Genomic DNA, 130,977 nt, shown 5'->3' with positions numbered 1-130,977 from the left:
AAAAAATTTAAAAATATATATATAAAAAACAAAAAACAGTGCTAGTGACCCTAATGAAATTAAATGGATTATAAAGAAATAATTATAAACAACTTCATACCAACAAATTAGACAACTTAGATAAAGTGAACAAATTCCTAGAAAGACACAAATTTACCAAAACTGACTTAAGAAATAGAAAATCTGAATAGACCTATAAGAAATTAAATTATTAATTAAAAATATTCCCACAAAGAAAAGCCCAGTCAGTCCTGGAAGGCATCACTGGTGAGTTCTCTATCGAGTATTTAAAGAAATACCAATCTTTCACTAACTCCGAAAACATTAGAGAAACATTGTCCAATTTATTCTATGAGCTAGTATTATCTTGATACCAAAGCCAAACAAAAACATCGTAAGAAAACTAGAGACCAATATCCCTCATGAAGAGAGACACAAAAATCCTTAGTGAATATTAGTGAACCAAACTAGCAACATATAAAAATATTAGACACCATAGCTAGGTGACATTTATTCCAGGAGTGCAAAGTTAAACATCCAAGTCAATTAATGTAATACACCATATTAATAGAATAAGGGACAAAAACCACATGATCATCTCAGAAAAGCACTTGATAAAAAATTCAGCATCCATTCCAGATAAAAGCACTCAGCAAACTGATGAGAAAGGAATATCCTCAACTTGATAAAGGGCATCTATGACAAACCTCACTGACATCATACTTAATGGTGCAAGAGTAAATGCTTTTTCTCCTAATATCAGGAATAAGGCAAGAATGTTGACTCTTTCCACTTCTACTCAACATCATATTGGAGGTTCTAGCCAGTGCAACAGACTAAAAAAATAAATAAAAAATAGCCTGGCCAGCATGGCTCAGTGGTTGAGCATCGACCTATGAATCAGGAGTTTCTGGTTCGATTCCCAGTCAGGGCACATGCCCAGGTTGCAGGCTCAATTCCCAGTAGGGGGCATGCAGGGGGCAGGCGATCAATGATTCTCTCTCATCATTGATGTTTCTATCTCTCTCTCCCTCTCCCTTCCTCTCTGAAATCAATAAAAATATATTTAAAAAATTGTAAGTGTAGATTGGAAAGAAAGGTTAAAAACTGTCTTTAGTCATAGATGACATGATTCTGTGTGAGGGTACAATATCAATGTACAAAAAAATCAATTGTATTTTTTATAATAGCAAGGAGCAATCCAAAAATGAAATTAAGAAAGCATTTCACTGACAGTAGCATCAAGAAAACAACAAAAATACTTATAAATTGAACAAAAGAAGTGCAAGATTTGAACACTGAAAATTACAAAACACTGCTGAGAGAAATTGAATATAAATAAGTGAAGATATGTTCCATGCTCATGGATTGGAAGACTCAATGTTGTCAAGATGCTGTTCTCCCTACACTGATGTATAGATTCAATGTAAGCCTTATCAAAACCCAAGCAGGCATTTTTATAGAAATTAAATTTATCCTAAAATTTATATGGAAATGCAAAGACCCAGAATAAGCAAAACAATTCTGATAAAAATTTAGAGGGCTTAGACTATCCAATTTCAAAACTTTAACTAGTGTAAAAATAGGCAAAATGAATGGAACAAAATTAAGAGTCTAGAAATAAATTTTCATTTATGGTCAACTGATTTTCAACAAAGAAGTCAAGGCAATCCAATGCAGGGAAATAGTCTTTTCAATAAAAGGTACTGGAACAATTGACATACATATGCAAAATTATGTTTTTACACCCTTGCACCATATCCAAAAATTAACTCAAAATGGATTATAGACCTAAATATAAGCATTAAAGTTATAAAACTTCTGGAGGAAAACACAGGACAAAAATCTTTGTGACCTTGAGTTGGGCAAAGATTTCTTAGATCTGACACCAAAAAACACAATCCATAAAAGGAAACAAATTGATAAATGAGACCAGCGAAATTAAAAACATTTGTGATTCAAAAGATAGCATAAGAGAATGAAAAGACAAGCCACAGAATGGGAGAAAATCACATATCTGATAAAGGATTTGTATTTAGAATATACAAATAAATCTTACAGCATAATAAGACAAGCAACTCAATTAAAAATGAGCAAAAGACTTGAATAAACATTTTGCCAAATAAGGTAAATTTATGAATAAACACATACAAAGCTGTTCTACACCATTAGTCATTGGGGAAACAGAATTGAAAGCCACAATGATAGCCCACTGTGTCCTAGAATGGCTATAATCATAAGATAGGCGACAACAAGTAGTATTAACAGGGATGTGGAGCAACTGGAACCTCAGCGATTGCTGGTGGGCATGCACAGTGGTGCAGCCACTTGGAAAACAGTTGGACAGTTTCTTAAAAACTTAAACTTACCATATAACCCAGCAATCCCACGGCTAGAGAAATAAAAACATGTTCCACAAAGCCTTGGGATTAACAATAATCCAAATGTTCATCAATAGGCGAACAAAATGTGGTGTGGCCATACAACGGATACTAGTCAGCAATAAAAAGAAATAAACTACCGACATTCCATGACATGGATGAACCTCATGCTAAGGGAAGGAAGCCAGACACAAAGACTACATATTCTACGATCCTTTTTATAGGAAACATTCAGAAAAGACCAATCGACAGCTACGGAACCCAAACATACGACTGCCTGGCGCAGGCATGGAACCGAGGATGGACTGCAAACCAGCACAGTTACTTTGGATGGAAATGCTCTAAAAGTGATGAATGCGTTGATGGTAGCACAACTCTACAAATTTACTGAAAATCACTGAATTGTACACTCACAATGGATGAACTTTATAGATGTAAATTACACCTCCATATCAAGGCTGTAAAAACTATATAACCAGTAAGGGGGAGGGGTGCACTAACCTGACCCCCAACACCCACAGCCTGCCCTCCTGCCTTGGCACCTGTTTCCACAAACTCGTTCTCCCCCACCACCACCCCCGCTCTCCCCCAGAGACTTCCAGACTCCCTGTAGTGGCTTATTTTTAGCTCATGGCATTGCTTGGGCAAGGACTGTCTTCCTGTCTGCCCACCCTCGGGATCCAGAGCCTCAGATCCGCAGCTGTATCCACTAGGTCTTCTCCTTGGTTCCTCCAGAAATGCTTGTTTGGAGAGAAGCAAGACCACCCGTGTCTGCAGCCTTCCGTGGGCCCTGGTGAGCTCTCATATAGGAACAACAAAGTTAAACTTCATTCATCAGTTAAGTGCAGAAATGGACCCTGGCACCTTCCTAAGTTAATTGACTTACAAAGTGATCCTTTCAGGATCAAAGCTGATTCTATTACCCATTTTATTATTAATGATCCTCAAAATGTACTCTGGTCTGCCATCCTCTGATCTGGCTCAACCAAGCCCTACCCTGTGTCTGAGAAAGCCGAGGATGTAGGAGCGGCTGGCAGGATGGCGCTGAGGGTCAGGGGCTCCAGTCACCTGCAACAACCCTGCGGAACAGGACGTGGTACTCCACACCAACTTCACAATAGCCGAGGCAGAGAGCTCCTGCTTTGGAGTCCCATCCTGTTTGTGGCCTCAAGTCCCAGCAGAGCCCTATCAGCTGCTCTTTCCTACAAGCCAAAGCCTTGCTCCAGGCCCAGAAAGGATCGATTTGCTCAGCACCCAACAGGCGGGTAAACTATATTAGACACAGATCCTCCCTCTGGTCCAGACCCTGGTGGAGTGGTGGGGAGATGGGGAAGCCCTGAAGAGGGAAGTTCCAACTCGGCCATCAGGAGCTCACCTGGAGTCACCACCAGCAGGAGGGAACCTCACATCTCACCCTCCTCACAACCGCCCAGGTTCAACCAGGCAGCAGCAGGGCCTACCTGGGGCAAGGACTGTGCCAACACCACCGGATGGGACCCTGCACTCGGTCTACCAAGGGGGAGGTGTCTTCCTTGCCAGGCACCAGGCTCGGCCCAGTAGCTCAAATGCCTTCCCAGTATTTGCTGCAGGCACCCCATCCACTACTTTATGCACCACAGGCTCGCCTCGTTTTATTGTGCTTCACAGGTGTTGCGTTTTTTTATGAACCAAGAAGACAAGACCCTCCACCAGCGAAAAGATTTTGACTCATTTTATTGCAACACTCACTTCATTGTGGTAGTCTGGAACCAAACCCGCAGTCCCTCCGAGGAGTGCCTGTTCTTAAAAGTCAAACTCCCAAACCACCTGGAGGCACGCAGAGAATTGCAATCTCGGAGGCGGGAGCTGCTGGACTCCAGCAATGCATCTACAGCTGTGCCCTAACATATCTGCATATTAAACTACCAAGGACAGTTAAGCTTTCAAAGGGAGAAGATCAAAGTGCTGTCATCTTTTAATTTAATCCTTTTGTTGCATCCGTGGTCTTAAGAGGGATGAGAGAGATCAAAATAAAAATGGAAACAAACTATATCTTTGTGGCTGTTGTGTTTTAGCCTTTTTTCCCCTTCAATTTGGGCCACAAAATAGGTCAGCTCCATTACTGATCAGCCTTCCCACAAATATTTAAAACAAATTGAATTGCACACCCAATACCCATCACAATTACACCAGGCACAATAACTAAATTAGCAATTCAACAAAATAATTGGAAATGCGATTCTCTCTATTCCACCAGTCTCCCTCGAGGGTTCAGCCGATCTATGGGGGAAAACTCAGCTTTCCTAATTCTGCAGCTAATTAGAGACACACTTGTAAATGAAGTTGTTTGTCTTAAAGTTGAAATTCTCTTCTGGGGGTGGGGAGAAGGAAGGAGAGGCGAGAAAACCCTTCCACTCTGGAGCGACTGTATGAACAGGTACAGAGCGCACACGCCTGCGTTCTAATTGGCAACCATATCTGCAATTAATAACGCATCACTATTTTACCATCACTTATCTGGTAATGAGCGACTTCAGAAGAGCCTGGCTGACGTCCTGGTAGAGAGGCGGGCCTTCTAGCTCCCCTTGAGACCCGTCGTCGGGGCTGCGCGGTGCTGTTTGCGGGGCTGAGGGGCGGGCGGGACGACAGGAGGGCAGTGACCAGCCCAGGAGGTGTCGGCCGGCCAGCTCTCGCGTGGGCCTCCCTGTCTGGGCGGGAGAAGCAAAGGCTTATTTGAAAAGAAAACCGAGGGGCGGCGCCCATGCCTAACAGACTCCCCGCCCCTCCACCCCTCGGTGGACGGCAGCCTGTGCGGGGCCAGGACCCCTTCCCCAGCCAGAGGTGGCTCTCGGCCCCAGCCCCCTGCTCGGGCCACTCGGGGGGTAAGCAATCTTGAGGTTTCAATTAGTCTGTCCTTGGCCTCTTTTTGTTCCTCTAGGAAGGGAAATCTCGGCTTAATTATATAACTGAGAACTAGGGCTCACGTCCGTCCCCTCTTACCCTCCTTCGCCGAGATCAGGATGTGACCTTAAAACACAAACTCTCTGCAGGGCTCCCGCGGAAGGCGAGAGTGAGGCGCCCGTCGGTGGGGGGCCCCCCTGCCGCCCGCACACACCTGGGCGCACTCCCACCGGGAACAAAGGCCTGGCCTTACTGGCGAGGTGAGCGGATGAAATGGAGGCCCCAGGGCGTGGGGCAGCCTCCTTTCCCAAGATCCCCCAGGACATCACAGCGCCCAGGTGAGGGTGATTGGCCCAGGAGCCTGCGGAAAGGCTGATAAGTAAATTCAAAAGCACCTGCTCCTTCCTGCTTATCTCCTCTAACAATATGAACCCGGAGTTATCACGCTTCAAGTGTTCCGTATTAGCCTTACATTTAGCTCTTAAAATCCAGCGCAGTGTGCTACAACTTTAAAGGACACAGGAGTCAAACTGGAAAATCATTTTATGGCACCAGGGAGTCAGTTCCCAGCCTGGTCCCTCAGGAGAGACCCAGGCAGGAAACTGGATCCTCACACCCTCCTGCTCCCAAGGTCCCACTCCCAGCCACCTCTCCGGCCTAGGGCGGGGCTCCCCTGGGGCCTGCACATACCTGGAGTGTGAAGACTCCGTGCCCTCAGCCCTGGGCCAAGCTGGGGCCCTCCCCGTCCCTTCCGTTCATCATTGTCCTCATTTTTATTTTGGCGTTTAGTGTAACTTGCAAAAGGTTTGGAAATAGGCCTGAGCTATCAATACAGAGGCCACCGGCCACGTTGCAAAGCTCCAAAGATGCAAGGTATGATGGGGTGATGGCACAGTGATAGGATCTAGCCCCAGCACCCCAGGAAGCTCTAGCGTTGGAGGCTTCGCCTGGCTCCCAGGGACCCACAGGAGAGCGGAGGCAGCGGGCCTCCAGGATGAAGGAGTCCCTCAGGTTCAGAGCTGCCCTCTTGCGGGGAGGCAGACACCAGAGCAGCAGGCTGACTGCTTCCCACTGCGTGTCAGCCACACCTGCACATGGATGCACCTGGCAGTCCCGGAGGCTGGGCACGCAGAGGCCAACTTCAGAGCCCAGGAAGAAGCGCCCAGGAGCCCCTGGCCAAGCTGACCTCTCACCTTGGAGAACCAAACCTTGGGAACTTGATCCCAAGCCCAGAAAGGGTTCAGAGCCTGGGCTTCCAGGAAGACCAGCAGGATTAATAGAGGCACCTCTAGTGGGTGCAATGGGTTCAATCAGACCCAAACTAGAGAATGCAGAACTCTACAGAAGAGAGCAGAGGCACCCCCCTCCCCCGTCTGTGTGACCTGCCAAGATAGTCCTTTGCTAAGCCTCCACCAGGGCTTGGCACATAGTAGATCAATCAATATTTGAATAAATGGATGTGAAAAAACATGCTGGCCCCTGTGCTAAACCCAAATCTACCATGCTGCCTTTACTTAGAAGCAGCAGCTTTAGATTAGGAAGGTCCTTAGAAGCCAACTTAGTAGGCCCTCATACTACAGTGAGGACCCTGAGGCCAAAGGTCAAAAGACTTCCTCAAGGACACACCCTAGCAATTTTTATTTCTAGTCCAGATTTCTCCCCAGTGTATCTTTCATTCATATCTGTCATGGGTTCAAAACATCACATATGCCCATTCCAAAACCAGCTATGTGCCCCCAAGTTTCTATAGGAATTGGGTAACATGGCCCCTAAATATATACAGCCCCCACTTACCCTGGGGAGGGCAGACTAGAGAGGAGGAAGCAGCCAGCCCCATGTGACTTGATGGGCAGCCTGCCGGCCCAAAGCAGACTGAGCTTATTTCCAATTGAGTCATAAAAGGGAAGATGGGGTGGGAGGAGGGCCGGCAGGAATCTTTATGTGTTACTGTCATTGTCTATTGGGGACCTTATATTCTTTTCTACCCTATCAGTGATGTGGGATTGCTTTTTTTTGTTGTTGTTTTTAATGTTCTTTTAAAGTTTTTTTTTTCTGAGAATTCAGTGTCCTTGACCTCAACAAATGAACTGAGAACCCTCATCCAGGGGAAATAAACCAAACAAACCTCTCAGGAATATAAATGCTGCCAGGGCAATGACCCTATTGGCAGACCCCAACCATGGGCAAGAAAGGCAGGGTAAAGGAAATCTATAGATAAACAAGAAAAACAAAAGTTAGATCAGGCAGACTCACTGCAGCTTCGCCATCCCTCTCCTCTGCAGACGAGGGCAGGCGATGACTCATCAGGAGTGGTGGGAGGAATGGATGCATGCACAGCAGCTGGGCGGTATGGATCCCCTGGACTTAAGAGAGAATTAGTTAATGAACTTACCAAATTACTGGCAATTACCTTTGAAGTGTCATGAAGACAGAGAAAGTAAAAAAAGATGGAAAGAAAATAAGGTAGATAATATTTTAAAAAAGAATGACTAAGGCAAGCTTAATTTATTCAGCACAGTTGCCCCCAATACACAGACACATACATACATTTAAAAAGTAAAAACAAATTCAAGTGCAGAAAATAAGGTTCATTCGCTTTAGACAAGGCTCGCTGCTTTACAGTGGGGCCTTAACTTACGAGTGTCACGACTAACAAGTTTTTTGAGATACTTAGCTGTCTCTCCACTGATTTTTTGCATTGAGTTGACAGAGTAATTTGAGTTAACGAGCTCCTTAACGAGCTCGGTCTCAGAACGAATTAAACTGGTAAGTCAAGGACCCCCTGTACTTGTCTTTGTTAAATGCAAGTGCACAGGGTGGGACTGTCAGGGTGTCAGCAGCAGGGCAGCCTCGGGCTCCTCCAGGACACACTGCCTCTGCCGTCTGTAGTTTTGCTGAGACATGTGGCTGCCTTGTTTGCGAATCTAGCCCAGGCAGACAAGGATCTTGGCATCAACACACTCCACATAGGGAGTGACTGCTATGTCCTGGTCCCAAGGCTTATGACGAACGCCACATTTGGATTCATTCCGAGCCCTCGGACTCAGCTCCTTTGGGATGAGGCGGTGAAAAGGCAGTCATCTCGGAGAGGTCTTAGCAATGCACGTGGAGACCAGGAAACTCAACGTCCATGAAGAACCTACTTTTCTCAACTGGAGACGGATGCAGAGTCTGTTGCTGGATGGGCTGGCGGTGGCCTGCCCTGGTGCCCTGCTGGCTTCCAGGGTTTCCCTACGATGCGCAAAAGCGGTCTTGGATGTGACTCTGGAGAGAATGGCTACACACCCAAAACAGTACAGAGCAGCTGCAGGAAGGCACACCCACACAAGGCAAGGACACCCTCCTGAAAGATCCCCAGGAGCACGAAAGCCAGAGAAGAAAGTGGATCTAGCAGCTGGGAAAAAAAGACTGGGGGGGGGGGGGCGGGGGGGGTGGGGATGCGGAGGTGCGGAGATATGGTGTCGCTTTCTATTTATCCACCATCTTTCATGGGAGCATCCAAAGCACATTACAGGCAGTAGCTCTTTAATCCTCCCAGAGGATGCTGCTGGTTTGAAGGGTTCCCTGGGGAGCAAGAAATAAACCCCAGGATCAGACTCCGGGGCCAATCTCCACTCTGCCTCTGAGCCCCGCCTAAAGCAAGTGAGACGTGAACAAACCCCCGTGATGTGTTCCAAGAGCCTTCAAAATACTCAGATTCTTTCACTTGTTTCCCTTTACTTCTAAAAATATATGCCAAGAAAAATAATTTTAAAAGACAATAAATAAGCTTTTTGCTCAAATATTTAACTGTCACATTATTCATAATAGCAAATAATGAACAGTTTACATGCTCAACAACAGGGGATTTGGTTAAGCACTGAAGATACATGCCCCAAATGAAATTACTAGTTAGCAATGAAAATACTTGTGATATCTGCAAAAACATGAAAGTAATCTTTTACTGTACTCTTAATATTAAAATGCAGAATATACTGTGTACCACTGGTTCTCAATTGGTGCTGTGTGTGTATTAGGTGGAGGGGGAGATGGTGCATGACTGTGTGGGTGTTTTGTTTTTATTGTTTTTAAAGGGTAAGTACAACATTTTGAACTGTCCAAAAGTAAAAACCAAGTCCCCCACCCCCTCTGCTTGGGGAGACGGGTTCCCTGGTGCAATGGCACCTGCACAGGGAAGTGGCTGTGAAGCACTAAATGTCAGTAACGAGAAGTGGGTGTGTCTGGGTGGCGGATTATAGCCCAGTCTTATTTCTACTTGTTCCTTCTACTTCTCTATAATTATTTTTTAAAAAATATTTTTATTGATTTCAGAGGAGAGGGAGAGAAAGATCAATGATGAGAGAGAATCATTGATCGGCTGCCAACTGCACGGCTCACACTGGGGATTGAGCCCACAACCCAGGTATGTGCCCTGACTGGGTGGGAATTGAACCAGAACCTCCTGGTTCATAGGTGCACAGTCAACCACTGAGCCACACTGGTCAGGCTTCTGTAACTAATTTTTAACATAAAATAAATGAGGACAAGCAACCAGCCTTCTCTTCTCTATCCTGAAGGGAGGCCGGTCTCGAGTGCGAACCTAGGCTGGGTAGGCACTGCCTATGTCCACTGTGGCCAGCTCGCTGGCTTGCCACCTCCCTGTATTGGGAGGACTTCAAGGTCTGTGGTTTCTGAGTGTCATGCATGAAGTAGTCAGCTGGGCAAAAAGAAAATAAGCAAACTCCACACAAAAGGGAGGAATGCTTCAGTCAACTCTGAGAAAGGGCTCTGGATTGAAACTCCTGATAACAATTTTCAACTCATTTAAAAATCAGCATTAGCTACCAAAATGTAAAGTATTAGTTTTATTAAAATGCAAATCGATCAACTAATCTGTCTTTCTAGTAACAGCTGAATTGCAGTATCCGTGTCAATTAAAATAGTTTCCAATTTATTCTTGGCTGGAAGGAGGGTGGTCTTCTGAATTTTAAACGCAAGCCTCTCTTTACTGAAAATGCTGTCCGTTCTTTCTCATTTCTCCTGATTTTAATTCATTTTAATTAAACAGGTTGGACTCCAAATATTTTGAAGTATCTGTTTAAATCTTTTTCTTCACCAAATAGAGCGATGATGACGAAGGTTCTATCTTTTTAGGAAATGTGGGTTATAGCATGAAGCTCACTGAAGTCCAATATGAGGAGCCACTTCCTGGCTGTTCCCACGTGAATCCTCAGGCTAAACAGACAAGCTTGCATGTCCTATATTTTTTAAAGTGATCATTTTGAAGAGAGTAGTTGTTGGGAAACTCTCCTATTTCTGCTGATTGATCTCCTGGGTAACTGGAGACACATTGAAAATTAAACATTTCCCTGATAGTCAAGCCCAAGAGGTAACTACTGAGACAAGAAAAACAAATCACCACATTCCAGGGTCCAATTAATGTGAGATGGAAAAACCCTCCTCCCGCCACGTGCCCCATCCTGAGCTCAGCAGACACTGATGCTCACACGAAATGGAAGTGAATTACACTCAGGACCAACTGCACTGGGGCCAGCCTTTGGGCACGCAGTCCCCAGACGCTAAGCCCATGATACGTGGGATTCAGGGACACAGAAATCTGTCACTTGGTTTTGACATTTTAAAACCACATGAAAATCCAACTTTAAAAACAATGACTAGTTATTGACAACTGCACTCAGTTGCCTGGATGCAACATTTCTCCTCTAACTCCGTAGCTTTAAATAAAGATTTGGGCAAGGCACGGAGATGGTCAGTGTCGTCCGCTGGTCAGCACACATTACTTATGCAAGATAATCTTCATTGCATATTGACCACAGCAGGCCAATAAATCCCCCTTATGGGGATTTAATTTCCAGCTTGTGACCTCTGGATGAAAAACAAGTGAATCATTTCCTCTTGCTAGATTTACACCAGAGCAGATCTCAATAAAGTGATTTAGGAATGGTGAGAATAGAAAAGGACGCTGGAAGAATCTTTATGGGTGGGAAAAAAAGAACAAGTCAGAGATTTGTATTCAGCAACAAATCGGCAAATACTCCCAAGTGACAAAGTCTCCAGGGCATAACAGAGGTTCCCTGCTCCTCAGAGCCACAATCAACTGCTAAACATTGTCCACCCAGAAAGCAGCATCCCCCCAAATGATTCCTCCTGTGAAGCTCTATGTGGTAAGAGGCACATGATTTGCTAGAGCTCTAAATCAGACCTCACTTCGTGCTGCTCAAGAAACCACATGGCCAATAACAACGCTCTTTATTTGTGGCGGCTCAAGGACACGGGGGAAGGGTGCTTTGCACATGGAAGTGCCATAGACAGAGACAGGTGATTCCAGGCGTCCTGGGACTTGGTTAGGCGTATATTCTGAACAGCGCACCTTCGCAGGAAGTCCCTTACTCACTCCACCCCAGAGGCCAGTGGGTTCCTCCACTTGGGGCTGGATGAGCAGCCGACCTGGCCAAGGCGCTGCCAGGCTGGAGGCCACCCTCAAGGCCTTGCAGAAAGAGAGATGGGTGCTGTCAATCCCCGTGGCCTTCTTCTGGAGGGTTGAGTTGGCCAAAAAGAGATCGATATAACTCTGTCCTAGAAGATAAACAAAACAAATTGGTTAACACATTGGTTAACTTTCCAAGGTTAAAAAAAGAACTAAGGAGCTGGGAAATACCCCAATCCGTTTGTTGAACTGAAACCACAGCCAGGTTATTAAAAATGCATCCCACAGCTCTTATTCACAAATACAAAGAGAGGGAGAAACTAGAAGCCAATCGAATAGTGAGATATGTAAACGGTCCAGTGTGGCTGCATCCCCCATCTCCAGGGAATGAGTTTTCTGTAAGTTTGCCCTTTACAGACAGGCTCTTCAAGTAAGAAAACAAGATTGAATATTTTAATAGGATGTATGAGACTGCCACACGATGAGGAAGATTCAATCAGACATGGGATGTAGGGATATAATTTAGTTTTCATACATTTTCTTGGACTTGGCAGTACTTGAAAAACAATGAAAATGACCCAGGAACTAGATTCCAATTACTGTCACATGTGCAGCCATTCAGTAGGACCAAGGTGCTTCCCGCTCCCCTGCCCCCTTTCCCTATTCTCAATCTAATAAATAATTCGATTGCCTAATTTATTATTTCTAAAATTGGGATTTGACGTTATGAGAGCCACAACATGCCAAGGTCTTGAGTCTTTGGAAATAAAGTAAATGATGTCTAACCTCTGTTTAAAATACAACATACACACAACTATTCGGCCAGTCATGTGTCAAGGCCTGGAAAGTCTCAAAAAGACGAGGACCTCTCCTATCTTTATGGCAGAAACTCCAGAACAATTTCCCCTGTGGGCAGAGAGAGAGGAACCACGAAGGTCCACACAGGTCAAATCCACTACGGAGGTGGCCTGTGGAGGACATGGCCAATGGAGGCAGGGGATACATGGCCACTAACTCTCAGGGAAGGGGGATGAGTTGGCACAGGCTAAGGCTCCCGGCCAGGGAGTAAACAGCCCCAGAAGAAAGCTGTGCCTGCTCTGTTCTATACTTTCAAGATCTAACCCCAAATGTAGCTTGTTCTTCTTGTTAAGAAAACAGGCTTTTAAAAGTGCTTTTATTATCTGAGAGTCATCGTCATCAGCAAATCTGACCTTCAAAATAAAGCAAACAACCCCCCCTCCCCAAAACCACCCCCCTTCAAACAGCTTTCTTGGTTCAGCAAGATTTTAACATAAAAATGTATTTGTCCGTTTTTTAAGTTATCCCACTATAGTTGTGGTAGGAATAGAGGTCTATAATTAGGAAATCCAGGAATAAAAATAGCATATTAAAGCTTTTTAAAAAGAAAAAAATCTTTAAAAAGAAACCACAGAAGCCGAGAATGTCAACTAACCTTATGGTTCTGAGCACTACAAGGGCAGACCTGGAAAGTCGGGCCAGAGAACAGTTGCTCTCCAATCCCGGTGCAGGAAATCGGGGCAAGAACTTGCTGCTACCCTCACCCTGAACCCTGGACCAGCCCAGGCCTCCAGACAAAGGAGGCAGGTTCATTCTGAGCTCCATCATCTCTTTTGTTTCTGCCTCCCCTGCCTAGGAAGTGGAAGGCAGCTTCATGCTAAATGCAAATTTGAGGCAGCAGCCTCACTTCCAGTTGCTTCCAAATCATCAGCTCCATCGCAGAAGCGACAGCAAGACCCTGATCAGGCTGCCCTCATCACACGATGGCCTGCCTGTCTGCCAGTAAAGTAAGTACATGTCTCTCCTGCCATTTCACAAAAAATCAAGTGGCACGGAGGGGAGAGCCTCCATGACAAATAGGAAAGTGTGAGTTTAAGGTTGCAGCATCGGACAAGAGGGAAATGCAGAGGCACATGCTATTCAGCCTTCGCAATAGTACCCTCCCCACCTCCCCGAGCCTGCCACATCCGACCCATCATTACCACCAGCAAATGCTTCCACTCAGCGCCACGGCAACAGAGAAGCACCTGGGCTGGGGCAGCAGTTACCATCCCAGCAGGGTTCGAGAGGCAGGCAGAGAATGCAATGCTGAAACCCATGTTTTGATCGAACATCAGTTCACACTCAGGTGGGCAAAGCTGACAAACAGACGAGGCTGTTCATGGCAAAGCAACTTGGAAAGTGGAGTGCTCTGGTTTCTTAAAATCTTTTTACAGAGAGAGGGAGAATATGAGCAAGGGGTTATTCCAATCTAAAACTCCCCAAGGAATTACAACTCCATGTCTCCCTCACCCACCAATCAGGGACCATTTGTGCCTTCAAAGCACCTCAAGCTCCCTGCTCCTCAAGGCCTTACCATCTCTGACCAGGAATATGTGACAGCTCCTACCGGACCTCTCTGCTCCCTCCTCCTGGTCTCCTCCGCATTTCCCTCCCCAGCCTTGGCTCCCTCCCCAGGTCCAGGAGCACCACCAGGATGAAGATCCAGCTCCTCCTTTCCCCTGGACCTTGCACAGGCTACACGTGGCTGGGCCTCCCTCCCACCTTCGGACCCCGACCAATACCGGTGGGGCCTCAGGCCCTGGTCCAACAGCTTTTCTACACCCCAACAGAATTTGACAAAACCCTCATACATTTTCAAGTTTACATATGAATGTTTCTATAAATTTAATAATCACAAAGGATACAATTATCAGAATATTATGAACACTAATTTTTAAAATAAAAATCACATCCCTTTTGTAATATACCCAATGGAATCTATATGTCACATTGATTTGCTACCCATCACCACTCATTTAAATAACACATAAACAAACTCTTTAATTTGGAAATGTTACAGCATTTTTCTTTTTAAATGTGTATTTCCATTTGACTTTTCCCTAGAGATTTTGGTCCTAATTGTTTTATGCTTGAAAGTCTTTTATTGCCGAAACCGGTTTGGCTCAGTGGATAGAGAGTTGGCCTGCGGACTGAAAGGTCCCAGGTTCGATTCCGGTCAAGGGCATGTACCTGGGTTGCGGGCACATCCCCAGTAGGAGATGTGCAGGAGGCGGCTGATCGATGTTTCTTTCTCATCGATGTTTCTAACTCTATCTCTCTCCCTTCCTCTCTGTAAAAAATCAATAAAATATATTTTTAAAAAAAAGAAGAAAAAAAAAAGAAAGTCTTTTATTGATCATCCTATCATATTTCTTGGCCACAAAAATAAATATGTAAATTGAAATATTTTTTGAAATTTAAAAAGTTGAAATAAAAATATTTTAATTTCTTGTGACTGTAAGGGTCTAATTAATTTTAAAAAAATTATTTTTGGATTGTGTTATCATTACTATTAGGACACATTCATGTATACAATAACAATATAACAAAGTGTATTATACTTTTGGTAGAAACTTAATGTACATAAATAAGTAAAACATTACTGGAAATGCATCTCTTGATGACACAGAAGAGGCTTCCCCTCCATTCATGTCTCCATGACTGAGATTTATCTATTGCTGGAAGGAGAGGGTTCAGCATCGACCCTGTTCCTGTTTGTAGTTTTGTAGCTGTAAGTACTGAGAGACCCTGTCACATTAACAAGTAGGCGGGAATGGGAGAATTTTGTTAGAGCAACATCACTCATTTCTTTTAATTCTTTCTGAATTATATGCCCCCCCCCCCAATCATATAGTGATCTGCCACCAAAAGTCTGTTTTAATGGTCTACCAGCTGACAACTCAATCAACTTCTCCTGCAGTTTTGTTAAAAATAAAGGCCCTGCAGGGACTTGTTACCTAGCCCTCAGTCACTGCCATTCTCAATCCCTGCACCTATAGTCTGAGCTGTCCCTTTTGTGTGGTGCCCACTGCAGGGCAACCTCCCAGGTCAGACCAAGGAGGGACTCGAGGTGGGCTGGTGCCAGGTGGGCAGAGGACAGCTGGGCCAGGCCCGCGCAAAGGCGCACTCACAGACAGATGTGCTCAGGGACGAGTGCACACCTGGATCGCTGGACACTGTGTGTGTACTTTCCCTGGGGAAGTCTCTGCACACCCCAGGATGAAGACTGACATGTGGGTGCACTGAGCTTTGCCCCAAACCCAGACAGGTGCTAGTCTGGTGCCACTGCATAGGGAAAGGTAGAAGCATCTGAAAAGAAACAGGATGTGTCCACACCCCCTGCCCCATCCCTAGGAAAACAAAGCTAAAAATAAAAGTAGGTACCAAAAAGCCACCATGGGACAGAGGGCCAGGCTGCCTTCTGCTGCAAGGACATGTGCCTGCAGCATCCCCACTGACCAGGATTTAGCCACAAGCTCAGCTATCAATCCTCAGGTTAACCTCGTCTTAACCTGATTCTCTGGGCAGCTGTACTTTAATACTGGAGGTTCTCTTAAGGCTATGCATGATGAACTTGTTTTGTTTTTGTTGTTTTTTTAATACATAATTCCTGCTCTCTCCCACATTAAGAATCAAGAGTTGAATCACTGAGCTGAAATGCCTTCCCCCTTTGTAACCCCTTCCCCCACACTCTTGGCCTCAATGGCCAGTGGGAATGTCCACTGTAGAAAATGTATTAATGTTGGTCTCATGCAGGAGAATAACCTGCAGAGTAATTAACAGGACTTGGACCTGAGGTAGAAGGTCGATAGCAGGGGCTCTTCCTTGAATTAAAATTTAACTTACCCTTTATTGCAACCTACAAAAGCAAGTAATGAGCACTAACATTTTTATTTCTTTTAAACTGTCATTTAGGCTGTAGAGGGGATAATTACCTATCTCTAGTGTAGTAAGGTTTTATAACCCTTAGTAAGGCATTTTCTAATTTAATATTTTTACTATATTATCATAAAACCTGTTTCTGGGGGGAAAAATGATCATGGATTAGCAGCCATTTTCCATAAAGACAGTGTGTGTGTGTGTGTGTGTGTGTGCATGTTAGGATTCCGCTTATTTATATGTGATTCTCCTGAAGAGACTTAAAGTATGCATAGTCTATTTGGCTGTGAAATGTGACCGCTTTAGTGCAGGTGAGGTTGAAACTGTCCTGGATGACGGTGGTGTCCGTGTGTAATAATGCAGCCCCATACGTGCGCACCCGATGTTTCCTTCAGCTCCACAGTCCCTCCTCACCGACTGCAACACAGACCAGCATCTTCCACGCTGTTACCTGGGCAAACACTGTAGAGGATACTGAACCTGCAGAGGATCTGTGTGGGGCTTGGATTTGCTAGGTCAGTAGCTTGCAGCATCTGGGATTCTGAGGAAAACAGACCGCTGTCCCCCAGAATGCTACACTCCCCCGACTCTGGCCAGAAACCCCCGCACCTCCAAGATATGCCCGAGCTGTACTCATCTGTCCCTGTGACCAAAGGCAGGCGGCCGGTGGAGGGAAAGCAGCAATGCCACTGCTCCCTAAAGAAACGTGTACAACTTCCCAAAGTGCCTCCTATTCTCTGAGCAAGTATTATACGCAGGAGTTCTGAACAGTCTTCCCAATGTGCCAGAGGAGAGACGATGTCACCGCTTTCCTGCTTAAAATTATACACATAATGTGCCCTTATTATTTTGAAATTGTTCATTTGTTACTTCAATGGGGTGAGAAGGTAGTCTCCCTATATGTACAAGACACATCCCAGAATGCATCCTGGTGCCCCACTCCTTCCTAATCCTCCCCACTCTGCACACTCAGGACCCTGTGCTGCACACAAAAGTGGTGCAGCGTTTGTTCCTGCTTACCATAATCCCTTGGACATACATTCTAGAATCAAAGGATGAGGAAACACACAAAGGGAGAGGGAGAGGAAGGGCTCCAATCCCAGCACTGCTCACATCTAGAGGAATCCCGACCCAATCCGGATTCTACTGAGGCAGTAGGAACACAAACCCATGACCGGCGTGATTGCTGATGGCAAATGTGCTCTTAAAAATTACTGAAGTTACAATGTGTGCCTTTTTATACATGTTGTGCTTTGAAAACGGTTGACTTATTAATGCTGTGGAAGCTTATAAATGTGCACGGTCTCTGACCTCAGAGATTAACACAAAGATATAATAAATTCATAAATCACATCTGGATGCCTGTTTGACTTTGTAAGACTTCTGGAGGGTTGCAGAGGTGTGATGAGTGCCCGTTTCTCTGATCCAGGGCTGTGGATGGCAGTGCTGAGTTGGGAAGGTGACTGTAGCCAGTGAGTCTGTCTAGGACAAACCGTACCATGCAGAGAGACACATAAGCATTCTACCTCACGCTGACCCCGATTCAGCCGTTTGGTGACCAGGCCCTGTCCCTCCAGAGCCAGGAGAGGAACAAGGCTGACTGTTCTTCCTTGTGGCAGTGTTTCAACTTTTGATGTCTTCTCCTAACTAAATCTGTTCTTTTCTAGGTAAAAAGAAAGAGTTCACTCCATTTCTGCTATGACAAAGTTGGAGTTCTCTTGCCATCCTAACCAAACTCCTCTCAGCCCTCCAGTTTGCCAAAGAGCGGGCAGTAAGGCCCCTGTACCCTCTGAGTCAGTCCCGACACGCCTAGGGCAGCCTAGTTATTAGCGCAGAGCAGGGCTCTGCGGCCTCCTTTGTTCTCAGCACACCCTCCTCCTGCCTTCACGGAGCTTCCTCTCTCTTCTGATCTGCCTACCAATATTCCCAGCATTGCAAACATCAACAGAAAAGATACTGGCCAATTACCATGGGCATGTGCTAATGCCACCAAATGAAGGGATCCTCCCAACCCTGACCCCAACCACCTGACAAAATCTTTCACTTAATCTTTCCTTCCTCTGCTTCTTCTGACCGGACCCATGCTCCTCTGTGTCAGTGACTTTACAGGTGAGAGGGAGGTGTTTGAGAAATGTTTCTATGACCTGAAGAAGGAAATACATAGACCCAAATGGCAAGCAACTGCCCAGTGCTCCTTGCGGGTGCATGGCAGAGGGTAAAGCTATGCAGTCGCAGGAATGGGAGCAGGACACACTGGAATCCATCTCTCACGAAGACTGGACTATTAGGAAGATGGTCCAAGAGAAGAGAAGACAAGACAGAGCTCTTACAGGGAAGGTAGTGTCATCTGGTCAGAAGGACATGCACACACTATGAGCGTAGACAACTTAGAGTCCTGAGTGCAGCGGAAAGGTCCGCTCTTAGCTCTCCTTCTCTCCTCCCAACCTACCCCAGCAACAAAAGGTGGAGCACAGGCTTCTTTCTTTGAAATCTCATAATAATTTCATACCAAAAAACAAAACACACAAAGAAACAAAGAAATGAGGGGAATAGAAAAGAAAGCAACCTTTTCTTACCTGGAGCTTATTTCTTAACAGGATCAAGCTAGCAAAGTAGCAGTGACTTAGAGAACGCCCATCTGTCACTAATTACTTAAATACGGATACAGGGCAAATCTCCAGACGCTGGCTGAAGCTCCAAAACAGCCAAACCGCGACTTCCCCAATCTGCCACAAGGTGGCAGCACACAACGCACTTCTGATCGGACCAGGCAACCAGTGAGGCTCCCAGCAAACTGAGCCCATAAATTACCTAGTGTGTCTGCTGTCATCACCATCCTCCCAGCGCTTGACAGAGACTCTAGGTCTGTTCCAATTCTCTCTTTTGGTTGGGTCAGAACTAGGTCCTTCAAACCTCTGCAAATGCTTTTAGCCCCAAAGCTTTAAATTACCAATGGTGACGTGTGGCCTCTGGCCTGTCTCCTAAAGATCAGACAGACGGAAGATTTATAAATGTTCAAAGAAGCAGGTTCAGGCCCCAAACAAAGGAACTGAAAGGCTGGGGAAAGGAAGGGGAAGGAAAGGGTGTAGAAGGTGAGGAGAGAAGGAGCGGTAAATTGGTAAGGTTTTCTCCTCACTTACGCTCCCTCCCGATTCCCAAGTCAGTTTACAAATTCACTCCAGTGAACAAAGGAAGAGAAATACTTGAAACTTCCATCATCCTTACCAATAGCTTCAAGACTCTCAAATTCTTTTAAAGAAAAATAGTTTGCCTTGGTATCGGATTTGCAAAAACCTGAGGGTGGGGTGGGGGGGAGGAGTGCTCTTTAGACAAAGGGGACATCCCTCCTTCCCTATACATTAATATTCCACATTCCTGAGATGATTTCCACTTTCACAGTTTGACTGTTTTATAACAGATCTGATGCGAGAGAAGACAAATGGCCTCGCAAAGGAAAGACGACAAATCATCTCACTGCTTTTAGCAGGGTTTTCTCTTTACTTTATTTATTTTTATTCTGTGGCTGAGCTGCAGCTCTCTGCCTTGCTGGAGATGTTTAATATTAACGTCAAGCCGCTGCGATCCTGGCAATAGAGTTGGCCGGTGTTGTGTTTACGGTTTTGTGACTGCTGGCTTCAGGAAGATGAAGCTCCTTGTTCAAACAGCAGCCCCTCTAACAGCTCCTGCTAAAAGCGATGGGGGGGAGGGGGGAGCAGGAAATGCTTCACTGCTTAGACGTGAATCACTTCCTCCACCTCACGGAGGTGACGCTGACACTGGAGTTACATTTGTATCCCTATCAAGGCTGCTGCCAGGCAGGGGCCTGGGGTGGGGGGTGGGGCGTGGGGGGTAGGAGGCAGCAGATGCCACATCTCTCAGCTCAGTGTAACTTCTACTTTTAGGGGGTCAAAATACATGGAAATTAGTGAGGGTATTTACTGTCAACCTGCAGGGTTCCAGCAAGGACTTCTATTACTTCTGGTGATAAGTTAGAGTTATTTTACTAAAAAAACCAGCACCGATTCAAACATAAAAGGAGCAAGTACCCAGCAAACGCACACAGGCAGTGACTGCAATGCCGTGACCCTTTGCAGTGAGCACTTCTAACTGCTGACCAGCCGATGTTCCACCTTCTCCTCCCTAAGGTGCAGGGGATCTTGGGTTCTCCTGGTCTCCTCCCTCTTTGTCTTTTTTACCTTCTCCTAAATTCTCTTTTCTCCTGACACTCTCTCTTGGAGTCTCACCTACACTCTCAGCTCTAACATCTGTGTGTGGAGGAGGAGGCCCAGAGCCAGAGCTCTGCCTCCTCACCTAGGCACTGAATCCTGCCCCCTGGCCCTGCAAGGCTAGCCTGTCACCTAAACTATCGTTTCTGTTCATAATGGCAGCAAATTCTTTGTTATTCACATCTTACAATTAAATGTTTAATAACAGGAAGCTATAAACAGAGTTACAGGTATCAATACCATATTTTTTTTATTAAAAAATAAAATCTACCCAGAGATAGGCTCTTGTTTAGACAATTTAAATTGATGCCCTTCTTCTGTTCATCTTTGTGGTTTTAATAGTACTTTTCAAAGAACTTCCCCCTCTCCTCTGTAAATCAGAGAACAATTTGGGAAAGGGAAGATTTGTCCCAGACACCTCCTCGGTAAACTTTCCCAGGATTTGGCCATCCCGACCTCCTCTCCCCCAACTTCACCAACTCATCACTGAAGTCAGCAATTGGATGACCTCGGCGATTATGTGACTGGCTTTAAAAGCCTGACTGCTCAGTGCAAAATGAACAGTTTGCATTTCTGCCCCTGAAAGCTGGCGAGTCTATGTTGCTGCAGAGCTGTGCCTCCCCTGCAGGAGGAGAGGTGGGCGAGGAGGCGGAATGCTGCCAAGTGCATGTAGGAGAAAATGTGTATCGATTCCTTCTTTCTTATAAAGGAGCACAAAGCACCGAAGAACAATTGCTCTTCTTTGCAGCGTTTCACATTCCACACGAGACAAAAGGCCCAACCCCCACCAGCCTCTGCAAAGCTGAAAGGGGAGCCAGGCGAGCTGCACCACAGAGCTGGGTCTCCTGAGTGTCAGTGGCCACCACGTTGACCAGCTCCACTGCTGGGACTCCAAACACCTGGGCCAGACACCGCCCCTGCCTCTGACCAAGTAACTCCCTCTCTGGGCTGGTGTTTCCTCATCTACATGGAGAAGAAAGTGCCTTCAGTCTTATTTACTTTTAAGTGGAGATGCCCAGAGGGTAAAAGAGTTAATGTTTATAAAGTGTTCTGCTCCCCAGAGGGAGACAATGGGTAGAACACAAGGTGTGGTTATGGCTCATTCAAGACCTCATTTCCAGGTTAGTTATAATAGCTTCTGTTACAAATGCTGGCTTCCCAGCACCTTGAACTCAAGGTACAATGAAGCAATGTCCTTTATCTAAATATCCTTTTTTTTGGTTTGACACTTAATACCAACACTAAAAATAACAAAAGGTAACCAGGGACTATTAAGCCTTGTTAATGCACAGAGAGAATCCATTCCAGAGCTGTTTTCTTCTTAAACTAAACACATCCTGAAAGCAGTCCAAAAAACAGACCTAAGGCTTTAATTGTTCATCGCAGCCGGTCTGGGTTCACCATGTTTCCATGGTAACCAACAGTTCGGAGGAGGACAACCAGAAACCAAACCCAGTACAGATATCAGAGCCAAGACAGACAGGAGAAACCCAATGGTATAATATAAAGTTTATAGTGTACACTCTTAGTGAGGGAAATACAAGGGTGTTCATGAAAGATCTTTTCCCAGGGTTCATGCTAAGTAAACATGACCTCAAAAACTTTCTGGGTAAAGGGTTGGGAATGTGGAGTCCTAAATCTGGACTCTTGTTTCCTAGGGGGCCATGAGTGAAGACATGGAGCTGGCCCTCAAGCAGTGCAATATTCCAGCATGAAGACAGCCCACAGGTGATTAAGGCGCGCCCTGGTGGTGAACACTATATACTTACATGTGGTCATGCACAAAGTGCTGAGGGAGGGAGCAGAGGGGAGTGTACCATAGGAGCTAGGTGATTTGCAGAAATATCAATAAATGGCAAGAAGCCGGTGTTCATCCATCTTATAGGACTATTTGCAAAAATAATCTTACCAACACATTGTAAATAGCCTTATAAGCTGAAAACCTTAAAAGACTTTTCAGATAGCCCTAACCGGTTTGGCTCAGTGATAGAGCGTCAGCCTGCGGACTGAAGGGTCCCAGGTTCGATTCCGAACAAGGGCATGTACCTCGGTTGCGGGCACATCCCAGTGAGGAGTGTGCAGGAGGCAGCTGATCAATGTTTCTCTCTCATTGATGTTTCTAACTCTCTATCCCTCTCCCTTCCTCTCTGTATGTATTTTTAAAAAGACTTTTCAGATAGGAGACCAGTAGCCAACTTTTTAAAGGTTTGTACAAAAATGGATAGATCTGTGTTGCAAGCGAAGGGACATGATGTAATAGAGACATACATCATGATGTGAAAACTTTTTTAATTTAAATAACTATCCATACGGATTAATTTAAAAGTCCTTCTTACAAACAAAAAGTTAAAAAGAACATTTCATTCTCAAAAATCTAATGAGCAAAAAGAACTATTTTCACTTTAAAAAGAAGGAAACTAAGGCACATGAGGACTTTAAGGTCACACAGCACGTGAGGGCCAAGGCTGAAGAATCCTGAATCAGTTCTCTAGATTAGGGAAGGCTGACAGCAACTGGGAAAAGGCGTTAAAAAAACTGTTTTGCAAGTAATACCTGTGCTACCAACTGCTATATAATAAGGCAAGATACAATGAATCATAATACAGGCATACCTCATTTTACTGCACTTCACAGATGTTGCGCTTTCTACAAATTGAAGGTCAGACTATCCACCAGCAAAATGATTACGACTCACTTTATTGTGATACTTGTTTTATTAAGGTGGTCTGGAACCAACCCTGCAGTACCTTGGGGTATGCCTGTACATTAATCCAAATATATGAGCATAAACCCGTGCTGGTACCAAATAAAAGACTGCAGTAAACATGCATACTACTTTGACTTATAAGTTAAGCATTCTTAGCAAGAAAAAATATTAATAGGTGCTTTTGTGAACTGTCAAAAATGCTGTTAGGAGCAAATATAATAGGAGTTCAGCCTGGCCAGTGAGGCTCAGTGGTTGAGCTTCAACCTATGAACCAGGAAATCACGGTTCAATTCCTGGTCAGGGAACAGGCCCAGGTTGTGCACTTGATCTCCAGTGTCGGGGCCTGCAGGAGACAGCTGATCAATGATTCTCTCTCATTACTGATGTCTCTTTCTCTCTCTCATTACTGATGTCTCTTTCTCTCTCTCCCTTTCCCTTCCTCTCTGAAATCAATAAAAATACATACTTTTTAAAAATAGGGGTTCAAGGAAGAAAGAGCTCCCCCACTCAGTGGGGGGTAGGGAATCCTAAAAGCCTCCCTGGAAAGGCTGGTGTTGGCCAAGCACTTGAACATGGCAACAGGAGAGACTGAGGTGGAATGGGGTCAGGGGGTGCTCCAGCTTAAGTGAGCAGAATTAAGAGACACAAGTAGGAGGAGTATGGAGTGTCCTGGCGTTGCACAAAGGGCATGGAACCAAAACAGGTGATGAAGAGAGGAAGCTAGCAAGGAGACATTTCACTGCAGGCCTTGAGTGGCAGGTTCAAGACTATATCCTTTATTCTACAGACAATGAAGACTATTAACTTGCTTTAAGTGATGTTTAGGAAAGTTTAATGTGGCAACGATACACAGAATTGGTTACATCAGGCTGGTGGTCAAGAAGCTGTTAGTGCAATAGTCTATGTGGGACGTAAAAAAAATCCATAAGCATATATTGTGTTTATTGTAGGGAGGAAATATATTGTTTCTAATGAAAATTGGTAACAGGTGCCTAAGTATGGCAGAGGTAGAACTGTAAGAGCAAACTAACTGAATATACTGGATCAGGTGTCAAGGCTAATTTCAAGAGTTAGGGTCTTTGTAATCAGAAGAATGGTATGATGGTAAGAGCAGGTCTGGAAATTCAGGGATTCACACTAAAATGTGAATGACTTCATAGGCAAAACCTTCCTATATAGAAAGCATCTCTATTAGAAAGGAAAAAGAAAAATCATTTTAATCCAAACAAGTTCTTTGTTGTTTCTATTTCCCAAACAAGTTTTTAGTTGTGAGAGGTTCTGTGTATGTGTACCGGGGGTGGGAAGAAGCAGTGTGCCCTTGGCACATCATTTCCAAATATTTCTATAAGCTTGCTGATTTTCTGGACACAGCAGCAGGGGTTTGGGGCCACACTCCTAGGTGCATAAATGATACCAGCTCCACTACTTACTTGCTGTTTAACTTAGGAAAGTTACTTATTTGCTCTATGCCTCAGTATTTTTATCATAAAATGCAGATAATGTCAAACACTTTAGTGGTTTCTTACAGGTATTTAATCAAATTGTATGTGAATGGCCTAGTGCAGTGTCTGGCATACAGTAAATGCTCAATAAGTGGAATATGATATTATTCAAAGTCATGTCATTGCCCATCAGAAATAGGTGGCAGACTTAGGGTGGATAAATCAGAGCAAAGGATGAAGGCACTTAAAAACAAATGGTCTACATATCTTAGCAATCTAATGCTGGCTCAGTGATCATTGTGGAAAATGTATTAAGCTGTATAAATGCCCAATGTAAATTAATAGAAAAGACATCTGGCTCCTGCCTACCCACAATATAATATCTATACGATATTATATTTTAAGTAGAATAAAATAATAATAAAATACAAAAACTTAAAAACAGTAAGTCCTTAGGAGAAACATTTACACTCACTCTAAAGAATGTAAAATACTCTTTGGGGAATAAAAAGGATTCATAATCCTCTGAAGAAGTGATGGGCATGTGACTGCAGGAATGAAAACTGTCAAGAATCCCCGTTTTGAGGAAAGATTGATCTGTTCAGCATTTACAATTTCTTTCTAGAAGATGTACTTTTTATCATTCTACATCCTGTTTGGAACCAAGGCTTCAATCTGAGAATGCAAATTCTCTAGAATTGTGTAAGACTGAACAAGCAGCAATCAGGAAAAATAGAGGAAACAATAGTGGTGTTTTCTTTTCAACTAAGGTTTAGAACTCTGGCCCAAGCGATGAGCTTGAACTTGAGAATATTTCCTTTGTCCTTTCTGATGTTATGAGGAGGAAGGTCTGTGCCTCCTATCTCTGTGCTGGACGCCCTCTTTAATGATGATGTATGGGGTCCCTTCCCCTCAGCACTGCTGGGGGCTCAAACATGTGCCACCGCCATCCAGAGCATCAACACGGGAATTATAAACTGTGTCAATCCGAGTTAATGCAAAGCTGTAATCCTCTTTATGAGCATAAAGATCAAATCACTGCCATGAGTTATGTTCATTCTGTAATCTGATAAGGAAGAGAGGGAACCTCTAATAAAAGAGTGATGGGAGCCTTTAATGATGCTGTGGAAGGCAGCAACAGAGAAAATATTGCTCTCGTTCACACCGATAAGATCAATGTTGCATATTCGCCTGGACTTGTTTCACCTGTCAGAACAACCTGTGTCTTTCTAGGAGATAAAAAGCTTCAGAGAAAACATCTGTATCTTAACTGTTCTTGCTTGCAAGTTTTTAACCAACGAAAAGTACTCTGTGGAGGGTATTTCTGGGGTTATTAGCTGTTGTGTTTTCAAATGCTGGGCAAACTGCCCCATGATTCAGTGCCTATTTCTATTACATAAAGGGATAAAGTTAGCAACAGGGGAATCACAAATGGTTTAAGTAACCTCTGGGTTACCAAGTAGGGGGAAAAGAACCTATTCAGTAGTGGTAGAATGTCCCCAACAATTAGGGTACAGACCCACACACAAAAGTGGCAAACCAAAGATAAATCGCCTATACAATCCCTCACGAACAGTGATAGTGACAAAGCACTTTACAAGGCTGGATCACATTTGTGCATTTCTTTTCTATAAAACTCCAGATGTAGAATGATAATGTATTTGGTGCTTAGTAGTTGTCATTAAAGCATCCTCTCTGGGTTCCTTTTTTAAATGACAGTACCTTTATGAAAGGAGTTGAAAAAGTGTTTTTTTATTTTGGGGGGAGAATTTAAGGGGCATGGAAATACTTACTATTCCTACTGACAATTTCTTTAAGGAATGAAGTACCTACAAAATGTTAATATTGCTATCGTTTCTGTAATAAGAAAAAAAGCTTCTTAGAGCTCTAAGGGTCCATACCAGAATCAGGACCCTCTTGAAGTAGCAGCTACGCAAGGCAAACACTTATTTTCCTTGGCATATATCAAGCTGACTGTTCCACGCTGACAGCAAAACTCACCATGCCAACAGAGCAAGCAGTTTGCACGGTTCCCTTTCCCCGAGGCTGTGGCCACTTTTGACCTATTTCTGAGGTCTTACTCAAAATGTGCTTCTCCTACTTGCCACACTAACATTTTACTATCTGATTTCTATCAACACAACAAATTAGGAAGAATTACAAGTCTGCCTCAGAGAGGCTTTCAAAAACAGGTGATTTTTTCCCACAACCTCCAAATTCTTCATTTCGTTAGAACTATAAGAAGAGATCATCTGAATTTTACTTCATACTCCCTCTGGTTTGATAGCACCAGGGTGTTCACGCCATGTAAAGTAAGCTGCTTCTGAAATGTCCTTGATAAGCTTCGGGCCCCTCAATAGTCACAGAAGTGAACAGCACTCGTGTACATCCTGCAAGTGACATTCTGACCTGTTCTTGGTGGTAACAATGTGCTTAGGGGAATTCTCTACCAACGAGATGGCAAGCCTCTTCTCCTCCTTAGCCCACTGATAACTGTCTCTACAACATCCCGTGATATTTTGGCATCTTAGTAAAATGAGTCTGAAGGACAAACAGTAGCTGCTGTGGGAGCTGAGCTGTCCCTTGCCAAGGGTACCCAAGAGTTTAGCAAAGCCAGTGACCATTTTTAGGCTCACGGTAATATCTTTCCTCATATGCAAACACGTAGTACATGGCAAAGTGGGATTTCTTTTTTCTCTCAATACTGAGAATGCTTATCAGACCTGCAAGAGAAGCCAGCTGCCTACCTCCTAATGGAATAAAAATCTACTGGCCCAGGAATTATATGAGATTAACTAACAAAGGAGACCTGAAGGCACATAAAGGCACTTAAAGCAGTATCCATAGTTTATCTAGAAAGAAAAGCCCCAAAGGGAAATTTGGTAACACAGGGAGGGGTGCAAAATATACTCACTTAATGCTGTTTTAAAAAATGAATAAGGAAAAACAAAAACAGCCATACATAGGCATTCACTTGCAAAGCACAAGAGAAAATAAGAGGTCACAAAATTCTGAGTATAAACATATTCAGAACTACCCACAAGCTGTTTACACTCAAAGCATTGAACAAAGCAAACAAAAAATTAATAATCACAGTGCTCACCTAAACTTGCAATTCTACTACTTTACAGGCAAGGGGGAGGAGGGGAACCTGATAGGATTTAGTAGTAAACTAAATATATGCAGATAAAAGGGTTAAATGTACTTTGAGGTATAAAGCTGGCAAAACCCACATGTGCCACATTATAAACAATCAGTTCATTTGGTAAAGATTTATGTTTAAAAATGTCAACCACAGCATTATTTACAACAATTATAATTAAAAATAATTTACATGCCCAATAATTAGTGAATGGCTAAATAAATAATATTTAAAAGTGTATATAGTCATTACAAATTTTTGAATGGTTTTAATGGTATAATGTTCACAGCATACAAAGTATTTAAAGAAAAAATTCATAGTAATGGAATATAATTTTAATTATGTAAGAAAGAAAAACAAGAACATACAAAAAGCAAATTAACTCAAAAGACTAAAAGAAAATATTCCGAAATGTTAAAAGTGGTTATCTCCTGTGCACGTATACACACACTTCCTAGTTCTGAATGTTCAAAGAGCCTAGTGACAATGAGCACCGCTGGCACCCAGATTTTGGTTTCTAAATACCACAATCAACTGAAAAGAATCAGGGCTCCTTGGAGAAAGACTGATTCCAGAGCTAGGACAGGGAAAGTATAAGATAAGCCTAGAATAACTTTTTTGTGCCAGATGGTAAGGAAGTGCTCAAAGAATAACTAGGAACATCTCAAAAGGGCACAAGCCAGCTTAAAGGGGCTTCCATTAATATGGGACAATTTAAAATCAAAATAAACAATGATACTAATAGATTATAATTCACTACATAAAACAGGAAAGTATGAGTCCATACTGATATAAATGAATGGTAGAGAAATAAACAATCTTACAAAAGTATCCTATCTAATAAAAGAGAAACATGGTAATTAACCGCAACTTCACTACCCTTCCCATTGGCTAATCAGGGCGATATGCAAATTAACTGCCAACTAAGATGGCGGTTAACCAACAACAAAGATGGCGGCTAATTTACATACGCCCAATGATGGGAGGCGAAAGGGGAAGGACTGAAGAATGGTGATCGGCAACCCAGGCGGCAGGCAAGAGCTGGGGGGTGGGCAAAGGCCGCCTTTCCCCACGCCCCAGCTGGTGATTGCCATCCGGGGGCAACCCCCACCCCAGGGGCCGGGGTTGCGGGCTGGCCTGCGCCCAGCAATCGCCATGGCGATCGGAGGGTGGGAGGGCCAGGGCGCAGGTCAGGCAGCAACCCTGGTCCCCCCCGGGGGCCGGTTGCCGGCTGGCCTGCGCCCAGCGATCGCCATGGCGATCGGAGGGTGGGAGGGCCAGGGCGCAGGTCAGGCAGCAACCCTGGTCCCCCCCGGGGGCCGGTTGCCGGCTGGCCTGCGCCCAGCGATCGCCATGGCGATCGGAGGGTGGGAGGGCCAGGGCGCAGGTCAGGCAGCAACCCTGGTCCCCCCCGGGGGCCGGTTGCCGGCTGGCCTGCGCCCAGCGATCACCATGGCGATCAGAGGGCGGGAGGGCCCGGGAGTAGGCCAGGTGGCAACCCCAGACCCCCCAGAAGCCGCCTGCCCACCGCCCATGACCCTATTGGGTCCAGGCCGCAGACAGGCGCCCGTGTACAGCCACAGAAGCCGCCTGCCCGCTGCCCATGACCCCATCCGATCCCGGGTTGCAGGCCCGCGCCCATGTGTAGCCGCAGAAGCCGCCTGCCCACGCCCGTGTGCAGTCGCAGAAGCCGCCTGCAGCCACAGAAGCCGCCTGCCCATGCCCGTGTGCGGCAGCAGAAGCCGACAGCCCGCGCCCATGTGCGGCCGCAGAAGCCGCCTGCCCACAGCGTGTGCAGCCGTAGAAACCTCTGGCCGGCGCCTGTGTGCAGTCGCAGAAGCCGCCTGCCTGCAGCATCCCACTATGATCCACTGAGTTATGAGGCCAGAGAGCAAGGAGAACTTCCGCCCCTGAGTCAAAGTGGGGTGCGGAGGACACGGCCTCCCCTCCTAAAGTCGCCAAAGGACAGGACCTAACCTAAGCCACATCCTCTGAGACAGCCCGGCAGGCACCACTGACCCTCTCTGCAGGCCGGGCACCCCTCCCCCTTCCCCTGTCCCTGCACAGCTCCCATAGCTCCCCTCTGGCTGAGTCAGGCACAACAGGTTTGCAGCCACAGGGGCGATTTAACAGCTAATGAAAAATGCGAGAACGAACAAATGAAGCAGCTACTGCAGTGGGGAAAAGACGTTCATCAGATTCGTTGTCTCTGAGAAACTGAGGCAGCCAGCACAGGCCCCTGCACAGGATGAGGCTTCTGCTTCTAAAGAAACGTCCTGGGGTTAGAGGTGAGGGGGTGCTGCCTTTCCCATCTCGGAGCTCTAGGAGGAGTCTGTGCTCCCCCTCCTGGTATTCTTAACACCCAGAGACCCCTCCCCAGTCCAGGCAGGAATGCTCCACGCTGACCGCCTCCAGAAAGCAGAGAACAAAGAGGCACTTCTTGACTTCAAGCCTCTAAACCAGTGGTTCTCAATCTTGGCTGCACATTAGAATCACCTGGGAATCTTTTTAAAATCCTGATTCCTGGGCCTCATCCTCCAGAAATTCTGTTTCTTTGTTATGGGGTGGGGCCACAACATTAGTAACAAAGAAACAGAATTTCCGGAGGATGAGGCCCAGAAATCAGGATTTTAAAAAGATTCCCAGGTGATTCTAATGTGCAGCCAAGGTTGAGAACCACTGCTCTAAACAGACCTGACCACTGTGGGCAAAGACCTACAGCTGAGAGGGGGCAGGTTCTGGGTGTTGAGGTCCAGAGCATGGAAGACCTCCTGGGGGAGCAGTGGATCTGGAAGCCTGTGTGCTGGGTCAGAGACACGCCTGCCTCCCACCCTCCCCTGCCCTGCACATAGACGTGCCTGGACTGGGGTGAGGAGGAGAAGGAGAACTAGAGGGAAGGAACACTGAGTGTTTGTTGGCGGCCATGTAAAAAGGACTGTGACCCTCCCCTCCCACTGAGTCATTCCCTAAGGCAGCAGGAGACGGAGGGTCTGAGAGCAGCCACACAGCTTTGTGGCTGTGACCAAGGCACCAAGATGGTGTCCATGCAACGGGGCTGAGGAAGTGTCAGAGGACCTCACCCCAGAAAACCCAATAGCTCTTTGTGTGAGAGAGAGAAGGTGGCAGGAAGGGAGGGAGAGAGCAAATTGGACTCAAGAAGCCTCAAGGCCCAGATGAGGAGAATATACAAGGGATCAGCATGGACTTGAGCTCTGAGGTGAGGGTCAAGGGCAGCTGGGTGGGGGCCAGCCCAGACAGAAGACTGAGGTCCAGATGTTCTTGACCCTGCTTGGTTCTTCGGCACCTCTGCCTGAGATATAAACTGTCTGACATGGAAGTACAACTCCAGAGAAGGGGGTGGGGAACCTAAGTTAAATAATATTTTGTTTTTGTTTTTTCACTTGGCAGAATGGGGGCTGAAGTTGAAGTTAGGTTTGGTTACTAAACAATAAAGAAAGCAACATTTCTCACATACCCGACTGTGTGGTCTGAGTTTGCTGCTGCCTATAAACCAAGAAAAAGTTGTAAAATGAAGTACTAATCTCTAGGGTTTAGGTCAGACCGAGGAGTAGTGCCACTCAGCCAGAAGCTGGCTCATGGCTGGCCAGTGCGGAGGTGGTGGCAGGAGCCTCTTCCACCTCCGTGGCAGCACTAAGAATGTCTAACTAACAGTTTAGGCCTGATCCCTTGGGGGCCTAAGCCTTTAGTCGGACATCCCCCAAGGGCTCTCTGGCTGCCAGAAGGATGTCTGACTGCAAGCTTAAGCCTGATCCCTGGGGAGTGGGCCTAAGTCAACAGGTGGACATCCCCCAAGGGGTCCTGGGCTGCAAATGGGCTCAGGCCAGGCTGAGGGACGCACCCCCCCCCCCGAGTGCACAAATTTTGTGCACCAGGCCTCTAGTTACATTATAATAGACTAGAGGCCTAGTTCATGAAATTCGTGCATTGGGAGGGGGTCCCCTCAGCTCAGCCTGTGCCCTCTTGCAGTCTGGGACCCCTCGGGGGATGTCTGCCTGCTGGCTTAGGGAGATCGGGCCTAAGCCATCAAGCGGACATCCCTCTCAAAATCCAGGATCTCTCGCTCCTTAATGCCTGCCTGCTCGCTCCTTACCACTCAGCTCACTGCTCTTTAGTGCTGCTGTGAGCCTGGCTTCTAGCTGAGCAACCAGGGGGAAGCTCCTGCATTGAATGTCTGCCCCCTGATGATCAGTGCGCATCATAGCGACGGGTCATTTTGATAGTTCCGCCATAATGGTTGGTCGCTTAGGCGTTTATTATATAGACTAGAGGCCTGGTGCATGAAATTTGTGCACCGGGGAGGGAAGGGGTGGTCCCTCAACTGGCCTGCGCCCTCTCGCAGTCCAGGAGCCCGCAGGCCTAAGCTGTCAGTCGGACATCCTTAGTGCTGCTGCAGAGGCAGGAGAGGCTCCCAACACCACCACCATTGTGCTTGCCAGCCAGGAGCCTGGCTTCTGGCTTCTGGCTGAGCTGCACTCCCCATGTGGGAGCTCACTGACCACCAGGGGGGCAGCTCCTGTGTTTAGTGCCTGCCCCCCTGGTGGTCAGTGCATGTCATAGCAACTGGTTGTTCCACTATTTGGTCAATTTGCATATTAGCCTTTTATTATATAGGACTGCCAGCTAATAAATATAGAAGGAATTATTTTTAAAATGGTTATCTCTGAACTCTAATATTATAAGTATACATTTCTATTTTTTTCAGCTTTATAAAGTGAGCATGTACTTCTTTGATAAAAATACTTAAAAAAACACACACAACAATCCTCAACAGCAGCTTGAACACACACACAACATAATGCACATCTCTACTGCCATTTTTTTTTAAAAATACATTTTATTGATTTTTTACAGAGAGGAAGGGAGAGGGATAGAGAGTCAGAAACATCGATGAGAGAGAAACATCAATCAGCTGCCTCCTGCACACTGCATACTGGGGATGTGCCCGCAACCCAGGTACATGACCCTGATACATGCCCCTGACGGGAATCGAACCTGGGACCCTTGAGTCCACAGGCCGATGCTCTATCCGCTGAGCCAAACCGGTTAGGGCTCTACTGCCATTTTTAAAAGGACAGGATATGCACAAAACCCCTGAACATAAATCAAGTGCATGTGCTGTCCTGACCTGTCTGTCCTAGACAAGAGCTCAGGTGCACCGGGCAGGTGGCTAAAGTTAAAAACAAAACAAAACAGCAAAATCAAACAAAAATCCACCAGAGGCAACATTGAGATGTATGGAAATTTTGTTTTGGTTTTACAGTAATTATGCGAGTGAAGAGATGTGACAAGTACCCTTGCTATGATGCCAATGACAAATGGTTAACTGATAAGAAGAAATGGAGAGGGTGACGGGCTGTAGAACAGGTCAATATAAGGCTGTCATGAAGCCATTTGAGACACATAATTAATCTATTACTCACCTGGCGTCATCATTCATTGTGGTATGGTCAATAGGTGCCATGAAACTCAGTAGCTTGCTAAGGACATGAAACCTAAATAAAGCAGGAAACAGGCAGCAACATTAGTAACTATTAAACTAGAAAAGGAAGCACATTCTATGAGCTAACAAACTCGGAACATTTGGCTCCAGAGCTGAGTAGGGGACAAAGATAGGCATGTAACACTCACAGCTACAGAACCCTTTTTCCTCCCCAGGAGAAAAGTCTGGTAACAGCACCTTGTAAATGACAGCAGTTCACACGGATCCATTTATATCTCAGCCCCCAAACGGAGATACACTGTGCCCTTAGCAATGTACTAAATGTTACTCCCTTAAACATTACTCCAGATAGTTATACAAATTATTCGATGTTTGTTCACATATTTCTGTGGGGTAGCAGTGTGAAACTGCTGATGAAGTGAAAGCCATACATATTTAAAATTAAAAACTGAGTCAAAATGCCCTCCCAAAGGTTATGTCAATATGTAAGAGTAGCCCTAGCTGGTTTGGCTCAGTGGATAGAGCGTCAGCCTGCAGACTGAACGATCCCAGGTTCGATTCCAGCCAAGGGCACATGCTTGGGTTGCGGGCTTGATCCCCAGTAGGGGACATGCAGGAGGCAGCCAATCAATGATTCTCGCTCATCATTGATGTTTCTATCTCTCTTTCCCTCTCCCTTCCTCTCTGAAATCAATAAAGATATGTTAAAACATATATATGTAAGAGTATAACTTTAGGGTGTTCAAAAAAAATGTATACACACACTCTGAATAATTACAAAAGCAGTGTTTATTAAAATACATTTCATTTTCAAAATTGGGCTATCAGCTGTTAAAGAGTGTACATATTTTCTGGGGGATACCTGTATTTACCTAACCTTTTTATATAAGTATAAAACATAAATACTGTTAATAGATATATTTTAATACCTTAGGTTTCACCAAACTTTGGTGTCCATCTAAAAATGAATACTATTCTTGGCTGTGTCCAAAGACAATAATCCACTTTCTGGACAAAGACTATGAACTATACTCCCTAGTTGTATTGTCTAGTCCAGTAGCCACTGGCCACCTATGGCTACTGAGCACTTAAAGTGTGGTTTATCTGAACTGAGATGTGCTGTAAATCTAAGATACACTGTTTCTTTTTAGTTTTTCAATGTGGCTGCTAGAACATTTAAAATTACATATGTAACACATAATGTGTGTGTGTGTGTGTGTGTGTGTGTGTGTGTGTGTGTGTGTGTGTGTTTTTCTTTTAATTTTTAATCTTCACCTGAGGATATTTTTCCATTGATTTCTAGAGAGAGTGGGAGAGAGAGGGAAAGACAGAGGAATATCGATGTGAGAGAAACACATCGATTGGTTGCCTCCTGCACACCTTCCTCCCTCCCCACTAGCATGGTGCAGGCCAGTGAGGAATTTGCAACCGAGGTACGTGCCCTTGATTGGAATCGAACCAGAGCCCTTTGGTCCATAGGCTGACCTCTATTCACTGAGCCAAACTGGCTAGGGCTATAATACATATTTTTATTGGATGGCACTGCTCTGTGGAATACCTTTACACTGTAATAAAATATATTCAATAACTATTAACTGCATGATGAAAGACAAGCTTTAAGAAGTAATCAGATTAAAGACATTTAGTAATGTGTACTTAAAGCAATGCATTTCATCTACTCTCAGTACTGCTGAGGATGAATGCATGTTTTAGTATTAAAACGCCTTTTACCAATCATACTAAGAAAAGATAAATGTAATTCTGTGCAGAAGAATAGAGACAAACACAGTAGACATCTCATTATTAAAGACCTGAAAATCTAATTCATTTACATTACAGATTCTGATTAAATCACAGTCAAATCCACTTATATATGCTGCTGTGTAAAATACTGATAATCAATAGTTATGTTATAATTATTTCTAAAAATCAAAATATATACATTTTTTAATCCTCATCCAAGGAGATGCTTAGAGAGAGGAAGGGGGGGGGGAGGGAGGAGAGAGACACATTAATGTGAGAGAAACACCGTGAGCCTTCCATATGCTCCTCAACCAGGAATCAAACCCTCAACCCAGGTATGTGCCCTGACTGGGAATCAAATATGCAACCTTTTGGTGCACAGGACAATGCTCAACCAACTGAGCCACTGCGGCCAGACCAAAATATTCTTCTTTTTTGTAAATTATTTTCCAGTATCCAACCAGCAAGGTGCCATGCTCAGTCTGACCAGGCTGATGCCACTGACCTGCTATATTTCAACTAATATTTCCACAGAGTAATGTTCATTGTTGTTATAACATTTCTGGAAGTCTTATCTTTGCAACCCTATCACAAACAAAGCGCAAAACTTGCTCAATGGTAGAACCTAGTATCAATGATGATAGCTAGTTGAGGTCTAATTTAAGGAAGTATTCATAATATTCTCATCTAGCTTGGGCCACTTGGTTTAATCTTTCAGGGCAGAATGCTAATGTAGCCCAGCTGTCATTCTGGCGCCTGCTGTGGCCACTTGGTCCTGCCAAAGAAACAATTCAACATCCAGAGGTTATATGCATGGGCTCTGGAATCAGACCAATTAGCTCAAATCCCTGTTTGCTACAAACTAGCTCTGTAATGCTGGGTAAGTTGTTTTCTTTGACCACTTTACATGAATTAGCTAATTTAACCTGCACAACAACCTATGAGATGTGACTTTTCATTCCTCATAGATGAGGAAATTGCAGCTCAGAGATATAAAGTTACATGCCCCAGGTCGCAAGGCCAGTCAGTGGAAGAGTCAGATTTCAAACCTAGACAGTTTAGCATCACAGCCTGTGCTTTTTCTATCTCTGCAGGGCCCAACTGTGAGAGTTTCATAAATGTTAGTTATCACTAATACTATTAGTAAAGATCATTCTCTGATTCTGCCCACATCCCTCACGTTTATGGTCGAGAGCCAGGTGAACACAGATGACAAAACTGAAAAACCAAAACACAGGACCACATTCATTACTTTTCTTTTTGCAATAATTTTAGACTTATAGAAAAGCTGCAAACATATAGTAGAGATTCATGTTTAACTTCACCCAACTTCCTCTAATGTTAATAATTTACCTAAACATAGTGTAATTGTCAAAATCAGGAAATTAACACTGGTATAATACTATCAACTAAATTACATATCTTACTCAAATTTCACCCATGTTTACTCCAATGTCCTTTCTCTTTTCTAGGATCCAATCTAGGGACCCCACATTGCACCTGGATTTCTCAAGGTTGTGTTAAATTCAGCATCTTAAAAAACTGAATCTACTCCCTCCCTCAAAGACAAAAAATCGATTTCTTCTTCCAGCTTCCCTCTGAAAACTCTTGAGAGTCAACTCTAACCTTCTCACTTTCCTCATCTCCTTTCATCTTTCTAAAATGCAACTGAAATGTGATAACATCCCTCTGCCCAAAGTCCTAAATGATGCACTATAGTCTACAGAATCAAGTCCAAGTTTCTTCAACTGGCTATGATCAAGCACTCACTACGCATTTCTTATTCACTTTAGGTCTCTCCCAAAACAAAGTAATTGCAGTTCCCCACATGGCCATGCATACTCTCAAGACACATTTTTGCAAACGTTATTCTTTTTGGCTTTTCACTGGCTAACTGTTCCTAGACAGCTCAGTGTGAAGTGTGGATGCTGAACCTTACAGGAAGTCTCTCTGAGCAGTCTGCGTTCCCCCAGAGTGAGTCAGGTAACCCCTGTACCAGGATGATCTCTACCATAGCACTTCCCACACAGCATCACTTACTGGCTAATTGTCTGCCATGTCTCCGGACTACATGCCCCTCGAGGGCAGAATGGGTCTTATCCAGCTCCTAATATGGCTCCTAGAACTTCAGAAGAAACCTTCCTTATCTTTTAAAAAATCACTTCTTATCTTTTTATGTTTAGTCCTGTTTGAGCAGAATGTCTATCTCCTGCTTGCCTGTTGTCAGAATAAGATGTCAAATGCCTCTGGATTTATGGAGATTTATAATCTCAATCACTATCAAAATGCTACAAACACAGAAATATATTAGTAACACATACCTCTGATGAACAGTTTAATGAGGTTTAATAAATATAAGAAAAGCAGTTGCTATTAAAACAAAACCCTTTTTTTTCTAAAATTTTTAACCTAATAAATAACAACTCTGATAAATTCATTTTTTAAAATATATTTCTTTTTTTAAATTGATTTCAGAGATGAAGGGAGAGGGAGAGACAGAAATATCAATGATGAGAGGGAATCATTGATTGGCTGCCTCCTGCACGGCCCCCACTTGGGACCGAGCCCGCAACCCGGGCATATGCCCTTGGCTGGAATCAAACCCAGAACCCTTCAGTCCTCAGGCCAACACTCTATCCATTGAGCCAAACCAGCTAGGGCGATAAATTCATTTTGATTTGGAAAACAACAGACCCATAGCTCTCCTGAGGTGTTTGCCATGCTCACTTCTCCAACACTCATCCAGGTTTCTTAATCTGTGTTATGTTTAGACTTCCTACCATTTCTCATTACCTGATGAGCATGTTCATTTTACTGTCATAATCATCCAAAAACATTTTCTGGCTGACTAATGTCTATAAGGCACTATAGCAGATAATAAGGTTGGAATTGTCTTAAAGGATAAAGCAGCATAATTCTTGCTCTCAAGAGGCACACAACTATAGCTACTTGTCCCAATAGTTTAAAATTTATAACAGTAAAATATGTAGAAAAGGCATTATTTTCCTCTCTCAATTCTTTTGAAGAGCATATATTTGCAACAGTAATGCCAATAGATACACACAAGAGAAACAACAACAAAAAACTAACACTTTCGAATGCTTACTATGTACCAGACATTTATACATTATTTTAATCCTCAAACCAAATCTTGTTGTTTTTTGTTTTAGTTTAAATAGGTTTCCTTTATTTGCAACCTAAAAACTTTTAACTAATATGGACATGGCCTTTATATTTAAGCTCATGGTGCAATGGGGAAAACAGATCCGCCCACAAACTAGGCATTTAATACACTATAAGATATTATGAGACAACAGAGAGGAGAATAACCTGATGGAGTTGGGGAAGGCTTACAACCAAAGTAATGTCAAACCAAATCTTTAAAGTAGAGATTATTATCTCCACTTAATAAGTGAGAAAGTGAGGCACAGAGAAGAAAGAACAAGCAAAATTATATAGCCAGACAGAGCCAGGATTTGAACCCAAGTCTTCTAATTTGAAATCTTGGGCTTGTCTCTCTAGAGAACATGTATTGTCTCATATAGCTATAATTTTTAAAGCACAATACTGGAGGAAAATCTGATCTCAAAATTAAAGAATAAGCTTGGCCAATTATACAGTACTATTAGTAACTTTCTTTTTCAAGTCCGTACATGGGTGGCGTGTATAGAAGAGACATGTACAAAAGGTGCATGCATGTGAACCAGCAAGTACATGAACACTAGGGCAGGAGACAGACCCGGTCTTGGAGTAATAATAGCAATAATAATAATGGTAATAATGGCAACAAATATTTATACTATGTACCTGACACTGTTCTAAGAGTAGCAAATAAACTTACTCTCTTAATCCTCATAGCAATCCTACAATCCAGTACTAGTATCACCCCCATTTTACAGATGAAGGCACCAGCACAGAGAGTTTAAGGTTTTGCCCAAAGTAACTACTAGTCAATGTCAAAGCTGGAATTTAAATTCTGGCAGTTTGGCTCTCGAGTACATGCTCTTAACCACTACTCTAAAAACGAACCTGGGGAACTATGAAGATTTGGAAATTTCAACACGTGAAAAAAGGTAATTTCTGCAAATCTATCGAAAAATAAGCATTTCCTGAGAAGTTCTGTTAAACACTCAAACAGGTTCATTAAAGTAGTTGTGAAATCTGCTTCCCTGAAGGTATTTAAAAATAAGAGAGATCCATATTTGTCCAAAGGGAATTTAATGACAGGCAGGCTCTAATAAGGATGTGGGATTAGCCACCTGCCTAAAACTATCCTAACACAATGAGTTTAAGAATTTTTTTCAATGTGCACCTGAATTACAAGTAGTTTCTTTGTGTGAATGATACAATGTAATACATATAGTTACAAGGAATCTAAATCTAAAAGCATAGATTTAAAACACTCCTATTCTCATTCCTTTTTTTCTCTGCATATTTATAAGACACCTTAAAGAAATCAGAGGGTTGAGAGTTTTCCTATAGTCAGAAATTTCTTGGTTTTCTCATAAAAGTTATACTTCTCATCTCATTTAAGCACATTGTTAACATTCTCTGGAATCTTTAATTATAACTTTTTAGCATAGTGTGTACATGTATAGCATCATGAAATGAACCAATATAATCCTATTCTAAATAAAACTCCAAAACAAAAATTTTATAGCATTCTACAGAAATCACTTTTTTAAACTAAGACATTTCAACTATCTTGCCTTGTTTTCTTATTTCTCCTTCAGAGAAATGCAGATATTACATAACCTACCCATTTACAAGAGTAGAACAAAAAAAATCCTAAGACCATTATTTCCATTTTAGAGTAAGGAAAACTGGGTCAGAAAAAGTCTCAAATATTGTTTGTTATTTTTCTGATCCTTAAAAACAGAATCACCAGAAGAAATAGTAAAATGACATAATAGGCAAAATGCAAGAGAAGAGAGGTATTAACAAATATGTTCAAATTTTTTCTGAAAAGTAACTCACCGAAGTTTCCGTCCTTTGCTGGCTTTCCTATCTACTTTCTTGTGGATTTTGCTTCGTAACTTCTGGATTGCAAGCCACTGCCTGGGAAATTCACAAGCAATGTTATGCATCATCACTAACAGAAATAGTTATACGTATTGACAAATTGGAATTTTTCCCACTAACAACCCTGCAGAAAGAAATCATCAACCTACATGAAGTTCCTCAAGATAGTCTGGGGCCAAAGTGACTAATCAATTGAAGAAGATTTGTGCAATGGTAAAAAAACAAATGGCAGCTGGGAAATTCTACAGCAAATTTGGTTAACAATGCTCCTTAGTATTTGGAGCTGCTGTGACAAGCACTAAATAAATCTATCAGTCTGTAGAAAAACCCATCAAATTGAGTACAGCTGCTTGGGTTTGCTTTTAATGTTTTAGCTGTGCAGCAAGTTCTATTACTAATATTGCAAATCCTGTGTAGTTTAAACACATGGATTCTTTAAATCTAATTTTGCCTTTGTTAATACCCAACTGCTTTTTCTTGTGCTTTCCATTTTTTGCTAATTTTTAAAATAATTATCCACTACTGATACCAGCTTTACAGTAACTTTACTATTTTTTATTTAATCTGTGATATTTCAGAATGTGCTGCTAAAAGGTAAGGGCTCTCCTCCCCTCTCCCCAGTATAATCTCAATACCACTGTCACACCTAAAAACAGTTAACAATAATTCCTTACTATCAAATATTCAGTCAGTCTTCAAATGTTCCAGATTGTCTCAATTTTACAGTTAGTTTGTTTGAGTCAGGATCCAAACAAGATTTACGTTTTCTACAATCATTTTAGATGAAAAGGAATTAATTTTTCAAATAAAAGATACCGGGCTAAAAAAATCTTCATAAATTGCTCATATGAACAAATGGGGAAAAATGAAGAAGGAGAAACAGTAGAAGCTCGTCATCTTACCTGATTTATACAATGAAAATTCAACATGGGGGGGGGGGAATAGGGAAATCCAATTACTGTAATCTTAATATAATCTTAATTACCATAATCTATTTTATTGTAAAGTGAGATAAATGTACAATATAATCACCACTTAAATACAATTTATGCTATCACATTAAATTTATAGTGAACAGCTCTCTGTAACATTCCAGGGAGACACAAAATACCAACAACATTCTATCCTAAAATTCAAATAATGTTTTACTCAAAATTATTTCGTCAACACAAATTTTTCTTTGCATTCTTCAAATGTTTCTCTGCAAAGAATCTACTCTGGCACTTGCAGCTTTTGTTTCCTTTCAGGCTTTTGCAAATTATGGCTCATGGCTATTTAAATGTACACTATTCATTAGGTAGCACTCTAAATGCCCTTTTTATTTTCCAACCACAGGATGAAGCACACACACAAGAGCCTTCCTTCACTACTTTGCATTCTCCCCTGACATCTGGGTAATGCTGCCACGTTCCATTTCTAATTGTGCTGAAGCTTTTACTGAGGGGTGGAGGTCTAAATTAGGGCAGACTCTAACAAAGCAAATTCAACTACGAGCAAGGAACCTGTTGTAGGCAGTGCCACATCTGACAGCTGAGAGCACACATTTGGGGTTTCTTTTTATCCACTGGTCAGAGATTGATACAGATACAGTCACAATCCAAACCAGAGAGCACAGAGCATAAGAAGGATTTTGAAAAACCCTAGAACAAACATGTATTTATATTCTCTTATTCCAACTGCACCTAAGGGAATGTAGGGTAAACAATTAGGGTTTCCATCACTTTGTCTTTCTAGCTCTTATAGTCTTACTCAACTTCTATAATCATAGGGCCAATCATTACCTTGGAGGCAGAATTAAAGGAAATCAAAGGAAGAAACTATTATGTAGGCTGCTTGCATAAATAGAAAGCCATATCTAAATTACCTTCCCATGGCCACCTGATCATTAGGATCCAATGAGCTGGTCTTCCGTTCTATGAGTTCTCGAAGGAGCTAGGGGAAAAAATAAAGCAACTGGTTTATTTATTTCTCCCAGCACCAACTAACTTTAAAAGGACACTGTAGGAGTTTTGAATGGCATAACAACATCTCTAAAACTACAATAAATAAGGGACAACCCAATGGCAAGAGCATGACTGAATTCCCATTAACCCTTTCATATTTATATATCCTTAAAAAGGTGGCTAGAGCAGTAGCTGAGAACAGAAGTCCATTTGGAAGACTTATTGTACTGCAGTTCATTTCAAATGGATCAATGAATCTGCAACATCCCCTTCATTGTTTTTATGATTAGTTTTGTCCACCTCATCGATATCAATGGAGAATCTTTAAAAGGTCAGGTGGGAAGGGCTATGTGGCAAAAAGGAAGATGCATCAGCTTCTCACGAACAGGTTCATGGTACATAGTTAACTTCTGACCTATAATCTCCAGCAGTCAGGAAGGTCTTCCTCAGGCAAAAGCCTTTATTATATACTAGAGGCCCGGTGCATGAATTCATGCACAGGTGCGATCTGGCCGGCCGGCCGGCCCCGGGGCTGATCGGGCTGGGCCAGCCAGAGGGAGAGGACGGGGAAAGTTGGCAGGCCTGCCCCACCCCCGATCGGGGTGGAGGGGCTGTGGGTGATTGGTGGGCCAGCCCCACCCCCAATCAGGGTGGGGGGACTATCAGGGCGGGGCCGCACCCCCTGGTCAAACTCCTGGTTGAGGGGACAATTTGCATATTAGCCTTTTATTATATAGGATAATTAAAGGTGTGGACTTCATTCTCTTGCTTTCCATAGCTAGTACTCTACCCTGCTAACTATTAAGTGAATTAACCATATATGACACCAACACATTCACAACCACAATAATTTTAAGAGAGAACCTAAAAAAAGACATGTGCGCATTACAAATACAACACAGAAAACCAGTCTCTCATCCTATACAATTAACTCCATAGGAACTCTAGCCTACTCTTCTACTCTCCTCTTAATCCTGGGTAGTCCACTGCATGCAATCAGAGTATAAATCTGTATCTTTCACACAGATCTAACCATTTGCACTGGGTCTTAAAAGTCCTAGGTAAAGAGAAGCAATGGATTTAAAAGGTAAACATTAAAAGAGGAGAATTTTAAATTACAATAATAAAACTGCATATCATCTCTCCTATATAAGTGCTGTAAGTATGCAGGGGAATGGGAACAGAGATTAAAATTCCAAAAATCTTCCAAGAGAAATCTAAGGGGAGACACCAAAATAAACTAGCTCTTGCTAATCATCTGTCAATAATACTAGTTTGACTATAAAACTTGTTTCTTCACAATAATAAGTAATTGCTTAATAGGTAAGGCATGGCAGCAATACAGATATTTCACCAAGTTAAATAACTGAAGATGGTGGGAGGATAGAGAAGGAGGAATAAACTCCTATGAAAGTAGTTCATGCTCTCATTTTCATTTGTGTAAGTAGGCACTGGAAGAAATAAAACAAATTTATAAAAATATTAATTTCCATATAAGATGAATCTTTATTGTAAAAGGGAAAAGGATATCTCAATTGCAATTAAAGAACTGCCTGTGATGTTTTCTCATTTGCTTATTTTAGACACTATTACTATAGCAATTATGTTTAAAATGCGGGGACCAGAGGCCACTGGTTTATTATCACTAGAAAACAGCAAGCTATTTCTCTACCCTGTTTATCTGATTGATTCCCAACACCTTTCTGGCAGCCAATCTATCAGTTTATCTCTCCTACTTCATCACAGTCACTTCTGGCAGCTAAATACAAGATCCAAATCCAGTGTTACACAGACATACGACACAGTAAACCTCTGTAACACTGCTACTCTGTAAACAGCTGCCCTTAAGGCTAAGCAAAAATGGGCTTCTGGTCCCTAGTCAATATGCTGTCAAAAGCAAGGTTGGGAGGGAAAAGAGGGAGAGGTTAGTAATAAAAAAAATTTTTTTTTTTAGATAAAGAAGAAGAGAGAGAGAGAAATAAAGCAGAGATGGAATGACTGCATTTCACTGCCCTTACCTTGTTCCAGCCACATAAGAAATTACAACCGTTCCTGGTTTTCCTAATCAGCTCTGATCCCTTGAGACTGGGGCTGTCATGGCCACTGGGAGTAAGTGCTCATGGAAGGCTGCCCCAGCACAAAAGGGGTGATCCTCTAGAAGAAAGCCCCATATGTCCTTCCCGGAGGCTGAAAATAGGAGCCGCACAACTGCAGTGGATCCATTACACTTGCAGTGGCCTCTGCAATCCAAACACCAGGTTGGTGCAGTGTTTACTTTCCAGCACTCTGGGTACTTTACATATGCTGGTTTGCATTTACACCACCCAAGTGCTTTGCATGGCTATTCTCAGTCATTCGTGATTAGGAAGATGGTTTTCTTGGTCTATCTGGCTGTCTAGTTTATTCAATCCAATATTTCAAAAGATCCTGTTGTCTGTATAGTAGTAATAAAAAGGTAGCAAGAAAATACAAGTAAACTATTCCCATGGCTATTACTATTTCCCACAGCTATCACTATCACTGGGTTTAAATTTAATTAGAAAAACTGCTTTCAGAAAAGTTGCAGAAAAAAAATGAAGCTTTAGGGATATTGCTGAAGAATTCAATTTTGCTTCTCAGTTCAATTATTATAAGCTGAACTTTATGAACAAACTTTTCCATTAAAATTCAGGTTTTGGTTACAGTTATTGGAGCTTTTAATTTTGACGATGACACAATATTTGTAATTTTCTATGTGACTTGGGAAATGGAGCGATGTGTGAAATATTTTTGTTCTAGCCTGTTATAATTCCTCCAGAGAGTCAACTCAGAAAAGCTGGATTGTTTCTAGAGTTCTAGGGGAAAATCATAGATAGCGTTAGGTTTCCAGGTCAGCCCACAGAAGCCTATTTAACCCATAACAACATACATGAGGAATAGCATTGCTAGTACTATGCAGCATCTAATCAGCATTTATAATACTCTCCCTAGAAAAATGTATGCCAGAATCAGTTAAAAATGGCAGATTGAACACATTAGTTTATTTCTTCTCCCTTCTCAAGCCTCTAAAAGACAGTAGAGGAATAAAATAAATGTATTAACCCACAAGAAAGAAGAGAAAGGAAGAGCTAATGAGAGCAGATTTTCATAAATTTTTCAAAGACAGTCAGGAGATGGAGGAGTAAAAGGAAGTTATCACTCAAGTGCCCAGAGGGAATAAGGTGGGGGTGGAGCTAATTAGACCCACAGAAGCCTTGGGAAGATGAGCTCTTGGAGTGGCAGTTACCATGAAAGGTGGAGAAGGGGAGGGGGCAGAACTACTGGGTCCTGTCCATTACCCCCTCACCACTTCCTCTCACTGGAGAGGGTGCGGGGTTAAGGGGGGGTAAGGAAGTTTGATTCTCTGGAAAAATTGAGCCACAGAAGCGCCAGACAGAGAAACAGGAGGCACTGAAGGCTGGGATGAGGCACAAGGGAAAGACACTGTGCTTCTCTCTGGGCCCTTCAGCTTCCTTCCCTAGGCACAGAATGCTAGCACCCACACATTAAACCATCTAGGCAGCAGAGCAGAGGAGGAGTCTTTTCTGGAGAGACTGCAGGGCTGATCCATGTTCTCCCTCCCCAGAAAATAAAATGTCCTAGTTCTGACATTTGAGAATATTCCAGTCAAACGAGGTGAGTTCACAGCACAATTATAAAGAAGCCAAAAAAGCTATGGTCAGTTTTCAAGATACTTTTGAATGCCTTCCTCTTAAATATGAAGAGACAGGTAAGGATCATCAGCATCTGAAGAAAGCCTCAGACATAGACCAAAACAAACAGAAAAAAAAGGGACTCAAGAAAGCAATGGGGGGGGGGGGGGGGAATACACTTCTATAAGAACAGGATGCTGAGAAAAAATGTAAAACAAGAAATTAAACACAAACAGAAAAAAATTCAATTTCAATAGAATGACTGGAAGGTAAATATACAAAGATCTTTCAGATACAAAACCAAGAGGTGAAAAAATAATATCCCCCTTGCTTATTTGTGAGAAAAAAAAAATCTGGAAGACAATCCAGAATGTCAAACATCTGACTAACAAAGGCTGGGAGAACATTATTTAAGAAACAATGAAAATTTCCCAAAATCGAAGGACAGGAATGAACCTACAAAGATCTAGTACAATGAATGAAAAAAGATTTTCCCAAGACATATCATCATGAAATGTGGAACACAAGAAGCAAAGAGAAGATCCTAAATGACTAGAGAAAAACAGGTCACATATTAAAGAAGGTGACTGCATGTCCCAGTTTACCCCGGAGAGTCCCGGTTATGCTGCTATCCTAATATTCTTTCAAGGCAAGCACCTTAAGTGTCCTAGTTTTGACAATAAATTATATAGTCATTTAAGGAATGAAAATCTAAATAGGATTAGACATCTCAATAGCAATAGCAGATACCAGAGGACAGCTGAGCAATGCCTTAAAAATTCTAAGGAAAATGACTTTCAACTTCAAATTCCATACACAGCCAAAGTGTTAACCAAGTATGAGAGTTACATAAGACATTTTCACACATGCAGGGCCTCAACAATTTACTTTCCACAGACTCCTTTCACAGGAAGTTGTGCTTCAGTAAAATGAGAGCATACAGCAAGAAAGAAAAAGAGTAAGATGTTCAGAAATAGGTCTAACTCAGGAAAGAAGCTAAGGCAAGACCACAAATGACAGTGGCCCCGGGAGCAGCCATTCCAGAAAGAACAAAGTCCAGGGACCTCTGGAGGAAGGTCTCTGATGAAAAGACAGAAGGAGGGGGAAAGTAATAGGATATTTTATACTAGAGGCCTGGTGCATGTCGCACCTGCTGCCAGTGATGGCCCCGCTCGCACCCACAGCCGGCATCGGAGCTGCCCCTCGTACCCACTGCCGGCACCTGACACCGGTCCTGATCACTTGGCACCGTCAGTGGGTGCAAGTGGCAGCAGCTGGCCCTGATCGCCCAAGGGCTTCTCCACCTCCCCCTGCTCCTGAGGGGCGATCAGGACAGCAGCCACCGCTCACACCCACTGCTGGCGCTGGTCCCACTCGCTCCGCGTCATCAGCAGGTGCAAGCGGGGCTGGCACTGTCAGCACGTGGGAGCAGTAGTGGAGGGAGTTGGGCTGCTGGCTGACAGGGGACCAGGGACCACGGTGGGAGGGGCCGTGCAGGGGCACAGAGAATGGGTGGAGACCTGCCCCTGTGCCCACCGCAGCCTCACAGCCCACAGTACCTTTCAAGGTGCAAGAATTCATGCACTGGGCCCCTAATTTCATATAAATGGGATCATACAATATATGGCCTTTTATGACTGGCTTCTTTCACTTAACATGTTTTAAAGGTTCATCCATATTGTAGCATGTGTCAGTACGTCATTCCTTTTTATGGCTGAATAATATTCCATTGTATGGATACACCATATTTTGTTTAACCATTCATCCATTGAAGGACATTTTAGTTGTTTCCGTTTTATGACTATTATGAATAACTAGAGGCCTGGTCCACGAAATTCATGCATGAGTAGGGTCCCTAGGCCTGGTCAGCAATCAGGGCCAATTGGGGCCTTCTGGCTGCCTGCTGGGGCCTTTCTTCATTCCATGCCACCCCCTGGTGGTCAGCGCTCGTCATAGTGAGAGATCAAACTCCCTGTCTCCCAGTTGAACTGCCAAAGGGACAATTTGCATATTAGGCATATATATATATATAACTGCTATAAACAGTCATTACAAATTTTTGTGCAAATATATGCTTTCATTTCTCTATACTTAGGATGAAATTGCTAGGTCATACAGTTACTCTATGTTTAAAATTTTGAGGAACTGCCTAACTGTTTTTGCAAAGGAGCTGCATGACTTAATGTTCCCAGCAATGTTTGAGAGGTCCAATTTTTCTATATCCTTGCCAGCGCTTGTTATTATCTTTTTGATGATAGCCATCCAAGTGAGTGTAAAGTATTATCTCATCTTTCCATGGTTTTGATTTGCATTTCCCTGATGGCTAATGAGGTTGAGTATCTTCCTGTGTTTACTGGCCATTTGTATATCTTCTTTGAAGAAATGTCTATTCAGATGCTTTTAAAATTAATTCTTTAATTAATTTTAGGTTGTCTTTTTATTCTTGAGTTGTAAGAGTACTTTATATATTCTAGATATCAGTCTCTTATCAACTCCCATTCTGTGGATTGTCTTTCACCTTTCTTGATGGCATCATCTCCAGTAATTTCAATTTTGATGTAGTCCAATTTTTTTCATTTGTCATTTGGACTTCTGGTGTTCTATCTAAGACACCACTGCCTAACCAAGGTTATAAAGATTTATGCCTATGTTTTCTTCTAAGCATTTTATAGGTTTAGCTCTTATATATAGATCTATAATCCATTTTGAGTTAACTTCTGTGCATGGTGTGAGGTAGGGGTCCAATCTCATTCTTTTGCATGTGGATATCCAATTGTACCATTTGCTGAAAGACTATTCTTTGAATTGTTTTGGCACTCTTGTCTAAAACCCAAGTAATTTTTAAAGCACTTGTTTATATGGCTACATATTCCCTGCCTCTCTGAATTTGTGACCCATAATTATTGATTCCTACCTCTCAGGCTTCCCTGGCTCACAGATGCATGATATGGAAAAAAGCTTGAGGCAACCCTCTATTTAACTTACTTAGCCTTGCTGAGTCAGGATTTCTCAAACTCTCTCCCCAACACATAGAGAGCATATGAAAAAAGTGAAGTCAAAGCCTCTTACATGTGTTTCTGTCCCTCTGTCATTGAGAGATAACAAAAAGCAGACTCATAAGGCCTGGATCTACTCTTCCCTCAGCTTCCTCTCTAGTTCCCTTAAGAATTCTTAGTGAAAATGTATCTATTTCTGCTCTGCCTTCTACTTTATCATCAATTTTGTTGTTGTTGTTCTCAGCTCTCCAGTCTTTCAAATTATCCCCAAAAGGAGTCACATGCAATTTCTATATACTATATTTGAAGTGTACAAAAAATAAATCCACATATACTATAATTTCAAATATCTGGGAAGGAATTACTGTACATGACTATAGTATAAAATTGTCACAAAATGATTCCACTCCTCTTGGGTAACTTTTTTCTGTTTCCTTTCTACATTGCCTATTCATTCCTCAACCAACTCTATACTGTTAGGATATTCTACCTCTATAATTCTACTAAAACAACGTATGCCAAGAATTCCAGATATCCATATCTAAAGGACATCTGTCATTACTCATCTTACCAGATTTCTTGAAGCAGCAAGTGACACTAGACATTCTCACCTTCCTAAAACACTTTTCTTAGAATCTTTGAGGCACCTCCTTTGCTTTACTCCACATTCAAACATTAAATGCTAACATTCCTTAAGAGTCAGTTCCAAGCTTTTTTTCTTTTCACTCCATATGCTTTCCCCGAGTTTCATTTTATTCTCAAGGCTTCAATGACCTAAGAGTTATCCCTGGAATTCCTTTTCCTTACGCTTGATACCTAATCTATCTCCAAGTCTTATATACATGATCCACTAATTCAGGAATTTGTCCATTTTTCTCTATCTCCAATGCCTATACCCTAATAGAGGCTATTATTTTCTTTTTAAAAATATATATTTTTATTGATTTCAGAGAGGGAAGGGAGAGGGAGAGAGAGAGAAATATCAATGATGACAGAGAATCATTGATTGGCTGCCTCCTGCACACCCCACACTGGGGATCAAGCCCGCAACCTGGGTATGTGCCCTGATTGAGAATCAAACCATGATCTCCTGATTCATAGGTCGACACTCAAACCACTGAACCACACCAGCCGGGCAGGCTATTATTTTCTTCATTTATTCCATAAATACTTATTAAGCACACTAGGAAAATAATGAAGAATAAAACAGACATGATTTCACCTGTGTTAGTATAATTTCCTTAGCAAAATGTACTCTTTCCCCTCTTCCATTTTGCTCTCCTCATTATATCAGAGTAATATTTTAAAAATGTAAATATCCCAGAAGATAAAATTCTTATTACAGCGTAAAGGCCCAACATAGTCTGGCCCTTTATCTACCTCTCCAGCCTAGCCTTCCACCTCCACACTCCAGTCCCACCAGTGTTTGCTCTATACCTGAAATGCTCCCAGGCTCACTCCCACCACAGAGCCCTCTGTGTATATGCACTGCCTGGAACATGCATCCCTAACCATTTACCTGCTTATATCCTACTCTTTCTCTACTCATTCGTTAAATTTCAGCTTAATCATCTCTTCCTCAGGGAAACCTTTCTTACATGCATCTCTCCACACACATACACACTGTGTTTTTGTTGTACTTAATTTACATTTTATTAGTGAATTAGTTGATTAACGTCTACTTCCTCCACTAGCTGACTGTATGCTTCACAGAGAGCAGAGAGTGTATCTGACTGTGCTCATCATTCTATCCCCTGCATTGGCCCATTGAAGGAGCTCAGTTAATATATACATAGAGGGCCCCAGCTGGGGTGGCTCAGTAGTTGAGCACTGACCTATGGACCAGGTCATGATTTGATTCCTGGTAGAGGCATATGTGAGCTCAATCCCCAGTGTGAGGTGTGCAGGAGGAAACCAATAGATGATTCTCTCTCATCACTGATGTTTCTGTCTGTCTCTCACTCTCTCTCTAAAATCAATAAAAATGTAATAAAATACACACACACACACAGGGGGAAAATTATTTCTGGGGGAAAAAGATAAAATATTTATTACACACAGACACACACACACACACACACACTCCTTGTCACTGTTTTTAAACAAAAGGATTATATTATATAATACCCTGATTCTAATCCAGAGTACAACTATCCACCTAAACAACTGAGGAACCTACTTGTTTTTATCATTACTATTATCAGCAATTCTTCCTCCCAAACAATATTCTCCTTCTAAAGGATCTTGCGTAAGACCTAGAGAACTAGGTGGTTTGTTTTAAATGGGTGAGAATTACCTTTTTTAATTTAACCATCTCAAGAGTACCTGAATTTAAAAAACAAAAATAGCCCTGGCCAGGTGGCTCAGTGGGAGCGTAGTCCATACACTAAAAGGTTGCGGGTTTGATCTCCATTCGGGGTGCGCACCGGAGGAAACCAATCAATGTTTCTCTCTCTCTCTTCCCATTCTCCCTCGCTCCAAAATCAATAAAACCATATTCTTAGGTGAGGATTAAAAAACAAAAAACTGCCCAGCCTGCGTGGCTCAGTGGATAGAGCATCAGCCTGTGGAATGAAGGGTCCCAAATTCGATTCTAGTCATGGGCACATGCCTGGGTTGCAGGCTCAATCCCCAGTGTGGGGCGTGCAGGAGGCAGACAATCAATGATTCTCTCTTCATTGATGTTTCTATCTCTCTCTCCCTTCCCCTTCCTATCTGAAATCAATAAAAATATATTTTAAAAAAACCTATTTAATGCAACTGAATGAAAAGATATTAAAACATTTCTCATTCTTTTACTGTTAAAATAATGTAGATCTATCCTCCCTCTTGGGTCTCATTTCCCAAAGGAAAAAGTTCATTCGGTTTTGCTTCCTCTAACCACCCCTCATACCCTGGCCCTTTCTGTGGTATCTCTTGAGTTGGTCCTTTTACTACAAGAAAGGTGTCATGACATTTTTGTAATATAAAGATCTGCATCAATTTCAATATAGTGTTTTCTATTTAAATATATTTTATCTATGAAATAGGTCTGTCAAATCACAGTCACAGGTTTCCATCTCCCATTTCCTAAGATCTAATGCTTCTAGATAAGAGCTTTCAATTGCATGCGCATGTGTGCTGCACAGTTCAATATAACTGTAAATATCTGCCAACGAGTCAGAATAATGCCGTGGTTTTGGAGTCTGACATATCTGGGTTTTGAATTCCAGCTATGCCCCCTACTAGCTGTGTGATTTGGGACAAGTTATTGCACTTCTGGGACTCAGTTTCCTCATCTATAAAGTAGCAGTAATTGTACCTCATCAAGTTGATTTGGGATTTTAAACAATGATAAAAGTAAAGCATTTAACAAAATGTAAGTATTTGATAAATAGAAATATTTTCAGCACCAGATAATAATACTTGTAATTCCAAAATCCCATTTAGGACAAACAAAAACCAAAAAAACTCAACACCTTCCTTAGCTAAATCACTACAGCTGCTAACAATGAACAAGCACAATAATTCTATTTTTCCTTTCTACTGATTTTTAATAGTAGATAAAAAATAAAATGTGAAATGAAGGAAAAGCAGAATGAAAAGAAGAAAATACAAAAATAGTAAGTCAATACTTAAAAAATATGCTATTATTTGCAGGACTTTTCCAAACTAGACCATGATAAATTGGAACAAAAGTGATCATCTCCATTATCACTTCTATTTGAACAACTAATAGCTATTCCCTTTCCATGACCTCCTTCATACTCTGATCACAAGTTCCCTCCACCCAGAGGCCCTCCCTCTCAATCTCATCCTATCTAAAATGCTATCTATCCTTCTTTGAAGACCTAGATCAAATACCATCTCCTCCTCCCTGCAACATTCTCTAATTCTGCCAAACTGTTATTAATTTCTCCTTCTTCTGAATTCTTCAAAATCCCCTCACCAAGCCTTCTGGTTGTTTATGTTTATGTCATCTCTTTTGCTTGGCTGTAAACTTCTTGAGGGCAGGGTATAGTCTGACTCAAATTCTTACCTCCCATAGTACTCTGCATACTACCTTTCACATAGTGATTACTCAACAATATTTCTAAAATGAAAGGGATAGCGAGCAGTCTTCTAGATCTTGTGATCAAGGATGAAAAGCATCCAACTCCTGCAATGGCAAATACAATAATTACAAGAAAAATGATATAGGGAAAAATGGAGGGAAATCGAGATGTGAGAGTAAAATCCAAATGTATCTTAATACTGAAGTTACAAATAACCCACCTTTGGTTACTAAAATAAGAAAATGTATAGCTAGAGGCTACCATTGAAAAAGTCAGCCTAACTGCCTCACTGCCCTTGGTCTTTAAGGATTTGATTAGTTTTTCCAGTGTCTGATTCAGCCCCTCCCCATCCCCCCGACCCCAAAGCTAGAGCTAAGGCATGTGGTTTGGAAAGGATGATAAATAAATTCATTCACTGAATAAAGTAACACTGTTTTCTCAGCACAAGTCCTAAAATATTTCAAAGGCTATAATATTTCACTAGGCTTGGCCATTTGGGTTAAAATTTATTAGTCAAAACAGAAAACTTTCTCATCAGATCCCATATATTCCATCAGGCATGACAGAATGCTCCCAAGGTCTAATTATTAACTAGAACTGTAGGTAAATCACTATCAGTATTAGGATCTGATGTTTAAAGATAGGATAAGAAAAAAAAAAGAGTAAGAATTGGGCAACGCAAATGCTAAGGAATTTCTATTTGCCAATTTGCTTCTTGTTTCTTTTTCCTACAACTAAAATGAATTTTACAAAGACTAAGTGATTGCATTAAGCCATTCTTTCCAATCCATACCAAAAGTAAGAATATACAGAAAGTGCTACTTTTTAGAATTTCCAATAGCTCCATTTCCAGTATTCTGTCCCCTCGTCAGCAGACAGATGTCCTGGTGTGTATCTTTTTTCTTCTTCTGTCTAAAACAAAAGTGGGCAGAAGGGTTACATATTCTTTGGGACACCAGCTCGTACAAAGACTTTCTGGGCATTCTTTGGCAATGTTTCTTTTAATGGCACCATACAATACATCATTTGTATTAAAAGAATAAAGAAGAAGTCACTCAGAACTAGAGACAATTTAACTAAAAAGGATTCACAAGAAAGAAACCGAAAGGGTAGTACTAACTTATATTCTGTAATTATGTCCCTTTTGAGGACTAAAAATCCAGCTGAAACAAACCTCAACCTGTCTTTCTAGCATTCTCCCTCTAGCATTCAGACTCCAATAATTCTTCAGTCCAACCAGGATCAATAACGCATTGATCCTGCTACCTTTTCAGCAACACTGCTCCTCTCCTCATGTGCTCATTTCCCTCCTGAGGTGGATGCAAACTCAGTTCATCAGGATAATCACTCCTGGTATACATCCTTAACTCCCTTGCAGGCAGTCCTTTTGTCATACAGATCCACAATCCCTTAGGGATCCATGTGTCTTGGAATTCAGAATTTTTAGGATACACCATAAATGCCCCAGCAGGGCCTGGGGCAGTGTCCCAAAGTGAAACATATTAATATTTCTATAGCAGAATACTTGACTATTCCAACTAAGTGGGATAAATAAAGCCTTACAGGTTTATATAGCTTCATGACCACTCAGATCAGATATTGCCACAATGGTTTGCCAAACTAAAACAAACAAAAAACAGAGTTTTTAGAACTTTTTAAATTTTAGAATTGCACAAAGGATTATGTACCTGTACTTCCTTGGCAAAACCCTAACCATCTTAAATCTCAGAACGTGCATCCACACAACTGAACTGGCTAAAGAAAAGGCCAAGATCATGTGAACTGGTCTCACTTTAAATTCGTTAGCACTACCTTTTGTGGTAAGTGCTACCTGACAATTTCACTACAGTTCCTTATCCACTCATTCTCCCATCCTCTCAAGTGACTTTGCCACACCCTCTCTTCTCTCAAATTTTGCCACTTCTCACTCTTAGCCTCTTAAATTCATAAAATAAAATTAAAATAAAGTAAAATAAAATAAAAGCACTCAGATTCAGATGAGAACTTCCATATGCTCCCATCCCTTATCTACTTGCAATTTTATCCATATACTCTGCCTTCCCTCCAATATCTATGGGTGAACTGTCTGTCAGTCCACCCCCTCTCTACTTTGTCTACTCACTAGCAATTCTCACCTCTTTCCTGAGATATCCATTTATCCCTCTCTACTCCATCATTTCCATCAGCATATAAACAGCATACAAAATACAAATTCTATCTTAACAAAACAAAAAAACTCTCCCGATCCTACGCTTGCCCTTCCATCTGCTGCCCCATTTTCTCTATTCCCTTATAGCAAATCTGATCGAGAGCTGCTGACACACTGTCTCCAATTTCTCTCTTTCCATTCTTTTTTTTGAAAATATATTTTATTGATTTTTTACAGAGAGGAAGGGAGAGGGATAGAGAGTTAAAAACATCGATGAGAGAGAAACATCGATCAGCTGCCTCCTGCACACTCCCTACTGGGGACGTGCCCACAACCAAGGTACATGCCCTTGACTGGAATCGAACCTGGGACCCTTCAGTCCGCAGGCTGACGCTCTATCCACTGAGCCAAACCAGTTAGTGCTCCATTCTTTTTTTTTTTAACCCATTCTATCACTCTACCAAAACAGTTTTTGTCAAGGTCACCAATGACTGCCACGTTACTAAAATGAATGGTCAATTCTCAGTACTTATCTTATATGATCTGTCCGCAACATTTAACATAGTAGGTCACTCTCTTCTTTAAAACAAACAAAACCACAACAACTTTATTTAGATATCATTCACATACCATGCAACTCACCTATTTAAATCGCATGATTCAAGGTTTTGTATATTCAGAGTTGTGTAACCATCACTACAATCAATTTTAGAATATTCTCATCACTCCCAAAAGAAACCTATTACCCATTAGCTGTTACCCTCCATATCACCCCCAACATCACCCGCTGCCCCCTCACCTGCTCCACCATCCCACCTGCGGGGCAATCGATTGGGGTCGCCTCCCTTCCCTCCCCCTGGCTCCCTCAGCACCTGGGATCCAGGTAGCAGCCCTGCCCCTCCCGCCACACTGGTCACCGTCTGCAGGGTGATCAGCAGGGCAATCGGGCCCCACTCGCACCCACCTTGGCCTGGCGCCGCCTGCTCACCTGCTCCACCATCCCACCGGGCTCCCGCTCTCCTAGGGCCCATCAGGACCAGCAGCACCTCCACTGCTGCCTGCTGCCAGCATCATGTCGCCGACGCCAGCCATGTTCCGCACCGCCCCCTGGTGGTCAGCGCAAGTCATAGCAAGGGGTCGAACTCCTGGTCTCCTGGTCAAAGGACCGCCCAAGGGGACAATTTGCATATTAGGCTTTTATTATATAGGATAATATTCTATTGTATGGATACCCCATGTTTTGTTTATTCAATTATCAGTTGAGGTACATTTGGGTTGTTTCCTTTGTGGCTATTATGAATAATGTTGCAAATATTCACATGCAAGTTTTTGTGTGAATATAGGCTTTCATTTCCCTTGGGTATACACCTAAGAGTGGAATTGCTGAATCAGATGGTAATCTATGTTTAATGTTTGAGGAACTGCCAAACTGTTTTCCAAAGAGGCTATACCAAATTACATTCCCACTATCAAGTAAGAAAGTTCCCAATTCTCCATATCCTCCCCAACACTTGTTAATATTTCTTTTTGACCATAGCTGTCCTAGTGGTGTAAAGTTGTATTCACTGTGATTTTGATTATTTGCATTTTTCTAAAGACTAACAATACTGAGCAGCTTTTCCTGAACTTATTGATCATTTAAATATATTTTTGGAAAAATGTTTATTCAGATTCTTTGCCGTTTTTTTGGACTATTTGTCTTTTATTATTGAGTTGTAAGAGTTCTCTATATATTCTAAATACCAGTCCCTTATCAGATATATGATTTGCAAATATTTTCTTCCATTTAATGGGTCTTTTCACTTTCCTAATGATAACTTTTCAGAACAAAAGTTTATTTCAATGAAATCCAAATTTATCTGTTGTGTGTGTGCTTTTTGTCACTGTGCTTTTGTTGTAACATCTAAGAAGCCACTGCCTACTCCAAGGTCATATAGATTTACTCCTATTTTTTCTTCTCAAAGTTTTATAGTTTTAGCTCTTATATTTAGGTATATGATCCATTACGAGTTAATTTTTGTGTAGGTATACAGGAGGGCTCTAATTTCATTCTTTAGTGTGTGGATATCAAGTTGACTTAGCATTATCTGTTGAAAAGACTATTCTTTCCTCCACTGAATTGCTTTGGCACCTCTGTCGAAAATCAATTGACCATAAAAATAAGGGTTTATTTCTGGAGTCTCAATTGTATTCCATTGATCTATATGCCTAACTCTGTGATTGGCAAACTGCGGCTTGCGAGCCACATGTGGCTCTTTGGCCCCTTGAGTGTGGCTCTTCCTAAGACTTAGGAGTACCCTAATTAAGTTAATAACAATGTACCTACCTATATAGTTTAAGTTTAAAAAATTTGGCTCTCAAAAGAAATTTCAATCGTTGTACTGTTGATATTTGGCTCTGTTGATTAATGAGTTTGCCGACCACTGTCCTATGTAAAAACAGTAACCATCCCATCTTTACTTTAGTACAGTGGTTCTCAACCTTCTGGTCCTTTAAATACAGTTCCTCATGTTGTGACCCAACCATAAAATTATTTTCGTTGCTACTTCATAACTGTAATGTTGCTACTGTTATGAATCATAATGTAAATATCTGATATGCAGGATGGTCTTAGGTGACCCCTGTGAAAGGGTTGTTCGACCACCAAAGGGGTTGCGACCCACAGGTTGAGAACCACTGCTCTAGTACTTCCTTTACCTATACTCAGTTTTATCATTTTCTTTTTCTTTTTTAAAAAAATATTTTTATTGATTTCAGAGAGGAAGAAGAGGGAAAGAGAGAGAGATAGAAACGTCAATAATGAGAAAGAATCATCGATCGGCCGCCTCCTACATGCCCCCCATTTGAGGATCAGGCCCACATTAGGGATAGGGGCCACAACCCGGGTATGTGCCCTTGAGTGGAATTGAACCTGGGACCCTTCAGTCCGAAGGCTGATGCTCTATTCACCAAGCCAAACCAGCTAGGGCCAGTTTTATCATTTTCTACTGCAGTGTCACAACGTATTCCCCAATTTCACCCTATTTGTAAGCTAGATAAAGCTCATGAGGACATGACTTTGCTTTGTTCTAGCCCCTAACACAGCTCCAATAGAAACTTCTGTGATGATGGAAATATTCTGTTTGCACCGTCTAATACAGTAGCCACTACTTGCACATGTGGCTACTTAGCACTTGAAATGTGGCTAGTATAACTGAGTCAAGAGCTGAAATTTTAACTTATTTTATTTTAATTCAATTTAAATAGCTACATGTGGCTAGTGGCTACTGCATTAAACAGCACAGCTTAGAATAGTAGTCACTCAATAAACACATAATAGGTACCCAAATATTTGTTGAATGAATTAATGGAAGGAAGAAAGAAATTTGAAGGCTTTTCTTCTCCTTTAGCATAAAAAATTTCGGAGATACACAAAAAGCAGGCCATAGCAAACGAACCCTCAAAAACTGGAAGTCTTTTCTAACCTGAAATAAGTTTCAGTGGATATCTCAATCTGGCTTCTACCAGTGACTATATTCTTGAAAAATAGAGAATTTATATTAACCCAAGTTTATATCTAATAGCATCTCTTAGAGACCTTTACAGGCTATGAAAAAATGACTTTAGGAATTAGATCAGGTGTATGTTGAGAGAAATACCAGTATGCTAATAAATGTTTGAACCATATTTGTGATAATACAACACTAGAGAACTGGATGTATGTTTTTATATCAAGGACCTGATTGCTCTCTTTCACCACTTATCTTCTCCACTTAAATTTTAATAAAGCCATACTCTTAAAGAGGAGCTATATGACTACACAAAATTGCAGAGTACCTTACTATTGTTAGATGACACAAATTCCTTGGGCATTGATTTTGTCTTATTAGTCTTTATAAGCCTAGCATCTGGTATAATAAATGTTAATTGAATGAATTTCATAATTGCACAAAAGTGATACATGTGACTTGTCAGAGTGCAAATGGATACACTGGATCTCTAATTTCCTAAACAGATATTAATCTGAAAAGGAAACTCTCATGTGGATTTTTATACATGTCAGGTCAAAAGGCAGCATCATGTTCTGGAAAGAAAATCAAACTGGGAGCAAGAACACCTGGGCTTTAATGTCCTAACTCACTAAGTGGAGTGATCCTACACTAGTCATTTATCTTCTCTAGGCTCATTTGTAAAAAGACAAAACTGTCTTTTAGTTTGGACTTGATGGCCTTCAAGGATGCTATCTAACTTTAAAGCAATTATGTTCTAGTCTACATCCACAATACACATCCCTTTATAAGATGCTTATAAACTTCCCCTTTCTATGCTAAAACTTGTCCCTATAATTTACTTTAAAGAAGCTATACATTGAATATGATTTAATAAGAAGACACCATGACTACTTAGTGAACTGGTAGTGTGCCCCATTTCTTGAGAAGTGCCAAATTATAAAATGCTGCTGGAATCCTGGGCTTAATTTACAGTCAGCCAGCTGACATTGTGCTTATTAGTATAGAAAAGACAATTTTGGCCATATGTTTGCTTAGTAAACTCCCATGACCATTTGTGTTTAAAATGTTTCTTCAATAGTTCTAAGCCAATTCTTATCTCTTTCCCAGCTGGCTCGTAAAGTGTACTGTTTTAGTCTCTGTTCTGAGGTTTTACCTTTGTTAAATGAAGTAGTAATACTGAAATCATGCTCTGATGTTTATTAAAGCAAGGAAACTGAAAGAAATGAGGGTCATTCATGTGTACCTTCCCTTGATGCTGCTTTCATGAAATTTCGGTCAGACCTTGCATTTAAAATGTGGCTTTTGGCCTCTTGTCTGTGCATCCTCCATAATAGTGAGCCTACACTAGCAAATAAATGCCAATACTGATGTCGTATTTGGGGCTAAACATTGACAGACGGACAATGGCAGCTTAGAAAGCAGAATATAGCTCAAAATTTGTACATATGGTTGCAAAATAATCTTGTAATTATTAAAACTGGGGTTTACTTGGACATTAGTATTTAGTTCGTTTTGTTTTTTAACACCTTTACTATACCTCAAAAAACTTGACTGATTCTCTGCTATATCTTTAACCAGAATTGCAATTTTCAAATTTATGTACTTCATTTGAATGTCTTCTCTAAAATCGCCAGTAAGGCCTATATGTAATAAGTTTTACTAAACTTTTAAGAAACACATTTCAAATAATAGCAACATTTTAAAGTAAAACTTAAAAGGAAATACTACTCTGAACACAGGTATCTGTTTTCCAACAACTAATTAAAAGGAGCAGTTTCAGATCAAACTGAAAACATATTATTAACCATCAACTGAACCACTAAAGATACATGCCAAAAGTAAGAATGTCCCATTGTATTAGCATTAACCAGAGAAATGGCTTCAGACATCTCTTATTCACACTAAGATCTAAATGCATACAATTAAAGCCACCAACCACATTAACTGTCCATATTAATCACTCACCAATTTAATTAAGGTAAACCATCTTCTCAGAAAGCTTACCTCTTCTCTATTTCTTAACATTATCAATTCTTATAGTTCACCGCATCAGTAATTACTTCTTTGTGGCATTATCAAATGTCCTGGATACAAAAATCCAATGTGTGGTAAGATCAGTTATAGACATGTCCTGATGGCATATAAAGGGAGAAATTTCACCCATCAGAGTGGTCATCAAAAGTGCAAAATCTATTATGCCTTTCTCCAGACACTCCTGGTTAAATTTAAAGTGACAGGACAAACCAGATCAAAACTAAACAAAGCTAGAAGCAACATACAAAACCCTAATGAACCCTTAGAAATCCAGATATCGATCTGTCAATATCTAAGCTCAATTAGGCCTTTCAGAACAAAATACCTCATGAGGTGACAAGAAACTAGTTTGAAGTCTTGGCTCTGAGAAGAATAAAACGAGTCACTTTCCATAGGTTACAGCTAAATACAGTCATTTCTCAATATGGAAATCTTGTGAGGATTAAATAAAGATGTAGGCCAAGTACCTATCTAATTAGTCCAGGAGCTGGCACACAACTAGTGTTCAGTAAATGTTAGCCCTTCCTCAATTGTTTAAGAACTCAAATCAGACTGATCAAGTCAAAGATCAACTGATGGCTTAAAAAACAAAGTAATGAAAAACCTTAAATGGTCATCTAGACAACACATCTTTAAAAAAATTAATGTTAAAAAGTAGCAAATAGGATCATGAAAATGAATAATAGATGTTGAAAATATTTCTCAATGGCTCATCATTCACGGCCATTTACAACCTTCACGTTTTGTGAAATCATCTTCTGGGATGAGCTTTGACAAGAAATAGGCCAAATGCAAACTAACCCCACTTGAGAGTAACAGCACCTCTTGTAGCAGGTGAACAGTTTCTCTGATAAAAGTTTCACCACCATATACTTCAAGCTTTCAGCAATCAGGTTCCCAAACAAACCAGTAACACAACTATAAAGCTAATTTTTTTCATTAGAATTGTTAAGAAACAAGAGTCCAATAAATCATTTACCTTTTAAGGAAAAGACACTACTTTCTAACACACATAATATTTCTTCCAGGTCTAAGGAAATGAAGCTTATTTATTCACACGCTGAAAAGTAATACTATAGTGAAGTCTTTTTATGACTCGAGGATGAAATATTAAAGAAATAAAGGTATGGAAAGAACAGGACTTGGTCTAAGAAGTCTTGAGATCAAGTACTAGAGTTGCCATTTACTGTATAACTTTCAGAAAGTTACTTAACCTTTCAGGGAATCAGTTTCTTATAAGGTTCTTTTCACCTCAAAAATGATATAATTGAAATGCTGATACTCTTCAGATATATATGTTTGTACCTTTATTAAATAACACAGACATATTTTAAGGTTGTAGTAACTTAAGACCCATTATGAAACAAAGAGAGTGAGTGAGTGTGTGTGTTTTGGGTGTTCTGACCCCAAACATTATTCTCAGTAGTTAGGGCATTTACAAGCCTCGTGACACCTGAATTAACCAAGTAAGCCTTTAAACCCCTACAATGAAACATTAAAATTCAATGTGGCTATAATCTCTTCCTTACAAAACATGGACCCAAAGAGTCTGGCTTCAAGTATGGTTTAAAAAAACAAAAAGGTGAAATGTATTATAGTCACCACCCAGCTTTTCCATATGATCACATAAAAAAACAAAAAAAAAACAAAAAATAAAAAACCGCAAATGAAAACTCACAAGCCCGTTGTAATACATTGTACCACTTCTGAATGCAACACTTAGCTCAGGCTTACTACCCTGACAAATAAAGGAAAGCACTTTATGAAGCCAATTTAATTGGGAGGTGACAGAAAACATACAGCCATTTTCTTTAGCCTTATCATCAAATTGGCTTCAGCTCCAATCTCTGGCAAATCCCACTCAACAGAAGAAATTAACCAGGTCAGCAGAACAGGTGCTACGTTGTGTCTGTCAAGGGCCTGGCATCACCACAATTACTTGTACACAATGAAGCAGTAATCTTTACAGATCATCTCTCCCAAGAAGCATATTGGGAAGGGGGAGGAAAACTGAAGGGAGGAGGGGGAACGTGGGAAGGACAGGAATAGGAGGCAAAGAGAAAAGGCAAGAAAAGAAAATGAATGTGCAGCTGCCTTGAGGCTCAGCAGATGTCGGGATGTGATGTACGAGGCTAGGATAAGCTGTCGTAGCCTGCTGCCAAACAGTGGTAAGTGATTAAAGCCTGCACAGTTCTAAGCACCATATTTAGAATCTGCGGGGTTTCAAGACTTGCACCCATTCCTTGCTGTGCTGCCAGATGTTGGCAACCGGTCCAGTTCCTACTGACTGTGCATGGATGGCAGCAGTTGGTACAGCAGCAAAGCAATCTGGAATGCTTCCGGAGATACTGTACATTAACAAGTGTCACCCATCATTCACCTTTACAGAAGGCTGAAACAACTCCAATTTGCTGCCACTTCCCTCTTGGGAAACAGCCAAGATAAAGTTGCGCCTGGCAGTCCCATTTGTTTCACTCAGGTGTTTCAGCTGCCTTGCTGACCTCTATTAGTTTAAGTTTTAATTTAGATTAACCCCAGCACCCCAATTAACCGGCAAGGGGAAAAGCTAAGATGTGACTAGTCATAACTCTGAAATCAGAATTTACCGAAGTTAAAATTATTAATTGGGATGAAGGGCCAATCAAGTAATGCTATTTCTTTTTAAACAGACCTCCAGGCCAAAATCCCCCCCCCCCTTTTTTTTTTCAATCTTTCAGGCAAGGGAAGCAATTCTTTCCCATAATTTCAGTTTATTTTATTAAGGCTATTTAATTTATGATATACTCTCCATTGAATAATGTACACTTCAATTAATGAAGACTGAAACATTTTTGATTGTCTCCCCTGATCTCATGCAACTATACACCATTAATATCCTATATCAGGTATTTCCTTAGACATTCTAGAACAAAATAGAGTTCCCTACTCTTCTGACAAATGGATATAATAAGAGAAGAAAATGAAAAAGGAATCAGGACCTCTGACTAAGAACACTTGAGGTTCCACCAATCCTCTTTCCTCTCATTACTTTTAAGACTCACTATGGTAATAATTTTATTGAACACCACAGAGTGAATAGGAAGATTAATAGAAAGTTTCTTTCTCTTTTTAGGACAAAACCAGAGGTATCTGCAATAAAGAATCACTTGTTCTACTGGGTTCACAGTGTAATTTTCCTAAGTTCCTTCCTTCATATTCCATGTACATAATACAGTCATCATGGTTAAACCTTCAACAAGCTATTGCAAAATCTTTGCAAAAGTTAACACACTAAAAATTTAGCAGAGAAAAAAAATTATCTTGATAAATAATGGTTCAACAAAAACTGATATATCACTGCTGAGCAACCTCCTCAATTCTCTAGAGCTAGAAAGTATACATCCTAAAGCACATTTCATTAAGAAATATGACTTATCAAGAGACCCAGGATTATAGGAAATTATCTCAGTTCTTTAGAATAGTTCAAATGTTTAGTCTACCTCAGCATTCATTAACATCATTAAAAAGAGCATCATGCTAAGAGGTATGATGTCAGGGAAAGAACTGGCGGATGTTTGTGAAGAGATAGTATTGACAGTGGAACCACATTTCAACTTCTATCAATTCTTTCTGTCTGCAAAGCACTACAATCTATATATCTCTATATATAAAAGCCTAAGTGACCGTTATGACCAAACGACTGAAATGACCAGTTGACCAATCGCTATGATGCGCACAGACCACCAGAGGGCAAATGCTCAACACAGGAGCTTCCCCCTGATGGTCAGTACACTCCCACAGCCAACCTCCAGTGTCTGGCCAACGTCCCCTGGTCCCTCCCCATGGCCAGCCATCCCAGATCTGCCCTGATCGGGACCACCGGCCAACCTCCTGCAATCCCTCCCCCTGGCCAGTCCCTCCCCTCAGCCGGCCAGCCAACCTCCTGTGGTCCCTGCCCGTCCCTCACCCCCAGCCAGCAGGCCCCAATTGGCCTAGCTCCATGGTCGTCAAACTGCGGCTCACGAGCCACATGCGGCTCTTTGGCCCCTTGAGTGTGGCTCTTCCACAAAATACCACGTGCGGGCGCGAGTACAGTGCGATTGAAGCTTCATGGCCTATGCGCAGAAGTCAGTTTTCGGCCTGAGCAAGTCTATTTTGAAGAAGTACTGTTGATACTTGGCTCTGTTGACTAATGAGTTTGCCAACCACTGGCCTAGCTGATTGGGATTGGGTGAGATGGCCCCAATCGGCCCTGATAGCTGGCCAGGCCTCTAGTATTATTATAATCAACAGTAGCAATCTCAATACATACTTAACTGATTTGAACAGGCACAAAAATAAAGACAAGAGACTTAATAAGTAATAGAACCAGAAGTACAATTAAAGAATTCTGAGATCCCAGGCCTTTAGCTCCATATTCTGATATAATAGTAATAAGAGGCCCGTTGCACAAAAACTCGTGCAAGAGTAGGCCTTCCTTCCCCCGGCTGCCAGCACCAGCTTCTCTCCGGCACCCGGGACCTGGGTTTCTCACCGGCCCTGGCTTCATCCAGAAGGACATCCGGTCTAATTAGCATATTACCCTTTTATTATTATAGATAGGACAAAAACCAAATAACTAACAAAAAATCCTCCATTAACATTATCAAAAACGGTTAAGAAAGAATAGACCTGACTCAAAGTTGAAACTGTTTTACAGATAATTCATAATCTGTAACAACTAACAAAGTAGCTGTAGCTACCTTCATTTCAAAAAGAAAAATATAAGACAAAAGAAAAGCAACAGATCCAGAACTACACAGTAAGTTAATTCTGAACACAGAAGTTTTAACTCCCTGTGTGACTCTATCCCCAAACCTTTTGGTCAGAGAAGTCTACCAGCTGTTTTAAAATGCTAAAACCTGACTTGTAACAAAAGAAGAGTGTAAAAATCATACCTGGTGGTAAAAGTCATCATCATCAAAGATTTCTTCATCCAAGTCCTTCAGGTGGGCATTGGCAGGAGCTTGAGGAAGAATCTCCTATATCAATAAGAAGATAACCATTAGGTTATCAAAGTAATGTGGTACTATAAACATTCAAAGCACTGTTTTCTGTAAGATATAAAGAGCTCTTAAAATTAAAGAACAAAAACAATCCAATTGAAAAATAGGCAAAAACATAAACAGGAACTTGACAGAATAAGAACCACAAATAGTGAAAAATCATTTGAAAATATGTTTAACTTCATTCTAATTAAATATATGCAAATTTACATGAAAAGACATCATTTTTCACCTCTAAAACTGGCAACACTCAGTACTGGAAAACACAGCTGATAGGACTGGAAATTACTACAGCCTTTTTTGGAGGCAATTCGGCAGCATTCATAGGGATTTAAAATGCATATTCTCTTTAATATTTCTACCTCGAGAAATCTATCCATATGTTCACACAAATACAAAAATATAAATGCTCAGGAATGTTTACTATAGTATTATTTTTAAAACTGGAGATAACAAAAACATCCATTGTTTGAATAAATTATAGTACACATCCATACAATAGAATACTCTAGCCATTAGGAAAAATGAGGTAGGTCTCTATGTAATGATATGGAAAAATATCTGGGATATATTAAATTTAAAAAGTTGTAAGATTTTATAAATACTTTATAACATTTTATGTATTTATATACACATACATATCGATATCATTTAGTTTAAAAGAAAAGGCAACCACATTTTATATATGTATATTTATGTATCTTGCTGTGTTTATATCTTTCTGTGTCAGCAGAGAAATATATATATATGAATGGAAAATAACCCGAAAGCATGTTACAACTATGAACACTGGTTAAATCTGAGAGTAAAATTTTCAGACTAGGAGGAATTTTACTTTTCATTTAAAATTCTTCTGAACTTAAGAAAGTATTAAATATATATTTCTACTATAAATAAAAGAGTTTCCTTTCAACAAAAGAATGTGACTATTCCAATTTTGGATCCATTTCTGGAGTATCCAAACATCCAACATCAAGCCTAAAGAACACACTTACTTCAATACTGACATTTCTAAAGAAACTGCTTTAAAAATGAATTTTAAAGTTTGGATAACAAATGCTTCCATTACCAGACTCACATCAACTTCAAAATTAAGAGAAGACTACACACAAGTTAAGAATAGCTCCATACTTTAAAAACATTTAAAAATCATTTGAAAAGAAAACACATTTCTTAACAATCTAGTAGTGTTTTCCCCACTTTCTTTCATTAATTTTTCATATCAAAAGTAATACCTACAAGGAGGTGATCAGATTTTTCAGTTAATTAACCTCACAGAAACTGCTCCCCATAATCATCCTGCACGCATCACAGAGTTCTTACCGGTTGCCCTGGCAAACTCTCTGGGACAGGCTGCGCTGCTGGCTCGGGTTTGCCAAGAACTTGGTAGATAGAACGTTTGGTCTGTGTCCTTCGAAGTAATCTTTCTTTGTCCATTAGAATATGATCAATCTGAGTCAAGATTGAGCGTTCAAAGGCACCAAAACCCTGCAACAACATTAACCAGTGTCAGATAATGCAGAAAGTCTGTGCTGAAGGCAGTTACATTGGTTTCTCTATCTTTCTGTGATGGCAGAGAAATAGACAAACCTTCTTTCCAGAGAGACTTTCTGTTAAAGACTGAGTTTGTGAATGGCTGTAATTGTTCTCAGAAAAAAAAAAAGTAGTTAGTAGATTATATTACTTTCCTACACCCAGAGTTTAACTTCTGCTCCTTTAATAATAATTGTTTAACATCTGTTCTTTTAATATTATTGTTTAACATCAATTTTTTATTTGTATTTCCAACACTTGAACACTTACAAGGCCACAATTTCTAGAATAAAATATTCTTTCTAATAAAGTTAAAATCGCAAGTCTGAATGGTATAAACACCAATGGTAGGAGTTCAGTAAATTTTTTTCTACAGAAATGACTGATTACCATAGTGACATCATCCATACAAACGAGCTGTAGTTCCAATTTCTTAGAACTGCTTCAGGTTGCCACAGCATGTTACTCACACATGTGCGCGCGCCCACACACACACACACACACACACACACACACACTTGCCTTCCCCAGTTTTCCAGAAGCCAGTTTGGTTTTGTCATGCCACTTCTGAAGTGTGCGGTTCCTGTAAACTGTGAAGTCAGCAAAACGCTTTGCCATAAAGCCAGGATAGTCATCCATTTCCAGCTTCCTCTTTGGTGGGGCCCTTTTCTGCTTCTTCTTCTCTCCTACCAGCTCTTCATCTTCACTTGAAATCTCCTCCTCACTAGAAAACCAGGAAGAATGAGTCCAATATAAATAAACATTACCCACATAAAAAGCTAGACTTGCATGAAGTTGAGAGTATTTAGGCCTTCCCTATTTGTCTACATGTTAAATAGCACCACAGATGTGAGAATGGATTTTCTTTTGTTTGAAAGAATATTCATGAGGTCAATCAAAACCTCATTTAACTTTTCAAATAAATATAACTGATTTCAAAATATTTCTTAAAAGGTAAGCAAATCGTAAAATTACATGAGATTGCAAAAACATTATTAGAAATGCGTATGAACCAAGCCTATACTGGTTACAAGAAGGTCTTTAAAACTTTAAACATATAATCATACTTTTATGACATTAATCCCCAAATCAATAAAAACAAATGCCTCCCTATAACCAATTGTTCAGGACAACTAAATAATATTAGTTGAACCAGATGAAGAGAAGATGAATGTGAAGAAAACTCAAAGGGATAGGCAACAGAACTGGTATTAAGCCCCAATATTATATGCAACTGCCATGAGAAAGTAATACAACCTCCAATTATATAGCCAATTGCACTCACTGGATTACAGATCCCAACATACAGTAGGTACTCAATACATGTGAGTTTACTACTTATCCCTCCAATTCCATAGAAAAGAATGAAGCAAAGGGTAAGCAAAAGAGAAAGCAGTAAGCAGGTACCATACACAGCAGGCTCAAAGAGGCAGGGAGATGCTTCACTGAATGTGATAATTTCAATAAAGGGGTTTATTCTACTGTTTCCTGAAATTTTCCACCCTTCAAAATAACTTCTTCCCTCATTGAAAAGAAGATGATTGTGACCAGAGATTCCATGATATGGGCACAAAGTGCTTCATAAACATTAATTAAGCATTGACATTAAAATGTGCTTTAATCTACTAATTTCAATAGCTCTATAGAGAAGGCAAGTCTTTTGCTGAAGTCACAAAGAGAATGAGGCACAACTAAGTATTAAAATTCAAAACTTAATTCCCAATTTTTGTGCTATCCTGGCCAACAGAGCAGGTAAATATAAGTGGTTCTATTTTACTAACATTTAAGTCTGATATCTGCATGGAAAGGATTTAGCTTTCTTTTTCATAAATGATGGGAAACTATTCAGATGAAAAGAAAATAAGCAACTCCACAGTTGCATTCCTCCTTACCTTTCTGCTTTGGGCTTTGTCCCATCTACTAGGTACCTGGTGTCCGGGTACTGGAAGAGCAGCTCTTCCTGAAGATCTACCAATGACCTCAACAGTGCTTTAAGTGCCTTGTGGCCTGGGAAACAAAGCACAGAGAAGGAACAATTGTCATGGCTCCTGAGCAGTTCTGGCTCAGGGTAAGAGTTGGGGCAGGTACTAAGAACAACAACCCGAAGAGGAAGGCATTATTAGTATTTCCTTTTGCGAACTCTGTTTTTCAAAAATATATTCTTACCTGGCTTTCCTCATAGCCAACAGGAAGCATATATAAAAAAGCTCATCAGGATTCAGTATATAGTCTATGGCTAAGCACTTCAGAATAAAAACTGGCCCTCTGAGAACTGAACTCTTACCTTCTTTATCAGCTTAGTCCTACTAAAGAGGCTAATGACACTGGTCATCACTATTTATGTGTTGATAGCACTCAGACATCTCTCCTAAGCTCAAACTTTCACATTTCCAGCAACTCCAAGAAAATCTTCACATGGATGCTCCATCACTCCTTCATATATACCATTTCAGAAACAGAACCTTTTTCTTCCTAATACTTCTTCCTTGTCTGATTTTTTTCTTCTCTGTTTAACGTGTTTTCATAGGTCACTGACATTTTGGTGCCCTTATTCTATACATTTAATTGATTACATTGTGTATTTTTCACACTAATAGTTATCTCTGGCCATGCTTCTATCGCTCCTTCCCTTTTCCCCTTAAATAACTGCAGTCTTCTCACAAGCAACCCTACTTTCATTTAGCAATCCCTACATTCATTTTTGTTTTACAATCCACACTAACTTCAGCTTAAGTGATTTTTGTAAGTCTTGTTCTATCATTTCTGCTTCTACCCGACCCAGCATGAATAGCCTCCTCACTATTTACATCCCAACTTGTTTCATCAATGGTACACCAACACCTGATTTAAACAAGCTAACCTTGCTGAGACAGCCTTCTCAGATTGGTCAGAAGGAAATCAATAACCCAATAGCTATGCTGTATTCCTTCAAATACTCTGCATATAAGACTACATAAATACTTCCTTGTTTAAAAAAAGACGCTTGATCACAGTTTTTCTAAATTCTGTATTCTAATCCTTTTATAATCAGTGTATATTCGTACCACTTGGGAACACCTGCAGTACATATTACCTGAAAAGTCCAAAATGCCTTGTGTTCCAAACCAAAATTCCCAATCTGTTGCTCTGACTTTTAAAAAACAAAATAACAAAATTTTCAAAAACATGGAGACAACTTATACTCATGAAGAAGAAAAAAGTAATACAGCATTATCCTTCGGTTCTGTCGGCTTTCAGGAAATGGATTAAGTATAAACAAGATGATAACACAGGCCAGAAGGAAAAATAGAACAAAGATGTAACAACTTTAAAGTCTAAAATCAGTCAGTCTAAATGTGCTAAGTGTATAAGTAGAACAACACAAATTATGTAAATATATATGGGAAATTTTAAAAGGAATGAGTAGAACAAAGAATACAAATGATAACTACGAATATTAGGTTACCACAAATGGCCATCTGTGAAAAGACTCGAGAATTAATAAGAGATATCCCAAGTAGCTAAGGTTCTAAAGCAGCCGTGGGCAAACTACGGCCCGCCGGATCCGGCCCGTTTGAAATGAATAAAACTAAAAAAAAAAAAAAAAAAAAAGACCGTACCCTTTTATGTAATGATGTTTACTTTGAATTTATATTAGTTCACACAAGCACTCCATCCATGCTTTTGTTCCGGCTCTCCGGTCCAGTTTAAGAACCCATTGTGGCCCTCGAGTCAAAAAGTTTCCCCGCCCCTGTTCTAAAGTATATATTGTAGCAAGAAGATTAAGAAAATAGAAAAGACACTTATACTTGGAAGGAAGCCCATGAAAACGGAGAACTGTCATCTCATTCAAATTCTATGTATTAACCACTATTTTATAACTTCTTTTCTAGAAATGTCTGTATCTTAAGAGACAGGGCCCATATTTTCCAAAGTGAAACCACAAATCAATCTTACATCTGCACACTAGTTTCTAAAATTCCCAAGACTTAACTTTGAAAATATTATGCTAAGTGAAATAAGCCAGTGACAAAAGGGCATATACTGTATGATTCCACTTACATGAGATACCTAAAACAGTCACATTCATAGAAAGTAGAATGGTGGTTGCCAGGGGTTGAAGGGAAGGGGGAATGGAGACTTACTGTTTAATGGATACAGTTTCAGTTTGAGATTATGAAGAAGTTCTAGAGATGGATATTGGTGATGGTTGAATAACAATGTGAATGTACACAATGGTACTGAACTGTATACTGAAAAATGGTTAAAATGGTAAATTTTATGTCATGTATATTTTACCACAATTAAACACTTTAAAAAATCCCAAGACCAGAGTATAATAAATAATTCTACCATCCTAGACAAAATAATCAAAAAGAACGGGGGGTGGGGGGGGGGGGAGAAAAGGAATATTATTCAGCCTTTAAAAAGAAGGAAATTCTGACACATGCTACAATATGGATGAACCTTGAGGACACTATGCTAAATGAAATAAGATAGTCACAAAACAACAAACACTATATCATTCCACTTAAATAAGGTACCTAGAGTAGTCAAATTCATACAAACAGAAAACTGAAGGGTAGTTTCCAGGGGTTGGGGCAGAGGGAAATAGTGAGTTGTTGTTTTAATGAAGTGTAAAGATTTTTAGCTTTGCAAGATGAAAAGGTTCTAGAAACTGGTTGTACAACAATGTGAATATACTTAACACTACTGAACTGTATACTTAGAAATGATTAGTAAGGTAAATTTTATTATGCATTTTTTACCACAATAAAAAATTTAAAAGAACAGAAAAGGCAAGTGCCTGTCCCTTACTTCCACTAGGTACCATGTGTCATGTTCTAAAATATGAAATCAAGAACCATGCAGGGAAGAAGCTGCAGAGCAGTCCATAATGTTTATAGCTGCTTGCCCCCAACAAGCAAGTCATAATTTGACTCTTACATGTAACATAACCAAGAATTGTGAAAACATCCAATGAAAGCCTAGTACTTTAAGGGCCACTCTCAAATAGCTATACAAGCCCTTTTATTTTGTTCAAGTCAGTTTTTAAAAATCCACTGCAGATATATTAGACAGCCTATCAATCCAACAAGAAAGCAGAGAGCCAATATCAGTAAATCAAAGTGTGCCTTTCTGTTAATACTTTCTCATATGTTCTCATTTTATACACCCCTTCACTCAGTCAGAAAGTAGCCCTGAAGTATTTAAGCTCCATTCAGGGATAGCACCACCATGCATCAAAGTGTCAAGAGACCTACCAGAGATGAAATCTGCAATTCTGTGTTTCTAACCACACCAAAAAAAAAAAAAAGTTTATCAAAGTAAAGTCACTAGTGGCCAACACATGGACAACGGACAACTTCCTATAAAGAGATTTAGAAGAAAGAACCCAATCCTCATTTCTTTGCAATAAAGGGCCACATTTCCTCCTAACAAGATTTTATGTAAAACCTGAGGAGACAAGGAGCAATCCTTTGCTGGACGTGGTAGGCCTCCTCAAAGCCACAACTGACAAAAGTGAGGAAAGACTCTCTCTGGGAGGCTCAAATCTAACAGTGAATTCTTCCCAGACAAAACCAAAACAAACCCTCTTTATCATTCATATAGGGCTGAATTGTTTGTTCAACCCTATAAATTATAAAGAGAATGGAATCAACAGTTTCTAATTCACTTCTAATTTTTCACCCATTACTGTTACAGTTAAGTTTTTAAAAGCAGCAAAGATGCATATACTTTCTTCACTCTCCTTCTTCGCAAGTGGTTACAAAAAAACCAAACAACAACAAAAACAACAACAGAGACTGTCAAAGATATATGTTTATTTTGTCCTATATGGTCAATTTCCAGAAGAGAGCAAGAACATATGCCTCACCGTGTTACCAAGATTCAACCTAAGCATCTAGGCACCAGCTTTAGGAATAATTTTCCAAGTAGATAATAAATAGAAAGAGTGCTTTACTAATGGTCAGGAATCCCACATTCTAACCGACACTATCACTAACTAGTCATTTTATATACTGAGTGGACCAGTGTAATCTTTCAGTCTCAATTTTCTCATCTATAAAACACAGATAATCCTTTGCCTGTTTATCTCACAGAATGAAAATGAAAAATAACAAATTTTTTTTTATATATTAAGGTATTTAAAATTTTTTTTTTAATATATTTTATTGATTTTTACAGAGAGGAAGGGAGAGAGATAGAGAGTTAGAAACATCAATGAGAGAGAAACATCGATCAGCTGCCTCCTGCACATCTCCCACTGGGGATGTGCCTGCAACCCAGGTACATGCCCCTGACCGGAATCGAACCTGGGACCTTTCAGTCCGCAAGCCGACGCTCTAGCCACTGAGCCAAACCAGTTTCGGCTATTTAAAAATTTTTAATGTTATAAAGATGGAAAGAATATTTCCATAAAAATCATCATTTCACATGGTGAAAATTCTTAAGCTCTGCTTGTACTGATCTATAGCACTAGGGCTGAGCTAGTACTCACAGTCCTATATGAAGTATTCATTTGCATGCTACCCATATGCAAGCATTCTATATAGAAAATGTCACCAATCTAAAAACCATTTTCACCTAACAGCTTTATTTTTCCCCCTGATTCATCTAGGCTGTCCAACAAAAACAAAATTGTAGGCAGAGAATAAGTTTGGACATGGGTGCACAGTTCATTCATTAGATTATAACCCAATACATAAAACTTTGGTAAGGGGGTGGAGGTAGAATGGGAAGAACAAATATATAAAGTAAAATAAAGCTTACCTTATCAGTTTTTAAATATCTATACCGTTATTTTTAAAATAATATGCAAACATACAATTATTTATGTACAATAAACTGCCACATTCCTATTACCCCCAAATAAACATATTGAACTAGAATGTACATATTACAAGGGCATTTTTTTTTTTTCTCCCTCAAAAGTAACTCTAGAACTAGAGCTAAACTATAGGTCAAAATGACACACAATATATTGGCCTGAGAACAATACTTCTCATTCAAATCCACACAAGCCTGCCACTTGCACTAGTCATCCCAGGCAATTAATCCCCCAAGAAAGACGTTTGATTAAATCTTTTCAAGCAAATCCTTTGCTTTGCTTTTGTTAGTTCACTTCTTGTCAACATCTATTAAAATATGCCTTTAATTCTCCCACAATCTTAAAAAACACCGATTCCACTGTCTTCAACTTTAATCAACTGTATGGCCGGCATTTTTCATTTCATAATAATGTGCTGCTTGGAATTCAAGAGGCAGGCTCAGCATCAATCATCTGGTAAGAATTTTTCCACTGCAATAAATATGCAAATGAGGAGAGCCAGTCAGTCGTATTTCAGGCCCGACTTGCTAGTGTTTTAAAAAAGACACAAATTTATTAATTGCCGGTGGCCAGAGGAATCCTATTACTTTGGGCATTGATTACAAAGCTGTGTGAGTGATTATTGTGCAACTCGCGGGCTACCCAGGCATGAGGAAAAATTATTAAAGCAAGGCAGAGATTATCAACTCAGAATAACAATAAGCCTTAACATTTAGGCCCTAACTTCTTCAACAAAGAATTACGTGAAGGCTCCACTGTATCATAATTCCAAATTCTGTCAGTATAACTGTTTGGGCTTGTACTTTATTCCCCAAGCAGAATGGTGTTACCAGTAAGAAAGAGTGCTGCAGGTAACAAATTCCTTAACACCAACCATATGGATGAGTTGTTAGCATTTCCCATGTGTGTCCAACTAGAATTTTTATATATCCATATATGAATACATATATACAGGTGTGTGCACATCCTGATTCCCAGATATAGATACATGGCTGTGTTATCATTGAGGACTGTGGTTTTAACTGGAACAGTAAAACGAGTACTGCCCCAGTGTGTTGGCTGGTTCTGTGGACCAAAAGCAGAATTTTTTTAAAATGGTACAAAATAACCACCAGGATAACGTTTTCAAAGCAGAGCATGGAGACTTCTATTCTAAATCATGACGGCTAAGCCAAAAGCAGACTTGGATTTTCATACCTCTGAGGGTACCACAGTAGAAGGCATGCAATCTATGCAGAGGTCTATGGAGAAAAAGGTTTGATAGGCTAATACGGAATGCAAAGTGTTTTTGTGAGAAACATTCAGCCCAAGACATATTAAATCAAATCAGAAGGAGGACTCAGTGGGCAAAACTTATTTTTTTCTCTTAAGAGAATGATGTGGGGAGTTGGGGGAGTAAGTGAAAGTTGAAATAAGGGAGAGATGAAGAGACATATGATAAAATATATATTGGGTGAGCCCCTAACAGAAAGAAACAAAAAGAAAAAATCCTTAACATCTTACATTACTGCCACACTAAGTAACATGATAGATAGTGTGCATTTGAGTTCTGTGGAGGGACATCCCACTCAAGCTGTAATTTCTGACCAGGCATGAATTTATAAGGAGGGGAAAAGAACTGCAGAATTTCTTAGGTTTCCCTGAATACTCTTTCAAACACCTTGATGAAGTGTGTCAATAAATCCTTAAAAAGCCCTATAGGACACAGCAATCTAACTGATCAATGTACTTCCCGAAATCCACTACAGTTACCTTCCACTTCATAGTTACAATCTCTATTGCTCTGGAGTACTTCCCTAAAAAGGGAAATTGATTACCCCCCTTTAAAAAGAAAGAGTAACCGCTCAGAATATGAGGTACTTCAAATCCAAGTTTATTTACAAGTAATTGTTGAACTGTCTAACAGGAGTTCCCAGGGAGAGTGGGGATACTCTCACTTTTATCTGATTAGACTTTTGAACTGTTTGGATATTTTATATGCATATATTACTTTTATAATTTAAAATACTATTTAAAGTTAATTTTAAAGTAAGAGAACTTATTAAAAATAAAATTAGAAACACAATCCAAGCCACCCTCTCTTTCATATAAAATAGTCTGACCCATTCACATTAAAAAGCCTTTAAATAAACAGATCCTTAGGTAGTGAAACTATCCCTAACTAAACGCCAAAATTCTCCATAGAGTACCGGTCTGGAAATAACTCCTTTGAAAATCGGGATTCAGAGAATACCTTTCTGAAAATGAGGATTTCCATGCAGAATTAATCACTCCTTTCTCAGTATCATTCATGTCACTGCTACCACACTTATACTGTATCATGAGTCTGACTTCACTGCACTGTTAGCTGCTTGAAAGCAGAGACCTCACCCTGTCACTCTAGCATCCAACACATCGCCTGGGCCATAAAAAGTATCCTACAATATTTTAGTTCCAGAAAAAGGATGCCTAAGTCACATGGCAGAACATCTTATTACACTATCATTTCCAAATCTAATGCTGACAAGCAAACAAACTGTGGACTCCATATCTGCTAACGGTGATAAATATGTATCCTCCACAAGCTGACCTTTGTTAACAGAAGCAAAGTAATCGAACTGAACTTTTCCCTTATTATAATATACCAACTATAAATGTATAGGTTACTCCTAAGAGTCTCAAAACCATCTTATCAGATTTAAGAACCTAAAATTGTTACAATGTATTCTCATGAAGATTTAGTAGTTATCACCACGTAGAGGGATAAACTAAGGCTCAGACAATAAAAGTTAGTTTTCCTTTTTTTAATATTAGGAAGACTAAGCATTATTTATTTGCCGACTCAAAATGAAACACTTTGAGAGGATGCTTTCATGTAAACAAAAAAACACTTAAATGATTTATGCTTTAAAAGTGGTTTACCCATCTCTACACCTTACTATGAGCTCCCTGAGGCAAGGACTATGAACCTTGGTATGCTTGGTGTTGGCAAATGATGGACTCTATGTTGCTGACTGAATAACTAAAAAAATGACACTGTAATATTTTTCTTGGCACATACTTTTTGTATGTGCATTTCAAGTCATCAAAGAACTAACTATAAGTGCAGAATTTATTTATATAACCTTTTTAGGAAGAGGGAAACAAATCCTTTGGCCATAGAGCTACAGTCTAAGAAAAGACTGTACTATCACTATGAAGATTAACAGTTAACACTAAGAAGCTACTAAGGAGCAGGCACTAGCCCCTAAGCACTTTGTATGTATAACTCAATGTTATGTCCAGCCCTAGCCGGTGAGGACAACAACCCTTTGATTAGTTACTATTATTATACTACCACTAGAGGCCCGGTGCATGAAATTCGTGCATGGGTAGGGTCCGTAGGCCTGGCCAGCGATCAGGGCCGATCGGGACCAGGGCCTCCCTTCCCCAGCTGCTGGTCAGGGCTTTCCTTCGTTCTGCGCCGCCCCCTGGTGGTCAGCACACGTCAAAGCTAGCGATCGAACTCCCAGTCTCCCGGTCAAACTCCCAAAGGGACAATTTGGATATTAGGCTTTTATATCTATAGATAGAAGATTACTGGTATACAGATGAAGAAAATGAAACACTCCTACAAGCTTAAAAAAAAAAAAAGCCTGCACATTTTTCATTTTCTAGGTCAATGTATATATATGGGTACAAACTACCTGGAAAACAAAGTGTAATAAAATTTCAATTACTAAAAAATGACAAAACTGTCTTCCCTTACACAATTAAACACACACACGAGGCTCTGTTACAATGTTATGTCCAGCCCTAGCCGGTTTGGTTCAGTGGACAGAACATCGGCCTGCGGAATGAAGTGTCCCAGATTCGATTCCGGCTGAGGACACATGCCCGGGGTTACAGGCTTGATCCCCAGTAGGTGTGTGCAAGAGGCAGCCAATCAATGATGCTCTCTCATCATTGATGTTTCTATCTCTCTGAAATCAATAAAAATATATAGAAAAAAGAAAAGATAGCAAAGTATTGCTTTTAAAGAAAGAAAAAGTAGATTTATATTCATTAACATGGGAAGATATAAAGCATAATCTCATTTATGGCTTTTAAAAACGTTTAAATTGACATAAAGTATATGGAAAGATATATACCAAACTGCTAAATATAGCTATCTCTGAAGAGCACTATTAAGAGTAGGGAAAGGGGGACTTGCTTGATCTCTGTTACATATTTCAGTATTGTTTGGGGGCAGGAGGCAGTACTATTTGAAATTTTTTTTTTACTACAAACAAATTTTATTATTATGATTTTTTAAAAGGTAATAAGATTAAATAAATATATTTCAAAATGCAGAGAGGTCTTCTAAGGTAGATGTAATTCTTTCTGTAAACAGAAAATCAAACAAGGAGAAACATTAAAATAAAAAGAGGAAAGATTAGAGGTGGCCAGAAGATTGATTGACAAGGAGAATATCCACTCCTATAACTAGTTTAAAATTTTCTCTGTACAATTCCCAAAATAAATACCAAGGACCAATAAGTATAAGGGAAAAATTGTTTACCCTCATTAAACACTGGGAAATGTAAATTTTTAAAATTGTAAATTAAAATAAGCAGAAACCATTTTCCAACTATCAAAGTGACAAAGATGAAAAGATAAAATCCAGTGTTGACAAGGAAAAGGGAAACAGACATTCATGTAAAGAATGTAAGAATGTGAACGAATATAACTTTTCTGGAAGGCAACTTGGCGATACAGATCAAAAGCCTAAAAATTTAGTATATACTAATTCCACATACAGGAATTTATTTTATGCAATAATGTAATCATGGATGTGAATAAAGATTTAGTAACAATGATGTTTATTGTATTATTTATAAAAATGAAAAACTGGAAACAATCCAAATGTCCAACAATAAAGAACTGGTTATATGATGGGAAGTCTATGCTAGCATTAAAAATAATGCTGTAGAGCCCTGGCTAGGTAGCTCAGTTAGTTAGAGCTTCATACCCATACACCAAGATTTCGGGTTCCATCCCTGGTCAGGGCACATATAAGAAACAGCCAATGAGTGCATAAATAAGAGGAACAATAAACTGATATATCTCTCTCTCCTTCCTTTCTTCTCTCTCTCTCTCAAATCAATAATAATAATAATAATGTTGTAGAATAATATTTAATGACATGGAAAAATATTCATGATCTCTGTTAAGTAGGAAAAAACAGATTGCAATATAGAATATAGGTCCATTTTTGTTCTAACTATACACCCACAAGGGGGAAAAAACTAGAAAAGATACACATACCCACACACCAAAATATTAAAAGTACTTATCTCTAGCTGCTGGATCAGGGAACATAATTTCCTTACTTTTTTGCTTGGCCATTTTCTGAATTTTATATAATGAATATGTACTACATTTATAAGAAAAATAAACCTGTTTATCTATTTCTTTATCACTTAAAAAATGTCATATCTGCCTATAGTAGAGGAACTAGGTCAGGTGATCTCCCAAGGGCCCTTCTAGCTCTCTTACTGAAAAAACAGTATGCAGGAAAAACCTTTAGAAAAATGGAAGGATACATTTACTACTTGCACTCTAAGCTTCTGTTTTACCACAAATTCATCTCCGTAGCTCTCCTGACTTCCTTTAAGCTTTGATCTTTATTCCCTCACACTTTCTTGGAAAAAATAAAATAAAATAGTTAAACTATAGGTATAGTGATTGGCCAAGAGCAAACCTGTTTCTGTACTAGCTTTACATCTAATGGTGTGACCTTAACTAGTTACTCACTAACCTGTCCAAGACTTGATTTCCTCACATGTGCAGTACAGTTATTAGTACCTATTTCACAGGCCGCTGTGAGAACTAAATGAGACATTTGTGAAGAACTTAATACAGTACATGGGGAGTAGTGCACAATTAACAGATGGAAGCTATTTTTATTATTTTTAGTGTATATGGGCATCTAGCGTTATACTTCAACAATACTTACAAGATGGACTTAAACTGATTATCCCAATTCTCAAAATATCACATTTGATGGCTTTCTATTCATGTTCTTATATCTTACTAGAGGCCCATGAGTGGGGCGATTGGGCTGGGCTGGCCGCAGGGAGAGGCCGCGGGTGGTTGGTGAGTCGACCCTGCCTCCAATTGGGATACGGGGTGCTGATCAGGGGTGAGGCCAGCCAGGGAAAGGGGCCGTGGGCAGTTGGCCGGCTGGCCCCGCCCCATGGTCGAACTCCTGGTTGAACTCCCAGTTGAGGGGACAATTTGCATATTAGCCTTTTATTATATAGGATAAGTCATACTGAAGACACCAGAAATGCTTTATAATTATTGGAGTAGAACATTTGTCTCTGCCCTTTCCCCAACCCTCACCATAGCTGACATTTATGTAGCCCAGATTATGTACCATCTGTAGGATGTAAGAACCTTTAAAAACTATCTGAGCCCAGCTGATGTGGCTCAGTGGTTGAGCACTGACCCATGAACCAGGAGGTCATGGTTCAATTCCTGGTCAGGGCACATACCCGGGTTGCCAGCTCCATCCCCTGTAGGGGGTGTGCAGGAGGCAGCAGATTGATGATTTTCTCATCATTGATGTTTCTCTCTCTCTCCCTCTCCCTTCCTCTCTCTGGAATCAATAAAAACATATTAAAAAATATTTTAAAATAAAACAAAACTGAACAGCTTCTCTACCTCTAAAAATTCCCCTTGCAAAAAAACAGAATGAATAGCTAGTAAGAACTTTTCTCAAAATAGTAGCAATTTGGATTTATCTAGAGGCAAATTTATTCAACTGCCCCCAGAAAAAAAATCTGGTAGATTTGAGACTAAACACTCAGCAAAACAATCAATGTTATATGAAAGGTAATTAAAATTTATCAAAGCACTCAGCTAGAATCCAGTGTTGTCCAAGTACAACAAATTTTCAAAGCAAATCATTTGGGCAAACTTATGTGGGGATAGGTTATAAATAATAATTATAATAATCAAGAGAGAATTATGTCTTAAAGGTATCATGATACAGACTATCTCTAAGATAATTCATAAGTAACATTATAGCCTTTTTTTCCCCTCTCACCGCCTGCTATCCCTATCCCATCTCCTCTCCTTGTCAAACTTCCATTAAGACTTAATGGAAAAATAAATCTACTGAGAGAAAATATATACACATTAAAATGTCTGGAATAATACATCCCATGTTGTTTTCTCTGAGGAGGAGGTGTAGGGATTTGGAAAACTGGGAGAACTTTTACTTTCTCCTTTACATACATCTATACTGTTTATGTTATTTTTTAAATTTTATTTATTGATTGACTTTGAGAGAGAGAAAGGGAGAGATGGGAGAAAGAGAAACAATGATTTGTTGTTCCGCTTATTTATGCATTCATTGGTTGATTCTTGTATGTACCCTGACTGTGAAGCGAACCCCCAACCTTGGCATATCAGAATGACACTCTAACCAATTGAGCTATCTGGCCAGGACTTATATATATACTAGAGGCCCAGTGCACGAAATTCGGGTCCCTTAGCCCAGCCTGCACCCTCTTGCAATCTGGAAGCCCTTGGGGGATGTCCGACTGATGGCTTAGGCCCGCTCCCCGGAGGGCTCCTGGAGGGGAGCGGGCCTAAGCTGTCAGTCGGACATCCTTAGCACTGCCACAGAGGCAGGAGAGGCTCCTGCCACTGCTGCTTCGCTTGCCAGCCGTGAGCCCGGCTTCTGGCTGTGGGAGCACACTGACCACCAGGGAGCAGTTCCTGCGTTGTCTGCCCCCTGGTGGTCAATGCGCATCATAGCAACTGGTCATTCTGTGGTTTAGTCGATTTGCATATCAGCCTTTATTATATAGGATTAATGGAAGAGCATAAGGAAAACTAAATTAAGTCCTATAAAATCCCTAGCAAGTTTATAATTTTAGGGAAAAAATGTCTACACTTTTGAAAAACACTTTGCAGCTTCGCACAGTATTTTTAAAGTAGTTATCACCATTCTCTATTAGAAAAATACTATTAGAAAAATACATTATGAGTAGATAAGCATTAGCCATGGTGAAAACTGAAAAGAAGGAACCTGATGAACCAATGAACTGATTTCGTGTTTCCAACTGCTATTCATATCCCCTTTCTCTTTTAACTGTCTTTCATTCTTCAACTCCCTTTATTTTAAGAATAGTTTATTGATTTTTTTTAGACAGGGAGAAGAGAGAAACATCTATGTGAGAGCGTAACATCACTCTCCTGCCTCCTGCAGGCCCCCAACTCGGGGGTCAAGCCCACAACCCAGGCATGTGCCCTGTCCGGAATCGAACCAGCAACTCTCTGTGCACGGGACAACACCCAACCAATTGAGCCACACCAGCCAGGGCTACACTCCTTTCTTATACACCAAGAAGGAGACCACCTCTGGCTTAGACAATGAGAAACTTGCATCTTGCATTTTTACCATGTAAATAATGCACAGATCCTGCGGGAACATGCCAAACACTAGGATTCTTAATTAATGGAGCTCTTTAATGTGCAAATCAGGAACAAATGGCAAGTTCTGACTTGCATTGATTATGAAAACATTAATTGAATGAGCAAGACCCTAAAAAAACCCCACACACAACAGAATCCTAAGTCTTTGAAGAGACCAAAAGAATACAAAGCTCTCAAACCAGACAAGTCTGACCAATGTCCAAAATGCAAACCTAAAACAGTGCTGCTCACTAGTACACAATGAATTAAAAAATCAGAAACAAAAAGCCAACAGTTTAATAAGAAAGCAATCACTATAAAAGCATCTATTCCACCAATACTTGCATTAAGCAGAAAAACGAGTGTTGACTCCAGAAGCTCATAGACACTGCTTTAAGGAGGGGAAAAAACACACTCTCTATATCCACACTTATATGTATATAGGTATAACAAAACAATGCTGTCTCTTTAAAAAGAAATTCATCCTATATAAATTATAGCCATAAACTTTTCCTGCAGTGCAGCCTAATTAATTCTTGTTCTATACACAAAGGGAAATGCTGGGTGACAAATGGGTGTGAGGCCAGAAAGCTGCCAGGTCTGCAAAACATTTTCTACTTCAATTTATAAGCAATTTTGCAGTAAATCATCAACCAGAACCTGGAATCTCAGGAATCTCTGAGTGTCCAAACCACATTATATCATATCACTTATCAAAGAGAGAAGGAAAAAGAGTTTAAAGACATCTCATTTTTCAGTTCTAACCCACATCAAAATCTAGAAGCTCTGTGTAATCTATTATTCTCTTCTGGGTAAGGTTTTAGTACCAAAGATATATATTTCAAGCAAAAATGACATTATAGGTTGATGCAGCTCATTCTTCCATCCCTAGAAGTACTGTATCACGTATCCATTTCTATAAGAAATATTCCCAGAGTTTTCTGGGAATCAGCACACAACTATTTATAGCCCCTCCCTCAATCCAAGCAAAATGTTCACAATCAAGCCAAACTGCAGAGTTCAGCGGTGAGCCACTGTGGAAAAACAGGTGGGATACACTCCAAGGAAATGAAGCTACTGAAGAGGAAAATAGAAACTACAAAGAAAGCAGAGCTGCCCCTATATAGTCAAACCCTTCCCCAGCCCCTAACCTCTGCCAGCCATTGATCAGCTCTCCATCCCTTTTAAAAAGAATGTCATCTGAATGGAATTTTAAAGTACATAATTTATTTTTTTATTGTTTAAAGTATTATATATAATATTACATATGTCTCCTTTAAAGTACATAATTTATTAAAACTGGACTCTTTCACTGTCATAATAACTTTGACATTCAACAAGTTTTTGCATTTATCATGTTTGTTCCTTTTTATTGCTGAGTAATGCACCAGAATTTGTTTAACCATTTGCCACTGAAGGACATTTGGGCTGTTTCCAGTTTTGGGTGATAATCAACAAGCATGTACAATCTTTGTGTGGACATATATTTTCATTTCTCTATGGTAAATATCTAAGAATAGGACTGCTGGATCATCTGGCAAATACATGTTTAGCTTTATAAAAAAAAAAAATTGCTCAACTGTTTTCCAAGGTGGCTGTCCTATTTTGCATCCCCACTAGTAATAGATGTAAGTTCCAGACACTCTGCATCCTTGCTAGCACTTAGTGTTGTCAGGTGTTTGTTTTTAGCTATTCTAATAAGTATGTAGTAGTATCTCATTGTGAGTTTAATTTGCATTTACCTCAACACTAATGATTATATTAAACATTTTTTCATATGCTTACTTGCCATTATATACTTCCCCTGGTGAAGTTTCTGTTCAAATATATATTTAAAAAGGAATGGAGAAGTAGTGAGAGAAACAGTGATATGAAAACAAAACATCATTGGCTGCCTCCTGCACACCCCCTACCAGGAATCAAGCCCACAATCTGGGCATGTACCCTGACCAGGAATCAAACAACCTTTCGGTGCATAGGACAAAGCCTAGCCGATTGAGCCACACCAGCTAGGGCTTTCGTTCTCTTTTTAATGGGTATTTTTTATTGTTGGGTTTTGAGAGTTCCTTATATATTCTGAACACAAGTCTTTTATTGAATATGTGATTTGCAAACATTTTCTCTAGGCCTATGGCTTGTCTTTTCATTCTGTTAACATATCTTTCACAAAGCAAAATTTTAATTCTGATTTAGTCCAGTCATCAATTTGTTCTTTCATGGATTGTACTTTTGATGTTGTATCTAAGAACTCTTTGCCTAACAAAGTCATGAGGATTTTTTTCCCATGTGTTCTTCACTTTATAGTTTTATGTTTTAAGTCAATGATCTATTTCATGTCAATTTTTGTCTAAAGTGTGAGCTATTGATTAAAGGTCATTTTTTGCAAGGAATGTACATTATTCTAGCACCATTCATTGAAAAGACTATCCTGTCTCAACTGAGCTGACTTTGCACCTATGTAAAAAGTCAATTACCCATATTTCTGAACTCTCTATTCTATTCCACTGATTAAAGTAACTTTTAGAATAAATAAACCCACAATGAGAGGACAAAGTATGAGAGAGATGACAGCAACTCAGTTTGGTAAGCTAAAAAGCCAATGGACGAAACAATTATGAGAATGTCTAAAATTAAAAAGACTGACCATATCAAATGTTTATGAGATGTGAAGCAACTAGAACTCTTACACAATGCTGGTGAGATTTTAAAATGGTAAAACCACTTTGGAAAACAGGTTGGCAGTTTCTTTAAAAATTAAACATATAAACATATATGTACTAGAGGCCCAGTGCATGAATTCATGAACAGGTGGAGTCTGGCAGGGCCAGCCAGGGGGAGGGGCCGAGGGAGGCTGGCTGGACAGCCCCGCCCCCAATCAGGATGGGGGGCTGATCGGGGGTGGGGCTTGGTGGGGAGGGGCTGCAGGTTGGCCAGCCAGCCCTGCCCCCCTGGTCGAACTCCCGGTCAAGGGGACAATTTGCGTATTAGCCTTTTATTATATAGGAATATATGCATAGCCCATGGACACAGGCAATAGGATGGTGAAGATTGGGGGAGAGTGGAATGAGGAGGGGGCTGAGAGTATGGGAGTAAATGGGGGGTAAATGGGAGGCTTGATTGGGGGCTGTGAAGACACAATACAGTGAACATATGATGTGTTGTGGAATTCTGCACCTGAAACCTGTATAATTTTGTTAACCAGTATCACCCCAATAAATTCAATAAAAAGGAAAAAAAAATACTCAAAGAAGAAATTGAAAATAAAGCTAAAGACATTATCTTAGAATGTAGAACCAGAGATAGAGAAGAAAAAGAGAGAACTGAAAAAAAAAGAAGAAAAAAAAAAAAGAAGAGAACCAGAGGAACAGTCTAACACCAAATAATAGACCTTCCAGAAAGAGAGAAAACAGAGGGAATAAAATCACTAACAAAATAATTTCAAGAAACTTTTCCAGGACTGGAAGATATGTTTCCAGACTGAAAAGACCCTGCAAGTACTCTGCACAATGAATGAGGACACATGTACACCAAGGGGCAGCATCATGAAACTTCAGAATTCTTCAGACAAAGAGAAGTTACTACATCCAAAAATGGAGGGGAAAAAAGTAAGATCAGGAATCAGAATGGCTTCTGACTTATGAATAGCAACTTTGTAAGGTGGAAGGCAATGGAATATTCTATAGAACTCAATATACAAACAGAATTGTGATGAGTGCCATTACAGAATAAAGGTATTTTCAAACAAGCAAGATCTAAAAAAGTTGATCTCTCATGCACCCTTTTTGTTTTTTTTTAAAATATATTTTATTGATTTTTCACAGAGAGGAAGGGAGAGAGATAGAGAGAAACATCGATGAGAGAGAAACATCGATCAGCTGCCTCCTGCACATCTCCCATTGGGGATGTGCCCGCAACCCAGGTACATGCCCTTGACCGGAATCGAACCCGGGACCCTTCAGTCCGCAGGCCGATGCTCTATCCACTGAGCCAAACCGGTTCTGGCAATGCACCCTTTCTTAGCAAGCCACAAGAGAATGTGCTTTACCAACGTTAAGGGGATAAGCCAAGAAAGATGCTGGAATATGGAGAAGATCCACAGAAGCAAGAAGTGAAGGTAATGCCAGCACATTAGCTGGGCACAAAAGGTGAACAGTTCAGACTGAGCAAGTCAAAAGGCTCTAAGAGAGACTTTTGTAGGAAGATAAATCAGCAGAATATCTGATGCAACTGAATATCCTGAGGGGAGATTTAGACAACCAGAGTAAAGTTTGGGCTTGAATTACTGCATAAAAAACAAAATAAACAAAAATGGAACAATTATTAACTCTAGAAAACAAAATGGAGTGTGGAAAAGGAAAAATAATCACAGTATATATATTACTCAGATCAGCTGTAAACAGTATTTACATAGACATAACATTGTAAACACCGACTATTGATCTAACCAAATTACAATATAACCATGAAGAGACAAGGAGGTGTGTATGAGTGTAGTAGGAGAGCTAAATCCTCATTTTCATAATGAAGAGTCAATAGATAATGCCTAAAACGGAAAAATCAAGTAGAAACAAAACATGTTAACTAGAGATATAAAGATAAATCCTATGGATTCTCAAAATAACAAAATAATTAAAAATTTAATTGTTGCTTTAGGAGAGCAGGTTATGGCAAGGGGGTGATGTGCACAGCCAGCAGAATCTGGTTTTCATAACAAGCTTTGTCAAACTATTTGACTCTTCAAATTATATACATGTATAACTTGCGTGAAAATTTAAAAGAAAGGGAAATGGTCTAAGGTAAACAGAAAAGCTGGTGGAGATAGGGACAATTTTAGGAACTAAAGTGAAAACAAAACCAAAAAAGAACTAGCCTGGCCAGTGTGACACAGTGGTTGAGCATTGACCTATGAACCAGGAGGTCACAAGCTCGAATCCCGGTCAGGGCATGTGTAGGGGTTATGGGCTTGATTCCCAGTAGGAGGGGTGCAGGAGGCAGCCAGTCAATGATTCTCTCTCATCATTGATGTTTCTCTCTCTCTCTCTCCCTTCCTCTCTGACATCAACAAAAATATAAATTTTAAAAACTGCTCATTAAGATCACAGATGACCACCATGTTGCAAAACTCAATGTTCAATTCTCAATCCTCATTTACCTAACCTGTCAGGCACATTCTCATCTTTTACACCAGAGAATAAATAAATAGACATAAAACAAAGTATCTACAATTACAGGAGTAAAACAGAAATAGAATGAGACTAAATATAACACAAAGAACTCGTCTTCCAGAATGCTTCTGTACTGTTTATCATATTCAAGTGTAATTTTCATAAAATGATTTAAAAATAGCTTTTAAGATATAAATAACAATAAAGTAGAGTAAGCATTTTATGCAGTGGCTAGGCTCTGAAGTCTAAAGTGTGAGAATAAAGTAAAAATCAAGTTCTAAGCAAACTACTTTAAAAATCCCTAAAATTGCCCTTAAAGTTCAGCACCATGCTGTCTCTCCACAAGTTCAACATATTCAGTTCCTCCCCTCAAACACTAGAACATGCAGCTACTTCATTGATTAAACAGATAATTGTGTTTAGGACCATTATACAAAGACTGCATGCTGTCACTTTGGGGTTTTTTTGCATATTGTAACTTTAAACACTAGATTCATACATAGTGTGTCTGATGAGAGGTATTCAGGAACAGAAAACAATTGATCCAGTTGCCCTCTAATGCTTACTCCAGGGCACTCACTCACTCAATAAAATGGCAGGCAGAATTGCTGGTACTATTGAAGCTGTTTCTCTCTCCCTCTTTTTCTTTTGGCCAGGAATATAGTAAAAGGTTAATTAAATGTCCATACAAAGGTCCCAATATTTGGTGTACAACTCCATCGTGAATAACAGATAGAGGGATCCTACCTGGAACTCCTACAAGCTACTACTAGCCAGGGTTGCTGCCTTATCTAACTCATTACTATGAATGAGTTACTAATTGTTTCTGGGGCTAAAGACAACCCTAATCCCTAACAAACCCAAAACAAAACAAATTTCCATAATTTTGAAACTTTCACGGCTCCATCTCATCTTTTCAGGGCAAGAGGAATCACTGGGGAAATCTGACACTCTACTCCTGCTTGCACTACTTGGTTATTTTGGAAAAGCACTTGCTTTACTCTCTACATAATATAAGTGCCTAATTAACCAGGTTGGACAAAATAGGTAGTAGTTCAAGAGGGACCAAATGTCTTCCTACACAGAGCTCATTCACTAATAAATAGACAAAAAATAGCATATATTTCAATGCTAAGTCAACAGGTATGATATAAATATCAAATAGAAAGTTATCATCAAGACATGATTGCTTTCATTTCCCATCTAGGAAAAAAGAAGAGATCAAAAAATAATATTTTGAGGGGCGGGGGGAATAAGGACATATATGTATTACCTTAATCAATAAAGAAAAAAATTAAAAAAAAAATAATATTCTTGTGGTAGCAGGAGTGCAGGACAATAACTTACAGATGGTAATTTTAATTGTTACAATTCTTCTATGGTCAATTTCTCAACATATTCCAAAAGCCTTTTTTAATAAAAGGTACCATATGATCCCTGTCCTAGCAACTGCATTTCCGGGGAATGCAGATCTGTGCTGTCCAATACAGTATCCACTTGCCACACGTGAGTACTGAGCACTTGAAATGTGGTTAGTCCAAATTTTGAAATGCACTGAAAAATGTAGAGTACACTTTTAATTTCAACCCTTAACATGGAAAACTATACATAAAATACCTCATTTGTATTTGTATAGTGACTACATGTTAAAATTATAACAAATGTTTTGCTATGTTGGATTAAATAAAATTAAATTAACTTTACCTCTTTCTTTTTACCTTTATAATGTGATTACCAGACAATTTAAAATTACACATGTGGCTTGCATTACATTTCTATTGGACAGTGCTACTTTTAGACAAACTGCACAGATATGTATGTACAAGGATGTTTATCAAAGCATGCTTTATAAAAGTGAAAAACTAGAACAAACCTAAGCATCCATCAACACAGATTGGTTAGACAAATTGCAGTAAATCTATAAAGTGGAATATTCTGTAGCCACAGAAAATGCTGATGTATATCTAAATATACTAACATGAAATGACAAATTAAATAAAAAAAATAAGTTTACAAAATAGTACATATTTTTAAGAGTCCAATTTCACTTTAAAAAGGGGTGTGTGTGTAATCACAGAAAAAGATCTGAGAGGGTATTCATCAAAATGACAACTGTGATTACCTCTGGGCAGCAGGATACAGGTAATCCTTATTTTTTTCTTTATGCTTTTACTAGAGGCCCGGTGCACGAAATTTGTGCATGGGTAGGGTCCCTAGGCCTGGCCAGCGATTAGGGCCAATTGGGGCCTTCCAGATGCCGGTCAGGGCCTCCCTTCCCTGGCTGCTGGCCAGGGCCTTCCTTCGTTCCATGCTGCCCCCTGGTGGTCAGCACACATCATAGCAAGTGGTCAAACTCCCAAGGGGACATTTTGCATATTAGCCTTCTATATATATATAGATGTATTTCCTGAATTTTTGAAGTAAGCGTAACATAATTTTATAATTAGAACATCAGCTGAAACAAAAAGATCAATCTTACATCACCTTGGCTTAATGAAGTCCACAGTGATAAAGGTCCTTAATTCTACACAATGCTACTCTAGGAGAAGCTTGCAAGTGTCTTCATCCCAAGCAATACTTAAACCTATTCCAAGTAATTAAGAATATTTCAGGGTTCTACAGACCATTTGTGAGAACTCTGGCATGAACCCATAAAGTGTTAATTGAGAGAGAACACTAAAATAGATGTTCATGAATTTGTCACCTAAGGCAACGAAGTAATTAAAGGAAGGAGTTCCGCTGATAACATCAGTTGTCTATGGGATAGAGAACTGGAGGGGGGGCGTTGAAAGAATGGGAAGGAGAATTCTATGTAGTTGTTAGTATCTTTGGAATTCTGAGCCATGTGAATGTACTGCTTACTTAAGAATAAATAAAATGTAAAAACAACAGAAACATTTATCAAGACTCTGTGGTTGCTCATGACTTATTCAAAAATTTTTATAAGTTATTCTTTAAGTTATCTATTAGTGTTGAGGTCAATTGAGAATTAAAGTTTTCAGTCTATTCAAGTCAAAATAGTTGAGGGGCCAGAGCAAAGACCACAGAGAGATGAGAAGATGAGTATGAATCATATGTGGGAAGATGAGGGGGAGCAAACAAATGTGATTTATTAATAATGGAATTTGTTTTTACACTCTTAGGCAAGTAAAAAATTCCAACACTGCCTCTATATTTATATTATATTATACTGTGTTCTTGGATTTTTTTGCTTATGGGAAATATCAAAATGTCAACCATTGTTTCTATTAAAGGTCTTTAATGATATTGCATTTTGGACCTGTAATGAAACATGGTGCTCACTGCAGTTTGTAATGCATCTCATTAAATACATTAATAACATGCATTTCACTAAAAGGTCAACTTATTATGGCTGGAGTTTGGCTTTCCTTTAATCACTTCATTTAAAGCTGTAGAGCAAACTCTGGAAAAGACAGTACAGAGTACCTGTTACAAAAATGTTCTCTCAATTCCCCATTCATTAAAATCAGTTATGCTTATTAAGAAATCATTGTTAATGTTTTTATGTGAAATTATGGTGGTGTGATTTTTTAAAAAATCCTTTTATTTTAGAGATACATGCTGATTTACTGATAAGATAATAGGATGTCTGGTATTTGCTTCAAAATAATCCAGAAATAAGGGGAGAGTTAGTATAAGTACAGATAAAATAAAATTGGTATTAGCTGGTAACGGTATATGAGTTCATTGTACAATTCTCTCTACTTTTATGTAGGTTTGATATATCCCATAATGAAAAGTTTTAAATAACTCATGCTGAGTTTTCCTTAAGTAACTTGCACTCTTCCTTGTATATCGTTGCTACCAACATAAAAGACCTTCCTCCAAATACTGTACTGGAGAACTTTTTAAAAGAAAATCAAAGGAAAAGCTAATCTGTTTAGAGAAATGGTTTTGTACACAGAAGATCCCTTAATTTTGCCAAGGTTACCTCATGATTTACCACTATGCTGCTACTAAAATATTTTCAAAATGTCTTTGAAATTACTTCACAGTTAAAGAGTTAATTACCAACATGTAATGTCAAGGTGATTGGGGACTATGTGCATATATGTGTTGTTGAAGGCAGGAGATATTTGTTTAGTTTCTGAAAGTAGACGTTAGAGTACTGAAGGTACAAAAACATGCTCAGAAGTTTACTGTGGCTAAAATACAGCTGGAAGTCTGCTGATTTAGAGACTATTGTTAGGACTATGAGGGTAAATGACAGTGCCTAGGAGAGAATATATCAAGAAAATACTACCTGAGAACAGGATCCTAAATGCAATGACAGTGACATTGGCACCATAAAAGAAGAGTCTAAGATGAGAAGAAATCAGAAAGGCAGGAGAACCCAAACAGCATATGTAATGTCACCAAAGTCAAAGAGAAATATTTCCAGGAAAGACTGAACGTTTCAGGGAGGCAATAGGCTGGGTTTGGCAATAAGAAAATATATGCTCACCTTTCCATAGGCATAAGGTGAATTGTAAGTATTATCTATAATAATAAAAGGGCAATATGCTAATTAGACCAGACGTCCTTCTGGATGACCTTCTGGATGATCTTTCTGACGAAGCCAGGACTATGAGGGAAGCCCGGATCCCGGGTGCCAGAGGGAAGCCAGTGCAGGTAGCCCGGGGAAGGCCTACTCTTGCATGACTTTCGAGCCTCAGGCCTCTAGTAGAATAAAACACTATCCACTTTCCAGCACAAATGGTTAATTTAGATTATACAGGGACAATAAATACTAATAAAAAGTCAAAAAACACTGAAGTCAGTGGAGATAGTTTGTTACAATGATACAATGGTGCCCATCGTTCACATAGCTTAACATTGCCAAATACCTCTTTCAGCAGAAAAAGATAATACTCATCCCTAACATTTGTGGTGTGCCGTGTGCCAGACACTGTGCTAAGGTTTTAGATCAGGGGTCCTCAAACTTTTTAAACAGGGGGCCAGTTCACTGTCCCTCAGACCGTTGGAGGGCCAGGCTATAGTTTAAAAAAAAACTATGAACAAATTCCTGTGCACACTGCACATATCTTATTTTGAAGTAAAAAAACAAAACGGGAACAAATACAATATTTGTATTTGTATGTGGCCCGCGGGCCGTAGTTTGAGGACCCCTGCTTTAGATCATGTCCTTTAATCTCACAACTTTATTATCGCCATTTTAATGTGATGTTAAGTAACTTGCCCAAGGTCACAGAGATGGAATCTAAACCCTCGCAGTCTGACTTTAACTACTGCAAGACCAAGCAAACTGAAAAGAAATTTACTTAAAGACAGTTAAGTTTCAGTGTTTACTTGAGGTAAGCACAAATTCAGCCTATGTTCCACATCAGCTTTACTACACAGTATAAATTCTTCATTCAGAGTAAAGTAGTCAAGACATTTTTCTTAAACTCTGTTTACCAAGACAGGCAGGTATATAACATGTTACATCATATTGTCATCAGAAGGTTGAAAACAAACAAAAATTAACTACCTGTAAGATGTGCAGAAATTCTGGTTATCAGAAAACTCCCCACTTTCTCATCTTAAAATATATGATATCAAACAAACATTCCTTTCTTCTCCTTCTTCCACCATAGTCCACCCCATCAGATTAATAGACATCCATCAGATTAACTGGAGTTCACCAATGAGGCAAAGAGGCAATTGGTTAAATACCAAAAAATAAAAAATAAGAACTGTTGTAAAAGTTAAATATAACATTAAAACTGCTAAAGATAATAAATTATATCCAAGAATAAAAATGTGTCCATTATACATGATACTGACTTAAAATATCAATATTTTAAGATGACTAAAAAAATAAATAAATACATAAATAAAAATGGAAAAGCTCAAGCAAGAAGACTATTAAGTAACAAAATGGAAAAAGCCTTCAGCAAAAACATTTCAGATAGTCTAGGTCTCATTACAAACCAAACCAGGAATTAGGTCAAAGATAGCAGAGAAATGCTCCAAAAATCTCAAAAATTTTGAAAACTGGCCATCTATCATTTATTTAAGGGAGAAAAGGGGGAAAGCCGGGAGAGGGATATAAATGACCCACCCTCACAGTTATCAGCAGGGTTTCTGAAGGATTAACCAGGACTTTCACATAGGAAACAGACTTCAAGTATGGCAGGACATACAATCTAAAGACTGGACTCTAGGAAGTAATTTTTAATTAAACCACATGTTTTCCTACATGAAAGGTCCACAAAATCTCCTTCCCTAGAATTCTTACCTATTTATTTTGAATGGTTTAAGCTCCCTAAAGGTAGATGCCAAATCCTCCTCAGCTCCCTTCCAAACCTAACCCCATAAGATAAAAGTAAGTTTTAAAGAACAAATGAAAACACTAAGCCTCAGCATGTAAATGAGGAATAGAGATCCCAACCACAGTGCACTAGCCCCAAATCTCTCTCTACCCGTCTTTTGGTGCCACTGAGCGTACAGGCACACAGCACACGGGAGGCAGTGTGGTACAGAAGGAGGACTCTGAGATCAAAAGGCAGAAAAGCCGGAGTTTTCTCTCTGCCTTGCAATGTATATACAAGCTCTGTAACTCTCAGCAACTCATTCTCTCTGGGCCACAGTTTTCTCATATGTAAAATGAAGGGACTGGGAACCAAAATATTTCTAAATTCCTTTTTTCTCCTAAAATTTCTGGCCTTCACAGCTCAGCAATTCTCTTCTAAAACGTTTTTCCTCCTTCTGCAGTCATCATCTTGCCTCACTCTATGCAATTCAAAGGAACATATGAATAAGATCATCTTAGCATCTTCTAGAAACCTCACAATAAAAAAAAAAGGGCATCTTTTAAGTATGTGATACAACCAACTTAAATGAACTGACTTTAGTCATTCCTTCTCTCCCTTTCATTCTGTAACAGTAGATTTCCAACGAGTGTTCCCTGAACATTAAAAGAAGTAACTCAGAAAGCCAAGGAGAGGGGGAAGTAAGAAAAACAGCAGAACAGACATGACTCCGCACCCAATCCATTTCAACCAAAGTTATCTTCATTTGATAAAAGAACTATATTGCTTTTTTTTAAAAAAAAGTTAAAAACTACTATTTTATACCATATTATCACTAAAATCATGTCTTCTCTTTTTCAACTGTGTGGTGCTACAAAGTATCCCAATAAGTATGCTTACTATTTTTTTGTTTTATTTATTTATTTTTTTATGCTTACTATTTTTTAAGGCGCTGGCAAATTCTGGGCCACCCTTGTCCTTGAAAACAGGGAAAACATCCGGTTGAGGAAGTTGATTGGTAGTCAACAGGGCTTTTTGTAGTTTGATCCTTCCTTCTAAGAGCTGGTCCCACAGTGCTGAGAAAGAAAAAAATAATTCCATTCCTCAGTTACACAATCTTCCTGGGGAAGGGAGGGGGGAAAGGACAGGAAATCACACCAGTCTGTCGCTAAGCAACACAGCTTTATCACAGTTTTTCATGCCATGGAAACACTCTCTGTTATAGGAAATAAATTCAGTATCTTGGAAGCAAATATGTGCTACATGAGAGAAAATGCTAAAGCCCAAAGAGAGGAGAAAACACTCTCCTCCTCAATCTTCCACAGTTGCCATAAGTACTAGAGCAGAACCAACTAAGCAGCTCAGTGTATAAATGGCTGGCTAAGCATAGAGGAATGGGGCTTTAGGCTTCTAGGTAAGTGGGGCATGTCACAAACTTAATTGGAGGACACAGGAGAGAGTGAACAGCCAAAAACAAACAAAAAGGACATCAAATGCAGACACTTTGAAAAATAAGCAAACAGCAAACCATGTACAAACCTATCTGGTTCTTCACAGCTCTGCCTTTCTCCACTTCCTCGGAAACTTTGACACTGGAGAAGGTCATCACCACACCATCATCTTCACTGTTCCTGTCTTCAGCCCTGTCTTCCTCACTGGCACCCTCTAAATCTTCTTCACCATCCCCTTCTTCCATGCCACTCTCCTCCTCTTCGTCTTCCTCGTCATCACTGCTACCAAGGTCATCCATTCCCTCAGTAAATTTTTCAAAGTCACTGATATTCTGGATAGTGAAGCCTGGTGTTTTCCCAGAGCGGCTTCTGGTCCCCTTCCTCCAGGCCAGACTACTGTCCCCATCATCACCACACTCCTGTTCCTCAGCAGCACTCATGGCATCCTCATCAGATTCCTCCAGCCCCAGCCCCTCTGAATCGCCATCTCCAGACTCTTCCTCATCAGATATTTCCTTGTCTAAACAAGGGAGAGAAGAAGGAAAGGAAATGGATGTTACCTTGAGGCAAATACCAGGCTGTATTTTTCATTTCATCTAAAGGGCCATAGCAGTTATTTTTTTAAAAAAAGTATTATACACTGTACTCAATCCAATAAATATTTATTACACATCTATTATCTATAAAATGTTAATGGAGAAGCAAAGATGAACAAAACATAAATCCAATCCTAACATAAAGGTTCTAGTGGGGCCGAAGCCGGTTTGGCTCAGTGGATAGAGCGTCAGCCTGCGGACTGAAGGGTCCCGGGTTCGATTCCGGTCAAGGGCATGTGCCTGGGTTGCGGGCACTTCCCCAGTGGGAAATGTGCAGGAGGCAGCTGATCGATGTTTCTCTCTCATCGATGTTTCTAACTCTCTGTCTCTCTCCCTTCCTCTCTGTAAAAAATCAATAAAATATATTTTAAAAAAAAAAAAGGTTCTAGTGGGAAAGACCCATAAAATTATAATACAGAAAAGACTTAAAAGTGCTTTAACAAAGTTTTGATAACCCAGAGAAGAGGGAAATTTTAACTGTGGGACAAGTGAATTTAAGTACACTTAAATAGGAAGAGATAGTCTTTGGTCTGGACCTTGAAGAATGGTCAGATTTCAATGGTGTGAGGGAATTACCAGTTTTCTCAAACCTGCATCTAAAAATATATACGTTATCATTAACTATCCCAAATGCATAATTTCTATCACACAAATGTACACTATTATATACTTACTAGAGGCCTCGAGCACGAATTAATGCACGGGTGGGGTCCCTAAGCCTGGCCTGCACCCTCTCGCAATCCGGGACCCACTCATCCTGGCCCTGCTGTACCTGCCACCGCCACTCAGTAGCGCTGCTGCGGAGGTGAAAGAGGCTCCCGCCAACACCATTGCACTCACCAGCCGTGAGTCTGGCTTTTGGCTGAGCAGTGCTCCCCCTGTGGGAGCGCACTGACCACCAGGGGAAGCTCCTGTGTTGAGCATCTGTCCCCTGGTGGTCAGTGTGCATCACAGCGACCAGTTGTTCCACCATTCGGTCGATTTGCATATTAGCCTTTTATTATATAGGATTAAGCACCTATTATGAGCCAGGCATAGAAAAAGGCTAAGGAATGACAAATAGAATGTGATACCTATGAGGAGGGCTTCATAGTCTGGTGAGAGTGGTAGATATGCACACCAGTAATTATGTTACAATGTCATAAGTACAGTATATAGAGAAGGAACCACTTAACTCACCTGGAAAGGTAAGAGATGGCTTCGTGTATAGGAGGAGACATTATAATTTTACTTAATAAGTAACAGCTCATCATATAGAGAAAGGGGAAAGGAAAGAGAAAACAGCATATGCAAAGGTCCAGCACCATAAAAGTACACTAGAGTGCAGAATGGTAGGTAGCCTACAAAGTTGCTATCAGGAGAGTCTTACCTGTAATGGGAAGGAGTTTGAACTTGATCCTACAGTAAATGGAATGTTAATTACAGCTCCTGATTTTACTTTTCCTTGGGGTATCACCTGATTAGGGTCTTCACTGATTATCCTATCTCTTCCAAGGTAGAACATAAAGGTCCCATGTAGAGCAAACATAACTATTACAGACACAGGGACCAGTTACCAACAACTTTCTTCAATAAAATAAAGATTTCATGAAAATGTGGAGAGGCCTTCAGTACTTTTTTTAAAATTACATATAAACTAAAGACACGGGGAAATCTGTCAAATACATAAATACAAAAACTAAATGCAAAGTTCTTTAAAGGTATGCAATTTTTCAGATGAAGAAACATTCCTACAGTGTACTAATTAAGAGAACTCTTGGAGTGAGACTGCCTTACCTGAGTCTGGGATCTTCCACTTACTACCTATATGACCTTGAACAAATTAATCAATCTATCCCTCCATTTCTTTATTTGTAAAATGGGAATAAATAGTATCAACCTCACAAGGCTATTGGGAAGATTAAATGAAATTATATATGTAATGATAATGGTCATAACATTTTTTGAAGACTTACTGTGTCCCAGGTTCTTGGAATTTAATTTAAAGGGTTTTCTAAGTGCCTGACACATGATGACAACACAATAAGTACTATAATATTTGTCTCATACTGGTCTCTTTAGCAGTCTCTAGGCAAAAAATGTGAAATGAGGTTATCAGGAACTTGCAGAACTATATCAAGGACTAAATCACATATATATCATAACCTAAATGAAAGTTCCTTTTATATTATCTGTGGATTCTCGACAGAGCACCTCTGATCTCTCTAATGAAAATCAAATGACATTCACTCAGTAATTACCATATGCAACCACTCCTTCCACTCTGCTTTAAAACTATAAACTCACATCTTCTAACACTCCTGCAGGGAATAGGGAAGGATTATGTTATTTTTGCAATGGCAAAAGATGAGTTTCACAAATTAATGTCATACAGTGACCCAATGTAAGATTGAAAAACTGAAGGGAAAGGATCAAAATCCCTGAATAGCACGCTCATCAGAGGCAATGCTTTTTCAACACACAGCCTCTTCAATGTCCAATGTGCACTGCCTTTTCTCTTGCTCCATTTTACAGTGAACTATTAATCTAAACGTAAGGAGTGTAGCAACTTAATACCTTCAGGCTTTTGCTTCCCTATGAAGTGAAATTAAGTACCTCTAAGGCCCTTTCTAAAGCTAAATCAATGGTCTCTCTTAAGATCATAGGTGGGAGTACATAGACTAGTCTTGCAAAATTCATTAAAAAAGGGGGGGTGGAATCTTAACCTTAAAAAATTAGGGAAGAGAGAGTACCATGCTAAAAAACAAACACCGCCCCCCCAAAAAAAACAACAACAACATGCAAACATATCCACTCACCAGATGAACCTGACAGAGGACACTCCCACTGGTCTTCCTTCCAAGCTTTTCTAGAGATGGTCTTGCCAGAATACCTTTTGTCTGTGTCCAAGAGGGAGGCTGATGCCAGTTTCCGAATGTTGCCCACAGCCAGGAAGTCACTTTCCCCATCGTCTCCTTCCTCAAACCGGTCAATCACTCTGGCAGCAGTGGCTGTGGGGCGAGGGGAAAAGTAATCAGAATCTCCAACTTCAATGGTAACCCTGGCCAACCCTTTCCATTCACACTTGAACGTCCTCTACGAAACCCCTACCAACTCCCAGGGACAGGGAGCTCGCCACCTCCCAAGGGAGCCCTCGGCCTTACTGCTGTTCCCGCACAGAAGGCCGACTCTGTGTGTCTGCTAAGTAGTAGATACTTCTCCGCCTTGGATCACACAGAACTAGGGTCATTCCTCTTCCGTGCTTGACAGTCACTCAAACACTGTGTCAGCCATCATCATGTTCTGTCCTCACTCCATCCTATCCCTAGCGGAGTTTTGGGGGTGTCTTTTTTTTTCTTTTCTTTTCGCTTATCCTGGCTAAACAGCCCCAGTTCCTTCAACTGATATTCCTAAAACACAGTCCAGCACTCACATTTACCCGCCATCATTCTCCCTTCCTCACACTTTCGGACTCAAGTCGAGACCTCGAACCTGAGCGGACAGAACCGAGCCTCACTCATCAGCCCCTGAGCAAGTGCCGTGAGGTCTACAGAGACTGAAGCGGCACCACGGAAACCCACGTCTTCATTCTCCAAGTAGGTTCTTAGGGACAGGCAGGGTTTACAAAACGGAGGCGGCTTCCTTCTCCCCATTCCTCACACAATCCCTGTAGGAGCACCCTGACAGGAACTCCCCGCCTGCGACCAGACTCTGGCTCCCCGCGGCAGCCCCGGACCCAGCTGCCAAGCCACAGTCCGCGGGACGCTCCGCCCACCCGGGCACCGAGTCTACCGCGGACAGCGTGTCAGCAGCCCAGGCGCCCTCCGGAGCCCGGGGCAACCCTCCGGGAGGCAGTTTTCCTCCACACAGGAAGGAGGAGGCGGCCCTCACACGCGGCGCGGGCCCGCACGTGGCCTTGCCCCAGTCACCTCACCCTCCTCTGGGTCGGCCTCTGGATCCGCCTCGCGTGGTCGCGGGTTCAACAGCTGTTCCAGTTGCAGCGCTAGGGGTTGCGGCCCCGCCATGTTCACCAGGTCTCACTCCGCTCCGGGCCGCGCACGTGAACGTGCGGCCCTCGCGCGGGACGCTCTCTCCCCGCGGGGTCCTCCCTCCGGGAGGCGTCCCCTAAAGCCAGTCAGGGACCTCGCGGCGCCTGGCGCCCAGCTCCCGGCCCGCAACTTCCGGGAGGGGGCGGGGCCTCGGCGTCACTACTAGATTGAAGGCGGAAGCGCCCGGGAGGCTGGAGGGATTGTCGCCGTGCGGCCGCGCGCGTGCGCGTTGAGGGGCGTGTTGGGAGGCGCGGGGACGCGCACGGGTGCGTGGCTGACGCCAGCGCTCAGCCGGGGACTGCGATGCGAGCGGCCGTTGTCCCCCTCGAATAAAATATTCCTCCAGATTTGTCCGAGATTTGCTTGGAAATAAAGTGTAGTGTAGCCGTGACCCATGGTGGCTGATTTGGGAAGGAGGGAGTCTAGCGTAAGCGTCTCGAGCTTCAGGTGCGCTCTCGGGCATGCACCGACTGGGACTAAAAGCAGCTCTGGCATTTCTCCATTTGGAGGGGCCGGGCTTAAGACTTTGGCCCCGCAGTAGCCAGCATTTGGGAATCCTACATCAGAGATGTGTATGTGTAAGTGTACGGCAGACTGCTGGCATCTTTACTAATAGGAATAATTAGGAATCGCTATGGTTGTGCATAAATAAAGATTGATTATGTAGTTTCTCCAAGTAGCCTTGTCTGAACAGGGAAAAGAGGATGGGGAGGGGGTTACTACTATGCACACCCATTCTATTGATGTCTCTGCTGTTCAAAGATGAGGGCATACTCAGACACTTGGAACTGATACACAAATACAGAAAACCTCAAGTCTACCATTAGAGGGGCACTGGTAGACTCAGAATATAAAGGCTTAATAAAGATCTATTCAATTGCAATCAGGCACATGGGAAGACACAATCCTTTAATATTCTCTTTCCTCGTCAAGCATTCCCGGACCGCCCCGCTATGTGGCAGGCACTGCTAGAAGAGATGCAAAGATGAGTAAGTTAGAGTCTCTCCTTGGTGATCAGCCTAGATGAGCAGATGAACTTGTAAATAGAAGCAACAATAAGAGATGAGTGTGCTTACAGAGCCGTCTACCCTTCCAGTATCTGTTTGAAGTCACTTGTAGAGAACTGAAAACCACTAAACAGAAACTGCCCCAAAAGAATCCAGAAAACAGACGTTAAAGATGTCCCATGCCCTTCTTGGGTACAGCCCAGGCTAATTGCATCCCACAGCTGAACTTCCTAGGGAACCCTCAGCTCCCCAGTGTTTACTGGGGGACCCAAGGGAAGTAGGAAACCCTGACGTTCACAGTCGTCATATGCCTTCAGGATCAAGATCAATGAGAGTCCACCACTTCCGTGTGCCTTGTCATACATATGTCCCTTCCTGGGTGGCTGAATAGGGGATGGAGACCTGTTTTAGGATTGACCTCCCCCACAAACATGGAAGGGAAAGAACGCCAGGCTAGAACTGGAGCACCCTGGACAGGGGACTCAGGCAAAAAACAAACAACAACAACAAACACACACACAACCAAACCCTGTTTTTTACTGTCTGCAAGAAAATTCAAGCTAGAAAATAGCTTTTTAAAAAAACAAACACCACATATCCCCTGGAATTGAAGTCTGGTGCCCCTCTCAGAGCAAAAGCATGCTCCTCAGGCTGTGACAAGGGGCCATTGTCCTGGGCTTTGAAGGACAAAAATGTTTCTCTCAGCCCATATTTAGGAAATTACCTCCCACAATCCTCTTCCCTTCCTCTTTGGACACTAATACTGCTTAGAAATCTGCCCTGGGGGTAAAGAAAAGCGAGAAAGGGGGAGGAAGGAAAGGCAGGTGAGAGACCACCTCTAAGCTGTCATGGGAACAGGACACAGCCACTCCTGTCTCATACATCCCAGGGCCCCCAAATGTTCCCCTGTTTTCTTACCCCACACTGAGGGTAGGGAGAGGATTCCAGGAGTGGAGAAAAGAGGGATAATTCCAAAACTTAACATGCAACTGAGAGAAACTGAGGCATGGGGCAGGAGAGCAACCTCCCATGGTTTCTTTGTCCCCCACCCTCCAGTTTCTTGAGAAGGAAAGAGGGGTTTCCTGGTGGGGATGGGAAGGAGAGAAGTGTGGACTATGGGCGGACATATTTCAAAGACTTCACTTCCTAGAAGAAATGTAAACCTCTGACTGCTCTAGAGATGAGATAAGCAGGGGGATGGGAGTAAATGGGAGCACACTCCGAAAAGAACAGTCCTCTCCAGAGAAGATGAGAGGGCCTCCCTCTGCTTGCCGCCTAAGGGCTGCAAAGTGGCAGACAGATGGAGGAATACCAGAGTATGGGCAAGGGTGCCATTAGATACCACCCCACCCCCTTGTCCCAATCAACGGCCTGTCACATGACCAAGAGCTTGGGGAAACCAGGTTCTTCACTGTCTCTCTTCTCTTTTCTGATATTAACCATCTCCAGGTCCCAGGCCCTGCCAATGCCTGTCCTGGCTTTCCTCGACTAGTCCTCCCCAACCTTGTCTCACCTTAAAGTAGCCCCTCAGATCCCCACAGCCTCCCCCAGCCTGGAGAAGTTGGGTGGGTGGGTTTCACCTCTCTCTCCCAGGGCAGATGGCGACCCTGCTGCTGGCACCCTGAGGGCAGGTGGCAAAAGGCACAAGTGGTGGCGCCTTTAAGATGGCTGCAGGGAGAAACCAGGCTACCAGAGAGGAGAGTGCCCTCCTAGGCAGGAGGGGACTGCCTTGGTGCTCCCCTCTGCCTGGCTGGCTGTGTCTTTCTCTGGGAGCTCCTAGCCCCACCGGAGTGGGGATGGTGAGGTGCTTTTCTGCACCTCAGAGCTAGAGGTGGGCAGCCAGGCTCTGACAGGAAGGAGGAACAGTTGCTGACATTTCTAGATCTCCTCTTCTCAGGCAGCTCCAAAATTGACTGCTAAGCTTTGCCACCTGTTCAGGTATTCGCTAGGGTTCAGGGGACAGCGCCAAGGCGGAAAGACTGAGCTGCTGCCTTGGAGCGCCCAACTCTAAAACGATTCTTATCAAGCACCCGATTCCACAATAAAGCTGCTAAATAATTCAGTAGGCTTGATAGGAAAATGCAGCTTCCCAATGAGGTGCAGTTAAATGAATGTCTTTAAAGGGGGTGGCTATAATAAATAAGTTGGCTATGATTTAACACAAATAAATGCTAAACGGGGAGGAAAAACAAACCCATCCAGTGCTTGCATACAAAGCGGATAAAGAAATGTACAGTGTGCAGAGGCTAGGTGTTTCAGAAGTCTCTCCTGTATTTCATAAATTTGGATTTCTGCAAGGACACCATCAGATTCCTCCCTGGTAGTCCTCCCCATTCGATAAGCCATCCTATGGGTGCAGTGAAATATTGCTTATTTTAAAGCCTTCTTGTCAGGCAAGATACAGTTGGTTGTGTCTTAACAAAATATGAAAACAACACTAGAAATTACATGCCTTTTAATGTAAAACCTTGATTTAAAAAAGAGGGGTAAGTAAATAACCCAGTGTGAAATCTAGGTGATGTGGAAAAGAAATCCTGGAACTCCAATAGCGTTTGATATTAAAACATGAAATACACACATGTATTTCATAGTAGATAAAATATTTAAATTCCTTCCACATTTAATGAAGGCTTGGAAGGGACTGAACCACTTTTCAGAACTAATGGGCAACTGCCAGTTGACATTTGATTTCTATATTGGTTATTTTTATTCATCTCTCAAAGAAACGTAATATGTATCTGTACCAGCAAAATAATTTTCCTTCTGGGGAACTTCAAATGTAACAAATACTATAAAACAACTATTTCATATCATTTCTGTGAAAGGGATTAAAGTATCTCACTTTTAGCTGTACCGTACATTCATTTTACATTATCTTTCAAACCACCAAATTAGAAAACAGGATTATCTATGGGAAATGAATTGAAACTGAAAAAGACCACCTCTGACTATATATTTGCAGCTGACATTCGCAAGTCCAGTCTTGTTTGTGCAGGGGGTGGCGGGGCGGGGAGAGTGCATGGGATCTCATGCCTAATCACAGACTATGGTTATTCATTTTGAGCCATGGATTTTATTTCTATTTCAAATTCTATATTAACTTATCAGCAAAGATCTCTTCAACTGTGCCAGTTAAATCCACAGAATGCAAATCTGTAGTTAATAACAGCAGGAAGCCATGGAGAAAAGCTTGGCTGGCATTAGCAATGGGGTTCAACCACAACCAAGGTGAAAACAGATAACTCAGTCCTGCCTCACTTCTAAGGGGTCATTGGGCTCCCCATCTTGCCTCCCTTCTAGTTCTTAAAACATCAAATAACACACCGATTATCTAAACATCAGATTTTCTATTTTTATTAAAAACTCACAAATTTATTCAACATCATGTTTTCTTTCATACAGTGAATGGTCTAATATGCACTGGAGGTCACACAAGCTTAGGTTTATCAGAACAATAAAAGACATATGAGAAATTTAATATATAAAGAAAAAAGTAGCAGCTGCTGACTGCATATTTGACCATAAAATTTAAATATTTTGGACTTTTATTTTAAAGACACAAAAATAAAACCTGTGTGGGTCTATATAAGTCATATTAACAATTCCATGAATGTTCAACAGGACTAAAAATTAGCAAAGATGTTTTTTTTTTTTCTTAAACCTTGTAACACTTTTTTTTTTTTTTTAACACTTTCTCAGGTTGTGGTGCCAGGCACCTTTACAGTATTTGTGCTATAATTATTCTATTTGGCAAGTGTCTGAATATCGTGTTTTCTTTTTGCCTTGTGTAAACAACACCTTTTTACATACTAGCACAGTGAGCTGTGAGCCCTGCAAATCTGTCAGAACATCTACAGGAAAAGAAAATGAACAATTTTGGTTGACTGCTCAAAACGTTTTGTTTTTGAACAAGAGGTTTCAAAACAGGATGTATTAGTAAAACACTGAACTCCTGAATTTAACATTATACGTAAACAGTTGACTGTTTTTAGTTCAATAGTCTTTTTTAAAACTCTGTGTGTGTGTGTGTGTGTGTGTGAAAGTAGAATACTTTTCTTGTACAGATGATGTTCAAGTCATTTTACTGAGAGGTCTGGCTGGAGACCGTCCTATCCAGTGTGTCTGTGTGTATAGGTGTGTAGAGCTTTGTGAAGGTAGAAGAGTTGATACTGAGGGCTTTACATTTAGAATTTTGCAATTTTGGCAAAAACAAAACAAAACAAAAAAAACCCAGAGAGACAAAATATATATATATATATATAGTCCCACCTGATGCACAGCAGGTCGACGTTTCTGAAGCTATTAAGTTTTTTGTCGCTGTTGCTGAACTGAGACCAACACTATTAGGTTCCCCACAGCCAGAGCCCCCTGGGCTGGCCTGGGAGCGCCCGAGGACCGCTCTCCTCCAAAGCCGGAGCCGGGCTGTGTGGGCGCAGCCTCCCTCCTGGCGTCACCACTGAGCTGTGCACCCCGGAGGCCGGCGTGGTCGTTCCTGTGCCGCCCACCGGCCAGACTCGCACGCCCGCGCTGTCTGTCCACGGAGTCGGGTCCAGGTGGGAGGCGAGGAGAGGTCTGTGTTTCCCTTTGGAAGCCCAGTCCTGCACCGGGCCAGCCAGCTCGCGGATCCCAGTCCTACCTCCAGGCAGATTTCAATCCTATGTCATGTTTCCCTTTCCCATCCAGTCTCCCCAGACGGAAAATGGTCCCCGAGGCTGGAGGAAAGTGGTGGTAGTGTGTGTGGGGGGTGTGACTTGAATTTTATGATTTTTTTTCTTTTTTCTATTTTTCTTAAATAAAAGTTCATTTCTGTACAACCACGAACTCCGCGGACCGCGCGAGACCCGGCTACCATACGGCCGCCTCGTTCATTTCGGGAGGGTGAGACAGGTGGTTCCCATAGCTCGCCCCGCCGTTGACCGATAGCGACGAGAAGGGCGGGCTCGGCCCGAAGACCTCAGCCGACATGGAGTGCAGAGGCCCGGGCAGGCTGGGCTCGGGACTGGGCGAGTCCCCCGGGGGATGCGCCAGGATGTCGGTGAACCGCTGCGCCTCGCTCGACGGGTGGTGGCCCGGCAGCGGGTGCTCCAAGCCGCCCAGGGGCGTCCCGGACGGCCCGGACGATGGCACGAAAGGTAGGTCCACGGGTGTCTGAGCCTGCGAGGACGGGGGGCCTTGCGGGAAGAAGTCGTAGTTGCCTCCGGGCCCGTAGTACTCGCTCTGGTAATCTGCGGAGCAGGGGGAAGAGATCAGGGCGGGGTCCCAGGGTGGGGTGGGATAAAGGGCAGGAAGGCACCCTAGCCAGCCGGCTGGGGGCTCCCTTCCAGGCTGGGAGCTGGGAGGAGGCTGGGTGCACACACTGGAGCTGCTCGCTAACTGCCCACCCGCCTCATTCAGGCTCGGGGATTCCACCTCCCCCCTCATTTAATGCCTAGCCTCCCCCATCTCTCCTCTGATCTGTGGCCTGAGAGAAGCGCCTCCCGCGCTGCCACCCGCTTCCAACGAAGCCAACCCGGGCCTAGCCGAGCCCTGCCCGGGGCAGTGCACCCACCTCCGTAGAAGGAGAAGGGCCCGTTGGGGAGGAGCTCGCCCGGCTCCAGACGGTCCACGAGCGGCCGCATTCGGCGCGGACTGCGGAAGAAGGCGTGGCGCCGGGCGCCCAGCGCGCTCAGCTGCTTCATCCTCCGTTCCTTGGAGCGTCGGTTCTGGAACCAGACCTGAAGCACACATGCCACGGGGTGAAGCCACAAAACCCCACTCCCCATTTCAGGTTAGCCGCCCCGCCGGCCCCTACACTCCACAGCCTAGCTCTCAGAGCTCCGTGTGTGCGTGTGTGTGGGCGTGCGCATATACGCGCGTGTTGTGTATGGTGTTGGGGGTGGGGTCCTCTGAGTAGGGCAGCGCTGGGCGGCCCCTGAGCCAACGGTGAACAGGATTCCCGCCTGGAGGACCTGGGCAAGCTGCCCTGCCCAACGTGAGGCAGTTGGAGTTGTTTCTAAGTCACAATGTCATAGTTACAGCTTCTCCCGGGCTATGCACAGACACTCAGCCTCCCCAAGTAGTGTCAGACACACAGTTTTCCTCCACGGTCCCTGGCAGCTCCCTCCTCCACATGATAGCAGACAGAGAACTAAACAGCCTCCTGTTGACACTCAATCTCCCAACGACAGTGACACCAAATCGCACAATATCCTTTCCACACCCACGCACAATCTTCCACTGCCAAAGATAGTTATCCGCAGCCGCTCACTCATAGTGACACAGACATGCAGCCTACCATTCACGTGCGTGCACTTTGGCACAACCTCCCAGACGCTGGATCCCCCCCGGGCAGCTTGCATACGTATGTGCACCCTCAGCCTCCCAGGCGCATCCACGCACACCCTGGAAGAGCATCCAGGCACATGAACGGGACAACTGAACTTGGGCCAGAGCCTCCACCCGAAGCACGTGCAGTCTCAGATGCTTACAACACCAGCACAGCTGCCCAGATGGCTACCTCCCTCCCCATCCTACCTGGGCCCATGAGGTAGGGCTGAGTCCCCGGAGACTGACCATCTCACCTTCTAACCAGGATGCCCCACTCTCTCCAGCGGGGAAGCCTCTGCTCTGGGACTTGTCTAACTAGGGCAAGAGACCCACAAAGTTGGGGTTAGGGATGTAGAGGGAGATCTCCTTGTGCAGAAGCCAGAGGATCCATTAAGTTCCACATGCACAGTGACCTCTGGGCTCCTTCGGAACAGGGGTAGGTGGTGCAGAGAAAAAGTGTCCCAACTCTCACCGAGTGTCCCACCATGTCCCTTCCTCCAAACTCCTGCAGAGCTCCCTAGCTCCCTTTCCCTCCGCCCTCGGCCACCATGATCACCAGGAAGAGGAGACCTAGGGGTTTCCAGTCGTTCTAAACATTGGGCAGAGCTTCAAATGTCCAAAGGGGTAAGGGTGTGTCTGGGCTTCTCCTCACCCCAAGGCCGGCCCCCGCTCCTGCGAGCTGGCCTGGAGGAGTCCTGTGGATCTGTGGGAACCGAGTGGACCCTGACCTGAATGACGCGCATGTTGAGGCCCGTCTCCTGAGCCAGCTGCTCGCGTATGTGGCGCGTGGGCTTGGGCGTCGCGGCAAAGGCAGCCTTCAGCGTCTCCAGCTGCTTGGCTTTAATTGTGGTGCGTGGCCCTCGCCGCTTGGCGCCCAGGTTCTGGTCGTCATTCTCATTGCTGCCCCCTTCCTTGTCCGACACGTTGGCGCTCTCCGAGTCCTTGGCATCGTCCTGCGACGGGTCTTGGGAGTCTGGAGACAAACTGGGGTCACTGCCCGTGGTGGCTGGAGAGAAGGGAGGGACAGGTGTGAGCAGTGGCCTTGGCCGACCTTCCTTGCCCAGGACCTGCCCGCCCAGGGTGCGCGGGGAATTGGGGCCTCACCCGAGTGCAGGCTGTTCTCTTTGGCGACGCTGCTGTTGCTTAGGTAATCCTCTTTGCAGACGAACTTGTTCTCGTCGATGATGTAGAGCTCCTCGCCGGTGGAGAGCTGCTTGTTACACATCATGCAGGTGAAGCAGTTGAGGTGAAACACTTTGCTCCGCGCTCTCCGCACCAGGTCGCTAGGGGAGATGCCCTGCGCGCAGCCTGCACATTTTGTACCGAAACACCTGCAAGGGGGGGTGGGGGGAAAGGGGCAGAGAACACAGAAGCAGGGGAAAAGACAGGGAGAAATAAATAAGTGGAAAATGGAGGAAGGCGAAAAGGAAGGGGGAAATGAAAAAAGAGAGACAGCAAAAAAGTAAGAAAGACAGAATGCCGATCAAGTAGGCAAGAAAGCAGAAGAGAGCGCGGACACCACGAAAAGTCCGGGAGGAGATCCATTTCGTTAGAGTGAGAGCGCGCGGAGCCCAAACTGACCCCACTCCTAGCCTCATGCCCGATGTGTCCCCGAGGAAAAAAGCGCTGCCCGAGAGAGAAGGCGGCAAGGCGGAGAAGGGAAGGGGGAGGGAGGCACTTATTTTCCGATTAGATTCAGGAAACAGTCAAATTCTAATTAGAGCGCCTTATAAACGCCACCCTAGCGCCGCTTTTCTTCTAGCGCCCTTTCTCCTTCACCGCCAAAGGACCCGCGCACTGGCGGGGGGAGGGGGGTGGAGGGGTTGGCGAGGTCCAGTCCCGCTGCAGGTGAACAAACAGCCTGGGAGAGCCCAGACGGCCGCAGCTGGACCGCAGCCACGTTCAAGCCCAAAGACAGGCAGGTTGGCGCAAGCTAGAGCCGCGGCTTGGCTTTAGACACCGGGACGCGCTTTGCGGGAGGGCCAGGCCTCTGGGGCCCACTGGCACGGTGCGCGGCTCCCCCGCTGGGTTCCAGCCAGCGCCAGGGAAAGCGGGCATGGCCTGCCGAGGCTCAAAGCTTCAGCCTGGGCTTCTCCTGGCAATACCAGCCTGCACCGCGCTTTGCTGCAGTCTCCCGTAACCGGAGCCACGCGTCCTGGGGTGGCATTGGGGACAGGTGGCTTGAACTCCCACCCACCCCCCTCTCCCAGTTTGATCTGTTACTACAGACTCCGAAGAAAATAGAGACCTAGTCAGCCCAGGAAACTGGGAGGCTTCCAGCACCGCACGGGGAATGACAATTCGAATTCGCTCCAGTTCTCTGTTGACTTGTGCGTTTGTGTGGATTTGGTGACCCAACAGTGAATTTCAGAGAATACGATTAAAATGCTAAATGGAGGGGCGTCGGGAGAATTCGTGGCTTTCCCCCCAAGTTTCCGAAAGGAGGTGGCGGGGTGATGGGCAGTGCTTGGGAGAGCTCCGAGTGGATCCCCCCGCCCCAGAGCCAAAGTCCGCGTAGGGCGGAGGCCAAACCTCCCGCCAACCCCAGGCAGCGGGGTGAGCAGGGGAAACGATCTTCAGGGAGGCGGCAGCCTCTGCGCGTTTCACAGTGGCGGAGAGGCAGTTTGCCGAGGCAAGCGCCGGGAGGCTGGTCGGGGTTTCGGGAACGCCCCGGGATGTGTAGGATAGGGGCTACTTCCTGCCGATGCCTGGGCAAGCGGCTGTGGCACCCGGTGCAAAAAGCTCCGCGGTTCCCGCCAAGACCTCTTGGAGACCTCTAGCCGCGGCGGCGTAGAGCGTATTGCTGAGCCCGGAGGGCAAGCAACCCAGGAGGCCGGGAGAATGCAGCTGCTGGAGAGCTCCGCGCACTGGGAAGGAGAGCAGCCAGGGCTACCACGCCTGAGGCCGCACTGCCTTCCTCCAAGCTCGGAGGGGCTTCTGGGCCGAGGCGGGCTCAGGCCCTTTTTTCCTGGGCACGTGCAGCTAAGCCGCGACCCACAATTTCCAGGATGCAAGCAGGGACGCGTCCGGGGAGCCCAGCGCGCCAGCTGGCGAAGAGGCGGGCGCCTGCGGGACTTGGCTGCCCTCTCCAAAGGCAGTCCCCTAACGCAACCACGCTGACCCCTGATCCGTGGCTGGCCCCGAAGGGTCCGCGGAAAGGGAGCGGCAGCGGCCCGCGAGGGAAGTACTCACCGGAAGAAGTCGTTCTTGCAGTAGAGCTTGCCTTCCCGGGAGAAGCACTTCTCGGTCAGGTTGCATTTACATTCACAGCACTGGACGCACTTGACGTGCCAGGCCCTGTCCAGCACGTTCAAGAGGAAGCGGTCCAGGATGGGCCTTTTGCAGCCGGCACAGTGCACCATGGTCTTTGGTTTAGTCGGGTGAGGCCCGGAGAGAGAAGAGCAGGTAGAGCAGAGGGGTTGACTCCCGAAAGGAGCTCCCCAGTCCCTCCAAAAAGAGGAGACACACACGGCGGTGCCAGCCGAAATCCGCACCAGGAAATCAAAATGGGGGGGGGGGCGAGGCAAACGGAGCGCCTCGGTGGTGTGCAGCCTGGGCGTCCCAAGGCCCCGGGCCCAGCAGTGCCACCACCGCTCCTGGGGTGAGGAAAAGAGTCTCCGGCGGGTGCGAAAGCGACTCTTCTGCCCAGAACCCTCGGAGGAGTGAAGGTCACCGAGACGGTGAGGGTAACGAATTAAATAAATAAAACGGGGAAGCAAGAGGGCGACGCACGCGACGAGCTATTTGCAGGGAGTTCTCACGGGCTTGAGGTAGAGCTGTCAGAAGTCTAGGTGCATCTGCTTTTGTCGGGGTGCGAGGGCGGGTTGTGTGTGTGCCCGGCTGCCCGCCACCGGGACTTCCCCTCCTCTTTTTATAAAAGAAAAGAACAAAACGAGTAGAGAAGCTTTGGATCCTAAACTGCAGGCATCGCACAGCGGGGTCGGGACGTGCTGGGCGCCCGGGGTGGGCCGGGGGAGGGGGCGGGGGCAGACCGCGGGAGGAGGGGCGGAGGGGAGGGCAGGAGGAAGATCTCGTAGTTGACTGTTGTTGTTGCTCAGGTCTCTCCCCTTTTGGAGAAGTGTTTGTGTCAATCGAGAAAGGAGGGGGACCACTCCGGGAGGACGCCGCCGGGCGCGCTCGCTAGCTTCCCACCGCCCCAGCCCCGTCACCTCGGCCCAGGGCCCGCCTGGCGGCCTCCGCGTTCTCCGGACCGCCCTCCCAGCGCCCGGACTCCGTCGGGAGGTGGTTCGGGCCGGCTCCTCACCGCGCCTGGCGGTGCATCGTGGCTCCAGTCACAATTCGCGGCCGCCTGGGCACGCAGCCCCGCATCGCTGGCCCACGCTCCGGCTGCCGGCGTCCAACCCCACAGTCGCTCGACTTTTTCTTTTTCTTGTCCCCTCTTTTTTTCGTTGTGGTGGCAAATCTGGGTTTCCTTTCTAGCCTCTTTCTTTCCTTTTTTTTTTTTTCTTTTGCAGCGGGAGGAGTCGGGAAGAGGGGGAGTAGCTTAGAGCGCTTTTTAAAACGTCCTGGTTGCAGCGGCTAGTTCTGCGCGGCCGGAACAGCTCGGCACCGGCCGCCGCTGTCGCCGCCCGGGCCGCGGTGCGTGGCTGGCTCTCCCTGGACAAGCGTCCCTCTGTCCCTGGTCTCCTGGCTCAGTCCGCCGTCCCGGCGCGTCTCTCCCCGGCTCCGGCGGCTGGGTCACTGCTCCTGGCTGTTGGCTGAGCTCTAGAAGCCCCCTCGCCTTAATGCAGCGCCCGCCGACGTCACCGCGGCCTGCGACCAATCAGCGGCTCGCGGTCCCTCTGTAAACCATCCTGCATCCCCAGGCCGGAGAGAGTGCGGGGGAGACCGCGTTTAGAGGATCAGTGGCGGCCGCATCGGCGGCCCGGCGCGGTGAGCGCGGCGGGCTGCAAGGTGCCCCGGCCCCCTCCTGCTCCGGTAAGGCCTCGGTTTCGGTGGGGACGCGGGAGTAGGTCAGGCGGAACAGTTCTGCTGGAGGGTGGACGTATTCCAAGATCAAACCTGGTTGAAGACTGGAGTGCAACTGGGTCTGGGAGCCCCGGCGGCCCTAGTGTAATTCATTGAGTGTTGGCCTCCCCCCCCCCCCCCCTTTCTTCTTGCAATCTTGGCCTAGAAGTTTGGCCCGACCGCAGTGCGCGTCTTTGGGGGAGTGGTGAAGGGAGGGCCCTTGGCAGCAGAATTTCCCTCCTCCGGTCCTTCCTCCTGTTCCCCCTCCCCCAATCCAGCCGAAGTCCACGGGGTCCCGGCCGCTGGGAGATCTGGGTGTCTGTTTCCCGCGGCGCTGTCTTGTAAAGTTGATTCCGGCGGTTTCCTGATGGGGGCGGGGGAGACCGGAGGCGCGGCGCCCGGGAGGGGACAGGAGTGGGTGGGGAAACGCCTTGGGTGAAGAGTTGCAACCCGGACGAGTTGTTGTGAGAAAGCTGTGATCCAGAGACACCTTTTACACATAAAAACAAGCGACGAGGCGGGAAACCGCAGGGCTACAGGGGCGTGTGGGGGTGGGGGTGTCGGTGGGAAGGGGGCCGTGCCTGGGGCACCACCACTTAGAGGCTGCCGTGGATTGGAGTGTGCAGCGCCCGGGCAGGGTGAGCCTAGCTACCGGTCCTCCCCTCTTCCAGGCCTCGGGCTGGCCTCAACTTTCCCAGACAACCGCCGACAGTGCACACCCTCCGAGTTCCCTCTCAGGGAGCCCTACTACCTCACCAATTCCCCGCTCAGAGTATAAACGCGGGACCACCTTCCACGGGGGCGGATTATCGCGTACATGGGGGTCGCTTCGGGGTCCTGAAAGCCTTAGCCTCGAAGAGTCAGTCTGGGTCCCTGGCCCACACCAGTCAAATACCAAATTTCGTTTCCACAGCATCGTTTCTATGCAGTAACTGGGATTTCTCCCGAAGTGAAATTTGAAGGCTACAAAGCTAGGCAGTCCTGCTGTTTTGCTCCCCGTTTTGTTTTTTGTTTTTCTTTCCAAGGAGGGGTGCTGGGGGACAGTATCCGGCCCTAGCGTGGAAGAAAATAAGGATAGGCAGCCAGCCCGGTCCAGCCGGGATTTGGGGACTGGCCTTTCTACTTGGCTCGCAGTGCAGGGTCAGACATCCCACACAAGCTCCGGGGCTCACGAGGGGGAAATGAGCCCTGGACCCCACCTGCACTGAGCCTGGGCGTGGGGCAGGGAATCGAGCCCTTTGCAAATAGAATACCCTCTTCCGGCGAACCGGCAAACTGCTACAGCGAGTTTGGTTTGAGCCTCAGTGGGACTGGGATTTTGAGTTCTACCAACGCCCCTTCTTTGACTCCACGTCTTCGCCCGCACCACCCTACACCCCCAGGGCCTGCGGACGGCCCCCGCCTTGCCGCCAGCCACCTTTTCCTCGGAAACCCGGCCCCGCCGCGCACCGCTTTGGCGCTCCGCCCACCCTGACCTCTGGGTGCGCAGCACCTAACGCCTTCGCCGCACCCCCTTCACACACACACACACACACACACACACACACACACACACACACACACACACAAGGTTTGGGCTCCTGAATGCGGGGAGGGCGGAGGGATGGGAGGCCGTTTTCCAACCCAGCAAGCGGGCTTCGAGGCTTAGACTTGGCTCTGTGCTCCCCCTGCGGACCGACACTTCAAGAGGAACAAGCCGACCCGTACCCGGTGCTCCAGGACCCTAGAGATGCGCGGCGCGGGGTCCTCGCCGTGCTGGGTAGGTCGCGGGGAGGGGCTGGTCCAGTGCCGCGGTCCCCACGCTCCTCCCTCCCCCAGCTGTCTGCGTTCTCGCCGCTAGCGCCCGGGACCCAACCGCCCCTTCCCGGGATCTATAGTGGACTTGGTCCCAGCGGCTCGCCACCGCCCCCACCCCAGCTGGGCTTCTTCTTATGCAAAGCAGACGGGCCACGGGGGTTGGGGAGGGCGGTCGGCGGGGGACCTGCGAGGTGACAGCTGGACCCGGCTGCGGGCCCCTCCTGAACCCCACACCCGCCGCCGCTTCCCTTCGGCTAGGCAGGAGGAGGTTGCTGCACTCATCTGGGGGTTCAGGGAACCATCTCTGTTGGGGGGGGGGGTCAGCGTGGCAGAGGAGCGGAGGGTGAGGACAGGATGCCGGCTCTGGGACAGTGGCCTCTGCTCGTCCCTGTGTCCAGATGGCTAGTAAACAGGTCCGCGGGAAACAACCCAAGCGGCTACCAAGAGGTCAGGGCGCGCCACTCCAGGCGCGCCTCCTGGCTCTGGCTTCTAGGTTTAAAGTCCAGATTTAACGCCTCCAGTGGCACAGCACACTAGAATCTAGTGACTAGATGGATGTTTTCTTGGTTTCCACTGAGTTTTTATTTTAAAATGTAATTGGGCACAGAGACGTGGAGAGGAAACTGACCGAGCTTTCCAAATTCTCCGAGGCCTCTCAGCTCAGCTCAGCTCTGCATTTAAACCGACGGCTGCTCTGCGGAGAGCAACAACCTTCCCTCTATGCACTCCCGCACCTCCCCAGGTCCCGTAAACTCTGGACTGGGCGCCCCAGGGCGCTCCCACCTCCTCCGGACACGCTTGGGGAAGGCCCAGGAGCCGGTTTTCACAGGATAAGCTTTTCTTCTCAGCAAAGCGCCTGGAGGGTCAGCCCCGAGGAGGGATCCCGCCGGGGAACTGGGACAGTCTGGATTCTGCCAGCCCTCCCGGCCCTTCTGCAGTTTGGGGGGGCGGGGAACGAGCCCTATCCTACACCACCTTTCTCACCGCTGCCTCCTTAGTTCCGAGCCCCGCTTCGCCTCCCTCCCCCACGTTCTAGAGTGGCTCCTGAGGCCCAGGACCCGAGTCTGCCCCGCTGTTCATCTCCCAAGAGCGGCGACCGCCGATGCCGGCGTCCCTTCTCGCCCTCAGCGCTCCTGTCCAGCCCACCACCCCCTCGGACGGGCGGTGAGGCCGCGGGGCCCGAGGAGCCCTGGACGCCGCCGGTCCCAGAGGCCACGCAGACTGCACGGACCGGCGAGGATGCTCCCAGGCCACGCGGGAAACTGGCCCGCGCCTCTCGCATCAGACCCGAGCTCCCAGTCCCTCCTTTTCCTCTCCCACTCGCTCCTGCCTCCGGGTGCCTTCATCTTACTCCATCACTCTGTCCTGGAAATGACCTGCTTGTGTGCAGCACTTCACAGTTTACAGCCCTCGGTCCCCTGGCCCCCACAGTGAGAGCGGGTCGGGACTGTCTCCTCTTCCCCGGGAAGAAACCCAAGTTAGCCGGTTTGCTAGCGATCCCTCAGGCGGGGCCTGACGGAAGAAGAGAAGTTTGGGGGGGCTTATCACCCACGTACTTGGCCTCGGCCAGGTTTTCCCAAGCGAAGGCTTGGGGGTGGAGTGCGCGGGGAGGCGGGGGGGGGGGTACCCAGAGACCAGGAAAGGGCAGCATCCGGCGGGGGTTTCACGTGAGCGCTCGGCTGGGTCAACAAGCTCGGCTTCCCACGGGGGCTGGCGAGATCCTGGGCGCGGAGCGGAGCGAGGTCGAGGGAGCGCGGCGATCGCTGATGCGAGTCGGTGCTGCGGAGCCAAGACGGGGCGCGGCGGTCTCCGAAGGGCGGGGGGTGGGGTGGGGTGGCTGGAGGAGGCAGGAGAGAGAAGTGAGGGGAGAGGGATGGAGAAAGAGAATGAGGGCGGAAAACCAGAGAAAAGAGGGAGGAATGTGGACGAGTCAGCCGCAATAAAAGACGTGCTGGGGGAAACGCATGGAAGAGTAGAGGAAAAGAAAGGGGGGGGGGGGAGACACGCAGCAACAACAACCAAAAAATAAAAAAGCGGCGGGGACAGGCGCCGAGGGGCGGCCTGCGGGACTGGGGACTAGGGGGACGCGGCGGGGGTGTGACAGGCGCGCTCCGAGGCGGGAGAAGAGGAGGCGGTGTGTTTGGTGGGAGACTCGGCGCCCGTGGAAAAGCAAAGCGTGTGAGCGGCTCTGGGCAGGAATCCAACAAATAAATAAAACGTCTAAGACGGCGTGACAACAATGTGTATTTGGGTGCGTGCCCGTGTTCCCCTGTCTGAACACACACACCCCGTAAGGAAGACAAACGGGGCTCGCGCCTCCGAGTAATTAATCCTCCCACTAATTGACTCTCTCCCCTTACCTAATGGCGGTGGTCATTGCCGAGATCTGGAGAGAGATCAAGTGGAAAGAGACACAGAGGGGGAGAGACCCCAAAGCTAACTACCTTTGGGAATGGGGTTGAATTCTTTCTGGACTTGGCTGCTCTAAGCCCCCCTCCCCTCTTTTTTTGGGGGGGCAGAGTTCAATAGATGGTGCTGCTTCACCAGCCCCTCCATGTTTGCATTAATAAAAATCTCCGATTAGGGGTGACCAGGAGCCCTACACACACACACACACACACACACACACACACACAGGCCCTTCATCCATCTCAGAGGCTGAAAGCCACCCACTGCCCCTCTGTGGGACATTTCCTACCTTCAGGCAACACCAAGTCTCCCCCTCCCATAGTGTCCCCCCACGCCCAGCCCAGACCCTGCGCCCCTTCTTTCAGTCACTATTTTCCCAGGACCTGAGGTGTGTCCTGCAGCCCTGGGTGGGAGTGGGGGAGGTTTTGAATGGTAGATGGATAGAGGGCTGCTGGAGGGATGAGGTCAGGGCAAGGATGGGATGAGTATTCTAGGGACAAACGCACCCAGACAGGAGTTGGGAGACACAGAAGCACAGTGGAGAGGGATGCACACCTGGCAGGTGTGAGGCCCCTGGGCACAGAAGAGAAGAGAGATGGGCACATGTGCTGTGGGGGAGGGCAGGAAGGTGACAGGGTTTCTGTGATTGTGTGACTTAGGGAGACAGTTCTATCTGTGTGACCCTGGGGAGGGGCTCCTCTTATTTCCCCCAAAGCACCCTCTGTTTCCAGGACTGGAAAAAGAGGCAGGAGAATGTTGGACTTGGCAGGAAGAGGCCCAAGGCCTGCGGGCTGTCTGTGATGCAGTTTTGAGGCTTGAGTTTGGGAGGTGAATGTTAACTTTCACCCCTCGGAGTTGGCAGGTTTGCCCTGTTGGCCTCCTCAGAGACTAAATAAATAATTGTTGAGATCCATAAACCAGCCAGCCTAGAGAGAGAGAGGAAGGACAGGGAAAGAGCAGCTCCCCAGGAAAAAAAAAAATCCACCCCCCACCCCACTAAACACATTCTTAATTGTCCCTTGGGAGCATTTATATATTTGACCAAAGCAAATCCCTGAGCAGTAACAGCAAAATTTGTCATAGGGGCTGGCAGTCCAGAGAGAGTTGGGGTCTGGAGAAGGGGGAGGTGGGGAGATGGCGGGCATGTGTGAGAAGGTGAGAAACTTGGCTCTTCTCTCTTGTCTGTCATGCTTTAGAAAGAAAGTGAGCAGGAGGAATAAAGTTCCAGGGGATAGAAAGAGAAGGGCATATAAAAGGCAAATCCAAACCAGAAAGGAAAGAAAGTGAAGAAGAAAGAAAAAGGCGGGGAGGGAGGGGGGAAGAGAGGATAATAAAAAAGGGTGAAGGCGGCCCCAGGAGGCTGGGCCTTGTCCCAAACCATCCGTCTTCATTGTCTCTGTGTGTGCAAAGGCAACTCCGGCATAAGGAAAAGCCACTATTGGAGCCGCGGCTTTATTTTATATCCTATACATCAGGAGGGAGGCAAAGCTTTATTTTCGCCAAGAGACAGATATTTTATTTCTCTCTTACGGTTTTATGTGTGAGAGATGTCAGGTTGCCACAATGGATGGCTAATGCATAGGCAAGAGGAAGCCGTGTTGGCATGCTGTGTGTCATAGGGTCTTGGGGGGGGGCGGTGAGTGGGTCTGGGATTTAGGGCTGATGGGACACTCTGGGGGATTTCTGCTAAAACATCTCTCTTCATAAATCCAGAAGCATGGTCAGCTCAACAGGGAGAAGAAGGAGTTTTAGAGGGAAAAGAGTTGGGCTTAGTAATAAACGAACACACAAAGGAACCGCTTACCTTCCAACAGGCTCGGGCTACCGGGGCAAGGCGGCCCTGTGGAAACGCAGAGCCCCGTGTCCAAATACACACTCACCGTTCACAGGGAAGTATTTTTTTCTACAGAATACAATGTCATTTAACTTCCTTTCCCCGTTTTATAATTTTCCGCCTTCCCCTTTCCCATCAGAAATCTTTTTTCACCTCCTCTGAGCCTGGTGGTGGGAGGAAGAGCTATTAATTTGCAAATCATCTGATCTGTGAAAGGATCAAGATGCCTGTTTTTCACCGTTAAATCCAATGTCTTGAGCGGACACACACATGCACACATGAGCCCATCATGCTGTGAATCTTGATGGGGGGTAGGTGCCAGATTTGAACCCAAGAAAAGTATGCTTTCTCCTTCAGGGCCTATGCCCACATTAAGCCTTAGATCTCAAACTACATAATGCTCATATTTTTAAACCTGGAGAGAAGGGGGAGGTGAGGTGACAAAGAGACAGAGAGAGGGAGGCGAGGGAAGTGTGTTAATTAACATGTTCCATTTAGGACTTAGACTAGTGTCCCCTACTCCCAACCTTCCACCCGCCAAATAATTTCTTACGAGAATTACCTTTATTCGTTCTAATGTCTTATTTTTAATTTTTTGATTTCTTGGCTTATATATCCACCGTGGAGCAAAGAGATGACCATGCCCTTTCTCTCTTTTCGGAGTATCAGAGGCGACACAGAGTCTCAATGGGGACCTGGCCACACTGTCCTTAGCTGTGGCCTTTGGAGAAGACATTTACCCTTTCTGGGCCTCAGTTTCCCCCTGTGTAACACAAGGGGATGGGGCTAAATAGTTGCTTAGATCCCTTCCAGCTCCAAACTCCTCTGACTGAAGGAGATAATGTGTGAAAACACTTTGTGAACGCTAAAGCCGGACGAATCGGGGATTATTATTACGATTCTAATCAATCCTCTTTTCTCCACATGGATCTTGGCTGTTTAGCGCCAGCGAGCAAGTTAAAGAGGGCCGAAAGCGAGAAAGCTTAGCGGAGATGGAAAAGCTCCGTGGCGTGGACATAAAAAACCCTGCATCTCCAGAAACATTCTGTCCCTGTGTGGCCCCCAGGCCTAGGGGGAAGGGGTGGGGGAGAGGAGGAGGCTCAACTTGGTCTGATGCATTTCAGTCTACATGGAGGCACAAAGTGTATTTCTTCCAAAGCATCACTTGTCTCCAAGTGACTGACATAGGAACCTGATGTGAAGGAGATTTGCAATTGTGTGTTTTTTCCAGAAAGAAAGGAAAGAAGCAAGGTGTAGCTGATTAGCAAGTTAATTATTTCAGTACCCCAAGGGTTCCAGTACGGTGGTAAGTTGTCCAGCCCTGGTGTAATTTCACAGTCCGTGCATTTCCCTGTGAGCACCTGGGGTGCCGAGTCTGTCTCTCTCTCCATCCACCTGCCTTATGTCTTCCTGACACACCTGGGGAGATGAGTAGGGGCTGGGGTGATAGATAGTACTGTGTATGTATGTATTTGGCCTAGGCTGCAGGGGGCGGGGGGGGGTGGGCGGGGAGGGCAGGCAGACAGAGAACAGAATGGAGGAAGCCTCTACCTCCACCGAGTGTTAATTATCTGCCCTTTCTTCTTCTTTAAAAAATATATTTTTAAAAATATATATTAATGAGGCGGGTTATCGGAAAGTGGAGCTGTTGTGAGGTTATTTCCCAGACTTAGCACAGAAAGAAACTGGGTTTGAGGGGCCCTCTGGCCTCTCACCTCCTCCTAGCCCCGGCCGGCTCTCCAATGCTCTGTTTGCTTTCCCAACTCTGGCCACCACTTGGTCGGCTGAGACCTCCTCCAATCTGACTTCAAGATCTGATTTCCCCTTGGGGGAGAGGAGGGAGGATTGTGTGGTCAAATGGACACCTCCCTCAGAGAGATAAGTTGGGGATGTGAATATTAGCCTCAGAATTAGCAGCTTTTGCTGCTCTCTGCTCTCCTGGCTGGTAGGGCTGGCTCCCTGCTGCTCCTCCCGAGATGGACAAGGGAGGGCTCGGCAGTTTACTTAAGAGTGGTCCCATCTGCTCGGCCTGGCCTTTCATAAGGGGAGGGATTTATGCAATGTCCTTGTGCACAGACCTGGGATTTGCCTGAAAACCTTGGGCCTCTGAGAATATTACCGAACGCTAAAATGTTCAGCCACGGAGATGATTCATGATTTATCTGCAAGGACAGGGTGCGTGTGGGTGTGTGCGAGTGGGAGTGTGTGTGTGTGTGTGTGTGTGTGTGTGTGTGTGTGTGTTGGGGACAGGCACACACATTGATGGGTACTTGTCACCATTCTTACTTCTAATCCAAACATTAGGAAAATTTTTTTTCTATATTCATGCAGGAGACAGTGCATGGCACCAACTCTGGAGAGCCAACGTCCTGACTGGAGCGGTGTGAAGATGGTGCCAGGCTTTTTGGCGCAGGTTGGCTGGTATCCCTGCTGGCGGAGAGGGGCCAGGGGCTGTCTGGAAAGACGGTTCCGAGGGCTGCTTCACAGCAGGTGGCAAAGGATTTGGGGAGTGGGGTGGATCCGATCAATGTTCAAATTCTACTTGGCCATCTTTAGTCTTTACGTATCAGTAGGAGAGAAGTTAGAGAAAATTAGAATTCAGGAAGGCAGATGTAGGGAGTCCCCTGTTTCATGCCCAAAGGAAGCCTCGTGGTGACAAAACACACCCAAGGGAGCTGGGCTTTGAGGTTCCATGTGCAATTTCAGCCCTGGTTCCCGCGAGATTAAGAAGTCTTTTCCAAGTTTGGAAAGGCCTACAAGTGTCATTTATTCATAATCGTTGGGAATAAATGCAACCTCTCGCACTGCCCAGTGGCTGGAAAGGGAGCACTTTCAGCTGGTATGACCCTCATTTGTGGTTCTACCATTTCCTTGCTCGTGCTCCAGTCTGCACTGTCGATGAAGACCCTAGCTTCCCAGCTCCTGAGTTGTTCTTTTCTCTCAGGCCGTGCATCATTTAGCCCACATGCTAGGTCATTGGCCAGCACACATTTTGAAAGGCGAGATGGCAGACCTCTAACTATGTGTCGGGTTGTTCTCATTTGGGCGCAAGAAAGGATATGGTTTGTCCTTAAAAAAAGAGAAGCAGGGAACCATTTCTATGAATCTTTTAATGAAGGATTTACTACTAATTTCGTTGCACTTTTTACTCATTCTGAATGAATAACTTTGTCAGTCAACCCAAGGGTCTGCAGAACCTATAAAAATGCTTCCTTTGGTCTTATTTTAACACATGCTGGGGCTCGGGCCTGCCTCTGACAGACTGGGGAGGAGTAGAAACATTCCAGAGACCAGGTCTGAGAATGTTATCTCTTCTCCCACCCCAAATCCTCACCCTCCATTTATCTCTCAAATACAAATGCAGGGACCTCCTAGGGAAGTGTGAAGGGATGGATTTTAATCAGGTTTGGGGAAGGAAGGGGGATTCGTGGAGCCCAAAGAAAGATGGGGACAGTTGGAATTTTTTAACACTCCTCTGTTAACACTTCTCATGTGTTGTATATTATATCTCACAGAGTATGCATTTGTTCCGGTCATCTACAGTGTATATGTGGCGTTTGCCAAATGCTGCTTGGTCAAAACAGTGTTAAATAAAATTGTAAGAAATGCTACCAGGGCCTTGCATGGGTTATTTAATTCTATCAATGATAAACAATGTTAATGTGTAGCATCTCAGTTGGCACAATAATCATGTTTCATCTGTATATGCTGAGATATATTTAAGCATGAACGATACAGTTTTCCAACACATATTTCCCAATGATTACTTAGGAGACATGTGATGGGAATCGCAGAAACCTCTTCTCTCTCCACATTTACTTGCACCCTGCACACACAGACTGCCAGTCACACACATTCGCGTGGCTGGCCAGCCCCGTATGCATCGTCCCACATATGTCTCCAATGGAAGTATAGATTCTGTAAAGGTTGGCCTAGCTTTTTGCACCTGTACATAATTACAGACACACGTATCAGCATTCTAGAAACGTTGGTACATTTATACCTATTTCTCACACACCCACACTGCCTCAAAGATGATGCTGACATGAATATGCATACCCTCCCACATGTGGCTATCTATGTGCACACATGTGAGTGCTCTCACTGCAGACGTGAGAGTGCCCATATGCAAGAGGATCATCTGCATAGGCTCCTACATCAGTGTGCGTCTAGGTGCATGTGCACTTTGGCACGCACACACTCCTGCACCCCTGCTCTGGGGCATATGCTGATGCAGCTGCCCCGTTACTCTCGGAGGTTCCAGGGCTGTCTGACAATATCTGAATTGGGTGTTTGCCCTCTATGAGTCCCCAGGGACTCAGGATGTGAGGCCAGGAGGAGCAGGGTCAAGATGCCAGCCTGCCTGGCCGCTGATGAAAACAATATGAAAATGTGGGGGTGGGAGGAGGGGTTTGGGTAGCTGGTCTCTGCAGATAAAGATGCCTCCAAAAGAGGATCCATCTTTTCTTGCTCATTTAACACATGAGTCAGGGTGCCTTCTCTGGTCCTGGTTCTGCTGCCAGTTAGCCTAGGTAAACTGCTCTCTCGACCTCAGTTTCTACCTCTGGAAAGTGAAGTACTGGCCTGGACTGGTGGTTCTCAACCCTGGCTGCTCAGTAAAACCATCTGGGGAGCTTTTAAAAAGCACAGGCACCTGGGCTCCTGCCCAGACCAACTAGATCAGAATCTCTGGAGATGGGTGCCCAGCATTTTATTTTATTTTTTAAAAAGCACCCCAGGGGATTCTATACATATTCAACCAACATTGAAACCTACTGGCCTAGATGTTCCCAAGGCCCTTCTAGCCCTTAAATTCTATGTCACGGAGGACCTTCTATATATAGAGCATTGTGCTGGGCACCAGGGCACTCTGCTGAAAGTTCTAAATTCACTCATATGAGATCATAAAAAGTCACTGAAATTATTCTTTTAGTTTAGGCAGAGGATAATTTTTGGGCAAACTATATTTGTCCTGGAAAAACTCGTGCCTGCATTTCCAGCTATCTCTCTCCCCTTCCATCTTTGTTCCAGTCTCCCAGCTCCCTGATTCCCACTCATCGAGCATTCATTATAATGCCACATATGCAAATGCTCTAAGCTGGTACCTGATCAATGTGATAGAAACCTTGCTACCTGCACATATTTCCTGCCTAGCTCCTCACCCGACCTGCCGGTAACACAGTATTTTTAGTCGGGCAAATGATAAGGCACAGGCCCCGGGGGGTTCCTCCCTCCCCCAGCCCTGAGACAGAGAATGCCGGCCCCCAGGCCGGTGCCCCAATTCTGGGGGCTGGTACGGTGGTTGAGCTGCATGTCCTAGAAAGCTGCTCTCAGACTTGGGCCTCTGGGAATTCTGTGTTAATATTCTCCAACAAACGTTCCTCAGGCCGAGTCAGTCCTCCTTGAAAATACATCTGCTCTCAGCTGCACCTGCCAGAGGAGGCTGAGCCCGGGCGAGACATGGTACCCACTTGGCAAGAGGAAGGCAGAGCTGAGACAACATGGGCTATGGACCACCTACGACCACCACCGTGGACCCCTTTCTCCCATTGAGGATGCTGAAAGAGTGTGGGGGAGGGGCTCTGCCTTCACCTGGGGTAGGGGGAGGAGGAATGTTCCTTCTGGATGGAGGGTCTCCACTTCTCACTCACTAAGGGGGATGCTCAGGGCCTCCCAGGGAAACACAGAACAGAGTCCGGTTCTCTCTCTTTCCCGCTCTCTCTAGCTCGGCCGGCTGATTTTCTCCTGAGGGCAGTTGGACTAGTTTTCTTTAAGAAAAGTTGTCCTAAGGTGGCTACCGTTAAGCCACCATCCACGAGGGCAGTGGAGGTAGTGATGAGGCCTGAGACCTCGGGGTTTCTCGGCTCTAACCCTCTCATCCACTCATGCTCACTGTTTCTTCATTTGCCTCTTTATCCAGACCCCCCCACCCCCACTCTTTCATTTTGTCCCCTTCTCCCCTGATGACATGCCAGGCACATGCAACAGAAAAGTCTGCTGATCGCTGGGCTGTGCCCAGTCCCCTTCCACCTTTCCCCTCACTTCCCTGCATGGGGGCAGGCTTGGTGCTGGGGAGAGAGCCCCTGACATGGCACAGGATCCTCAGATTCTAAATCTAGACCCAGAGCCCAGCTTCCCAGGCCTGCCGCCCCTTCCCAGGGCCCACCTCCCTTGGGCCTGGGGAGCATCACACCCCAGGAGTGATGGATTCTCCAGGCACCTTCAAAGGGCTCTGCATTTGTTTGCAATGCGGACCTTGAATCCTTCTCTGGTCATAAACGTTGTTTATTTTGACTAGGACCTACTGAAAGGGGATTGGGGGTTAAGGAGGGCAAAGAGAGGATTCCTCTGGAAGATCATAAAACCATTAGCAGGGCAGGGCTTTACAGGGTCACAGGATCATAGAATTTTCTGACTGAAAGGAACACAGGCCATTAGGAAGGTCACAGATGACCACTTTGTCAGCTAAAGGCTCCTAGGGGCCGCACGGGGCTGGGGTGGGGGGCTTTTGGGCCTCTTTCTAGAAAGTGGACACAAGGTGTGGGGGCATGACCCCACAATAACCTTACACCAGGCGGGGGAGGCCAATAGCTGCTGAACATGATGGATTTGCCCTCCCAGTGGGACGAACCAGCTGTTTGAATGTGCAGTGGAGACTCTTGTTCTGGGGAATGGGCACAGCTCTCGGTAAAGGAAATAAAATCACCTCTAATTCTGCCTCCACCATGATTTTGAGCAGCTAGTATGTAAGGGGCTATTCTTGATGCTCTTCCTGCATTTTCAAAACAATTCTGAAAGAAATGTTATCTTCGTTTTGCAGAGAAGACAAACTGCACTCAGAGAGGGGAGGTGGTTTGCCCAAGGTCACACAGCACATTAAGAGGTAAGGCTGGGACTAGACCTTAAGACTTTAAAGTCTTTAAATCTAATCTCCTTCCCACCTCCCCCTCTGCTATGGTCTGGTCCCCTGCAGCCAGAGACTGAATGGGCTCCCTTCCCTCTAAAGCTCACATTGGGGCTGAGGGAAGTTCAGCAGCAAATCTTTAATTAAGGGAGAAATGTAGAGTCTTGGCTCCTTCCTGTCCCTGGTATAGACCTGGCTCGCTCTGCAGAGAACATGCCCCTATAAATCCAACCACAGTCAGGAAACCAACTTGGTTGCCTGTTTCTTGCTGTGTGACTCAGAGCAAGTCACTTCACGTCTCTGAACTACACCTTCTGGATTCATCTTCAGACCTGAGGTCTCGGTGGAAGGTGAGGTTGATGGAGGTGGTGGCATGCTGATCCCTTTAGAGTCCCTCTTTGGTGTCATAGCTTTGGGGATGGAGGGAGAGGAGACTGTTTTGCCCACAAGGCTGACTCAGATCACACACACAAAAACCACCTCAAAAGCAGGCAAGGCAAGGCTCGCTAAGATCCCTGCTGAGAACACGGAAGGCTGAGAGCCAGGGCAGCGGCTGGGCTGTGAAGAGGCAGTTTAAGCAGCAAGCAGCGAGTTCTTCCCTGATCCCCTGACAGGGTAATCCAGTGGCTCAGAGAATGGAAAATCCTCTCCTCCTTCCCAACCCCTCCCCCACAAAGGCCTCCTAATAGGCCTGCCAGCTCTGGGCACTTATCTGCCCAGACATCACATTGGGAGCAGGTTGCCTGGAGTCCCCATCCTCTGTGGGAGATGGGGAAGGCTGGGAGGGGCCGGGAGTCCAGGATTGGGGTGGGGGTGGGGAGCGGGTATCTGCTGCTCTCTGGCCTTCCCAAGGATCAGGGACACGAATGGGCCTCTGTTCTGAGGGAAACTTTAGGAAACAGGACAGGGACACAGGACTGGAGGGAGCGGGGCAGGAAGGATGGGTCTCAGGGCAGAGATGTCTTGGGTGGGGCTTATATTAAACAGCCCCGTTCTTTCAGCCGCCATGCTCCTCTCATTTTTATTTGAAGATGGCTCCCTCCCCAGCACCTTCGCCTCCCACCTCTTACACTTTCACTCATCCATCCACTGAGCTGCTGACAGCTGCCCTGCGGGTGAACTCCTGATCCTCAGGCCAGAGCATGCCCCCTCTAGCCCCCAGCCCCCCACACATACTCCCTCAAAATTGTGCCACCTCAGTTCCCCTGAATCAGACCGATTTCTGAATACCTACTTTATGCCAGGCACTTTGGCTACATTATTCTCAATGAATTTTCATACATATACTGTTAGGTGGACACTCTATGTCCTGCATTTACAGAGAAGTAAACCAAGGCCCAGAGAGGTTAAGTAACTTGCCCAAAGTCACACAGCCAGGAATTTGAGGTGGGATTTGCTCAAAGCCCATGCTGAATCCCTGATGCCATGCTCTCTCTTGGGTGATGATAGCTTAATGCTCTCTACCATCACCCCATTCTCCACCCCACCCCCATATTCCGGGGATTAGATCTGAGGCACCACCTGCCCCATGCTGTCCAGGATTGATGTTGTCACTGACGACCCAGCTAAGTGGAATCCTTTGACCATGTCCTGCTGACTTCCACCAAAGACCCCACAAGGACAAGAGTAAGACCCCTGAGACTCTGAGTGATTTATCTGGCAAAATTGTTATTTTATGGGATGGGCCAAAGAGGCGTCAGGAAGCAAGTTTGCTGTAAATCTCCTCTCTCTGCTCCCTTTCCCTCTGTGTGTCCCCTCCTGGGATTTATGGTGGAAAATGTTCAGAGCTAGGGGCTTGGGGCTTGAGTTCAGGCTTGGGGTTGGGAAGGCAAAGGACAATATATCTTCCTCCTCTGAGATCTGCTAAACATGTGTGGCCGTGCGTGTGCGTGTATGTGTGTGTGCGCCCGTGTGTGTGCATGCACTATCCATGCTCCATCACAAGTCGACAAAATCTGTACGAAATCTGTCCGAGGCACTCAAGTGGCTCTGCAGACAGAGCACATTGCCTGCACCAGAGGTATGCTATGGGGGCCAACCCACTGGTGGTGCCCCAAGTGTACCTCCCTTACTGGCGGGCCTTTCCCTGTGCTGAGCCCTTTCCCCATCACAGGGCCCCTTACACAGGTCTGGTGGCCTCCATTTCCAGTCCCTCCATTGCAGGGGAATTTTTCCCAAAGAGTGTCTAGCACCTAGAGGGCACGTCTTGGGCACCCCACACTGCCCGCAGTCCCAAGCCCAGGGTGCAGGCCCTTAGGGAGCACTCAGTGAATCAGGCTGAATGAATCCAGGAGAAAAGAGAAGACGTCACTCTCTGAGTGAATATCAGGTCACTCGCCCACCCCGTCCCCTCCTGGCTCCTCTCCTGGCTGCCCGAAGCAGGCTGCACTGTGTCTCCGGTTAAATATATGGAATTATCTATTACAATACTTCAATATTTATTACATTGATTTCGCTTTAAATGCTTTGTAAATCATAGCAAAAAATAATGGCCTTCCAACAGAGAGTCATATACCGTAATCAACTGGAAGAAAGTCGGCATTGTAATTTAAAATAAAAAAAATCCTTATGTGAGCCTCTCGTTTAAATTAAGAGACAGGACGTGATTCAAATAATAAGACCCAAGTGAGGCTGGTTTTTCTTGGCAAATTAGTAGAGGTTTTAACTGGAACTGAAAAGGTGTTAAGGTGGAACAGTGACCTTATTAGACCTTAATTATTTTCTGTTGTTACATTCCTGGAGCTGAGGTTTTTTCCAAAGTGGCCATGTTAAGCCCCATCGCAGGAACTTTGACTTTTCGAGAGATATCACTTCTCAAGAGGCATTAGTGGGATAAAAAGCAGACATTTCGCTTGACTTTCTTTTCTCCACCCCGGAGTTTCTAGGGCTCCCAGAACTCCTGGCTCTCGGAGGCAACCTCCTTGTCCTTGAAAGCTGAGAATTCCCCCCCCCCCCCCCCACTGTGTCCCTGGCTTCTGACACTCAACCTTCTCAGTGGCAGCCTCCTCCCTCTGGCTATCCTCTGTTGACTGGTGAAGCCAGCACCCATCTGGCCAAGATAAAGGAGAGGGAATGTGCCTGTGTGTGTGCATGTGCCTGTGTATGTGCGTGTGTGTGTGTGTGTGGGGGCATTGTTTGTGGGGACACACAAGTAGCACTCTCCTCATCTTTCACTGCAGCCTTCCTGCTCTACCTTCCATGGTCAAGTTTGGCTGATTATTGGTCCCAATGCTAGCCTGGCCCTGCCCAGGATGCTCATGGCACTTAGAGATGAAAACGGAGCCAATGCCATCCTTTCTGAATGGAAGTAATGCGTGTAAATGGCCGAGCCCTGTGCCGAGTATATGGCGGGTATCCAATACTGGTGATTTTATTTTTGCTGGAAGGAAAGGCAGCCAGAAAGGGGCCTTTTCCACTTGCTTCCATATCCCCCCAACATGTCCCACTGGCCCTGGGGTGGGGCGCAGTGGTGGGAAAGAAATACTGAGCCCAGGAAGGCCCAGTGCATGTCCCTCCAGGAAGATAACCCAGCTGAGCAATTTTTATTAAACACTGTCAGCTCCATTCCTCCCACTGGCCTTCCAAATCGACTTTGAATTTGACCAGAGTGAGGGAGACCTTTTTCTGAAGTCTGGTGTCTTGGGGACCAGGACTGGTGGTTCATCCTTCCTGCCAGAGGTCTGTGTGGGAGTGGGATGATGTAAGAGCCTTGGGAAATAGCTGTGGGGTGGGGAGGGAGCCATTAGGCCATCACAGGTGGGAGGGATCCCCAAAAAAGAGGGAAATCAAGGCTATTTTTGATTGCCCATCAACCATGTAGTTGCCCCCAGATGTTGGTGAATATGCTGCAGTACATTCTTCAGAGGATATTAAAAATCCTAGAATACCAGGTCCGAAAGGGCTTTAGACACCATCTGGGCAGACTCTTTTGCTTTACGAAGGGGATGCTCAGGCAATCTGAAATGATCAAACACCCTGCTGGGGACCCATGGGGACAGAGTTGAGAGGGTGAGGGAGGAGACAGAAGCTGCAGATGCTGTGGTCTCTGGCCTGGGTGAGGCTGGCCCAGCTGAAGAGTCCTGGCACCTGGATACACAAAGGTGCACCTTGGGCCAGGCTCGCCCCCTCACTGGCGGGCCAGCCCCTGCTCCTGGCCAGCGGGAGTGACCTTTCTGGACCCCATTCACACAGAAAGGCCACAGATGAAGGAGGCTGTACCCAGAGGCTCTGGAGGTCTGGGCTCCAGTCTTAGCAGCGACATGAGCCAGGAGCACCTCCTCTTTCTGAGCCATTCCTCCCTGCCCCATTTAGGTAACACAGCGTGGGGGTTACTGGCTTGCAGGGAGGCTGGTCGTGCACTGGCTTTATAAACAGTGAAGTGCAGCGCAGGGAGTGGGGTCCTGTGGCCAGCCAGGTTGTAGAGATCCAGGTGTAGAGATGACTTAATCAGACTTTTATTTGTGGGCTCAGATGGAGTTTTGTCTCTTTTTCTCCTACCATCATTGTAGCTTAACTCTAAATCCTGCCCTGCCAAGGGATGGGACAAGGAAGGAAGCTTAATCCTCCCAATAACAGGACTATAGGATGGGTAGGAAGGTATTATTATATCCATGTTACAATAAATACACTGAGGCCCAGTAGATAAAATACCCTGTTCCCATCCCCAGCTGCCGAGAGGCAGAGCTGGGATATGAACCCAAGTCTGATTCTAGATACATCGCAATCCCACTGGGAGGTAAAGACAGTGGAATGTGAGCTCCATGGGCACAGGGGTCTGTAGAGGATTGTTTGCTGCTGTTTCCCTAGCCCCTGGAATAGTGCCCAGCATAGTGACAAGCAAATACTTAAAAAATGAGAATCAGCTTTAATGGAAGGTATGGTATAGCAAAAGTGAGTTAAGAATGAACAACCTATTGGGGCCTATAGCTTACATCACAGTTTCAGAGAAGGTTATGTGTGCGTAGAGAATTTGGGGTAGCATTTCATTATTCATGGTGGCCCCTTCTGGCTTTTTTTATAGCCAGTTACCACCATGATGGAAGTTTGGGCCTCAGGTAGTAGTTAAGTGGAAAGGAAATAAAATTAGGAAATGGCAACATTGGCAGTAAAGTAAAATCTCCATAGACATACAAAGATCACAGTAAAATGATGTCATAGAGGCAAATACTATCTTGCTCTTTGGTAGAGCCCTTGGGAAGACCTTATGGAGAAGAGAACACTGTTTTCCTAATCAATGCATCCTGTAATGTTACATCCAAAGACACTGATCCTTGATGCAAAGGAACCAACTTTTCATTCAGCCAATTTTTACTGAGCACCTACTATACACCATGTACTGGGTTAGGCCCTGGCAGGTACAGAGATGCCCAAGGGATGGCCCATGGCCCCCAGGAGCATAGCCAGGGCCTCGGGAGGCCAGACTTGTCCAGCAGCTTGCTTGACCCAGCTTGGCTCTTCCTTTTCTCCAACTTGGTTCATAGAGACTCAGTATCTTGCTATAGGAGGTCAGCCCAAGGGTGTCTCTCCAGCTCTCGCCCTCACTTCCCACCCTCCATCCCTAGCTCCCTGGCTGACTGAAAAGGTACAAGAGGGAATCTGAGAGATTCTGTGCTGTTTGTTTTGGGTTCAATGGAATCTCATTTACACGTGTTAATTGCAACTAATTGGCACTAATTGGATGAACAGGAAACCCTCTGGGAGCACTCATACCTTTAATTTGTAGTAAATATCATTAATTAACATATGCTAATTAGAACCAATTAACATTGATTAAGGGTTTCCAGCTACTTGGAAAGTACAACTGTGTCCTCCTCCCTTGGTTGCCTGAAGTCAGCACAAAATATGATACGAGGAGTCTGGGCAGGGAGAGGACCACCCTGCTGGCTGCATCTCCTGATGAAGGGGCATTGTGGCCAGCAGCCCTCACTGAGCTGGGTGCTTGGAGAAGGGCCCCCTGCCCTCTCCCTCCCCAGGACAGAGGGGTTTGCAGGGGAGG

General features: G+C 43.6%; 2 protein-coding genes across 3 annotated transcripts; both read right to left on the bottom strand.

Moving 5' to 3' along the window:
- Positions 1-11,215: 11,215 nt before the first annotated feature.
- Positions 11,216-99,899, bottom strand: AATF (apoptosis antagonizing transcription factor). 2 transcript variants are annotated; one of them, XM_036340340.1, is made up of 12 exons: positions 99,643-99,899; positions 98,528-98,719; positions 95,222-95,653; positions 94,621-94,758; positions 68,918-69,032; positions 67,548-67,749; positions 66,816-66,980; positions 65,385-65,468; positions 42,015-42,082; positions 40,106-40,186; positions 33,366-33,437; positions 11,216-11,837 (listed from the first exon to the last, which is right to left on the bottom strand). In XM_036340340.1, the coding sequence occupies exons 1-12, from the start codon at positions 99,731-99,733 to the stop codon at positions 11,774-11,776; spliced, it is 1,704 nt and encodes a 567-aa protein (XP_036196233.1). In that variant the 5' UTR covers positions 99,734-99,899; the 3' UTR covers positions 11,216-11,773. The 2 variants fall into 2 exon arrangements, 1 of the variants encoding a protein (XP_036196233.1); XR_004972814.1 differs by lacking the exon at positions 42,015-42,082 and having other exon boundaries at positions 11,767-11,837.
- Positions 99,900-104,362: 4,463 nt separating this feature from the next.
- On the bottom strand, positions 104,363-112,161 carry LHX1 (LIM homeobox 1). The gene is made up of 5 exons (XM_036342036.1): positions 110,263-112,161; positions 108,175-108,401; positions 107,799-108,076; positions 106,313-106,478; positions 104,363-105,989 (listed from the first exon to the last, which is right to left on the bottom strand). Exons 1-5 carry the CDS (start codon positions 110,430-110,432, stop codon positions 105,610-105,612), a joined length of 1,221 nt encoding a protein of 406 aa, XP_036197929.1. The 5' UTR covers positions 110,433-112,161; the 3' UTR covers positions 104,363-105,609.
- Between the last annotated feature and the right edge of the window lie 18,816 nt (positions 112,162-130,977).

Source organism: Myotis myotis, unplaced genomic scaffold (assembly GCF_014108235.1).
Source record: "Myotis myotis isolate mMyoMyo1 unplaced genomic scaffold, mMyoMyo1.p scaffold_m19_p_17, whole genome shotgun sequence".
Classification (NCBI taxonomy): Eukaryota; Metazoa; Chordata; class Mammalia; order Chiroptera; family Vespertilionidae; genus Myotis; species Myotis myotis.
The sequence above is the reverse complement of the archived record's forward strand: the minus strand, read 5'-3'. Positions and strand labels throughout refer to the sequence as shown.

Bases quoted from the DNA above. Each gene is read 5' to 3' on its own strand.
- LHX1 (XM_036342036.1), bottom strand. From the start codon at position 110,432: ATGGTGCACTGTGCCGGCTGCAAAAGGCCCATCCTGGACCGCTTCCTC. The intron at 108,402-110,262 runs GTGAGTACTTCC...CCCCCCTTGCAG, and splicing joins TGCAAGAACGACTTCTTCCG to GTGTTTCGGTACAAAATGTG. The intron at 108,077-108,174 runs GTGAGGCCCCAA...CCTTCTCTCCAG, and splicing joins AGAGAACAGCCTGCACTCGG to CCACCACGGGCAGTGACCCC.
- AATF (XM_036340340.1), bottom strand. From the start codon at position 99,733: ATGGCGGGGCCGCAACCCCTAGCGCTGCAACTGGAACAGCTGTTGAAC. The intron at 42,083-65,384 runs GTATGATTTTTA...TTTTTCCCCTAG, and splicing joins ATGATGACTTTTACCACCAG to CTCCTTCGAGAACTCATAGA. The intron at 33,438-40,105 runs GTGAGTTACTTT...TGCTTTATTTAG, and splicing joins AGCAAAGGACGGAAACTTCG to GTTTCATGTCCTTAGCAAGC.